The sequence below is a fragment of the Eupeodes corollae genome, chromosome 1, assembly GCF_945859685.1.
Source record: "Eupeodes corollae chromosome 1, idEupCoro1.1, whole genome shotgun sequence".
Classification (NCBI taxonomy): domain Eukaryota; kingdom Metazoa; phylum Arthropoda; class Insecta; order Diptera; family Syrphidae; genus Eupeodes; species Eupeodes corollae.
This window is the reverse complement of record NC_079147.1, coordinates 114,109,259-114,243,162: the sequence shown is the minus strand read 5'-3', so window position 1 is coordinate 114,243,162 and position 133,904 is coordinate 114,109,259. Positions and strand designations below refer to the sequence as shown.

Below are 133,904 nucleotides of genomic sequence, written 5' to 3'. Positions count from 1 at the left end.
GAGGAAGACAAATCGACTAACGGGATGGGTAGTTATCAGTGTGGGTTACGTGAATGTCTGAAGCCGTTCGTCAACAAATTGATAGGATCCTATCAGTGTTGCTTTAGACCAGGAAAAAACCACCATTGACCAAATATTCACATTACGGGAGAACTTGGCAAAAAAAAAAACAGAAACTTCAAATCGATACCCAGCATCACTCTATAGATATTCAAGCCCCATATGACATCATCTAAAGAGAATAGCTTTACAGGGATGCCTGCGGTATGGCAGATCGGGTATTTGCTAATTTCCTAAAACTTGGTCAGGGTCAGCAATGCAACTTTCTTGCCATGTCGAAGTTCTTGCTTTACCTCCTCGTGGTGGCCCCGAGCAATGATTTGTGTATCTCTATATACATAAGTTAGCAAAAATGGCAAGGGTAAAGTTTCCTGACTCTTCAGGATAGTTACGGACACCGAAATTACGCCTCGGTTAATTAATTATAACTCGTTGATGACTTTTGGCTATTATGCCAGGACAAAGATTGGTTTCTGGAATGTGAGTACGCTTCTGGATGCAGGAGGTGAAGGTCCGCACAATGCCAGATTACTCCATTTAGATAGAGAATTTATGCGGTGCATGATAGATATCTTAAAGTTAAGTGAAGTGCAATGGTTGGGATCGGGCAAACACAAGTCACCGACATGTAACTCTGTACTGCTCTACTCTGGTCACGATCCAGGAAACGCTCGAGAAGCTGGAGAAGGGTTACTCCTTACAAAAATGGCAACCGGGAGCCTTATTTCGTGGGAGCCCCATGGGGAAATGCTTATCAAAGCTACATTTCAGAGTAGAGTACGACCCGTAACCATTATACAATGTTAGTCTGACTTCAATGCTAAGGTTGGCAGTAACAACAACGGGCTAAGGCATGTGATGGGTGTTCACGGAGTCGGCAATTGCAACACCAATAGCCTTGTGATTTGTGGCACTATCTTTGAACACAAACTCTGTCAGCGTCTTCCAACCAAATTGACCACTTCGCGATTAGTCGACGCTTTAAGAGCAGTCTCTTGGATGTACGAAACATTGCGATATGGGTCTTGCCCGTTACCACCACTTTATGATAGCAACCCTAAGATTGCGTACAGCTACAGTTCGAAGATCCTTAGGAATAACACGGGCCACCAAATTCAACATGCCAGACTAAAGGATACCACGAAACGTCAACAATTTAGGGACCACCTGTCACAAAATGAGAACAATCAGCAGCACAGTACATGACGACATCGAACACCATTGAAATGCTGTAAAAAAAATTTCATTTCAGGTGCTGACAGAATAGTCAGTCGGAAAGAACGAAGCAACAACACTTGGCTTTCAGAAGAATGTTGGGCATGGATCAACGAACGCAAAAAATTAAGGGCTCGAATAACTGCTGCACAAGGGAAAGAAAGAACCGAGATGGAGTCCTTGTGTGGCATGAACAATAACGTAACTACATCAACGCAAGGACTCAAGAAGCAAAAGATGCTGCATACAGGTGCGACAGCAGCACCGTTTACAGAATAACCAAAGAGCTGACCGGTGCACACAGCTCAAAGCAACACCTGGTGAAAGAAATAGATGGTACTGTAAACATTTCGCAAGTCAGAAGGTGGAAAGAACACTTTTCTTCGGTTTTAAAACGAGTGTTTGCAAACAACGTGCAGCCGTTACCTTCTGAAGCACCTGAAGAAACTAATCCCCGAATCCGCACCGTATCTCTCAGTAAAGATGAAATCGTTGCCGCAATTAAAGCACTTAAAAACAACAAAGCGGTATGACTATTGATGGAATTCCCGCAGAGCTTTTACAAGCATCGCCAACGTCATAAAAGAAGTCTGGACAACTGAAAGCTTCCCCCACGAGTGGAAGAAGGGAATTATCATCAAGCTTCCAAATAAGGAGATCTTTACAAAGTGCGAAAACTAGAGAGGAATTTGCGTTCTAGCTGCCGTTGCCAAAATAGTAGCAAAAGTCATACTGGAGCGCATCAGAGAACAACTAGAGGCCATACTCGATGCTGAACAAGCAGGATTCCGCACTGGATCCTCCTGTATTTATGACATCAACACCGTACGGATCATAATTGAGCCATGGGTTGAATATCGCGCACCACTTAACTTGCTGATCATTGAATTCGAGAAGGCCTTTTATAGCGTTAACAGGAAGCATATCTGGTTAACTTTGCGGAGGAGAGCCATCCCAGAAAAACTAATTGCTTTTATAAAAGTATCATATGATGGATCCAAGTGTCACGTTCTGCACGATGGTAGGTTGTCAGATGATTTTGAAATCCGAAGCGAACTCAGACAGGCTGCATTCTGTCGCCAATATTGTTTTTGTTGGTGATAAGCGATGTACTGCGCTCAGCTCTGTCTGGTAGCGAAGGGATCCAATGGACTTTGACATCCTATTAAAAGCACTTGTATTACGCGTACGATGTTTGCTTACTCTCTCATAGGATCATGAATCTCAATCAAATCACAACAAGTGTGGAGAGAGAAGCAGACGTTGTGGGTCTGAAATTTAATTCCGGCAAAACAAAAATGATAACCCTCGGAACCCGACCATCCTTTTTAAATAAATATTTTCTTGCAACCCGTGGAATAAGTGGAGAGCTTTCAATACCTTGCAAATCTCCATCGAAGTCGAAACCGGACAAGACGTCATCTGCCAAGCAAAAGCGGCGTTCGGTATGCTGTCAAATATTTGGAGGAATAACTCTATCAGCCTAAGAACAAAGCTACGACTGTTTCGCACAAATGTCGAATATGTGCTTCTTTATGGATGTAGCACTTTAAAGCTACACTACTTCAGCCAAAACAAGAAAGCTGCAAACCTTCGTGATTTAGATGTCTTCGTAACATTCTAAGGATTTTCTGGCCAAACCGTATTTCAAATGAGGTCCTTCATAGAAGCACAGGTCAGAAACCTATAGAATCTATAATACGAAGACGTAAGTGGCAATGGATTGGACATACGCTTCAATGCAGTGGAATCCGCTCACATAAGAAGGAAGAAGAGCTGGACGACTGAGAAGCAGATAGCGCAGGACAGTCGAGGTGGAATCAGCGGCAAGAGTTGGAGGGAGCTGAAACACATCTCCGGAAACCGTACACGATGGATCGTAGGCGTAGTGCCCCTTATGGGGTTCCCAGCGGACTTAACAGGTCTGAGGACCTAAGTAAGTAAGTGAGTTTTTGAGCATTGCGAGGGAAGCGCAGAAAATGGATTAAGTGGTGAGGTATATGCTGTCATCAAAAATGGACATTGAACGGCGATGTCTTGGATAAAACGTCACAATGGACAGCTATAACTTGGAGATGGTTAAGGACGTACCTGAGCAGAAAAATTCTTCAACGAACTTTACGGGCTGTATAGCGACACTGGCCTGGTTAAAAGGGTAAAAGAAAAACGTCTTGGCGTGCGACTAAAGATAGCCATTCAGGACCGTCCCGCTCTATAGCGCCACCTTAAGTAAGTGAGTAAGTCGTTCTTCACTTTTTTACTAACATATCTATGCATACAATCATATTTAAGAACTAAACTCTATTGGCTATGTATGGCTTAAACAAAAATGCCTTTAACCCCTTTTAATACAAATTTATTCAATTCCGTTAAAATGTTCTCTTGTCGTCGCTATCGCCGTCGCCGTTAAGTCTTCTATAACCACTGATGTAATGCAAAAATTACTTTGTCCATTTTGTATAATTCTTGAATTTTATTTAAAATAAAGTAAAGCACAGTAACTATTTAATCTACTCTTGAAGAATAAGAAATATTCCTCTTGTATGTATTTAAATTTCTTATTAGTATTTTTTCATTTGTATATGCTACTCATAACCATTTATATGAATACCTAATAAGGTTAGAAGGTACATATTATATCCCATACGTAGGAATAATTCAACGAATTTATTATTTTTATAGGTTCTTCAGAAAAATAAAAAACAATTTTCATATGAATTATAGAAAATACCTAAGAGCCAGGATTATAAATGGTCTGGGACAAAAAATCATTTCTAGGGTTTGGGCATAACATATTGTACTGTACATAATACAACTTTTCAATCAATTGAATAGAACAAGGACTAAATTTTATTTAAAATCTTCAAAAATAGTATACCTAGGTGCTGTTAAACAGAGTTTTTTTTATTTTTAAAGTCTTCGGCTGGTTGAATGACAAATTACACATTTTTAGAAACTTAGAACAAATTTATATTTTAAAATTTTTAAAGCGCACTTTTTTCTGAAGGGGTCAAAAATACAAGTATTTTTCGTTATTTGAGGTGGACTTTCTCAAACCCTTAAGGAAAATAGGGGCAGTTTAAAAAAAAATACTTTAAATGAAAAAAAACCTAACGTATTTATATGTAGGATAAGTTTCAAATTTCTTTAATTTCACATTAATAAAATGCAAACAATAATTTGACAAGTCCACAGCAGATTAAATATTCAGATTACGGCAAATTCTGGAAAAAACACAAGAAAATCAAATCAAATCGACACCCACAATCTCTCTAATTCAAGTCCTCATATCCTCCGAAACGCATCCGTTTGTGCAGGATGACCATATGATTATACCAAAGATTGAAAACAACTTGACAGAACCTTTCGATGTCGAAAAAGGCTTTAGACAAGGTGATGCGCTGTGATGCGATTTCCTTAACATCGTCTTTGAAAGAATAGTGCAGAGATCCTACGTCAATACATAAGGCACTATCTTTCAAAAGTTTTTACAATTATTGGCATATGGTGATGATTGTGTGTGGGGTTTTGTGAGTACTGAGGTAGAGGCGGCTAAAATGGTTTGTTTTGGGACTAAGAAAGCAAAAGGCCTTTCTCGAGCAACCTAAGTGTCACTATTTAAGGCCCTCATCATCACTGTCGTGCTATAGACTATGACTACGACACATACGAACTATATTATAAGATGGTGATGTTTTTTTTTCATTTATTTTCAGTTGTTTGTTAATTTTGTAGGTTTTCGAATGTTTGTATCTCACACAAAATATTGTTATTAAATGTTTGTTAAAGTTTAAGAACAATCGACTTTAAGGCAACAAGGAAGCATTTTCTACTTATTGTTAAAAAATAATTATAACACTTACAGATTCATGGAGGCATTTTGAAACGCCGGAAAACTATACTTCAATTTAATTTTTAAATAAAGTTGTTTCAATAAAATAGTGTTATACCTCAAGATGCTAAACTTATTTTTAAAAAAATTTATTTTTTTCTGTGTTTGGCTTTTTTTTATAAACGAAATAGACACCCCACCATTAGGAATTTTTTCTTGTCTTAACCCAACCAAGTCGGTCCTGCCGTTTGATGCACAGTATACAAATCACCCTTTATTAACTTTCCATAGGAAGATATTGTAATGGGTCCGATTTTTCAAATTGAAAATGTTTACATTTCTTGACGTTTCAAGGTCCCTAGAGTCGAAATAAAAGATTTTTAGAAAGATGTCTGTGCGTGCGTGTATACGTACGTTAGTACGTCCGTACGTTCGCGACGTTTTTTCGTCGCCCATAGCTCAATAACGAGAAGAGAAATCGACTTCAAATAAATTTTGTCTTACAAATAATAAGGCAGAAAGAAGCAGAAAGCACGAAAATTTCGTAGATGGTTATTTTACCATAGCGTTTTTTTTTTTTTAAAGTGAACATTTTGGTTAACCCTAAATATCTCATGAACCAAAAACGCTAGAGACTTGAATTAAATTTTGCATAATATATTGTAACGTGATACCAAACAGTATATTTTTTGAAAAAAAAATCCACTTATTTTATCTTATAAGGAATAATGTTTTCAACATTCTCAAATATTTTGAGAAAAATCGCATTAACAGTTTTTTTTTACAAAAAATATAAACCTAAACAAAAAAAGTTGGTAAAAATTCATTTTTGACTCAAATATCTTTTCAAAACTTTGAGATATTGGCTTTGAGCTACTATTATCTTTTAAAAAATATTGTCAACATTCAGTAAAATTTTGAGAAAAATCGAATAGACATTTTTCTTACAAAAAATACAAAACCAACAAAAAACAATACTAAAACTTGGTAAAAATTTACTTTCGATTCAAATAACTTTTCAAAAATTCAAAATATTGTCTTCAAACTTCTTTTATTTCACAGAAAATATTGTTTTCGATATTCAGTAATATTTTTTTATTAAAAATTTAAATTAAAAATTATGTTTTCTACAGAGTACAAACAACTATACTAGTTAAACTAGTATAAATAATTTCTCGAGAATTAATCGCTAGAAATAAATAACTTATTGCAAGTGTGTAAGGATGTGGTATATAAGTGGGACAGGTATCAATCCCTTAATTCAACAGAGTGTAAAATATTTTTTGTGACCCCATATTTCGCAAATATTACAAAAAAGCTGGATGCGTTGCCCACTCGTGAGCAAGCCACATGAAGTGATCAATTCTAAATAGCAGACAGACATCGTTTGGCCTTAAGACTTATTGATGGTCATTGCAAATGTCAATCTAATAGGAAATTAAAGGCGTTTGAATTGAATTGGCACATCTGGGGGTATAATAGGGTTTCGCGGTAATAACATATTCTTACCTCGGAATTTGCCATTTAGAATAATACTCGTAGCTTCGATAATATTTTTTATTAATTTTTCAATTACTAATCGCGTGACGTTGCACAACCGTGATGGTTTCAAATTACGAAGCAAAATTTTCAAAGATCCAAACATCAGTTGTAAATTATGTGATATCATGCCTGGTAAAATCAATGAGTTCAAAAACTCAGTTGAATAATTTACAGCTTTAGTAGCATCACAAACTGTATCAATAGATTTGTATGACAAATGTGGTAATAAATGGGGTATCTTAAGATTTAATTCTTTTACATCCACATTTGTTGCTACTAAAATGTCTCCTTCAGCCAGCCACTCATGATTTGTATATTGTCTGTGTACATCGGGAAATATGAGGTCAATCTTGGGAATCAACAATCTTGTGGAAATCGACCGGTAAATTTATGCATCCAGTTGTTGTGAGAATGTTTTAGCGGATGGATCTTGAAGCATTTGAACACGCATATTTATTTTCAGTTGTACTTTTTCAACATTACGCCGCAGTGGCGCTGATTTTAATCATGAGTTGATCTCATCAGAGTACGTAGAACGCGGAATAACGGTAAGTGTTTGTCTAAAATCACCTAAAAGGAGTAACAGAGTGCCACCAGATAGTCGGTCGTTGTTTTTTATATCTTTCATGTTGTTTGAAAAATGGTTCTTTGATCTTCATTCATTAGTTGGACATTGCGAGCGATGATCGCTGCCATTTCTACAGTATTGTGTTTTAGTTCACGATTCAATTCAGGTCTATTAAATCAGATGCATTTCAATTTGGGGGACGCATACCGAAATAATTAAGTTGTAAGATGGCAATGATAACGCAAAGATCCTCAACAGCAATCAATGCTTCATTGTACATAGCGTCACTGAATCTTATCGTAAGATCGTTACGCAGTGTACGAAGTTGATGCAATTAAACCAAAGCACTTAGGAATGTAAAAAATATATAAAAACTATTATGAGACCTACCGGATGTATTATGCAAAATTTCATTGAAATTGGTTAAGCCGTATCGAAGGAGTATGGTAACTAACACTGTGACAGGAGAATTTTTTTGTATTAAATATTTCATCATTATTATAATTTATTATTGTTCATTTACCTACCTATACATACAATTTGAGGATTCATCTGGGACAGTTTAAATCTATAGTGTCTGTAAAATTTTCTAAGCTCACAAAATATATTAAGTAAAACAAAATAACAAATCTAAGTGGATGTGTTGAGTTTTAATTTAATATTTACAATCTTCTTGATAAACAGAATTCTTGGAAGTAGGTACATACAGTAGCGAGCAAAACTGGAAACATAACAGAGCGAATCCAACCAAAATTGTAATATAAGTCTATTAAACCTCTACTGTCTGCAGGAACAATTTTTGACTTATAACAGTAGGTGTAAATGATAATACATAAAAGGTTTGTTCAACCAGAACTATGCAGAGCTATGCAGATTAATGAAACATTTCACAGCAAATTCAAGCAAGAACGTCAAATTTCAGATGCTTAAAAGAAGAAAACATAAATTAAATTCAGAGCAATGAAAACTGAACAAATTATTAAAATAGCAATTTTAGAAGAATCATTAAATTATTATTTATATAATTATTATAATAATCTTTCATTTTCACTTTTCTAATTACTTTGTACCAGGAATGCCCCTTAACTAAAAGCTAGCTCTAATCTATTTATAAATAAAAACGTTTATAATCAAAACCCAAACCGAGGAAAGAAATTTAACTAGGTATTGGTTAACAAAAACAATCGAATAATAAAATAACATCAGCTGATTTTGGCTGTTTTCAGAACTTGCAGTAGATCGATAGGTAGAATACAGAATAGGTATTCAGAACTGGAGTGCACTAATTTGGCTCTATTAACGTTAATCAGTGTAAGTGAGTGCATATATTTTATCAAGAAACACAAACAAACTATACTCTTCTACCCTCGAGAAGCCCAATGCTGGTGATTGAACACACCTTTTGTAAATTAATCAAAAAAACTTCAAACATGTTGAGAACGTCAAACCATTTCTTTGACACCAATTTTTCAAGATGACGAGGTGGCCGAGTGGTTAAGGCGTTGGACTGCTAATCCAATGTGCTCTGCACGCGTGGGTTCGAATCCCATCCTCGTCGGTTAATGTTTTTTAAATTTTAATTGATAAATTTGATTTTCTTTTTAATTTAGTATATATAATATAAACAGAAACACATTTCACAAAACTACTTAATTATTCTATTGGGTAGAATCATTAATTTATTAATTCTTTATTCTTTCTATCTGCTAGTTTTGTGTTGTTATGGCTCGTCTCGGTAGGAATAATATGTCTATATCCCTTGCGTATGGGTTTCGAAATGTATACTCATAGTAGGGGCATATGAAGCGATTTTGAAAACTGAGCCGTGCGAAAAAATTCATGCCATTAATATAATAAACAGCCATAAACTTTGGTGCTTCTTTATACACTGTTACAATAAACACGTGCAAAATTGTTAAACATGCGACAGGGTTTGAAAATATTATAAGTTTCGAAAGAAAATGAAACGGAAATCAATGTAAGTAACAATTTTTGGAAATATTAAGAAAGAATGATAGTTATAGGCGGAGACTTCAAATTGTAAAGTAATAATAATTTTCAGTAAGAAGTGTTCTTCATTTTTATTTAAAACAGTGTCATGTTAGATCCCATATCTTTGTAGGCTTTTCAGAAACTTGACTATATGACGTGGGTTTTAACGTTTTTTTTCTGTTTTTCTGGACCTTAACGTTTTAACAGCAGCTGAATTAAAAGAGTCTTAATATTAAGGAGGACATGCTTAGATCCGTCTAATTCATATAAAATATTTTTTGCTTTTTTTTTGTGTGAATTCTTGAAAAAAAGAGGCTTGAATGCGACCCACACTGATAACTTCCCATCTCGTCTGCCGATTTGCCTAGCTTAAGAGGTTTGTAGGTTTTCGTGTTTTGTAAAGTTGTAGGATAATCGAAAATTATCAACAATATTTTGCATAAATATTGATTTCAAAATCTATTTTTGTTAAAAAGATTTTTAGTCCAATATTTTGTAGCTTTTTATATTTGTATGGCAAAACTGTCTATTCGATTTTCTCCAAATTTTATTGAATGTTGAAAACAATATTTTTTAAAAGTTAAAATTAGTTTAAAGCATACATGTATGTCAAAGTTTTAAAAAGATATTTGAGTCGAAAATCATTTCTTTGACAACTTTTATTAATTTTTTCTAGGTTTTTATGTTTTAAAAAAAACTGTTACTTTTTTTTTTTTTTTTTTTATAATAAGCGCACACTCAAAGGGATATATTACCCTTATTATGAATACACAGTGTGAGCACTAGGAAAGGGAGAGAGGGTTTGAAAGGAGATGTCGGTGCACATTGGTTTTGAATTCCTGAATATTGCAATAGCTGGGAAAGACAGAGTGTGGTAAGGCATTCCACATTCGCATAGTACGGCTAAAGAACGAATCTCTATACTTGACAGTACGACCGAAGATGGGCTCGAGGGTATATTGATGAGCATTCCTAGAAGCGCGAGTATTACGGTTGAACTGTTTAAGGGGAGGAATGCAGCTGGCTATTTCTCTAGAGCATAAACCATTAAAATAACGGTAAAAGAGGGTGAGACAAGAAACATTTCGACGATGTTCAAGTGACGTAAATGATCTTATGATGGTAATATCACCAATCAGTCTAAATGCTCTACGTTCAATACTGTCCAAGAGGCTTAAGTAAGTTGCAGGAGCACCAGCACAGATATGGGAGTTATACTCAAGCTTTGGACGTATATAAGTCTTGTAAATAACAGCCAGATCAGAGGGGGAGAAAAACTTCTTGCATCGCCTTAGAAAACCCAAACATCTTGCGGCATTTTTGGCGACATCGCGTATGTGATCGTTCCACAAAAGGTGGTTGGTGATACACATACCGAGAATATCGAGATGTTCAGTTTCCTCGATGCAAGTGCCATTTATGGATAATGGCAGGGGGGGTATATTTCGCTTTAACGATACAAGACAGCATTGCGTTTTCGAAGCATTAAATTCCACGCTGTTTCTTATTCCCCATTGTACAATGCTGTTTAGGTCGGAATTTAATGAGCTTATCATATTTTGTCGTTGCAGTTCCACATCCGAAGAAGAGGGGTGTGAATCTGAAAACGAATATGAAAAGCTAAGAGTACTATCGTCAGCGAAACAATGTATTGGATTAGATGTTGCAGACAGGAGATCATTAATAAAAATGAGAAAGAGTGTTGGAGATAGAACAGAGCCCTGCACACCAGCATTTATTTTGTGGTTTTCAGACTTGAGTCCATCCAATACAACTTGTATTGAACGATTCGAAAGGTAATTACTAATCCAATGAAGGAGGGATTCATGCAAACCGAAAGCACGCATTTTCGATAAGAGAGCCTGATGCCAAACCCTATCAAATGCTTTTGAAATATCAAGTGCAATAATCTTACTTTCTCCAAAACTATGTAAAGATTTGTTCCACTGTTCGGTGAGATGAACCATGAGATCACCAGTGGACCTATTGCTACGAAAGCCATACTGTCGGTCATTAAGAAGCTTCCGTTCTTCAAGATATTTCTTGAGCTGATAATTAATCAGCGTTTCCATGACCTTGGAAAGAAGGGACGTAAGTGCAATCGGTCGATAATTAGAGGGTGAGGAAGATTTGCCTTTTTTGGGAATAGGCTGGACAAATGCGGTTTTCCATCCGCTCGGAACGAGACCTGAGGAGTAGGACAGATGAAAAAGCTTACGCAGTGGTTTTGCCAGCGATGAAGAACACCTCTTCAGAACAATAGCGGGGATACCATCCGGACCAGCAGATTTGTGTATGTTAAGATCTTTTAGGACTCTCGCTACAGTACGAGTGCGAAAAAAGATTTGCCCCATAGAATCATTAACTCGCTCAAGTACAGGCGGAGTCATAACACTCACTGGCAGCGTTGAATTGGCGGCGAACTGCCTAGCAAAGAGATTTGCTTTCTCTAAAGAGCTAACAAATGGAGTGTCATTCACAACGAGCGTAGGAACCGAGGAAGAGGAAGAATTCCTCATATTTTTTACAAATGACCAAAAATTTTTACTGCCTTTGGGACATTGCAGAATTTTTTGCCGTAATTTTTGGTCATGTAAAAATTTGGTCCGTCGAATATGTGCGTTGCAGGCCTTCCTGGCTTGCTTGAATTTATTCCGGTTTTCCTCAGTTGGATTGGCTTTAAAACAACGGAAACTTACCTTCTTGACCCTAATAACCTCTTTACAGCTCGCATCGAACCATGCGTTTTCCTCAGGTCTGATGCTTTTAACCTTAACTTCGATTTTTCTCAAAATTTGTCTGAATTTTGAAAACAATATTTCTTATAAGCTAAAACGAATTTGAAGCCATAATCTGCAATTTTTAAAGAGATATTTGAGTCGAAATTGAATTTTTATCAACTTTTGTTGAATTTTCTTTTAAGTTTTTATTTTTTTGTAAAAAAACTTTCAGTTGGATTTTTCTTAAAATTTTTCAGAATGTTGAAAACAACATTTCTTTAAGGTTTAAACTAGTTTGAAGCCATAATCTGAAATTTTTCAAAAAATATTTGAGTCGAAATTGAATTTTTATCAACTTTGAGTATTGTTTTTTTAGGTTTTTATTTTTTATAAAACTAGGCAATTCAATTTTTCTTAAAATTTTACCAGATGTTAAAAAATGTTAGTTTTCGCTTCACAAAATTGTTTTGGAGATAAAATCATTTTGTATTCGTAACATTTCCGAGGTAACACATTTTTTTCAGTTTTTTTTTTGATTTATAAAAAATCCGTTAATTGGATTTTTTTTTCAAAAAATATACTTGTTTGGTATCACGTTACAATATATTATAAAAAAATGAATTCAAGTCTCTAGCGTTTTTGGTTCGTTTTTTTAAACTGCTATGTTAAAAAAACGAGCCACACAATTTTCTTGAGAACCCTTTTTGCATCTCTCTGCATTATTATCTGCAGAACAAAATTTATTTGAAGTCGATATCTTTACTGGTTCTTGTGCTATGGATAACGAAAAAATCGTCGCTAACGTACGGACGGTATTTTCAACTTGACAAATCGGACCGATTACAATAACGTTCTATGGGAAGTTAATAAAATAGATTATTAAATCGTGGCCAGTATTTGCATTCGAATTGTGTACGATAATTATAATGTAAGGAAAAAATTATCTTAAGTATAAAACTCTAAGACATAATAAATAATAATTTCATTGTAATAAGGGGCAAAGGTAGTAGAAAATCATAGTCATATAAAAACATGCTTCATGAACATTCCCCTTAAATAATTTAGTATTGAGACAAGAAACATTAGTCACAGCAACGCGTGACCGGGTCAGATAGTATAATATAAGATTTAATTTAAGTCCCCAGCGTTGTTGGTTCGTGAGATATTTTTGGTTAACCAAACATTTTCTTATAAATTCCATGCCGTGTTTTCTATTAACATCAATTTCATGAATAAGTGGCTGGCTACTGGGGGTGCCTAGTAATGTCTCATTTCAACCCTAGTTTTGGTCGACTGTTTTAAACCTTCAGTTTTCAATTTCATAAATATCTAATATTTTCCTAGATTCAGTCATGATGTTAAAATATAACACAAATTAAAAAAAAAAAATATCTAAACGTAATACAAACTATACAATACGAAAAAGTAAAAGTTTAGCAAACTTCTATAATTTATGAAAGCTTATGAAAATTTCAAACTATAATCTATAACTAGGTGTATGCTTATCATCTAATAGTAATCAACCACTTCCTCTCAGATTATAATTATAATTATTGAAAAAAATCTCAAAGCTTTTTCCATATTTTATTCTACCTCATAGTGAGTAGAATAACCTTGCATAATAAAATTATATGTATCGAAACAAATTATTAAAGGTGGAAATTTTCCACTCTTTGGAGCAATCGCTTACACTCTTATATTGCGATTAAAATTTCCAACCTTATCTGATTTAGTTATCGGGGATTGACTTCGAATGCAGAAATTGCCCATTGCATGCAAATATCTACAGAAACAGACCTATATTAATTTTATTTAGTACAAAATTGACAAGAACAAAATTAAACCTAAGAGCTAAATTGACTGTTGGAAAGAACCCAGAGGGTTTCCAGACATTTTTTAGTTCTAAATTGGAGAGAGAATCGAGAACAATTTTCGGAAAATAAGTCAGAAAAGTTGGAAATTGTGGGGGAAGAAATGAAAAGGAAGCAAAATAGATATATTTATTCTGGGTTAATTTTACTTAATTTAAAAAAAAAAAGAAAGAAAGTATTTTAAATTACATCCAAAACAAAAAATGATTGAGGAATCTTTTTTAACTTCTTTTGGAACTCTTTGCTGAATTAGCTAAATCATCGAATAGGATTAGTATTGTACTGTAATAAAGGTAAAGAATAAGACGACGATACAAAATTACAAAATTGCTTAATTTTACTAGGTGGAGAAAAGTTAATCAATTTATCGAAAGATGTTGTCATTGTATAGCAAATTGCGTTTAACATCAATCGGTATCACTTTAGATTTTTAAGATAATACTTTTTAAAATTCGAAGACAAACATACTATATGCAATGAGCTGATTCGAAAAAAACATTGTTTGTTAAAAAATCTGTAAAACAGTGAAAGACATGAAACTGCTGCGCTGTTTAAGTATTGTAAATGTTTTGGTTAAAGTTCTATCGTCTATCATTGTCTAAAGCTCTTTTTTGCATCCTATCTAAAAGACTTAATCTTGTTTTAGGGGCAACTACCAAATATGCGGGTTATATTCAAATTTCTTGAACACTCGGAGAAATCCTAAAAACCTAGCAACATTTTAGGCAAATATGTGATCATTCCATAAGAGGTGATCTGTGATACACATACCGAGTACTGATTGGTTTCCTGAGTGCAAGTGCCACTCATGGATATCTGCATCGTTTGTTGGTTACCCTTTAACGACAGGATACAGCATTGAGTTTTTGAACTTTTAAACTCTACACTATTCTTAATTTCCCATTGTACAATCTTGTTGAGATCAGATTTAAATGAGGTTTTCATAAGCTGCCGTTGAAGTTCTATCGTCAGCGAAGTAATTTATTGGATTAGAAGTGGTAGACAAGAGGTCGTTTATGAATATGAGGAAAAGATTCGGAGACAAGCCGAGCCCTGGGGGACACCAGCATTTATTTGAGTTTAAGATTTGAAACCATCTAATTCACCTTGTTTTGAACGGTAAGAAAGGTAGTTTCTAATCCAAAGAAGAAGAAATTCATCAATACCAAATGTACGCATTTTCGATAAGAGAGCTTGATTCCCTACTCTGTCAAATAACGTGCACATTCTTTTCAACACGATGTAAAGATTTCTTTCACTGTTCGGTTAGATAAACCACCAATGAGTTGATACTTAATCAGCATTTCCAAGACCTTGGAAAGAGGGAACGTAAGTACCATTTGACGATAGTTCGAAGGGAGAGGAGGCCTCTCAGTACTCTTGCAATTTCACGAGCGCGAAAAAATATTCGTTCCATAAAATCGTTTACGCTTTTAAGAACATGACACTGGTAGCGTCGAATTAACAGCAAACTGTGATGAAAGAATATTGGCAGACTGTGATGCAAGAAAATTGGATTTATCAAACGAGCTTAAATAGGGAGTGCCATTGTGGACGAGCATTAAACCGAGGATGACGTGATTTTTCGTACGTTTTTTACAAATTACCAGAAAATTTGACTGCCTTTGGGACATTCATTGGAGGATTTTTTAACTCGCGAAAATTTGGGTTTCCTCAGTGGAGTTGGCTCTATAACATAGGAAACTCAGATTTCGGATCCTAATAACCTCTTTACAGCTCGAATCAAGCCATGAGTTTTCTTTTGGTTTGATAGATATTTACCCTATTGGGGATACAATTTGACATTCCCTAAAGAATTACATTTTTAACCATAACTGTGATGAAATCCACGTCACTATCGAGGAAGCAAAGTGATCAGTTTAAAATCGGATTCGAAGAATAAATTTTAAAACGTATTTTTCAAAATTCAAGGTTTGCTTCCAGAAACTAAATGAGATACTAAAATGATTTATACTGTAACTAGAAAACAAAGCATAGTACTTTGGAAAATGATCATACAACTTTATTTTGCACATTAATTCAGTCTCAAAAAAACCATATTTGGTTGCCGTAACTATTTTCAAAGTTGCATATTTTGAAAAAATAGATAGATAGATAGATAGACAAATTTGAAGACAAGATTTAAATTCAGGATATTTTAACTTTTTGAAATAATATATTTTTGTGATTGGGTTAAATAAAATTAAATGTAATTTTGTCGATCGTTTTATTTCAGTGTATTCGTGAAAAACATGAGTAATTCTTCCTCTTCCTCGGTTCCTACGCTCGCTTGTCAATGACTCTCCATTTGTTAGCTTAGCTAGAGTCTAATCTTTTTGATTTGTTTTGAAGAAAGTAAGATTATTGCACTTGATATTTTAAAAGCATTTGGTAGCGTTTAGATGTCTAGGTTTTTTAAAACGATGCAAACATTTTTTCTCTCCGTCTGGTATGGCTGCAATCTACAAAACCTATAAACGTCCAAAACTTGAAAATAAATCCCATACCTGTCTCACCCTTTGTATACTATATTTTAAGAGTTTGTGCTCTAGAGAACTAGCTATTCCATTCACACAATTAAACAGTTTAACCATAATACTAGATCTAGTGGGAACGTTCATCAGTGTACTCTAGAGCCCATACTTTGAAGTAAAGAGATTCGTTCTTTAGCCGTACTACGCGAATGTTTAATGCCTCACTACAATCTGTCTTTCACAGTCATTGATATATTCAGAAGTTGGAAACCAGTGTGCACCGACCCCTTCTTTTAAACCCACTCTCCCTTTCCTAATGCTTACACTGTGCCTTTGCAATGTGCGCTTATTATAAAAATAAAACTATGGGAATTTTTAGAAGGCTGTCCTGAAAATCGTTAGATTGTGACTTATGAAAATCGTTTAATTTTGTTTGCAATCTCTTCCTTAAGTTTCCAAAAATGTCAAAGTTCCATCTAGATATACCATGGTATTAAACTTTCTTACCAAATATACATATTATCAATCCAATTGCACTAATTCACTTAAATGTATTTAATAATCAAGTCTTATTCAAGAAAAATACATTTATATGAGTTTCATATACCTAACCAAAGGAAAAATATTTCATGTAAAATGCTTAATTTAATCCGATTGCCTCAATGTATCTGTAAGATCGCTCAAAAGGAAGCAAACAAAAAAATGCTCGCCCCATTTGCAAGGAAAATATATAAAAGGGGTTCTTTCATGCCTGACAGTATCTGCGAGTTTAAGAAAATTATTAAAACTGATTTAAGGATATTCCAATGCGGCCGCATTATACACAATGTTGAAGCTCAACGATTTTATACTTATATAGGAACATACATATATAACGACAATCCAAAACTAGATTCCCAGGAGGCAGAGAGTAAATTACAATGGATTCGATTTTCCAACCCGACTACAGCTCTGCCGCTGACGATAAATACAGATAACTTAAGTTACAACTTTTTTTTTCTCAAAGAACTGTTTAAATTGAATAGTTGTCTCTTGACTGTCATATTGTCCGGAATATCCATAAGATATATGTATACTTACCTACATGTGTACGTATCGCGATTCTGTCTTTTAGTATGTTGACTTGCTGACTCATGTGACCGTACATCTTCTCTACGCGCACATATTTTCCTCAAGAAAATTGTATTCGAAGCGATAAAAATAAATCTTATCTATTTTCATTGCTGGAGATGAACTTCAGTTCTTTTTTTCGAAATCCTTTTTATCTGGGTGACATTTGGTTGCTGTCGGAATACGGATGCCGGTTTCGTTTCTTCCACCACTGCTATTGTCCCAACATCTTCTTCCATCAGCCTTCTACAATCACATCTATCTCGCGAGTCTTCTGCAAATAATTCATTTTTGTACAAAATGCTCCAAATTATCCCAGAACATGAGCAAGAAAAAAGAAATATTGAAATTCATATCGAAAGCAGTATCAATGGATTTCCTTTCTCCCTTCTCCAACCTAGCAAATATCTAAATATCCGTCTTACAACACACAAGTTTTCATATTTCCCATGAATGATATGCACTTCTGTTGCGGCGTGATGTTTTGTCATTGCCAAGGAGGCAGAGAATGGGTGCTCTAGATGAACATGTGTTCGTCATTGGAACAAAGCCATGTTTTACAAAGTAACCACCAGCAGAGACGTTGTATTTCGTTGCAAAATCCAAAATAAAATTGTGCAATATTTCTATGAATCCTCGGTTCGGAATCTGCATCTATTACGGATTGTTGTATTTTAATGATAACATTGGCTTAAGTAATTGACGTTATGATCAAAGCCCTTGAAGTGTAAATTAGCTATAGAAAGGTATCTACTTAACCTGCATACTTCGACCCCATGCAGATATTGATAAACAGGGACGCAAGGCTAAATAAAGAAAGTAGCTAGAGTTTTAAGGCCCTTTTCGATCACGAAATTAAGAAAATCTACTTCTAAATCATTTATGCCTTAAGGCCCGTAAGAGTTGAATTGCAACACTGATGATTTCTGTTCGATTTATACTATGATGATAGAATCTAATTGGGGTTGTTTAAGATATCGTGTTTTGGGGATGTTTTTTTTTTTGCTAAAAGGTGTAATTTAATAATGCTGGCACTGGCGGCAACTTGTTGATAGATTATTTCAAGACGGAAATCTTGTATTGAAAGTCTAAATACATTGCGAGAGTGGTTAAAGATATTGTCAACAATGGTTTGAGGAAGAATATTGTATATCATTTTCTCTTAGAAAATTGTCCGTTTTATTATAATTAGAAAGTGGACTTCCTAATGAATAATATTAAATTACACGTTTTTATTAAACACGAAGTGTAATATAAACGTATCAGTGTATTGGAATAAATATTATTTACCTTTCTAATGGTTTTTTTATGTTATATTCAGCGTTATGCATTATGCTATGGTCGAATGAAAACAATTCAAACCATTAACTTAAGACAGGTATATCAGTTTTAATAAGCTTATCGGTTATACTCTTTAACAAACGATTTCTTAGAATTAATTACAATGGTAATAATTACTTACTTACTTACTTAAGGTGGCGCTACAGTCCGGGGCGGACCTGGGCCTCAACCAACAAGCGTCTCCAGCCAGCTCGGTCCCTAGCTAGCTGTCTCCAGTTTCGCACGCCAAGTTGGTTGAGGTCCTCTCCCACCTGGGTGCGCCACCTGAGTCGCGGTCTTCCTCTACTGCGCCGTCCCTCGGGATTGGATTCGAAGACCTTCCGGGCTGGAGCGTTGATGTCCATCCGCTCTACATGACCTAGCCATCTAAGCCGTTGGACTTTGATTCTGCTAACTAGGTCAGTGTCGCTGTACAGCCCGTACAGCTCGTCGTTATATCTTCTCCTCCATTCTCCATCTATGCGTACGGGACCAAAAATCGCCCGAAGAATTTTTCTCTCAAAGCATCCTAAGACGCTCTCATCTTTCTTTGACAGGGTCCAGGCCTCAGCGCCATAAATGAGAACCGGGATGATGAGTGTCTTATAGATGGTGATTTTACATGCTCGAGAGAGGACTTTACTTCTCAATTGCCTTCTAAGTCCAAAGAAGCAGCGATTTGCAAGAGTTATTCTTCGTTTGATTTCAGCGCTGGTGTCGTTGTCTGCATTAATAGCGGTGCCTAGGTAGACAAAGTCCTTAACTACCTCAAAGTTATAGCTGTCCATGGTGACGTTTTGTCCAAGACGTCGTTGTTCAGTGTCCTTTTTTGATGACAGCATATACTTGGTCTTGCCCTCATTGACCATTAAACCCATCTTCTTCGCTTCCGTCGCAATGCTCAAAAACGCTCCACTGACATCACGCTTTGATCTTCCAATTATGTCAATATCATCTGCGTATCCGAGTAATTGGATGGATCTTTGGAAGATTGTGCCTCTAGTGTTGACGGTTGAGTTTTGCACAATTCTTTCCAGAACGATGTTGAAGAAGTCGCATGACAATGCATCGCCTTGCCTAAAACCTTTTTTGACATCAAATGCATCGGTAAGATCTTTTCCGACCTTGATAGAGCAGCGTGCATTCTCCATCGTCATTCTGCACAAACGGATAAGTTTGACAGGGATGCCAAAACTAGACATTGCTCGGTAGAGCTCTTCCCTATAGATGCTGTCATACGCGGCTTTAAAATCGATAAAGAGATGGTGGGTATCGATTTGAAGCTCCTGGGTTTTTTCCAAGATCTGCCGTAGTGTGAATATTTGGTCGATAGTGGACTTTCCTGGTCTGAAGCCACACTGATAAGGACCAATCAGGTTGTTGACGAATGGCTTCAGACGTTCACATAATACGGCAGAGAGGATCTTATACGCAATGTTAAGAAGACTGATGCCTCTGTAGTTGGCGCAGTTTAGAGGGTCTCCTTTCTTATGTATCGGGCACACTATGCTGAGATTCCACTCATCGGGCATGCTTTCTTCCGACCAAATTTTGCAGATGAGTTGGTGCATGCTCCGTACCAAGTCATCGCCTGCTGCTTTGAATAGTTCGGCAGCGATGCCGTCAGCTCCAGCAGCTTTGTTTGACTTAAGTTTAGATATAGCTATCTTCACTTCGTCAAGGTCGGGTAGGCGGAATTGTTGATCTGCGTCGCCGAGGTTGAGTGGTTCTATCTCCCTTACAGCGGAATTCGGTTCGTCATCGCCGTTATATAATTTGGAGAAGTGATCTTTCCATATTCTCAGCATCGACTGTGGTTCTACTACGATGTTCCCTTGATCGTCTTTACAGGCTTCGGTTCGTGGCTGGTACCCTTGGGAGGTTTTTTTTACCTTTTGGTAAAATTTACGAACCTCATTCCTGTTGTGACATCCCTCTATCTCCTCGATCGCGCGCTTCTCATGCTCCCTTTTTTTCCGTCTAAGAAGCCGGTGTTCCTCTCTCCTCTTCTGCTCGTAGAGCTCGCGAGCAGCTCTCGTCCTTTTGTGCAGCGCCGTTTTGTATGCCTCTTGTTTCGCTGCGTGAGCTTGCTGGCATTCGTCGTCAAACCAGGGGTTTCGCTGTGGTGGCCGTGTGAAACCTAGCACTTCAGAGGCGGCATCTCTGATGGCTGCAAGGCAATGTTGCCACTGGTTTTCAATGCTTAATGCAGGAAGCATAGGACTCCTTAGGAGGTTATTAGAGACACGATCGGAAAAGGACATGGCAGTCTCTTGCGATTGTAGCCGTCTAACGTCGAATCTTCTCACAGTACTTCCTTGTTTTGGCTTGGATCGGGATATCCGTAGCCGTACCTTGGCTACAACGAGGTAGTGGTCCGAGTCAATGTTGGCCTCTCGGAATGTTCGGATATCCTGGATACTGGAGAAGTGTCGTGCGTCGATCGCAATGTGGTCAATCTGGTTGACGGTTGATTGATCAGGAGATTTCCATGTCCCCTTGTGGATATTAAGATGCGTGAACTGCGTACTAGCTCAATGGTAATAATGGTCTAAAATAAAACATATGTCCTTTGGTTCTGCGGCATGCGCTGTCATAGAATATCTCGTGATATTCATCACCCTTCCTTCCTTCAACAAGAGTGAACTTGGGAATGAAGTCAATGACCTCACATTAGCTATGAATAGATTGTTAGAAATTGCTTGTCCACTTAGTACACTAATAAGAGGTAAAAAGGAAACCACAATGGCCTTAGAGCTAAACTCATCCAGAAGAGAATGTAGGAAACTCTTTAATCTACCCAAAGTCAGAAGACTAGCTTCTCACTGGAATTCTTGAAAAGAATTCCTTGGAAGTTATAAGAAGGCAGTAAGGAAATCTGAGCGATCTTCCTAGTGGTCCTTGTGTGGTGTGATAGAAAAAAACTTTCAAAGCCTCTAAGCTACGAAAAATCCAGCGATGCTAAGCTGTATGAAAAAAGCAAATGGTTCCTAGACAATTTCTTCTGAAGAATCGCTAAACTTTTTATTGCGGATACTCACTTTCCATGGAACAAGCTGCAATGGGCTCCCAATAGCTTCTAACCATTTAAATATACAGCACGAGATGGCATACTATCAGCCGAACTACAAAAGCCTCAGGCTCGCAATTCAACCCTAAGGATCTACGACCTATAAGTCTATCATCATTCATTCTTAAGACCTTGGAAAAATTGATTGATATCTATTTAAGGGCAAGTATTGATACAAGTCTTCAGTGGAAACTAGTACGCAACGTCGAATACTCCATCCTTCATAGAGAATTCACTATGGTTGCTTTCCTTGACATCGAAGGTGCTTTTAACAACATCTCCTAACGTGGACTGTTCGCTTGGGGATAAGTTAATTCAATTATTTCTGACTAGCAGAATAGTTAATAGGTAAATGAAATCCTAACTGATCTGGATGCCGTTGACTCTTAGAGTGATTATCTATGCGAATGACGTTGCTATAGCGGTCTCATGAAAGCATCTTAACACCCTAAAGAACCCTTACAAAATGCGTTAGACAAACTAATACTTTGGGCTGTGCTGATTGTTTGGACTGGGTACCTACCCAGACAAAACCAATTTAGTACGATTCTCAAGGAAACACAAAATCTTCTCTGACGAGGCTAAGTACCTGGGTCTTATTTTAGACAAAAAACTAAGTTGGAAAAGTTATGCAAAATAACGAGTCAAAAAAGCTACTTTTCTTGCAGAAATGCTGTTGGTAAAGAATGGGACTTCCAACCCCGATTCACGAATTAGTTTTACACATCGGTAATCAGAGGAGTTTTAATGTACGTTGTGGGAGTATGGTGAGTTGCTTTAATAAAGCTATTAACCAGCGACATACTAAATAAAGTTCAACGTTTAGCTTGTCTTGCTAACATATCGCTTCGCACGACCCCATCTGCCGCACTGAATTCCCTACTTTTCCTCCTCCACCTCTTTATATACTTAGCAAACAAATAATTGCTAGCTCTGTTATTCGCTTCAAGTAGGTTAACAATAACATTTGCCACTCCGTAATTCTTAGGTATTTATCAAGTCGTCAGAAACTTATATACCTTAGATATCTTTCTGGGAGGATAGGTCATTATTGAAAGACGAGTCAATCCACTTCTACACAGATGGATCAAAAACAAATAAAGGGGTTGGTGGACGTTTGTACTCTGAACGACGGGAATCAAGCCTCTCATTCCGCATTCCCAATCATTCTATAAAGTGTTCCGGAACTTGTGGTCATCATCTGATATCCGTATTTCCTCAGGTAGTTAGGCCGTTATCAAATTTCTGGACTCTTTCTCTAAAAACTCTATAACAATCCATAACAGCCGATAATCTCTAATGGAGATGGCATACCTTTGCTGGGTGCCGGGCCATAGATATATATGGTACATTTAAACCCATTCTACCACGTTTAGCAAATGCCTTAATATCACTACATGTTAACTATTGCTAATGCAGGACGCTATGAAGAAGGCAAGCACCAGGTGTCAAATGACTTTTGCAGAAACAGTTCATCACCTTCACCTTTTCTGTACATGCCCTGCTAAAGATCGACTTACCTAAAAAATGCAAGACTTACGAAGTAGAATTCTCCTATAACGATCTAAATGATGTCAATCATATTCCCATAAACAATCTTTCATTAGGGACTCAACTGGTTTCATTGAGCTAGAAGAAAGCCTCAAGATTTATGTGGTGTCACAATGGGCCATTAAACTGTCATAAGTGTGACCTACTCCATCATGAACAGCAACTTTAACCTAACCCAAGCTAAACATCATTTTTAAGTTCAGATAGGAAGTTATTATAATGGGTCCGATTTGTCAAATTGAAAATTTTGACATTTCTCGACGTTTCAATGTCCCTTGTTTCAAAATAAAAGATTTTTAGAAAGATGTCTGTGCGTGCGTGTGTACGTCGGTACGTTCGTACGTCCTTATGTTCGCAACGTCTTTTTAGTACTCCGTAGCTCTAGAACCAGTAGAGATATCGACATCAAATAAATTTTTGTTATACAGACAATAATGCAGAAAGATGCAGAAATGGGACTCAAGAAAATTGCGTTGGTGTTTTTTTACCAAAGCAGTTTAAACAAAAAGGTGAACATTTCGGTCAACCCTAAATACCTCACGAACCAAAAACGATAGAGACTTGAATTGAAATTTATGAAAAACATTACTCTAAGTTGGTAAAAATTGAATTTCGACTCAAATATCTTTTTAAAAACTTGAGATTATGGCTTCAAACTTATTTGATCTTATAAGAAATATTGTTTTCAATATTTTCTAATATTTTGAAAAAAATCTAATTGACAGTTTCTTTTACTAAAAATTAAAAACCTAAATAATAATTAACAAAAGTAGGAACAAATTGATTTTGACTTAAATATCTTTTCAAAACTTTGAGATTTTGGCTTGAATCTAATTTTATCTTAGGGAAAATATTGTTTTGAACATTTGGTAACATTTTTTGAAAAATCGAATTGAAAGTTTTTTTAACAAAAAGAGCCTAAAAAGAGCATTTCTAAAAGTTCGTGAAAATTGATTTTCGATTAAAATGTCTTTTATAAACTTAAAAACATTGGTTTTATTATTCTTTTATCTCGCAAAACAAATTTTTTCCTACATTCAGTGAATTTTTGATAAAAATCCAACAGTCCGTTTTTTCATAAAAAAATAAAATCTAGAAAAAAATAGTACGAATATTTGGTACAAAAATAGATTTTGAAATCAAACTGTTTTATCACATGTAAAATATTGTTATTAATTTAAAAATTAGTTTGAATAATTCTACTGACAACTTTTTTAACATAACACGAAAACCTACAAATATTTTAAGAAAGACAAATCGACAGACAGGATAGGAAGTTATCAGTGGGGGTCGCATCCCAGCCATTTTTTTTATATTATTAGTTGCTATACATATTAAATATTTTTAATCTTATTGAACTCAGTTCATGATGATGCATAAAAGCCAATATATTATGTAGTCAAGAAATCTAAATAATACATTTATAATTTGTCTTGCAAATTTATACAAAATGTTATTGAATGATATTTCTCTATACTTAAGTCTAAACTCTTTACACTTAAGTATACTTAGTATCTTTTATCACTACAACAATACGTTACGCTGGCGTTACTACGCCAAACTCCTTGGAAGAAACCACACACACATACTTTTAACAACTTCATAAACAATAAAATTCTTACGTTTACTATTAGTACCACCCCAAAAACGTTTTCTCTTATATTCTGAGCAGATAATGCACAATCAGTTCCTATTCGGGTTTGACCATTTTCAAAAAAATAAAAGAATCTAAACCTTACTTGCGATGTAAAAGTTTTCACCAGTATTATTTTTTCTTCACTGTTGAACAACTTAAATGAACGTTACTTTGGGAAACGAAAAATGCACGCAAAACCGGAAATGGGTCGTCCCCTTGCACAACAAACTTTACAGGAAACCAAGTTGTGGGCGGCAAATGGAATGCAAAACCTGAGGAGAGACGAATATGTACACGAATATAAGTTAGTTCGTCGCCAAAGCACTGCGTCCTTACTGCCACTTTCGTCCTGGTAAATTTCTTTGACGAAGTACAATGGTACGAATAAAAATTGAGTTCAACCAAAAATACATACAACGAGCTAATTTTTCGCTATATAATAATAGATCATCATCAATATTCTTTTCACTCACTTACTATCTTGAATTGTCTTCTAAGCCTTATTTAACCCACCTACGCACCTAAGGTGCTCAAATGCATATTTAAGACCTATGAACCGCTTTATTTCTTTTCACTCACAAGCCTAAAATCCACAATTTTTAATTATTTACTATCTTCAAATGTCTTTTAAGCCCTATTAAGTCCACCCAAGGTGCTCAAAAGACCTATTAACCGCTTTCATTCTTCTTTTTTATAAATTATCTGGTAAATTAATTTACCCAGCTTCGTAGTTCGACTTATAAGAGAAAAAATAAAAATGATATCTTTCCTAACAAAAAAGTATTCTGCCCCAAAGTATGACAAAGTCGTGGAAACTCTCGTTCGGAAGGAAAAGTTTTGCAAATGAGAAAGGGTTGCTTTTACCATCTTTGGCACTTTTTTTTTGTCAAAGGATACAGAAGGGATTTATTTTTTTTAGCATTTTTGTAAATCGTTTAAGATTCAAACGGCACACAAGAGGTACAAATGTAAATAGGTATATGTAGAGCTTGAAATGCGCTCGAAATCAACACAGGAGAAACTTTAAACATAGAGTAAAGATATAAATTATAGCTTGTGTGATACCTTTGGCACTTTTTGTTTCTGGACGCATCAGAAAAAGATTGTTGGCGCCAAACCCGGTGACTCCGTCAGTATTCTAATGGATTATATAACCATTTTGGTCTCCGAACTTTTATTCGATACGTAAAGAACTTTTAGACGGAATCAGACGATAAAGATGATGATGCGACGAAGAATATAATGAATATACGTATATGAAGAGGTTGCCATCAAAGAGGTAGCTATGAAAGCATGTATTATCTATTTTTCAAGTTGGGAATTCCCATCAAATCTACCGAAATTGACGAAGATGTCAAAGTTATCAATTACAGATTGTCTGACTGATCCATTACAATAGAATACAAAAAACATTCAAATGTTCAATTTTATTTATATAGGAGCTCGGTATACGACTCGACCGACTAGACGCAACCATACACACATAGCTGCTGATTAGAGATATTATAGGTAACATCTTAATTTTCGAATGGTATGGTATTTTGAAATTATTTCACAAATGATAAGAATCCTTCCTAGAAAGAGGTTAACAGCCCAATAACGACTTCCAAATGTCATGCAATAAAATATATGTGATTGGCTATAAACTGAATATTGATTGAATGTTTTTATTTACAACTAATCGGCCTCTGGTCTATAGAAGATTGAGAATTGTAGCATATAAATACTATTTCATGGGAGCGAACTTTGGCGACAATATATGTATGTTCATGGGGTGGTGAAATTATGGGTTCATATTGAAAGGATCTATGTTGTAGAAGCCTAAGAAATATTCATAACGAATAAATGATGATATGCTTTTAATATACATACGTAAAATTACGCTAGTCGAACAAATTGAGCTTTTTATATGGTGGTCAAACAAAACCTATTTTATTGATGGATTTATTTGTGAACTATTCGAATCTCACCTCTAAGTTTGTCTATCACATAAAGTTTTAAAAATATGCTCTAAAAATGATAGAGAAAACCAAAAACGGGGTTCTTAAAGCATTTCATTTAAAGTTATTTTTTTCACGGTTACTGCCTCTTATAAGGAATTGACGAATCCCCCAAGAGTAATTCTTTTCATGAAAAGTGCTTTCTCAAATAAGCCGTTCGGATCGGCTCAAAACTTTAGGTCCCCTCTATTCATGAAAACATTACTCGCACACAGATATGGTTGATAGTTTTTAGTTCTGATTTCGAACGCAATACATCTGAAACTCATAAACACACGTTTTCAAAAACATTTTTATATTATTTTTCAATGCGTTCCAAAAACTTTATCTTATAAACCTTAAGCTTTTCAACTTCCCATAGCAAGTTATTGTAATGGGTCCGATTTGTCAAATTTTAAAAATGTTGACATTTTTCAACGTTTTTTTTTAGAAATATGTCTGTGAGTGCGTTAGTACTTACGTTCGCCACGTTTTTTTCGTCGTCCATAGTACAAGAACCAGAAGAGATATCCACTTCAAATAAACTTCGTTATACAGATAATAATACAGAAAGATGCAGAAAAGGCTCTCAAGAAAATTGCGTGGTTGGTTTTTTACCACAGCAGTTTAAAAAAAGGTGAACATTTTGGTTAGCACTGAATATCTTATGAACCAATAACGCTAGAGACTTGAATTAAATTTTATATTATAACGTGATACCAAACAAAAATATTTTTGGAAAAAAATCCCATTAAAGGTTTTTTTTTATCAAAAGAACTGATGAAAAAAAATTGGTCGCTTCGAAAATTTTACGAATACAAAATGATTTTATATCCAAAACAATTTTGTACCAAAAAAATAACGTTTTTAACATCTTGTAAAATGTTGAGAAAAATCGCATTGACAGTTTTCTTACAAAAAATAAAAACCTTAACAAAAAAATTAATAAAAGTTGGTAAAAATTGATTTTTGGCTCAAATATCTTTTCAAAACTTTGAGATATTGGATTTAAGCTACTTTTAATTTTTGAAAAATATTGTTGTCAACATTCAGTAAAATTTTGACAAAAATCTTATTGACCTAACAAAAAAAACAATACTAAAACTTGGTAAAAATTTACTTTCGACACAAATAGCTTTTCAAAAATTAAAAATATTGTCTTCAAAGTTTTTATTTCACAGAAAATATTGTTTTCGATATTCAGTAGTATTTTATAAAAATTCAACAGTCCGTGTTTTCATAAAAAAATAAAGTCTACCAGATAGTACGCAAATTTGGTAAAAATTGATGATTGGTTCTCTAAAACTAATTTCATTATTTATATAAAAAATGTTGTTTGTAATTTTAAAATTTTGAAGAATAATTAAACTGACAACTTTTTTAACCCAACACGAAAACCTAAAAATTTTTGAAGCAAGACAAATCGACAGACGGGATGGGAAGTTATCGATGTGGGTCACATCCCAGCCCCTTTTTTTGTAAAGAACCGTTTAAGTATAAATGTTTCAGCATTCTTAAAGCTTGATGTGTGGCAGGTGGAGATTTGCAACTAATCATAAGTTCTTTAAAAATAATATAGATATTTAACATTTTTGAACAAAATACTGACGTAAGGAATTGTAGATTTTAACATTATCAAAAATTTTATAAAAAAAATACTTCATGAATTTTCAGAACCTCAAAAGCACGTTTTTTTTGGTATTTTAAAGTCAGATTCGAACTTAGGCCATAAAAATTAGTCGTACAACTATTAAAACGATAGTTTTAGTGTAAACATTTGAATCTAATTAATGTGTATCTCTTTAATGAGTGAGATTAATGATAGTAGAAACATAAATCAATTTGAGTTTTTGAAATTTAGGGTTATCGACATTTTCTCGATTTTGAATTTAGGGATTCTGGTCTATCGAAATTTTAGGGTTCCTGGATTTTTTTTGTTTAAATTAACTTTTATTGGTTGATTCTTTACACTATCTTAATTGTACTACTGACTTACTCGGTCCACTCAAAATATAGGGTTTTTAAATTGTTGCGGGTAAATTTTAGCGCCACGTGGAGGCCATTTTGTTTTGGTGACATCTTTCAAATCGTTTGTTTATTATTCAACTGTTTATGCCATATCACACACGATTGAACAGCACGTTCAAACGAAAAACTGAAGTATCAAAATCAGTATTCCTTAACTCAAACGTTGCCACGCATTGCGCCCATTTTACAGTAGACGTGGTGGCCCTTCACAGTCGACTCTTCAACGTTTGGTGGCCAAATTTGAGACGACCGGCTCAGTAAATAATCATCCAACACCCTTGCCTTCAAGAAACGCAAGATAGGCCGAGAAAATCGCCGCGGTCCCTGGAGGTGTACGGCAGAACCCGAGGAAATCTATTCCTTTCCGTGCACAAGAACTCGGTCTTTCGGAGACTTTAACTTGGCGAATTTTGCGTCGGGATTTGAGCCTACATTCGATTAAGATCAAACTGACCCAGGAGCTCAAAGTTCATAACGATAGACAACGCCGTTCGCTGACTGGGCTTCGAATCGTTTGGAAGAGGACTCATATTTTGGCCGAATAATCGACACCAACATGCGTGAGGTCTACCAGGTTATTGTTTGGAGTGGATTTTGGGCCGGCGACGTAATCAGTCCGTACTTTTTTGAAAAGGAGGTTATTGCGAGCGCTTTAGAACGGTGATAACTAACGCTTAAAAGTTTGAAGTTTGGTTTTCGTGTTGGGTTAAAAAATTTGTCAGTTGAATTATTCTTACAAATTTTAAAATTACCAACAATATTTTTCATATAAGTAAAGAAATAGTTTAGCTAGTAAATAGTAGATAAGTAGCTTAAAGCCAATATCTAAAAGTTTTGAAAAGATATTTGAGTCGAAAATCAATTTTTATTAATTTTTTTTTAATTTTCTTTTAAGTTTTTATTTTTTGTAACAAAACTGTCAATTCGTTTTTTCTCAAAATATTACTGCATATTGAAAACAATATTTTTTGATAAATAAAAGTAGCTTAAAGCCAATATCTCGAAGTTTTGAAAAGATATTTGAGTCGAAAATCAATTTTTACCAACTTTTATTAATTTTTTTGTTTAGATTTTTCTCAAAATTTTTCCGAATGTTGAAAACAATATTTCTTATAAGTAAAAATTCTTTAAAATACATTTGAGTCGACATTAAATTTTTACAAACTTTGAGTAATGTTTTTTTAGGTTTTTATTTTTTATAAAAATAACTGTCAATTAAATTTTACCAGATGTCAAAAACTTTATCTTTCGTTGCAAAAAATTGTTTTGGAGATATAATCATTTTGTATTCGTAACATTTTCGAGCTGACACATTTTTTTTCAGTTTTTTTATTTATAAAAAGATACGTTAATTGGATTTTTTTCAAAAAATATATTTGTTTGGTATCACCATACAATATATTATATTCAATTTAATTCAAGTCTCTAGCGTCATTGGTTCATGAGATATTTTGGGTTAACCCAAATGTTCACCTCTTGTTTAAACTGCTATGGTAAAAAAAAAACACCAACGCAATCTTCTAAAGCGCCCTTTGTTCATAATTGTCGGTATAACAATATTTATTTGAAATCGATATCTTTTCTGGTTCTTGAGCTATGGACAACGAAAAAACATAGCGAACGTACGGACGTATTGCAATAACTTCCTATGGGAAGTTAATAAAATAATGTTGTCAGGGATGCGGGCGACCTACAGTTTTAAACGGAAACCCAACGGCTAATTTCAGAAAGCACTTTTCACGACATGAATTACGCTTGGAGAATTTGTCAATTCATCGCAAGAGGCAGTACCCGTGAAAATACTTTCTAGGCACAGGCAGGGATTTAACTTAAGACCTCTGGCATGGCAGTCCAACGCACTAACCATCATGCTATGGGTACTACTAATATAACTACTTTATGAATTTAAGTTTTAACATCCCTCACTTACTTACTTAAGGCTGCTCATTGCCCTCATTGACCACTACACTCATCTTCTCTTCTTTAATTGCAATGCCCAAAACCGCTCCACTGACATCACGCTTTAATCTTCCAATTATGTCAATATCATCGGCGTTTTCGAGTAATTAGATGGAAGATTCTGACTACAGGCTTCACAGTTGAGTTTTGTACAATTCTTTCTAGAACGATGTTGACAGTACATGGCCTTATTTAAAATTTTTGCTGACATCAAATGCATCGGTGAGGTCTTTTCCGACCTTGATAGAGCAGAGTGCATTCTCCATCTTCATTCTGCACAAACGGATAAGTTTGACAGAGATGCCAAAACTAGCCATATTGCTCTTTAAAGCTCTTCCCTATTGATGATGTTATGTTTAGGTTACTTATTAATTAACATCATTACCTTTCATAATGATTAAAGTTTTATGTCCAAGCCTATCCAAATTGAATACATCTGTCTTTCAAAGTTTCTTAAGCTATATTATTTGAGGCAGCCCTTTCCTCATCAGATGAGTGCAAGGAAATAAAGTAAACTTCACAAAACCGCTTGGGGGCCAAAAATTTAAGCTTATCGCTTTAAAATTATTCATATCATTTATAACATTTTGGCTCAAACATCGTATTTAAAGACCAATATTTTATCACTCTGTATAACAACAAACGGCACAAAATTAAAACTTTGATTATAGAAAGTTATTATTTATTAATAGGAATATTAATATTAATAGGAATGCTCAGTGTAGCGTGGTAAGGCTTAAATAATCAAACTGTTGATTTTCCAGATCCTATGGGCATGACAACACCTCAGTAAAGTTTTTAAAGTCATCTTTACTTACAGAAAGTATTGTGAGGATGGGATGGTTAAGAAAGACTATTCGATACCACTATCTTTACTGAAGGTTCGGGAATCTTCTTTGAGTCCTTAAATGTATCTAAGTCTTTTCGGGTGATAGGAACAATCAGAAAAGTATGCAAAATTCTCAAATCAAACTTAAACCAAAATAGAACGACGGCTATCTCCGCTGACAGCCAGCCGGCTAATATAGCTATCAATTCAGCCACAACATCTTCTATATTGGTTTAACAATGCCGGTATAAACTATCCAGCCTCAACATAAGTCTCTCTCCACGCTTATTTGGGTTTCATGTCATAGTGGAATTGATGGAAATAAACAGGCTAATGTTTTGGCCCAACAAGGATCGGCCCTTCATAGCTCACTTGCGGATAGGTTAAACATTCCTCTTGGAGTTATGACTGTACAATATTCAGGAAGATAAAGCCTGTCTATAACAAAAACCGTTCTTATGCTTTTATGCAGACCCAAGAATGACATAGGCATTATCACTGAAATATGTACCGGACATTGGCCGATAGTGGGGCGTGCAGCAGAGATAGATATCCCTCACAATACTCAATGCAGTAGCTGAGGAGACCAACATGAAAGGAAAACATGCGATTCACTTTCTCTTTAAATGTGTGCCCTGGCAAGGTCTAGAATGTTAAGCTTCGGAAGGACATTACTTAAAGATCTTGATGAAGTTTTCGAGATGAAAGTCAAAGACCTGATTTCCTTTCTGAATGCGAGGAAATGGCTCTAGAATCGCTAATTTGTCAATATAAGTACGTCACAATATTAAATTTATATATATTTATTTTTAAATACATTTACAAATCCAACGAGTTTATGGTACGAAAATAGGGATAATTGAGAAGCGCAGCAAGGGCTGTTTATTACTGATTACTGCCATCTCTAACTATTACGTGAAAACCAGAGCCTAATAAGTAAGGTATAACTTTAAACAATCCATACAAAACCACAGTTATTTGTATGACTATCGTTGTAAGTGCCGCAATAAACATAACTTACGAACTAAGCTATAATAATCTTAAAAACGAAATTTGCAAATTGCGATTGTAAGTAATGCTCTCTAGAGAGTAGAAAATTTTTTAACAAAAAAAATATATCAATTCCTGATAAAACAATTATAAAGAAGTGAAATACATAAATCTACCTACGCAATATGTATGTACTTATTACCTACCTACAAAAATTCTTAATAGGCACTTCTATTAAAGTTGAAGTTCATGAAAGCAAAAAATCATCTTGCTTCATTGACTTCCATTGGAAAACTGACCAACCGTATAAAAATGACTTCCCTACCGACAACATTGTCGGATCCTTAATACCTACAACCAAAAATGATTAAAAGGAGCCTATAAACAAAATCACCTATTGTAATAAAATCTCAGCGCAGAATCCTGAATTCCCGATTGTCAACACCCCCAATGTACGAGAGTGACGACGACAACTACGTCGTCAGTACAATCTTAGCTTACAGTTTTTCCTCCTAGGTATATTTTCTTCTTCGCGAATGCAAAGACAACAATCTAAGAAAGTTGTATATCCTCCAAGAAGCTCGCTATCGCTATCCTCTCATTCACTCCAAAACTAGCAAAAGCAAAAACAACCAAAACCATCAAAAAACAACCGTCCTTGCCCCAAAACAAACCGCGATACCACAAGAAACCATTTCCACCCTCTAACAGAAAGCAACAGCATGTCAGAAACTTGCGTCGCGCATGTGTCACCTACATTCATACAATATAGCTTTGAATCTACATATCACTAGTATCAGTTAGGTTACACACCTTCCCGTTCCCAAATTAATAAATCAACAAGAAACATCAGCTATCGAGGGCTTCGAGCTTCTAGCTTCGCCTTCGACTACGAACACAAAGCCCAACCACGTGGTAAGTGTTTTTGTAAATACAATCCACAATTTCAACTCTCTGAGAGCATTTTTAAGCGTTTTGGAGACTTCAACAAAATTGTACACTCTTTCACTCTTTCCATTATTGCTATGCCTTTGCCCAATTATCTCAGTATTGTATTTTGATTTCGATACTGCGCATTTGATTTGAGTACTTTTGCATTTAACAAAGTAATAATACCTATGTAGGTATATTACGTATGCTGGTCTGCTACACACTTCGCTTCGATTAAAAACTTAGATTCTGGTTAAATGTTTGACACGAGCCAACGTTAGAGTAGAGTACGTCTATATCTATATCAACAGGAATTCATAGTCAAAGCTTACGTCCAAACATTTAGTAGTTCAGTAATTCGAATAACCTATTTAATTGAGTTTCTTTTCAGGAGGAACAATCAACTGTTGCTATTTTTATCTTACCAACTAAGTTAAATATATTAATATCAAAATTTAACATTAACCCAGCAAATTAATTGAAATCTTGAAAAATTAGAATGACCAGACCATTGTGAATTGTCAGTTAAAAATTGCTTAATATCTTACCAAATATAGTCGAGAGAAACATAAGTTGTGTTTGAGTATAAAGAACCAACTTTCAAAACATGTTCTTTTTGCACTTTACAAAAGGATTTGAGGTAGGTTCGAGGCTGTATACCTTACCCTTTATGCCTTTTATGCCTACTGTAAGAAATTCCGATTTGCCTTTATTTCACCCTGTTTAGGTGTAACAAAACCAGTCAAGTTCACATATGTCCATAGGCAAAATTTCGACACCCTTTACCTATCGTCCAAATGAACCTACGTCCCTTCTTTCTAAGGTCATGCAAACCCTGATACATTTAACGATCAAGAAATATGTATGTTGAAGAACGAACGTTCTTAATTACTGGCAGTATGGCTTGCAGAGCAATGGGTAAATTATGGTTTATCTAACCGAACAGTAAAACAAATCTTTGCAACTTGATATTTCAAAGACATTTGATGGAGTTTGTTATTAAGCTCAAGATTTTTGAAAATGTTTGCTTTTGGTTTTGATAAATCTCTTCTTCGATGGGTTAATAATTATTTATTTTATTATCGTTCAAATCAAGTAGTACTGGACGGGTTTAAATCTGATAGACGCAATAAACGCTTAAGTGCCCCAGTGCTTCGTTTTATCCCCGACTATCTTTCTTATTTTTTTAAATGATAAACTGTTTCTGTTTCAATGCTGGTACGTTAGGTTTTATTTATATCGAGGAGACTGATGTGAACAGCTTTCAGTTCTAGCCATGCGCATAACAAACCACTTGTTGTGGAGGGATCACATATTCGACATCACTTAAAATCCTGCTTAGTTCTTGGGTTTTCTCCGACGATAGAAGAATGTGTGTGTCCCATTTGATCTGGCTATTATTTACAAAGCGTTTATTCGTCCAAAACTCGAGTATAATTCTTATATTTGGGCTGGTGCTCCAATTTAAAAACTAAAAAAGAGCTTTGAAAATGGTAGTCGATCGTTCTATTACTGAGACATTTGCTTCCCTTGAACACCACCGCTAGGTTTTATGCCTTTCGTTATTTTATCAATATTTTCACAAACAGTGCTAAAGTGAAATAGCCAGTTGTATTTCTAGCAAACAATTCAACCGTAATACCCGTATTTCTGGGAATGCTCATCATTTGAACCTTGAGAACAAATTCGGACGTATGTAATAGTAAGGGATTCTTTCTTCAATCGCACTAACTCAACGTGGAACCCTTTACCAGGCTCAATATTTCACACTCATTAAAACGTGCAGTCATTAAAAACCAATGTGGATCGATATTTTTCCTTTCTTGGTAAAAGTATTGTTCTTGTTCACTAAGTTATACTTTTAGTGGTGTAGAAGCTCAAAAAAGTCTTTTTTTATTGTATTTAATATATTTGTTTAGAATATTTTTTTAAATATTACTCTACTATTCGAATACTGATTAAATTGTTTAAATAAGACTGGTCCACAACGTTTTGTTATTATCAATAGTATTGTACCTAGTTTTCCAATTAAATTTGATAGCCTTAATTCAAATCAGACTTAGAAGTCATTCTATTCAATACAGTTTTTGAGATATTTTTTGCCACGGGTACGATAAGTTTGGCGACAAGATTTTATAACGGTTTACGGTAGGGGAACTTAATACTTTTCTTTATCGAAGGGGAAAGTACAATTTTATAATTATTGACTCTATGAATTTAATAAACAACGTCAATATTTATAGCTAGAAATACCTTTTTCAAAAGCCAGAATTTTACCCTTTACAATAAATTGTGTTCTGAAAAAATGTTCTCAAACTTTACGATTATAAAGTAACGAACCACAAGAAGACCGAATATGTTTACAAAATCGAAACTTCTAACACAATAAACGAACAAACGATAGCAAGCTTCTGAAAAAATAAAAAAATTAATGCCGCCAAACAGCATTCCACATCCATCAATATATGACACTCTTCTTTTACAGAAATTGCTGCCTTGAAGAAAAATATAGGGACGACTTTGGATCTCAAACAATGGGCATTTTACTAGATGTAAAAAAGTATAGACATGTTTTATTGATGAAAAAGAAAGTGTGAGTCAGCAAATAGACGACTTCGACCCTCCCGACGTTATGTGTTACTACCGAAACAACCTCGTTATTGACCATCAATGACGAACTTAGTGAACGTCACAATGATATTAGTTCGGACGATAAATTCACTGACAAGCTTTACATACCTTGAACGCGATTCTTACTAGCTGCTGACTGGGACGCGGAATGCAATGTGGTGTAACTGAAGTTTGGGTTACGTTAAATAATTGAACTTGACTCAGAAAGATGAGTTTATGATTACAATTGATCCTTAAAGCAATTACCAAAAAAAAGAAGTTTTTACAATCTCAAAAACCGAAAAACAAAAATAAAGCAAACATCTTTTACTCAGATAAGAGAATATTTAAACAAATAGGAGCTTTGTGCGTATAGAAAAAAGGATATGCGTAAGGGGGGCATGCTAACCACCCGCCAACACCCGGCTTGGTCTTACTACAAACAACTAGCTGACTAGCAACGATTTGTTGTGGCTAACGTTTTTTGTGATATTACATTGTTGTAAACTATTTAAGAGGAACAGAGGCTAGGATTTGACCAACATTGATAACTTCCCATCCCGTCTGTCGATTTGTCTTGCTAGAAAGTTTGAAGTGTGGGGCTAAAAAGTTGTTAGTTGAATTATTCTTTAAAATTACCAAAATTTTGTATATAATGAAATAGTTTAGTTTGAAATTTTTACCAATTTAAGTAGCATTTCTTGAATTTTTGCAAATTGGATGAATGAAATTAATTTGAGAGATATCAAGAACCGAACATTAATTTTTACCAAATTTGCGTACTATTTCTTGTAGATTTTATTTTTTTATGAAAAAGTGGACTGTTGGATTCTTACAATATTTTTTTGTTTAGGTTTTTATTTGTATATTTAGGGTTAATCAAAATATTCACCTTTTTTTAACTGCTATGGAAAGAAATACCCACACAATTTTCTTAAGAGCTCTTTCTGCATCATTTTGCCTTATTATCTTTCTAACAAAATTTATTTGAAGTGGATATCTCTTCTGGTTCTTGTAGTATGGACGACGAAAAAACGTCGCGAACGTACGGCCGTACGAACGTTCGGACACATGCACGCACATACATATTTCTAAAAATCTTTTATTTCGAATCTAAGGACCTTGAAACGTCGAAAAAAGTACACATTTTCAATTTGACAAATCGGACCCATTACAATAACTTCCTATGGGAAGTTAAAAACATAACTGATTTTCTACTACCTTAAGCTCTTATTACAATGAAATTATTATTTACGAAAGAAGACGGCAACCTTAAAACTGGTATTAAAATGTTTTGGTTTGGGATTTGAAGGAGAAGTATTTACTTTAAACACAATTGGTCAACATTTTCGAACAGTTGATGTAAAGCAAAAATCAATGCAAAACATTTAAAATGTTTCATTATTTTTATGAAGTTTGTATTAAATTAGTATATTACAAAGTTTTTAGTGAATAACATGGGGTGGATAGCTTAAAATCTTCTCACAATAATATTTATTATTTTGAATTATAAATACTTTTAATTGTAATTTAATATAGCACTAATTGTTGTTAACCTGGCGCAAATAGGTTCGACAGTTATCCTTCACGTGGACATGCAACATATACGTAGCTGCCCATGAGAAAAACATGGATTTTCAAAATCTAAACCACAAATGCACATTGTTTAGCCTTGAAACTAATTTATAGACATGGTGAAAGATAAACGAATTGGAAACTGTAACCTTCTAAAGGGTATGGTAGAATCCGACTGTATCATTTGAATACGTGGCAACAGGACCACTTATCCTTTAAACTTTTGTGTTAAAATATTTGTTTCAAGAATATTCCCACTGATCTTTTTGATGACCAAACGTGTACTGTTGCATTATTGAGATGGATTCAAATTACGCAAGAGAATAAAAGTGAACCAATCTTTAATCGAAGACTATGTGGTGGCAATTCAGGTATATCTTACTTACTTACTTACTTAAGGTGGCGCTACAGTCCTGTATGAACTAGGGCCTCACCCAACAAACTTCTCCATCTAGCTCGGTCCCTAGCTAGATGTCTCCAGTTTCGCGCTCCAAGTTGGGTGAGGTCACCTTCCACTTGTGCGCGCCACCTGATCCGAGGTCTTCCTCTACTGCGCTGTCCTGTGGATGCGGATTCAAAGACTTTCATTGGTTTCCATGCGCTCTACGTGACCCAGCCATCTTAGTCGTTGGACTTTTACTCTTCTGGCTAAATCTACGTCGCTGTATAGCCCGTACAGTTCGTCGTTCCATCTTCTTCTCCACTCCCCTTCGATGCATACGGGACCGTAGATCACACGAAGAACTTTTCTCTCGAAGCGACCCAAGGTGCTTTCATCCGCTTTTGTCATGGTCCATGCTTCTGCACCCTATAGCAAGACGGGGATAATAAGGGTCTTATATAGCAACACTTTGGTCCCTCGAGAGAGGACTTTACCACTCAATTGCTTTCTTAGTCCAAAGAAACAGCGGTTAGCAAGAGTTATTCCGCGTTTGATCTCAGCGCTAGTGTTGTTTTCTGCGTTTACAGCGGAGCCTAGGTAGACGAAGTCCTTGACTACCTCAAAGTTACGTCTGTCGATTGTGAAGTTTTGACCAAGACGTTGGTGTTGTATGTCCTTTCTAGACGACAGCTTGTACTTTGTTTTGCCCTCATTAACCGTTAAACCCATTTTTACCGCCTCTGCCTCAATACTTACAAAAGCCCCATTGACATCACGCTGAGTTCTTCCGATTATGTCAATGTCATCAGCATATGCCAGTTATTGGACAGACTTTTGAAAGATAGTGCCTCTAGTGTTGACGTGTGAGCTCTGCACTATTCTTTCAAGCACGATGTTAAAAAATCGCATGACAGCGCATCACCTTGTCTAAAACCTTTTTTGACATCGAAAGGTTCTGTTAAGTTGTTTCCAACCTTTATGTAGCAGCGTGAATTCTCCATGGTCATCCTGCACAAACTGACGAGTTTGGCAGGGATGCCAAAACTAGACATGGCTCTATACAGCTCGTCCCTGTAGATGCTTTTATATGCGGCCTTGAAATCGATGAAAAGATGGTAGGTGTCGATTTGGTGTTCTTGAGTTTTTCCAGGATCTGCCGTAATGTGAATATTTGATCAACTGTGGACTTTCCTGGTCTAAAACCACACTGATATGGACCTATCAGGTTGTTGACGATGGGCTTTAGACGTTCACATATTACGGCAGAGAAGATTTTATAGGCAATGTTAAGTAGACTTATTCCTCTATAGTTGGTGCAGTTTAGATGGTCTCTTTTTTTCAGGATCGGGCAAACATATGTTCAAGTGGTAGACATGTGCATTCAAGAGGACACAAGCGTCCACAGGTTTTTCTTAAAACCAACCTCTGTCTATCAACTCCTACTCTCACCTCCCCGTGGTGAACATCGGGTGCCTAGTACCTCAACTGGAGATTGGGTTGCAACCCCAGTGGAAAGTTGTTGGGGGCAGCAAACGAGAGAGGTGACGAGAGGTGTTTCCACTAAGGCACCTCTCCTTATCCAGACGGAAGCGGAGGAATTCCCGAGAGGGAATCAACGGTGGCGCCTACAGTTCCAGTAAGGTTGAACTACTTAGTGAACACCTTTTAGGGCTTCTTCGACTTATTCGGAGCCCAGGCCTTTAAGGAGCGGTTTTATCCGGCTCCCCATCCTTGGAGTTATACTTAGGATCTGGCCCTCAACGTTGGGGGTTGTGCGTCGGGGTGACTTCCTGGCCACGTAAAAGCTTTCATAGTTCAGGTCTATGTAGTGAATTTAAAAATTGAATTGGAATATTTAGACTAAAATTTTCATTGACAAGAGTTTCGATTGATTTAAAAGACATCAAATCGTCGTTAAAAACTGTTGTATCTGAAAGTTACTTTCGTCAACATTAAAATTTTTCTTTCCTAAAGTAGCCCGATGACTGAGCCAGTTATGATTCAAGTAATTACTCTGTATATCCTGAAAAAATACTTTTAATCAATTCATTTTTTTTCTCAAGATCAGTGCCGAAATTGTCAGGCAGTTTAATGCATTCCGTATTTGGTTGCAGTTCTATTTTACTGTTCCCAATATTTAGTAATTGTGAAAATATTTCTGTTGATGGATCATTTCGCAATCTTACGCTTATGTTTATGGTCAATCAAAGTGGTTTAACACTATGCCAAAAGAATGATTGTTTGAAACATGCATTAATTTCATCCGCAAAAATAGAGTTGGTAATGTCTGGCCGAAATCAACATGTAAAAGTAAGAAGAGAGCACCATCACCGAAAAGTTTGTCATTGTCGTTTAAATTTTGCATAGTTTTGGTGGATGCATAGTGCTTACGGTATTCAATTGTAGCTTATATAAAACGTTTGGGTGTTTGACATATCGCCATCTATTGAATACTTACTCGAATCAGTCAACAGATGTCTCCATGTATCGCTTGGAGCTAACAGACAATGGTGACTGGTAAATTGCTATTATAAATTCAGATGTAAAACTGCATACGGTGTACAAAATTTGATTAAAATCGGTTAAGTAGTTTAGGATCCATAAGGGACAAACGTTACAAGTAATTTAAGGTGTATAATAATATTGTGACGCGTTACCAAACTAATTAAAGGTTTTTGAATTAATCTAAAAAAACTGAAACAAAATATGTATTATATATTTTACTAACAAAAAATGATTTTTTAAAAAAATAGTTGTATTCACAAAGAATAACTTTTTCGACATATGGTCAAATTTTTATAAAAAAAAAAACAGCTTTAAGAAAAAAACAAAAAATTAAAAATAGTGATTCTTGACTCATGTCTTTTCAAAAATTTAAGATATTGGCTTGAAAATTATTTTATCTTATAGGAAATATTGTTCTTGACAGCCAGTAAAAAATTTATAAAAATTAAACAGTGAATTTTATCATTAAAATTAAAATCTACATACAATAGTGCAGATGGTAAAATTGATGTTTGAATATCGATATCTAGTGAATAAATGAAGGTATTATCTTCAAAATAATTTAATTCTGTGCTAAATGTTGTTGTTAAGGAAAGGTTTTGTTCTTAGAAAAATTCAATCTGTATTTGTTTATACAAAGATATACAAAATTTTCCAGAAACTCTAATAAAATTGTTAAAAACTGGTTTTCGAATAAAGATATAGTTAAAAAATATAATTTAAAATCAAGCTATTTCATGGTATTCAAAATATTGTTGGTAGTTTTTAATTAATCTTTTAGAAAAATTCAACTGACAAATTAAAAAAGAAAAAAAACGAAAATCTACAAAAATAACTAATTAGAAATGGTTTTCAACTCAAGTAGAACAAAGAAAGATATGGACAAAATATTGTTATGAATATTCTGTTACAGTTGTAAGCATGACAAATCGAAAAACGGGATGGGAAGTTATCAGTGTGGGTCTCATCCCAGTCCTTTGTTATAAGATTTTTATAAAATTGCACCTCACGAGAGGGCTTGTAAAGGGTGATTTTTAGCTATTATCTTTTTGGCAACACTGGTTTAAACAGCTAACGCACCTTTCGTGTTTTGTTTCACTGTCAAACATCTTCAGTTTGGTCTATAATTTAACAATGAATCGTCTTACAAACGAACAACGCTTGCAAATTATTGAATTTTATTATCAAAATGTGTGCTGCTCTGTTAAGAAAGTTCATCGCGCGCTTTTTCCAATTTATGGTAAGTTGAATGGACATGCTGAAGCGGCTATTCGTGCTATTGGGACTAAATGTTCGACATTAAGCCGCCAACACGCTTACGTAGAGTGTGAACTGAAGAAAATATCGCAGCTGTATCCGTCAGTATTAATGATGACCATCAAATATAGATTCGTCGCCGCGCTGTTCGCAGAAATTGGGCGAAGCCGAACGACCACTGCACCGTACAATTTTTGGTCAATGGGCTCTTGGTAAATTGGTGGAAGATGCACTTTTAACCTAAAAATTGTGTTCAGCGACGAAGCTCATTTTTGGCTAGATGGGTACCTACATAAATAAGCAGAATTGCGGATTTTGGAGTAAATATCAGCCAGAAGCATTGCAAGAGCTACCAATGCATCCAAAAAAAGTCACAGTTTGGTGCTATTTATGGGCTGGTGGCATCATTGGACCGTACTTCTTCAAAGATGGTGTGAATCGTAACGTAAATGTGAATGATGAGTGCTACCGTGAGATGGTATCCAACTTTTTTTGCCCAAAATGGAAGAGCTTGACTTGCATGACATGTGGTTACAACAAGACACTGCCACATGTCACACATCACGCGCAACAATAGGCTTATTGAGAGGAGAGTTCGGTGAACTTTTTATTTCACTTCGGGAAAAGCGATTTAGAGCCTTTAGATAACTTTTGGACTATGTTAAAGCTCTAGTCTATACAGACAAGCCCGCTTCAATTGACGCATACCGGACGAAATGTTGGAAAGAGTAGGCAAAAATTGGACTAAGCGCATGGACCATTTGAGGCGCAGTCAAGGTCAACATTTGCAAGAATAATATTCAAACATTAAATTATATGGACCGTACTATCGATTCAAATAAAGATTTCATACATTTCGACTTTATTTTTGCTAAGTCAGTGTCGCTGTACAGCCAGTACAGTTCGTCGTTATATCTTCTCCTCCATTCTCTATCTATGCGTACGGGACCAAAAATTACCGGAAGAGTTTTTCTATCGAAGCATCTTAAGACGTTCTCATCTTTCTTTGATATGGTCCATGCCTCAGAGCCATAAATGAGAACCGGGATGATGAGTGTCTTATAGATGGTGATTTTAGATGCTCGACAGAGGACTTTACTTCTAATTTGCCTTCTAAGCCCAAAGAAGCAGCGATTTGCAAGAGTTATTCTTCGTTTCGTTTTCATATGATTTCAGCGCTGGTGTCGCTGGCTGTGTTTATAGCTGTGCCTAGGTAGACAAAGTCCTTTACTACCTCGAAGTTATACGAGTAGCTGTCTGTCATCGAGTATTATATTTAAAATAAAACTTTTGGATGGCAAGATTTTGATTGTCATGTTTTAAGAATAATTGTCTCCCTTTCTAACGAAAGAGAAAAACAATCATGAACATTTGGCGCGCTTGATATCTACGACATTTTTTAAGGTGATATATAAAAAGAGGAATTTTGTTAAGTTGCTAAAAACAAGTTGGAATTTGGTTGTTGTTAATTAAGACCAATTGTAAGATTGTATTATCATTAAGGTATAATATGAATATTCCTAATATTATTTTTTTTTAGAAAATAAAATCGAATTGAATAACACAAATTTGGTTTCGATATTTATGTTGTACTAAGATTCCAGATTTTTAAGCTTGCAGCAACACTGTCGTTGTTCAATGTCCTTTTTTGATGATAGCATATACATAGTCTTGCCCTCATTGACCACTAAACCCATCTTCTTCGCTTCCGTCGCAATGCTCAAAAACGCTCCACTGACATCACGCTTTGATCTTCCAATAATGTCAGTATCATCTGCGTATCCGAGTACATAGTTGGATGGACCTTTGAAGATTGTGCCTCTAGTGTTGACGGTTGAGTTTTGCACAATTATTTCCAGAACGATATTAAAGAAGTCGCATGACAGTGCATCTCCTTGTCTAAAACCTTTTTTGACATCAAATGCATCGGTAAGATCTTTTCCTTGATAGAGCAGCGTGCATTCTCCATCGTCATTCTGCATCGGTTAAGTTTGGCAGGGATGCCAAAACTAGACATGGCTTTATTCAGCACATCCCGGTAGATGCTGTCATACATATGCGGCCTTGAAATCGATGAAAAGATGGTGGGTGTCGATTTGGTGTTCTTGGGTTTTTTAAAGGGTCTGCCGTAATGTGAATATTTGACAAAAAAAGCTTTCCTATAGCTTTTAAAAAATCACCCTTTATTAAGCTTCTCTACAAAAAACCGTTATTATATCTTCTCGTCAAAGCTATCGTATTCGTGCTAATCTTATCTCAGGATGAACTTAGAAATTAAATAGGTATTTCTTAAATGTCTAGAAACGTTATGTTCTTGAATTAAAATAATACAAAAAGTTTCCTTTAAAAATATCTGTCATCAATCCTAATTTTAATCTAATCACATCATCATAAACATAAGCAAATTCATACAACCTAGATATTTTTTTCAACCCCAAAAAAATGTAACTGACCGTTTAAATGATCTATGATATTAACAGCATGTAATTTGCTCCTCAATTACTTAAAGTAGTAAAGTATATCATCACATCCAGAGTTAGAATGGAAAGTGAATGAATGAAATACAAATCTACTTGTAATCTTCTTAAACTGCATTCTGTGTGATAAAATTATATACCTCAACTATACAATATACAATACATCCCTTCTGAAACTGAGCAAAATAAATAAAAGTAAAAATACGAACACACTCAACTCCATTCTTTGAGTGAATTTCAAATTGTGTGGAACATTGTGGAACGTAAATTCAACAGATAGTATTCAATAAAATAAAAAAAAGATAAAAAGGTGCTCTCGCTCGAGTATTCATGCATAGATTCCGTCATACGTCTTCCACCCAAAAACACACACCCTCTCATTTTATAAAACCCCCCGAACACCAAACCCCATACCCCAAATCCCCCCACCGATCGACATACTCATATCACACGTCTTCGTTTTCGTTCACGTCTTCCTACAAAACGATGGAGACTTCAAAGAATAATACGAACAAAATATCAACCACCAGCAAATTCAACACAAACTGCGAAAGCTAATCCCATATTCCGAGCCTCCACTTTAGTTGTCAATCCGCATCCAACTAGATAACAAGTAGCGAGTCCGTGCTATTATCATAGTCACTCAAAAACCGAGCCACGAGGTCGTCGTTTTGCACGTAATCACGATTTATTATTATTTTTATTTTTACCTGCAAAAATAAATTATTGTTTTTCGGTTTTCTCATTAAAAACGATTGTTCTAATTTTCAAATTTCAATTTTACACAAATATACAAAATAGGTAACGCATATTTTTTGTAAATTGACGTGGGAAAATAATAATAAGAAAAAAGAACGATACTTTTCTTCAAATTGTTTGTCCTTTTTTGTTCTTTTCGTTTGCCGTATTTTAATTTTTATATAAATTTGAGAATGATGACGTGACGAGTATAAAAACGTAGTTTAATTTTTTAGCAACTCTCCTCCTCCGCTCCGGACAACATACGAGTACACTGAAATGTTAATGTAGTAAAGTTGTTCTGTGTGCGGATTATTATACGCGGAACACTTAGTATATTAATTTTACCTGTAACCTCGTTTGACGAGTTTTGTTTTTAGATGTATATACCTATGTATGTAGATACCTATTTCGTGTCCGTCACATTTTGTGTTGTTTCCTCTTCAAGCTTTAAATACGCCGTGCCGCGCCGCGCCGCACCGCACCACATACGGCACCACAAGAAAGAGTCGCAAAAACAGAGCACAAAGTTTAACCTTTATAATATTTCCATTATTTTTTGTAATTTTAATATTAAAATCATTTTCAATAAAAATGCTCTTGTTTTAAAATTAAATCGATTGAGACTTTATACCTATCAAAAAAGTTATCAAAAGTAAATAGTGAATCGAGTAACTATTTACACTTACGTAACAAGTGTCATTTGTGTGGAGATTTTTCTTTTTCTGTTTTATTCTTTCTTTATTTTGTTTTTATTTCATCTTTGCTATCCGTAATATTATTCATTTTCTTTTGCTGTTTGCTGTGATCGTTTCACTTCTCTTCTCCATTTCTATTCTCTACTTTAAAGCTACCCTGCATAGACATAAGACCCTAATATACATTCAAGGGGGTGAAAGAGGCAAGAAAGAGGAAAAGCAAAAAATGTGAGTTGATATCAAACACAAGTAGAAAAAAAGCTGAAATACGACTTAAAATATATTTATATATATATAATTTGTGTTCTCTTCTTTGGCATTTCGTTCTTGAAGTCAATCTGCCAGTGTATTGGCTTTGGAGACTTTAATTGAGTGCTTTTTTGAAAAACTTGAATTGACGACGAGTCGACGATCGATGATCGTATTCGTGATCGTCGTCGTCGTGATTCGAAACATTGTGATTGTGAGTTAAATTATTGCACTCGAGACGTTAAGTTGTTGCCGTGATGTGATGACAAAGATCACCGGAGAGGAATTAAATTCGTTAGTTGTATTTATTTTCGCCGTTAGAAGAAGAATATTTCAGCTCCCGGTCCCCACTTACGAAATTTCTAAAATTTGTTGGAGTTGTGGACCTCACAGAGAGGTCCATAAGATTATACTTCTGTTCTTATTTTTCTGCTGACTAATTTCGATAATGCAAAGTGAATATCTATATACTTCTAGCCTTTTGTTGATAAGCCGGTCCGCAGTTTGATATTTCGATATTTACAAACGAAGTTTGTAGTTGTTCGATCAGAAAAGAAAAATTCTCCTCAAATCGATCAAACTTTATGATGAAGAATATTTCAAAAAGTCTCAGTCTCAGTGGTGTTATACTCCTCGCAAGTCGACTCAGAAGTTAATTTAATCTTGCAAAGTTCAACTGAACAATTAAACTTGAATTTCGGAAAGTGCGCGTAAATAAATACAAAATTAAAAAAAAACTTATTCACAGAAGCAAAACAGAAAACGCAAAATATAATAAAGTACGCAAAACAAAAAAAATACTAAGAGGAAAAATTACTCAAAGTGAAAAGAAGAAGTGAAAAGAAATCAGAGTGATCGTCATTTGATCGTGTATTGGTGAATTAAAATTGAATAAAATAAAATACTCTATAAGAACCCCCACATAAATATATAAAACATGAGTTTGTGGTTAATGATAAAATGATCGTAGTATTTGTGAATTCAGTACAGAATATATTTACGAAGTTATATTACGAGACATTGGTCTCATTCGGGATAGAAGAAGATAAAAACGCGGAAACAGAATAAGAAACAAAATACACACATACACTTATAAGTTTTCGAAATAACTTTTTTTTTAAGTATCGATGTGTTTTTACCTCCTTTATCTATTATCTTTATGGTTTATGATTTATCAGTGTGTGTACCGCATTATCAGTGAAAGAATTTATCAATTCATAACTTGTGCCAAGAAATAATCCTATCAGGAGTAAAGGAGTCCCTTAAAAAGGAAAGCAACAAAGTCAACGTAGAAGCTGAAAACAAAAAAGAACAAGATCAACAACGCGTCCCTAAGAAAGTAAGTCATTGCCCATTCTCTCATTCTCATTTTCAAAAAAGCTTCTTTTTTTTAAATATTCTTCCATTCTTCTTCATTTCTTCTTGAGATAGTATTGGTGAAAAGGCTGAAGCTAAAGCGAGATGATAAAGAAGATGATGCTGTGTTGAGTGGGAAGAAAATTTAGTTATTAAATGAATTTTAAATAAGTTCAATGAAACAACCAGTGACATTTGTTAAAAAAGTAATAGACATATGACAGCTTTTTTATCTGTTTTTGAATGCAATACATTTTGAACATGTGATAAAAACAAAAATTTGATCACTTATTCACAAAGACGATCCCACATTAAGCTTCTAACTAGTAACCAAAACCAAACCTTGACGAAGAACTTGTTTTCTTTATTTAAAAAAAAGAATATCGTAGGTTTTTGTACTTCATTTCAGAATTAAATCATAAATTTATTTTGTTTAAATTAGGAAGGTTTAAGAGACATTATCTGAAAATGTAGCATGTTTTTTGGTTTTTTATTTAAAAGAATTCTTTATGCTGAATTATGAAATTGGCTGACAATATGAATCTAGAATATATTCATAAACCTTAAAAATACATATTTTCATACTTAGTAGTTTACGTACTGTACGTGTTATATTCTCAAAACTTTTGAGAAAATCAAAACCTTTGACAGATGTACTTATGTATGTAATTTACATTTGACATAAGAACACGTAATAATAAGTACACTTCTATATACACATTCAAAATATTATTTCATAATCGGTATTCGCAAAACAAAGTGTGTTTACATTTACCACTATTTACAATCTTAACAACTACCTCCCTTATTGAACGTCATCTTGTTTTTGAAAAGTTTCGGAAATAAAACTTTACGTTTTCATGTTTTTGTTTTGTATTTAGAACTGCTTTGTTTTTTGTTTTTGTTTCAATTACATTTGCCAATTTTGTGCTTACATATTATAGTTTTCTTATCTAGCCAAGTATTTTCTTATTTTTCAAAAACATTGTTTTATTTTTTTATTATTTTGTGATTTGTAAATTTACAGCCCTATTCTGCTATTCACGTGGATCGTATATTCGATGCACCCATTCGATTCCCTTTCACACTGCCTTTCACTTCTGCTATCCATCGAGTGAACTACATTATCCCAAACCAATGTGACATTCAAATAAATAGCTGTTCATGTAAAAATCTTGGGAATGTTGGATAAATTGTTTTGATTCATAAAAAAATTAAGTTTAATCAATCCACTCAAACAGAATAATTTGTTTAATATTTGGAAAAGTACATTATTTGACTTTTTCTTCCATTAGTAAGAAAAGGAATAAGAGAATCCTCAAACAGAGAGCTTCGGAGAAATGTTAAAAAGTGTATTCCTTTCCCTAAAAATGTTCAATATTCTATTATTTCTGAAACAAATATTCTTAATTTAGCAACAAATTAGTTTTCACTTACATTTTGATTATAAAAGTTAACAAACCAGGCATCAAATGAAAAATCCGCTGCATTTTATATACGGATCTGAATTGTTTAGAATGAAAGCTTTCACGTGAATAGATGAATACCGCGCAGTATTACCGACCGACATACACAGGTTCACTTCGAATGAATAGCAGAATAATGTTTAGTGAAAATTCAAGCAAAATTCCACCCGATGAATATCAGAATAGGCTTGTTAGTTTCCAAAGGACGGGGATTATCCATTTTGCGGTTGTAAAAGTAAACGTAAATAAAACACATATAAAATATTTTTTGTTCATCATATTTATTTTCGTTGTTGTAAGCATTGATTTTTTGAGATAATTTTCGACCACTTTTTGACAAATATAGAGCGGTATCTTTGCCATAAATTGACGAATGTTGGTTTTTTAAGTACTCAAGAATTAAAGGTTTATCTGTTTGAACGCGGTCTTTCGCGTAGCCGCAAAAAAAGACCCACGGTGTTAAATTGCATGATGTTGGTGCCCGAATGATATCGCCACGACAACATTGCATTGAAACCATATTCGCTCGAGTTGTGTGGCATGTGGCATCGTCTTGTTAAAACCACATATTCTTCAAGTAGTTTTTTTTTAATAGCAGACAAAAAAAAGTCAGTTATCTTATGACCATAATGGCTGAATCACAAGCACGCTTCAGATTCGGCTTCACCTGACGTTTACGAGTTCAGCCATAGGAATTCAATGCATCTGAACATTTGCTTTGTCTAAGCTCAACATCTGTACAAAAATGTCAAAAAACAAAATATTTGATCTTTGGCGGGATGAAATAATAGAAATGTCATTCAAAGCAACCTCGAAGCAGGCCGTAACGCAGACGAAGCCGAAGCGTGTTTGTGATTCAGCCATAACGCTCCGAATTGACGGCGACAGTAGTTCCATCTTCGTTTTTGAAGAAGTAAGGTCCAATTATACCTCCGGACCGATGAATGTCACCAAACATTGACTTTTTGTGGATATAATGGCCTCTCTTCAATTACTTGAGGATTTTCGGAACCACGAATAACAATTTGTTTATTAACATACCCACCGAGTGTGCTTCCTCGCTGAAGAAAATTTCGTTCGAAAAACCACCGTCCACCGTCTGTTATTCAAGCACCCATGCGAAGTATCTATAACGTAGCGGTCAGCTGATTTCAGTTGTTGTGTGAGCTGGACTTTGTAAGACAGTTCTAATTCCTGAGAACGACGAGTTATCGACACATTCGGCTCTTCGGCAACACTTTCAATTGAACATCGATATTTTTAGTGGTACGAGCGAAACAATGATGCAAGGACTTAAAAGATCTGTAACCAATCCCAGTGTCTTCAGATTTCTTCACAATTTGCTTGCGAACCTGGACGATTATGTAAACCATAATCTCCTCCTATGTGGCTGTTGCAGAACCACTATTTTTATAGTAGGTTTTTAGGATCCATTTTCGTAAATGTCAGACTTTCAACTGAAAAGAAAAATGATTTAACAGCTTAGATTGACATACATATGTCAAATTCCGGCCCTATACTTTTGAAACCAGTTATATTTCTACATAAAAACAACAGATTAGCAACACCATATGCTTTGATTGAATACTAGAACAATACAAATTCTGTGCCATTCGTTTGGTTCTAAATTCAGTGAGAATCCATAAATTTTGATTTTCCATTGGAATGCTAATATTGTCAAAGTCGGTGCTTTTGATGGTTTCAAAATGTATTTATTTTTACCATTGGATTACCTTATGATAAAATAAAATGCCTAACTTACTAAATTAAAACATAGAAAACATCAAATGATCCGCCAAAAAAATAGTATGCTTTTATTTAATCAACTGTAAAATTGTTTCTTTTATTTATTTAAAACATAAAAACCTTATTCGGAACCTTTTGAAGATTTATATTATGATTTATTATTAACTTATTTCATATTGTACTTTAATTTTAATTTTCTGACATCGTTTGTTTCGCATTTTTTCTGCATTCTCATCCCTCACCTCACACATAAGTCACGTGAAAAAAGCGTGTCAAATGTGAAGAAGCATATACTTATACTCTTAACAATTTGAAGACCCTTAAAGTATAAGAGCGCGCTTATACGTATACATATCAATTTGAAAAAAAGACACATATTATGTGGACAGGAAACACTTAGTGCTATTCGTACTAATAAAATACTTAATTTGTGTAGAGTGACTGCAACTTACATGTGCAAAACTCAAACTAAATACATACATACTTAATCGCGCCATTAATACTGTTATAAAACTTCAAGACCTTATATTGCTCAAAGCATTCATTTGATATAAAATGGTTATCTTATTTTTCTAAATATTTACATTAGTAAGCAAAGAAAAAATGTAAATTTGGTTTTAGTTTCGCTAACGTAAAAATGGATTGAGGCGCTAAAGAAAATAGAATCGCAATAATTTCCTAACATAGGTAAGGAATGAGTTGGGCATCGGGTTCTCCTCCAGTTTCAAATATCTTCAAAAGAAAGATAAAGTTCACTTAATGGGATATATTCACAAGATCTCTTTCAATGCTGATTAGGGAGCATCTATACACATTAAGAACTATCAATGCTCTACAGATCATTACACTAAAAAATTATCGTCTAAAGAGTGAAAAAGCTTTTTCTGTGGCACGCAAGAAATGAGCATGAAATAATTCTTCAAGATTGTTAACGTTGAAAAGGTTTAAAACAATAAAAACGATACAATTAACCTATCATATTAAACTTAAACTATGGTCAAACTTAACCATCACCAACTTTCTGTAAAGGTTTGATTTAGAAGTCTCTATTCAGAGTGTCACATAACAAGTTTTGAGGGTTTTGAGGGTGGTAGAGGGTTTGATAAAATGTTTAACAAATCCCCTTTTCAATGGAAAAAGATGAATTATTCTCTAATATTCTGGTGAAACAAACAAAGCCAAAACAACACTAAAGTGCCTTTGTTTTCAAAAAAGCTTAAGATTGGCTCTTGGGAAGTCCATGTTTTAATTTTTTTTGTCAGAATTGGAGAGCGTGAATAAAATACTTCTTACGACATTTATTAAACTTTTAACCTGCCATTGGTGACGCAAATTTGACTTTGATCAATGGTGACGCTGCGCCCGCCGGTCTCACAGACCGAGGTTTTCAACTGAAAATTTTTCGAAATGTGTAACTTATATTTCGTGTTTTTTTAAAAATATACTCGTACATATGCTCCTTGACAATAAAACAACAATATTAAATTAACAGAAGCTCTCTTATTACAATACAAAAATTCAAATTCAACAAAAAACAACAACGGACATGAAATTTATTCGCATTTTTTCGCACACCTGGTCTCACAGACCAGTAGATCATCATGGGAGGGTTATGATAGCGTTGACGGAATCAGTGCCAAAAACATCAATAGAAACAGTGAATGCCAATATATGTAGATCGATTGCCATAACGTTTAAGGTCTGTCATTAAATCTTAATAAATTAAACACTAATGAATGGAAAAATTATATAATTCTTATCTCAAGAGAACTTATGGCACGACATCGTATATGAAAATGTTCATTATTAAATCGAAACAAGCTTCCAAGAATATAGAACATACGTTTTAGCTCGATACACTTTTCCCAGTGATGTTCAGTAACTGTTCCAGTTTATAGTGAAAACCGTCGGTCGGGCACCTAAAAATAGTCATACCAACCGCAGACTCCACCTTTTCATTGTTGACAAATCTTTTACGCACAAGCCATTTTTTTAAGTTTGGAAATAATAATTAATGTGGCAAGAATAGGGTGCGTGAGGAAGCAATTCGAACTTAAACTCATTGATTTTACCCATCGTGATAACGAATGTGTAAACTGGTGGATTGTCTTGACGTAACAAATCTTACTTTTTCGTCAAATGCGGCTGTTTCTTAATTTCGTTACTCAAGCGTTACAATTTAAAGATAATCAATGAAAATTATCCCACGCGCATTCCAAAAAACTCTGACGCCATTACCTTACCTGCAGATAAAATTGTTTTCGTCTTCTTTTTGAAATGCCTACCTATGTCTGCTAGCTGGGGCCCTTTCAATCGAAGTTCACCCAATACTATTTTATGGATTTTCTTCACCATTTCCGGCGACCAATGCGATGTTCATCTTGGCAGCTGGTACGATCTTGTTTAAGCTCTGCAACCCAATATACGAAGGAAAAGACTCCCCCAGAGTAGAATCTAGGTCTGTTTTAATATTAGTTGGACTGAGGACTTTTTACGCCGCAAAACTTCAAACTTAAGCTTTATAAAGTTGGTTATTCTTTCAAACAACAACCGCCTTTCGTCTGTAGTTTTTTGTTTTGATAATCTGAAACTTTTAACAGGTTGTCGGATTCGGCACAGTGCAATATTATTATCAGTTGTTTTCAAGCGGGTTATCAGCCAAACATTTTGTACGGTGGATCAAATATTTGCCTTAACTACAGTGGCAAGAAGTTTTTTAGAAAAAAAAAAACATTTATGTGTGGTTTCATTGATTTTAAGGCTGCATTTAACAATGAATGAAAATGAATTCTGCAAAATCTTAAATAATGGTGGGTAAGCATAAAACTCGATTTAACAAAAACTCGAAGACCTGTCAATTAGATGGCACCAGTATCGAAGTTGTCAATGAATTCAAATACATAGGTTTCGTTATTTCGAATAATTTGAGTATCAGTGCTCACATAAAAGAAAAACTGTCTGTAGCTAACTCGGCATTTAATTCAATGTTGTGAAAATTGCTTCGAAGTCATGCGCCATGGTGTACGGTTTCCGGAGATGTATTTCGGCTCCCTCCAACTTTTGTCTAGTGACTCTGATTCTGCCTCGACTGTCCAGCGCCGTGTGCTTCTCGGTTGTCCAGCTCTTCTTCCTTCTTGTGTAAGCGGATTCTATGCAGGCCAAGCAATGCAGTTGTTAACTTTTCGAAGCGTACGTCCAATCCATTGCCACTTACGTCTTCGTATTATAGATTCTATAGGTTAATGACCTGTCCTTCTATAAGGGAGCTCATTTGATATGCGGTTTGGCCAGAAAATCCTTAGGATGTTACGAAGACATTCACGAATGTTTGCAGCTTTATTTTTATGGCTGAAGAAATCTTCACAGTCCTGCACCCATTAAGAAGCACAGATTCGATATTTTTGCGAAACAGTCTTAGCTTTGTTCTTAAGCTAATAGAGTTATACCCACAAATTTTTTGGCATCATACCGTACGCCGCTTTTGCTTTTTTTTTTTTATAATAAGCGCACACTCAAGGGGATATATTACCCTTATTATGTAGACACAGTGTGAGCACTAGAAAAGGGGAGGCTTTGCCGATGCGGCAGATGACGTCTTGTTAATGGAAAAGATACTTCCAAGGTATTGAAGTATCAAATCATCTAGGTGAAACTAATTATAATCTAAAATGAAGCTGGTATCGTAATGACATTTTTTTAAAAGTAATAATAAAAGTTTAAGTGACGATATCAGTCTATAACTCTTAGGTAACGATAATTACTTGTTAATGATTTAAGTAATGTATTAATCTATACTTAAAAATGTGTCTCCTTTACTTTTTCCCCATCTCTCTCTCCTTAAACATACAAAATATTGTTGATAAGCTAATTTTAGCTTCATATAGAATCACGAGGCATTGACTTTTTAGCTACTGGACGTAAAAAAAAGTTGTAAATTTATTGTTACTATTTTTGTTTGCCTTTTTTTGCTTGCGATAATTATATTTAATATTTTTAGCACTTTGCACTCGTAAATAAATAATTTTGATTAAATGTTTAATTAAAAACGATAAGAAACGGTGAGATTTGCTTTGAAAATTATTTCTGGCTTCGTCGGAAAAAGTAAAATTTGTCCGTTTGCGGTATTGCCTCTTGCAAGGAATCGTCATATCCTCGCAGAGTAATTCTTGTTACGAAAAGTGCTTTCTCAAAATAGCCATACGGATTCAGCATACAAATGTAGGTCCCCTCTATCCTTTGACTGGAACACGGGAATTTATTTATAGTCATAAAAAAACATGTTTGTGTAATTTTAAATACAAACTTGATAAAAAAAACTGTGCTTTTCCAATTATTGGTAGTTCAGCATTTGTATAAATCTTGAATAAACTGATTTAAGTTTCATTCATCTAAACTAAAACAAAAACCAACTTTGGCACAGTTAAAGCTTAAATTGTTATATGAGCACTTAGTAAACGAAAAAACTCTAAGCTTTCGATTCATATATTGACTTCTAGGTTCTATTACATCAGGAATATGTCATGTTTCTGAGTATTACTTTATGACCCGTAACTTTAAACGATTAAAGCACTAGAAACGACTTTGCTGCAAATATATTTGGCGTACAATTATTTTTAAAATTCTATAAAACAAAAAGTGCGTATAAATCCAAAAGTACAAAAACAATATAATGAAATAACATAATGAAAATGTGGACTTATTTTGTAAATGAAGAGTAAAAGGAGCTTAATAATTAAAAACTTTAAATTCTCATTTCCTTATATGGACGACATTTTGAAATGATGGCTTACAAACATCGCAGAAAAATATGTTGAATTTTAAAAATGCTTTTATGCTTTTGGAGAGATCGTTTTTGTATGCTTTCATACAATTTGTTTGAACATTAAAGACGTATTTGAATGTAATAAAGGTTCCAGTTAGTTCAACTTAAAAGCCTTTAAGACACATTAAGAGCATAATATGCAATACACCAATACATGCATGTGTACAGTTAAGTACAATGTACTAGTTCTTTTTATTTTGTTCAAGATCAACGTCGATAGCCTTTACTGGATTATAAATGGCACAAGCAAACTTCAAGTGAGATAAGTTTCCAGCGCAAAGCAAATCAAGACCTTGCCCACTTTCACCTTTGCCAGCGACAGTGTTTATTTTTAGAACACAAGTAATGGGAATGCATTGATTATAAGAAGAAAAAAAAACTCACCAACACAGTTATGCAGCTTTAGTGTGGCAATAAAAATACCTGAAGAAAGGTAGCATAAAAATAGAATAAATTAGTTTTTAATTGTTTTACCTAAACTGAATTTAAATTAATTAAGAATAAATATAGAATTTTCTCATCATATACAGCCTGTTAAATTAAGTGCTGTCAACATACAAATTATAATTGCAATTATTTTTGTTTTTAAATATGACGTAGAAATGTGAAAAGCTTTTTCAGTATACAAATTCCTTTCATTCATATTTCTAGCCTTGAAAACAAAAAGTCGCATAATGTTTTATCCATCGTTTGAAAATTATAACTCATCAAATACTTGAACGAAATAAAAAAATTGATGGATATTAATGTTTTTGTGAGGAAAAATAATTTTCTGTCGTTATGAGAGTTTGACTAATAAGTCACTCAAGAATTTATTCTTAAATGTTTAAAATTAAATGGTCAAAAATCGATCTTTTTGATGTATTAGTGTAGAATAAGTTAATTTTAATTAAATTGAAATTAGAAAATTATAATTGTTAATATTTTTGTTATAAAATAATCCAAAAATAAAAGTCACATGTAAAAGTGTCAACACTTTGTAGACCTTTATCTACTCTTTTAATACAAATGTGCTACAAAAATACTAAAGTTTAATCTGATCCCCTTTAAATATTTAAACACGTTTTTATAAAGTTTTAAAACTGAAACTTTTAGCAGAAAAACCTGCCATTTTTGAAGATAATTCTAGCAGGTTTTTTTTTTATTACTTTTAAAGCACTTTCCTTTTCTTGTTACTGATATAGTCAATCAGTTAAGAGAAGCTCAAAGGCCTAGACTAGGTTGGAGTGTAATTCTCACTGGCTATTTTTCATTATTAGAACCGTGTTGGAATTTATACATTCCTCTGATATAACCATAATTTGTCAACACAAAATACCAAACAACAGTTTAAAAAGTATCCTATTTTCTGTTGACCGAAAAAAAAATTCAAGAGTATTTTCTTATTTTTATTTCAATTTGCTCTAATGTTGTGTTTTCATTTTTGTAACTAACAGTTTAATTGATTTCTCTTATAAATTTCACAGTTAAAATTTATTTTGAAAGTGACTTTGCATTGTTCATTCAAGAAGATTGAGGCCGAAAATATTGTTAAGCAGATTTGTTGATTTTCAGTGTTTTTATCGATTTAAAGTTTATAAATTAAAACGTAATGTGAAATTTACAAACGTACACTAGCACACTCTTAAATTTATCTTAAAATGGTGAATTCAAATTCTAGCGATGGATTGAAATATCTTAATTCAATACAAGAGATAAAATATCTAAAATTATTAGGAATACAAATGTTTGTAAATTTTTCGTGAATAGTTGGTCAAATTTGTCAAGATTTTATTTTTATTTTTTAAAATAAAATCTATTACTTTTATCTATGAACATTTAAACATTATTTGGAATACGTTTTTAAGAAATATAATATTACTTGAACAAACTATTTTATTAATTTCCAAATGTGGGTAACTGTGTAGGAATTTGTTTACTTGTTTTTTTGGCAGGTGAAATAGAACTTTAAAACTATTAAAGGTTACATCGAAAATTTAAAACACAACTCAAAACACCTTAAGATTCTATCAATGAGCTACAGATCGTAAGATTGAAAACTAGCAATTAGACAAAGCTCAATTTGATGTGCTAAATGTTTGTTTCATCTCACTTAGCCTTAGTCTTAAAAAATCATCAATTTTCAAAATATCTTCTTCAAAGAAATCAGTATTTGTTATAAGTATACACAAAAAGAAGAGTAAACTTGTATATTTTAAGTTAGTTTTATTTAGAAAATTTATGTTTCGACTGTCAGAGAACGTCTGACAGTTCATAAAGTTGATCTAGTATCGTGATTTGCTAAGTCATCAGTTTTAATTTATATGAAATGAAAAAAAGAGGCTGGGATGCGACCCATACTGATAACTTCCCATCCTGTCTGTCGATTTGTCTTGCTTCTTAAAAGGTTTGTAGGCTTTCGTAAAGTTTTTATTTCTTATATAAACAAATACAAATTGGATGAATGAAATTAATTTGAAGTCAATACCTTATATTGTTCACGTGATATCGAGAACTGGACATCATTTTTACCAAATGTTCGTACTGTATTTTGTAGATTTTATTTGTATATGTAGATGTTGGAATTTTATCAAAAATTCACTAAAAGTCGAAAACAATATTTTATGTGAGATAAAATTAGATGTAAGCCAAAATCTCAAAGTTTTAAATAGATATTTAAGTCGAAAACCAATTTTTACCTACTTTTGTTAATCACTTTTTAAGTTTATATTATTTTGTGAAAAACCTGTCAATTCAATTTTTCTCAAAATGATACTCAATTTCGACAACAATATTAAAAAAAAAATAAATTTAATTTAAAGCCAATGTCTTAAAGTTTTGAAAAGTTAATTTAAGTCAATTTTTAATTTTGTTTAGGTTTTTATTTTTTGTTAAAAAAACTGTCAATTTGTTTTTTCTAAAAGTTTTACCGAATGTTGAAAACAATATTTTTTATAAAATAAATAAGTTGGAAGCCATAATCTTAAATTTTTGAAAAAATATTTGAGTCGAAATTCAATTTTTACCAATTTTGAGTAATGTTTTTTTTAGGTTTTTATTTTTTAGAAAACAAACTGTCAATTAGATTTTTTTTTTAAATTTTACCAGATGTTAAAAACTTTATTTTTTGTTGCACAAAATTGTTTTGGAGATAAAACCATTTTATATTCGTAAAATTTTCGAGGTGACACATTTTTTTTTCATTTATGAAAAAAAGTTAATTGGATTTTTTTCCAAAAATATATTAGTTTTATATACAATATAAAATTTAGTTGAAGTCTCTGGCGGTTTTGGTTCGTGAGATATTTAGGGTTGACCAAAATGGCTATGGTAAAAAAAAACAATCACAAACGAAATTTCTTAGAGCCCTTTCTGCATTATTATCTGTGTAACAAAATTTATTTGAAGTCGATTTCTCTACTGGTTCTTGAGCTAAGGATGACGAACGTAAACGTATTCAAAACCCAATGAAACAAATATTCAGCGATTTTAATTGCATAGACAACAAATTTACAAGCTCAACATTTTACGAGCACTAAGTCATTCAATTTAGATATAGCTTTATTTTCCACATACGGAATTCCCTCAAAATCTTTTAAATGAGACCGATCTTATTTTTGTGAAATTTGTTTTAAAACTGTTTTTTTTTTTTTTTTATATACGAAACTAGCAAAAGCTCAAAATAAGGTGACTTTAGACTAAGATATGGAAAGCATTTTGCATACCACCCTTTGACTCTTACCTTTTCCCAAAACTTGTGCAGAAAATAAAGTTTTAACACATATAAGTTTATCGATCGTCGATACTTCCAAATTTAAAGCCATCACGAGCTATAAGTTGTAGATCATCAAAGTTCTTTTCTAAGATATTAAAGATATCTTATTTGATTTATACAAACTTCTTACAAGGTTTATTATTTTTGTTTGAAAACAAAAAGGTTCCTAAGACTTAAAAAACATGGTTAAATAATTTCACAAGAAGTTTTTATTTTTAAGTGTTATTATCCAAAACCGGATTTGAAGGCAAATATTTTATTTTGAAAAGTAGTTTGTTATCAAACTGTTTTTGTTTATATTTTGGCACTAAAGGTGTGTGAGGAAATCTATACAAGTATTTGATTAACATAATTGAGATGTTATTCTGTTAAAAGTATCTACATATATCTACAGCTACAGGTTATTCTATATGTATCTCGAGGTATTTTATATGCATTAGGGTAGGGTGTTTTAAAAAGTGTTTTTTTTTTTGTTTGTTCTATTTTATAAAACAGGTTTAAAAAAGGTTTATTTGTACAATTTGTGTGTTGAAAAATTTGAACGTTAATTTGGCACAAAAAGGTTTTTTTTTCTAAAAAAATTATTTCTAAGATAGATTTGTTCATTCTTAAAGACTTTGTGGCTTTAAAACTACAAATCAATGAAGTGGCAGATATTTTATTCAAACAATTCTAGAAGAGATACAATTTTTGTTTCATTTATCATCGAAATTTTGTAGATAGATTTTGAAACACCCTATATAGCAGTTATAAATATCTATGAATACATGTTATTTGGTGAGATATTTAGGCCTTGCTGATATAAGGTTAAATACGTGCTAAAAATGCAAAAATTTACGAATTGATTATAAATAAGTTTGCAGAAATTCTTCCACTTTAAAAGATTGTTTTTTTTTCTTTCTTTCTATTCCACTAAATAAATGCGTTTATTGGCGATGTTTAAATTTGTATAGTTTTTTGTAGAAAATAACTGTTAAATTGAACTTGATATTTCTGTATAAATTAATTTAATAATTAAAAACCCTTACGGTCAATTTCTAGCCAAAGCTCTAAAATAAATTTATCTTTGGAACCTCATTTTAAAAATATTTTGAACTCAAGCATTACTTCACATAATAATCATACTCGGTTTAAAATCAATTTTGGCTTCTAGGAATATTTGATGTCAAAACGGCGTCTTGTCTTTTATCAACACTTTTATCTGGTCATGTTGTCCATGAGAATATTGAAATAAATAACTCTTATGTCTATTTGTACAGATTCAATAGTCGTATTCATTATAAACTCTAATATTTATAATTTCCTCCCACTTTTTTATGTAAAAATGTATAAAACATAAATTAACCGCACGAAAAGTAAATACATTAATGGGTTTTAATGCTTTATGTTAGTTTTAGACTTTATAAAACTCTTATTTATGGCTTTTTGACAAATCGTCTATGTTTATATGCTTTCTAAAAATATTTGAATGTGCAATTTAATCCAAAACCAAACGAATCTAAAAGTTAGGTCCTTGGAAGATGTAAAAACATTACCGAACCAATATCTAATATCCTAGACCCTAAAATTTGAAAGTCTATTAATTCGAGGTTCTATCTCAGACAGAGATTCAAATCAGTTTTCTAACGGATCAAAAATTGATGAAGAAATGAGTAAGAGCTCAATCAAGTTTTAATTTATCAATAAACCTGGTTTTGGAGACTAGAAATTTGTCAAGAAATTGGTCGGTAGAGCTTAAAATTTTTGAAAAGCAAAAAGAGTCAACCAAAAATAATAATACACAATTTTAAAACATATCAATATTATCAAGTACTTAATAAAACGGGATTTAAAATTACTGGTGTGAATTTGACATCCTTGGATAAACAAAGCCGTCAATTTTTTATTTATATCAATTGTATAAGACCGTGTTTTTTATTTGTCAAAAGTATATAATTTTACAGTAAATTATTCGAACAATATCAAAATTTCTAATGTGATGAAATTAGATCATATCGAACCGAAGACCCTTATTCTTAAGTTTCAAGGCCTGCAAGCAATATTTATTATGTGTATAATTTTTATCAAGGCCAGTTGATACCTATGATAACATAAAAGGAAGCAAGGAAACAAATAAAACTCCATCACTTCATTTTAATTAACAACGGTTTCCTAATCACAAATCGCAACCCTTGGAGATTATTTGGTCAGAGGCATTCAAGTACTTATTATATTGATATTACATTTTAAACTGCGATAAACCATATCACTTTTGCTCGGACAACAGAATTAAAATTGCACTTGCCATTTTCTTACATATGTATATTCATTTTATTTTGTTGTGTTATTTGTCCACGATACTTAAAAATAACATTTGCACTGTTAATTACACTTAAAATATTAGCAAAAGCAGTTAATATAAAACTTTAGCTTGAGTTTAAGGTTAATAAATGTAATCACATGATAATGTGTAAAGTAAAGTAAATTCTAAGAAGATACAAAAAAAGCAGAGATATTTCTTAAAAAACAGAAATCAACTCACAGTTTATTTTTAATTGATCAACGCCGCAGTTTTAACATTCTGCATCTCCTCGTCTATTTTGGGACAGAAAACAACCATTTTTATTCCTAAGATCTTAAAATAAATATACATATTCAGCTTTCAAATAAGCGAATATTTTAAAGATATGCGTCAAAGCTTTGTAGTTCAAAATAAATCCAGACCAGCAATTTTTTGTTTTATTCTGTGCTCATATTTGATTAAATAAACAAAAGAAGCACAAAAAAAAACAACAAAAGTATCTACAATTTTGAATAGGAACAAGTACTTCAAGTTATTTGAATTATCAAGTGAACTAATATTTTTCTCATAAGACCATCGGAATATTTGCAAAAGCGCTAGCGCTTATATGCCGAAAGATACTTATATATTATTTATACGAACTGCAAGATACTGGTACGTGTAGTGTGTCTCTGTAACACTGCTGTTACGTACATCAGATTAAAGTTATATTACAGCAGGAATTTAATAGCAATCAAACTACGTTGTAGTTATAATTTTTTTTATAGTTTGCTATATTTGTTTCTATTGATGGTATAAAAAATACATACACATTTCTATGACATATAGATACGTAGTTTGTTGTTCTTATCAACATTTATATTATGAAGTTGGGAATATCAAGCAACTAATATTGTTTTATTTTGAATAAGTAAACTACTTAATTGTTATTTCTTTTTTAGATTAAGTTTGTGAAAATAAGGAATTGTATAGACAATTTATAAAAAAGACAATAATATCCAATTTGTATTAGGGAGGGAAAACGTTTAGACATACACCTAAAGTTATGTGAAATAAAATCACATACATATCTAAAAAAATTTAAGTATTGATACAAATAATATTTTGTTATAATTTAGTAAAACAGTCGTTCCAAATAAATCGATCTTTTCAGTATTTATAATCTTAAATATTTAATTATTTGGTAAAATTATTACATGGCTAAAAATTATACAAAAAATTATTGTTTAAATGTACAAACGTATAGATTGTTTCATTTCTTTATTTTGAAAGTTCAAAATCCAATTTCAACTCATTTTTACTCGACTATAACAATCTTCAATAATTAAAGTTCAAAGATTAAAATAACATTGATTTAAAAACAGCAGAAAACATTGGGTCACTTTTATATTTTTGTGTGAATTCAGGTCTAGACAATATTTTTTGCGTTTAAATAAAATAAATTGGGTGGGGCAACATTCTGTTGAGAACTAGGGCCTAGTGAATTACAACTTTCAAATATTCCTGTCTACAAGTACTGTTGTCAGGGATGGAGGGGACCTGCAGTTTATATGCCGAATCCGAACGGCTAACTCGAGAAAAGAATTACTCTTGGTGAATTTTGTCAATTCCTCGCAAGAGGCAGTACCCGTGAGAAAAAGTTTAGATGGCATAGGCAGGGATCGAACCCAAGACCTTTGGCATGACAGTCAAACGCACAAACCATTATGCCACTTGTACTAGCCTTATTAATTCAAAGGCTTATAAATTATCATAGGCACACAATGTTATTGTTCAAGGGGAGTATATAAGAACATTGTGTTAATAAAAAATTGTTATGATGTATTAAAAACAGTTTTGATAATGTAAAAAAGTGAATCTTATTTTTCAGTCCAGTTTAAAGCATTTTGAATTACAGAATTTCGATGTACAGAATTTTAAAATATGTTATATATTGAGATACAGTATTTTGATAACATAGTATTTTGCACGTACAGTATTTTGAGATATAGTTTTTTAAAAACAGTATTATGATCCGTACAGTATTAAGACGCCAACCCCATGTATTATTATCATCAACGTAAACTGGTAAAAGCTATATTCAGTGCCATTCTAAGCTAAGTTTTAACTTTTAAGCTGCAAAACGCTTAAATGATTATATAGTGGGGAATATTCGTATACCATAGGCAAACAAAATGGTAAAAATTTCGGGTAACCCTAAATATCTCACAAAACAAAAACGCTAGAGACTTGAGATTATATATTATATTGTAACGTGATACAAAACAAGTATATTTTTAAAAAATCCAATTAACAGATTTTTTTATAAATAAAAAAAAGACTAAAACAAAAAATTTGTCATCTCGAAATTATATGAACAAAAAATGTTTTTATCTCCAAAACGAATTTCTGCTTCGAAAAATAATGTTTTTAACATCTAGTAAAATTTTGAGAAAAATCGAATTGACAGTTTTTTTATAAAAAATAAAAACCAAAAAAAAACATTAGCCAAAGTTGGTAAAAATTGATTTTCGACTTAAATATCTTTTCAAAACTTTGAGATTTTGGCTTAGATCTAATCTTTTCTTAAGAAAAATATTGTTTTGAAAAAATCTAAAAGTTCGTAAAAATTGATTATCGACTTAAATGTTTTTTCAAAAATTAAAAATGTTTTTTCTTCAAACTAATTTTATCTCACAGAAAATATTGTTTTCGACATTCAGTAATTTTTTGTATAAAAATCCAACAGTCCGTTTTTTCATAAAAAATAAAATCTACAAAAAACAGTAAGAATATTCGGTAAAAATGATGTTCGGGAAAGAAAAAAAGTAAAGCGGGGTAAATGTTTGCTTAAAAAAAAAAACAATTTGTCAAAGAATAATCACGAACCTGTAGTATGTATGACACTTCATAAAACCTCTATTCAACTTATACAACTCAATACTCTGCATTTTCTTTATCTGTAGACTCGAAAGTGATGAATATTGTTAATCCATCATACTTACTTAGTTGGAATGGCCAATGACTCTGTCATCGATGCCAAAACCGGGATCTGGTTGAGCACTTCAAGGCCCCACCATCAATATTCAACTCATTTCGTAAATTCCAACGCTCATATGTTATAATAACGCTCATAATTCTTTTTATACCACTATTGAAACTCAAATTATTCACCAAAATAGTTAAGGACGAGTTGAAATTTAAACCTTTCTTTTCGTTTTGCTAACTAGTAGTTTGCTAATTGCAATGTATTAAAAAACGAGCACTCAAACATCCTATTAATTGGAATTCCGAATTGTTGACTGGATCATTCCATCCACTGCTCGTATAAGAATAACTGTACAGTTGTCATATGGATCTAGCGAATTGCTAAAAGTTATAGTAATTAGTAACCATTCCTTGATTTTAACTTTATCAAACAGTTAAGAGATAGGACGATGTTAAAATTGTTTAAAATTAGGTAAATCATCTTAAATAATTTAAACAAAATATTCATAATTAAATAATTTAAACATGCTATTTAAAGAAGCATTGTTCATAATTAGGCCAATTGTTTGGAATACATCGAGAACCGATTCAATTATTGAGGAATAGTTAATACGAGACCTAAATGGTGAAGATTTCCATTTATTAAAACATAAATAAGGACATCTGCTCTCAAGACTCAGCATATCAATAAGTTTTAATCGGTTTTGATAAGATAGAAGATCGTTGAAATTCACCCATTCTTACCTAAGCGCAAATCTCTAGAATAAAGACAATAGAGCCTAAATGACTACCTTGTGGAATTCCAAAGTTGACTTTAAATTTGTTTGATTCGTAACCATTAAAAAGCACAGAGTACGATCTATGCAATAAATTTTAGATTAAAGCAATTTTACAAAATGTTCACTAGAACCCATCATTCTTAATTTAACAAGCAAAACTCGATTTGAGAGCTTGTTTTTCAAACGCTTTATTGAAGTCAGTAAAAATACATTCCAATTTTGTTTTTGCTTTTTAATAAGTCAATACGGTTTGTAGCTAGTTTCATTAAAAAAGTGACGGTAGTAAAACCATTCTGATTTGGAGTGATCATAGACTAAACATAAAAACATACTGATTCACAAATAATACGGTTCAAAGAGTTTGGGAATAACAGATAATTTAGCAATACGTTTGTAAGTTTTTAACTTCGTATTTTTTGTACGCAAGAAAATCGTAAAAGAACTTTTCAAAATAGATGCGGAAATACACAAGAACAAATTAAAATTAGACAAAAGAGAGGACAGATGAGGATGACTTATACAGGTTTACAAAATTGTAGATCGTATACCATCAGAACCTGGTATACAAGTAACGTCAAGATGAGATATAAACATTTCAATGTTGTTAGCATTAATATTTAAGTTCATATCAGTCAACTAAGTAAAAGATTTCAAGTAATCAAAAATCGAATTAAACATCTATTAACATTTAGCTAAAGTCAAAATCACATAATTGCTAAATCCATATAACATCTCTCATTATCCTAGACAACATGTATTTCCAATTTTACTTGAAATAGTTGATTTGTGTGCCCCTTGAAAACGAAAATTTTGAAATATTTGCAAAAAAATGCGATGTTGAAGGTCTCGAACTAATCTTATCAAAGAAATGGATGATAGAGGTTTTTCGCCTAGGTAGAGATTTGACAAGGTAACATTAATGATCTTGCTTGAAAACCTTACGAGTGTTTGCTTTCTTTATTTGCACGAATTTAGACTGTTTTAAAAAAGTCATATGCTCGTTTTTGATCATAGGATGGGACAGAGATTTAAAATTTTGGAGTCACTTGTAAATTAAAAATTATTTAGAAAATGTCTATTTATTAAAATGTTAAGTCCTATTATTAATAGTTGATTATTTTTAAGTGAGAACAAGTACGTAGAAAAAGAGGTAGGTAATACCTATGTGTTAACGCTTGCAATGTATGCCTTACACGTGTCGAAAAGTCTTAAACAACTATTTTAATAGATAACAACTTATAGTCTGGTATTACATAATTTAAATATAAATAAAAACTTAATTAAGATACGGCATTGTTTTTAAAAAAAGGAATCTATGTGTGTAAACAATCAGAACTACATAACTGTTATAAATTGTCAAGTATAGAACCTCTGACGCATGAGCTAAATGAAATAAAACGCCAAAACAAAAAGACACACCCATTGAATTGGTTGTGAATAGCTAGGTAGGTGGGTATATTGAAAGATCGCGAGAGTTACACAAATTATTGCTGCCACGTGCGTTACGTTTTCGTATTGTTTGAGTTTTTTTTTGTATCTATAAGTATAATGTAAAAAAAGACTCGACACTCGCGTACATTGCTTATTGAATCACTCAAGATCGAGCAAAGTCCACTTCATAACAAGCTGTCTACTGCGCATGTTTTAGTTTTCTGAACTCAATGAGGGAACACCAAAGAACGAACACAACAAGAAATAAATTACGACAAAATAAATGTATGTAAATAGTAACATATAGACGATATACTCCACACCACAGCACCCCCCTTGCTTTTAAATGTTTATGTTTATTCATGAATCAACTTTTGAGTAAGAATTTGTAACTAAATTTGTGAGTACTTTTTTGACTTTGTATGCGATATATTTAGATTGTTTGAAATTCTTCTTTGCTACTCTTAATTATTACTCGTAGGTATACTTGTAAACGAACCACGCACCGCCGCCGTAAGAACTAATAAATACATTCAAAATTCCGTATAAAATAATTATTTTTTAGTAAAAAAAAGTATTTTTTGTATCTTATAAATCAATGAAGTTATAATTTATTAAAGGTTTCAACTGCCTTGTCCGCTGCTTTGAACTTTTTTTAATAATGATTCAAATTTTTTATCATTCACAATTAACCTCAAAGAATTTGAAATTTGTGAAACATATCACAAATAAATTAACTTATTCTCTGAACAGTTTTAAGAGCATCTCGTCACTTTTTCGATAACTTAGGAATTTAATGGTCTTATAGTTAATTATAATGTTACACCTTTTAGATTCTGTTATTATTTATGTTTTCCTAAGTTCTAAATTTAACTTATTTGACCTTGTGAAGATTTTTAAAAGAACCTGTTTCGTAGGTTAGATTTGATGACAGACTTAAATATGGGATAAATAATTAAGATATGTATATCTGGATATCAACTTGTTTTGACTAAAAGAAATATTATCAGCAGAAGTTATAAAAACCTTCCCTAAACCATATCTAGTCTATAACACTTTTTCTATGTAAGATACGCCTAAAAGGTGATGAGATGTAATGGTTTTTCGTTTCGAGATCAAAAATTTAAAATGTAACCTAAGAAGAGTCAGGTCTCAGAAGTGAGCGAACTTCAATGTTATTCTACTGGAATTGGAATTTTAGCTCTGACGTAGACATAGCTTTAGGTGATGACCAAGGTTAGGTTCATCTTTACATCTAGGTTTCTTATATCTGGAAGCAACGTGTTTAGATTTCAAATAATGTTTTTAAAACTCTAAGATGAGGTCTTAACGTAATAAACAATATCGGGTGCTAATAAATCTTTACTTTTTCATAAGTAAAGTGAATATTTAAAAACGGTGGCAAATTTTCTAATCAAATATTCGAGGCAAACAAATTTTTCTTGACAAATCACTTTGTACTTTTTTTACTTTAAAATAAGATTTTAGTATAAAGTTAAATATTTATAACTATCAATCAAAGGGCCCAGAGGTAAAAACGTCATCAGGAGGAAATAAAGTAACTTACTAATATCCTTCTAATATAAAAATCTTACTTATCCCTAAAATAATTTAATCTTTTATTTTTTTTATAATTAAATTAAAAAAAGAGGTAGGGATGCGACCCACACTGATAACTTTCCATCCTGTCTGTCGATTAGTCTTGATTAAAAGTTGGTAGGTTTTCGTGTTGGGTTAAAAAAATTGTTAGTTGAATTATTCTTATAATTTTTAAAATATCAACACTATTTTTCATATAAAGAAATAGTAAAGTTTGAAAATCTAGTTTTGTTAAATATATTTTTAGTCGAAAACAAGTGTTTATTAATTTTAGTAGCATTTCTAAAATTTTTACAAATCGGATGAATGAAATAGAAATGAATGAGAGATACCAAGAACTGAACACAATTTTTTACCAAATTTGCGTACCATTTTTTGTAGATTTAATTTTTTTTTATGAAAAAGCGGGCTGTTGGATTTTTATAAAAAAAAAAAACTACTGAATATCGAAAACAACATTTTCTGTGATATAAAAAAAGTTTTAAGAAAATATTTTAAATCTGTGAAAAGCTATTTGAGTCGAAAGTAAATTTTTACCAAGTTTTAGTATTGTTTTTCTTAGGTTTTTATTTTTTTTGTAAAAAAAACTGTCAGTTCACTTATTCTTAAAATGTTACTGAATGTTGACAACAATATTTTGTTTAAGCCAATATTTCAAGATTTTGAAAAGATATTTGAGTCGGAAATCAATTTTTAACAGCTTTTATTAATTTGTTTGTTAAGGCTTATACTTTTTCTTAAACTGCCAGTTCGAATTTTCCCAAAATTTGTCCAAATGTTGTAAAAAATATTTTCTAAAAAAAATATTAGTTGATAGCCATAATCACAAATTTTGGAAAAGATATTTTTCAATCATTAAATTCGATTTTTCTCAGAATCTTACCAGATGTTAAAAACATTATTTTTCGTTGCACAAAATTGGTTTGGAGATACAATCATTTTTTGTTCGTAAAATTTTCGAGGTGATATTTTTTTTTTCAACTATTTGGATTTTTTTTTTAACAAATATACTTGTTTGGTATCACGTTACAATATATTATATACAATTTAATTCAAGTCTCTAGCGTTTTTAATTCATGAGATATTCAGGGTTAACCAAAATTGTCTCCTTTTTTTAACTGCTATGATAAAAAAACAACCAACGCAATTTTCCTTTCTGCATCTTTCTGCCTTATACAGATAGTAAAACAAAATTTATTGGAAGTCGATATCTCTACTGGTTCTTAAGCTATGGACGACGGGAAAAACGTCGCGAACGTACGAACAGTACGAAAAATCTTTTATTTCGACTCTAAGGACCTTGAAACGTCGAGAAATGTCAAAAATTTCAATTTGACAAATCGGACCCACTACAATAATATAATATGGGAAGTTAACAAGGTTTATGGAAAACTTGAAACTTTGTTGATTTCTAACTTATTCTTCATTAATTTTTGGAGCGTAAGAACACTTATTTATATGAGATAAAACGATTTATTAGACTCTCAAGCGTTAAGGTCTCGGTTTAGCAATGTTTTTAATTCTTCGAACGATTTAATGATCATGTAATATTGTTTTAATAAATTTGAAGTTACCGACTAGTCCAGCTTACAACAACTTTTAACAACTATTGTTATACGATAGAAAGTCAGATATGTAAGTATGTTAAAAAATCCTCCGGGGTGCTTTGAAATTAGTATATTTTTCCTCAAGGCTTTGTTTGTTTTATTAAACCGAGATCTTAGTTTTTAAAACTCAATAGTAAATTTACACTGAGTTTTGAGGAAATAACAGAAAGTGAAGAAATGCTCGAGTTCTTTATATTTTGAAAACAAAATTTCAAAGATAAATCGAGAGTTATAAGAATTGGCTATTTCATTTGTATTTTAATCCTGCTAAGTTTCTATTTTTAAATTTTATATGTAGATATTACTACGAATCTGAGGGTTTTCCAATAAATACTTAACAACTTCTTTTTTTTTTAAATAAAACGAAAACCATTTGAAAAATTTCGAAAACTTTAGCATTAGTTTTAATATAAATAAAATCCACTGCACATATTCAGACTTCGATTTGCTGGACGAATGACTCGGCCACTGTCGTTATTTTTGTAGTTCAATGTTAGTTTTTCACCCCACTAATAACTCATATTTTACTAAAGATTCAAAAATGAATTTCGTCACTCAATAAAAACGCTCTTAAAGCTGCTTTAACCGACTGCAAATTTTAATATAAAATGTTTATAATTTGCAAACTTTGGTAGCTCGTGTTCTTTATTATTTAAATATATAGCAACACGCCCGCAACCACTAGTAAACGACAACCCTCCTATAAACTACGGCCTTGTACTCAATAATATACAAAAACTTGAAGTGCAAATGCAAAAATTACATAACAGTGTTTCTCATTCAATTAGAAAAATAAAAATTATTAAACCTTCAATGACGACGCAGAAAACCAGACTTTAAACTATAAAATATCTGCGCAGCTGTAAATTTGTTGGGAATACCAATCATTGGTAAAAAGCACACTACACCAAACTACAACTGACATCTTAATTATTAACTTTTAATTTATTAGATATATGAAAGATATATAAAGTTAACTTGATTGTAACATACCACTATATGGCTTACCATATTGATGAGTTAAATTACATTTCACTATGGGTTAAAATAGTTTCCTTAATAGATAATGCATGTTTGCGAAATACAAAACAATTTTCAATATTATTTCAATCTTTCCTGCAATATCTATATGATACTTAATTTCTTAATAAAATATAACTTTTAAAGTAAATATAGGAATTTTATTAATTTTTTTCTTATCTCCGTTAAGATAAAATGGTAATACTTGAGTCTCATGATCAATTCTCACACCTTCAAAACTGGTTTTCAATCAGAGATTAAACTTGATTTAATTACTATGAACTGCAGAAAATCTAAATCAACTTTTTTACTATATACTTTAGTATTAGTACGCGTGCATTTTAATACAATGAAGTCTATGTTCGTTTATAATAAAGATTGTTTAGGTATTTAAATGTTAATAATTTTTATTTTTCATACACTATAAGCCCTTAGAAAAATTCTCAGTTGTAAAGGACTTGAACCTGAGTTACTTTTATAAATACATAATACATATGTAAATAAACAGGAATTATTCTTTATTAAAAAATTTTTAATTTTAAGCATTATTTTAAAAATGCTTGTAATTTAAATGAAAAATATTATAAACGTTTTGTTCTTTCTATTTACAGGCACGCAAAAAGAACGACGAAGTGGTTGCTTTTGGCTGATAATTTATTATATTTAGTTCAATCTCCAATTTAAAAAGAAAAACAAATATTGATTGAGTAATAACCTAAAAACCTAAAACTAAACAACCAAAATGGACTCATTTAGCAATCAATGGTCTACACCTCCACGACCATCAGATGATAGTTTACAAATGGATTTAGTTGCTGAATTACACGACGGAGGCTTTGAACCTCAGACTAGGGCAAGATCGAATACTTGGCCATGTCCAAGGCCAGAGAATTTTGTTGAGCCAATAGATGATTTAGAAAGCACAAAGGCAAGCAACCAGCAGCTATCAGGAGGTAAACTATTTTGTGTTATTAATTTTTCTTGAAAAAAAAATATTAAATTTATTTATTTTTCACTGTCATCAATTTAACTTCAATCATTCATTCTTGAAAAATTCGTTAGTTTTGAAGAAATTCAAAAGTCAGTGGCAGTCATAAATACTAAAATCATATGACAAGCTATTTGCCAAGAACTGAACACTAAAGGTAGTTTTCGATAAATTAATTTCTCGGGCTTTTGCCAATCATTTAACTAGCTTCTGCGAAGATACGGTTATCATTCCAAAAAAAAACAGCTTGGTTTTAAAAAAGGAAATTTAACAGAATATGAACTGCTTTTATTATAGGATAAAACCTTTCAGAATCTAAGAAATAAAAAGTGTACTTTTAGGTTCGACATTTTGACCTTGAAACAGCTTTTGGTTTGCTTTCGCCTTATCATTAAATAAATAAATAAATTGGGTGGCGCAACAGTCCATGAAGAAACCAAAGACCAGGGCCTAGTGACTTACAACTCTCAAACATTCCTGTGTGCGAGTAATGTTGTCAGGAATGGAGGGGACCTACAGTCTATATGCCGATTCCGAACGGCTAATTCGAGAAAGCACTTTTTCATGACAAGAGTTATACTATAAATAGTATAGTAGAGAATTCCCAAGAAAACCCATCGGCATTAGCCAGTTTTTTTTATTAACAGCTGAAAGAAGACCTGTCAGAATAATAATAGAAAAAGACACAAATAGAAGAAATTTTTGTGAAAATCAAACGTTAAAATTAACTTTAGTAAAACAAATTAAAACTAATAAAATTGACAATTTTCAACAAAAACTTGTGAAAATCAAACGTTATAATTAACTTCAGTAAAAAAAACTAAAACTAATAAAATTGACAATTTTCAACAAAAAATGGTGAGAAAACATCTCGATATTGAGATTCTATAAAAAAAAAGTTAATTTGACAATTGCAGCTTTGACATAAAATAAAATCTTCAAGAAGGGGGTTTGTTCGTAGACTATAACATTAACATATGGTGCTTGAAGCTCGCCTCAATTCTGCATAAACCTGAATCGTGTTGAAATAAGCTTGATTCGACTCGATTCCGGTCGGGGATCGGAGTCCAGTCAAAATTTGTTTTGATAAAATAAAAAAATAAAAAATTGAGTAGGTAGAATATTTTAATATGGTGCTGAACTATTCATTTCTTAATTGTTTAACGCGAATCAAACTATTTCACTTGCACTTCATAAGAAACATTGAAATTGATTTTTTCTCCAATGGAAAACGCAAGATTCCAAATGCACAAGTACTCAACGAACACGGCCATCTAGATACAAATGCAATATCAATTGTGCCAATATTTGAGAACGACATCACATAAGATGCATTCGAGACTCGTATAAATGTCAAAAACCCATCCGTAGTAAGATTTTGCTTAAATTTGTATCGGTAGTATTCATAGTGAGAATATTGTTTTTGTTATTCGTGTAAAATCCTACTATACTGCTGATAGATTTTCCAACAAAACACGGCTATTTATAGTTTTTTTTTTACACAAATAGAAAAACATCGATTTGTATAGGATCTGAACACATAGATTTGTTTCTAGTGAACTCAGGTGTCCCTCAGGGATCGATACTTGGACCATTGTTGATCAAGATTTATCTGCAAGACTTTCCTCTTTCAGACACTATTTTTATTGAACCTCGATCTTTGCATTATGCTGAAAACATAATTATATTGGTAACCAACGCTCGACCAATCTTAGCTCCTAACAAAATCGAGCGTAGGCCAATCGGGATAGACTTGTTTTAGGAACTCTTGTGGTAAAGGACATTATCTAGCGGTAAAAGAGAGCAAATCATGAAACCTAAAATGAAATAACTTCGAGATTCCATTAAAACCGAAAAAAAGTATCTAGGAATACATTTTAAAAACTAATTTCTTTTTAATAAACACGGTCTTAAAAAGGCAAGGTTCATTAAAAATTGCATTCAATGCGAAATCTCTGTTAGAAAAAACGAAAATTCTGATTTACAAGACGATTATAAGAGCATACTTGGTTTACAATTCCACCTAGTGTATAAACAGAATTGAAAGCCAGATGACAACGAAAGTTTTATTAGTAAATATTACTTATCACCATTTAATATTCTCAATGTCGGGTCATTTACCTTATTAAAATACAAAAAGATCCGTTTTACGAAAGAGTCTCCCCTTCAAATTATAGAGGATAAATTGACAATCTAAAAACTATGTTCCTCGGGATACTGACATACTACGCAAGTTTAAAAATTCTAAAAACAAAATCCTCACACTTTAAAAATCCACAAATTCGATATCCCTAAATACAAAATCTTCAAAAACAGAATTCCCAGGATCTTTTCATCATTTTTGCCTTTCAAGATCAAACGGGCAAACTACATCGTATGGGTTCAAGACAGCATTATTGTAATAACTTTAAGCGTCAGTAATTACGATCTGTTTATTTTGTATTAATGTGAAAATTTGTGCTTTTGAGTTTATTATTGGGATAAAATTTCAATTTCAATTAAATAACTGATTAATAATTTTTAAATATATTATATTTCGGAATTTTTTTCGATCTGCTTCGCTGTTTTCGAAATTTTTTATGAGAAGTCCGAATCCTAGTCATCACTTAATTCGTCACAAGTCTTTAAGCACGGATTCACCATATTGCAAGTATTTCTAAGAAATTATGTATGGTCCCAAACTCTAAATATAGTGGAGCCGTACTTAAAGGTTTATATTTTGTAGATTCTGAGTTTGGGGATTATGGTTTTTGTGATTTCAGATTTGGGAATTTTTTGGTACCCTAACATAAAAGAAGACTTGCTAACATAGACTTTTGTAAAATACTTACCTTTAGGGTTACAAAACTGATCATAAGTATAAAATATTGTAAATACCACATATTTAAGATGACTTTGCAGAACTTCACCATCAAACCACAAAATCAGATCATGCAAAAAAAAAAACAAATGTATTCAAAATTAAAAACAAATTATTAATTTGAAACAAAACAAAAACTTTATTGATTTCAGATTTTTTTATAGATTCTCAACAAGCTGTTTCCCAGAATGTTGGAGCATCAAAAAAGAATTCATCAAGGCGTAATGCCTGGGGTAATTTATCATATGCAGATCTTATAACACACGCAATAGGATCGGCAACGGATAAAAGATTGACACTAAGTCAAATTTATGAATGGATGGTTCAGAATGTGCCATATTTTAAAGATAAAGGGGATTCAAATAGTAGTGCTGGATGGAAGGTGAGTGTTTGTTTTGTTTTCTTGTAAGGAACTTAACTTAATCCACAAATGAATACGAAAATGTATTAGTCTTTCGCATGGAATTGTAAGCCTTCTTCATTATTTCATAACAGAAATATACGTGGAATGTCTATAATAGTCTTCTCAAAGATCTTTTGTGCGGCCCTTAAGTTAATTTTTAACGAGAAAAAGTTGTTTACTAATTACTCTCTCAATTCAAGTTTTTATTAAAACACACAACGTGATACGTAGGCAGCCTTTTAAACCTTCATAATTTGTATACTTTATATTCGCAACATCAACAATCATATCTCAAATCAATATTTCGATTCAAAATGTCAAAGAAGAAAAAAATCAGGTCCAGATGTCTATAGACTATTTCTTCCGTGAGCTAAAGAATGCAGTTTAATGGCTTACTGCTAGACCCCCTAAAACCATAAAATATAAGGCTTTATGATTTTTATAGCTTCAACATCAATGACGTTTGAATGGAACGCGCATCAATGGAAAACCACCAAACCAACGGAAAACCAGTTTACGCTTTCTCAATGTGCATTTGCTTTGTATCTTTGTATCTATGTATCTAACATCGAATATCATCTAACTTTCGATGAACGAGATGTCAAGATGTATCCGCGATTCGACCGACCCGTATACGAGTATCTATGTACATCGTGCGTTCCCCTTTTGGTTTTGTTTGCCATTATATTTATATGTGTTATGATAGGTTGATGATGGCGGGAGCGATGCGAAGACGACGACCGACACGGAGAGGTTCGAGACGCAGACGATGCGGTTTATCGGTAATGGAATCAAAACTGAAAAATATTATTACCGTTCGTCGTCTGTCCGTTCGTCGCGTCGTCGTCGTCGCGTCGACATAGTTTTCCGTTTATTTGTTTACATTCAACAGTCAAGTTCATGGTCGGTTATGTATTCGATTTCATTTGTTTTGATTTTTGAACCGTTAGTTGTTGCAGTCGCTATTGTTTATTTGTTTGTTTGTTTATTTATTTTGTTTTAGTTTCAGTTTTAGTTTTAGTTTTGTTTCTTTTCTTTTGTCTACCCATACATTCCCTTTCTATGAAGCAAATAAGACTTGCGATTGGTTCAGACTTAAAGGCGGTTAAGGAATGCGTCAACATCGTGGTGCACTAAACGTTTCACCACTTTGTGACTTAGCGTTCAATGTTGGCTCTGAGCACTTAACGAATCACAAAATAAAATATTTTAAAGACGTTAAATCGTAGAAAGGGGCGGTTCATTAAACTTACGTTTCAATATATAGGTTGTAAGGTATGCTACGTGGCTTGAGGCACCATCCTGTTTAAACCATGGTGTTCTCCAAGTTCATGGTTTCCAATTTTGGCCAGAAATAATAGTTAAGGTAAGGTGAGGATTGTTATCTTCAAAGGAAAAAGGTGCACATTTATTTTGATTGGGAAAGTGAGAATGTGGTAAAGCATTCAACATTCGCGTAGTACGGCTAAAGAACGAATCTGTGTACTTAAAATTAAGAAAGTTCATCGCACGCTTCTTCCATTTTATGGTTTAATTCACCCACTGAAGCGGCTATTCGGGCTATTGTGACTAAATTTCGCACCAAATTTACATTGTTGGACATTAAACCACCAACACCCTTGCGTAGAGTGCGACCTGAAGAAAATGTCGCAGCTGTATCGGCTAGTGTTAATGATGACCATCAATTATCGATTCGTCGCCGTTCGCACCGAAGATCCACTTTTTTACCGAAAATGTTTATTCAGCGATGAAGCTCATTTTTGGCTCAATGGGTACGTAAATAAGCAGAATTGTCGATTTTAAAATGAATATCAGCCAGAAGCATTTCAAGAGCTACCAGTACATCCAGAAAAAATCACAGTTTGGTGCGGTTTATGACTGGTGGCATCATTGGACCGTACTTCTTGAAAGATGATATGCGAATTGTATTGGAAGACAACATTAAAGCATTTATTCGTGAGATACCGGCTAAAATGTTGCCAAATTTGGAGTAAGTGAATGGACCATTTGAGGCGTTGTCAAGGTCAACATTGCATGAAATACTCTTCAAACATTAAAGTATATGGACCGTACTATCGCTTCAAATGAAGATTTCATGCATTTTTCTGAATTGTATGTGTTTTTTTTTTGAAAAACTTTCTTATAGCTTTTAAAAAGTCACCCTTTATAAATTTCAATAATCTTACTTTCTCCAAACTACCTAAGGATCTGTTTCACTGTGCGGTGAAATAAACCATCCGATCAACACTGTATAGTGTATATATTGCTACGAAAGCCGTATACTGTCAGTCATAAGGAAGCCTTTGGTCTTCGATATATTTTTTGAGCTAATAGCAAATCAGCTTTTTTAATCACCATGAAGAAGGTTTCGCCATTGTTGGGCATAGGCTAGACAAATGCCGTTTCCTATCTACTCAGAACAAGGCCTGAAAGAAGAAAAGATAGAAAAAGCTTACGCATTATTTTTGTAGCGTTGATGAACACATCTGGAAAACAATAGCAGAAATACTAATAACGCATATTCTATGATTAGTGAAAGGGTGCGTTCGAAGAATAAATTCAAAATTGTCAAGTCTCTATGGGAAAACCCAATATGTTTCACTTAGTACCGTCACAGACGCAGATAATATTACCACGGCTTAAAATAAAGTATTTAACTTTTAGTCGCAAACCAACCAAATTTTTTAAAAATATTTTCCTATAATAACTTAGTTGAGTTTAAACATTTCAAAATCATTTTTTTTTTGGAATTTTAAAAGGTATCGATATTTTCATTCACAAAATACCTATGTACATACATATGTACCCAATTATGAGACAAAATTAGAATCACCCCTTTTGACTACGCTCATGCCATTGCATTGACTCTATAACACTTCTGTACGATATCTGAATCTTATCTAAAAAGACACAAGGGTGTAGATATACAAAGGTATTATGGCAGGTACTTAAAATGCATTAATTTTCTTTCTTTCAATAAGTTATTTTATATTCAACTTCTTAGAGCAGCAGCTGATAATATATTTATGACAGGAAACTCCTTTTGCAATTCTAAAAATATATTATATTTATCTATACTAGGTACATACTTGGCGGACTTAGTGACTTTAAGTGCCTACACGCGTGCCGTTTAATTTAAATTTCGTAATTTAGCTATACATACATAAGTTTATACCAATCTACCTGTAACTTTAACTCAATGACTTTGGAAAATGAAATTAACGAAGGAACGTGTTTCCTTGACGTCTGATGAATTTTAAAGTTTTGTTCAAATCAATTGCATTAGATACTATTATACAACACACACTTATGAATGTATATCTATCAGCATTCTTCGATAACGTGATTTTCAAAAGCATTTGGTGGTCTTTAAAAATGTTCGATTTTAAAACACAGAATTTATTTACATAAAATCATTGTTATTTGCAGAAAGGGTAACTACGCAATGGATAACTTAACCTATACATATGAACAATGTACATGTCTATAAAAGAAGATTAACGTTTTTGAAGTCCAATTACAGTTATAACAAAATAAAAACCTAAAAAAACACTACTATTTAGAAATAAGTAAAACTTGATTTTCGATTCGAATATCTTGGTAACTATCAAAAATAAAACTAGTTTTATATTATACAAAGTATTGTTTTATAACAAATTTGAATCTACAAAAAAATGCTTCGCAAAAATTGGTAAAAACTGATTTTAGATTCAAATATTTGGAGAATAAATGAAGGTATTGACTTAAAAATTATTTCATTCTATGCTAAATTGATGTAAGACAAATATCGGGAACAAAAACAGATATTGAAATGAAAATATTGTTGCTTTTTTTAAGATAATATTTTTTAAAACGAGTTGACCACTTTTTTTTACAAAGCACGAAAAGTTACAAAAACAAAAAAATTAAGATGTGATGCGATCCACACTGATAACTTCCCATCCCGTCTTTCGATTTGTCCTGCTTAAAACTATATATATATGTGTGAGATAAATAATTTGAAGACAATATTTTTCTTTATTGTCCTAATACATGAGTCGAAAACTATTTGTTATCAATTTTCTGTTGATTTTGCAGGTTTTCGGTTTAGTTTCAACAATATTTTACGTATGTTGAAATAGTTAAATCTCAAAATCTATTTTTGTTAGCGAGATTTTTAGTCGAAAACCATTTTTTACAAATTTTAAAATTTAGAATAGAATGAAATCATTTTGAAGTTAATACCTTCAATTATATTTACGAAATGTCGAAACTCAATTTTTTTTTAATTTTGCGCACTATTTCTTTAAGATTTTAATTTTTATGAATAAATTGATGGTTGGATTCTTTTAAAAAATTTACTGAATATCGAAAACTATATTCTTTATATGATGGAATCAGTTTGAAGCCAATACTTCAAAATTTAGAAAATATATTCGATTTGAAAATCAGTTTTTACCTTTTTAGGTTTCTTTTTTTTTGTAAAAAACTATATCGATTCTTTTGAGCTTGTATTCAACCACTTTTTGAAACATATTGGGCAGTATCGCAGACATAACTCGACGTATAGTGGTTTTAAAGTCTTCAAGAGTTAAATGTTTATCTGCTTAAACACGGTCTTTCGTGTAGCCCCACAAAAAAAGAACAGCGGTGTCTAGTTGCATGATCTTGGTTGCCAGTTGATATCACCACGACGATAAATTACCCGGCCAGGAAATATCTCTTGCAATAAAGACATATTCGCTCGAGTTGTGTGGCATATGGCACACCGTCTCGTTGAAACCACGTAATCTCCAAGACGTATTCTTCGATAGCAGGCAAAAAAAGTCGGTTATCATATGCTTATGACGCTCTGAATTGTGGTTCCATCATCGTTTTTGAAGAAGTAAGGTCCGATTACAAAATGTTGTTTGAAAAAACGCTAACCACCGCCTCCTGTTGTTCGAGCATCCATTCGAAGTATTTACGACGTTCTGAATGGCCAACTGGCTTCAGTTGTTTTGCGAGCTGGACTTTATATGGATGTTGGTGTAAATCCAAATGCAAAATACGCCACAAAATATGCCGTAAGACAGTCCTAATGCCTTGAAACCATAAGGAATCCACACATGCGGATTTTCGGCAACACTTTAACTTACAGCAGTGGTACGAGCGAAACGATGATGCACAGGCCTTACAATATCTGTAACCAAACCAGTCTTTTCAAATTTCTTCACAATTTTGCAGATTGCTTGCTTAGTTTGGAGGATTATGTAGACCATAATCTCCTTTCAAAGCACGATGTGTAGCTGTGGAAGAATCACCATTTTTGTAGTAGGTTGTGACAATTTGTATGAGTTGTGCGATTTTGTTCCTCAATGTCAGCCTTTAAACTGAAAAATAAAAACTGGTTTAACAACTAAGTTTGATATACCTAAAAGTTCGTCCCAATGAGGTGAAAATAATTACAGAAAACTTAAAAAGCCCTAAAAATTAGATTCCTGACGTAAGTTATGAAAATTATTATCAAAAAAGAAGTTTTCAATTATAGTTTTCAATTGCACACGTTCACCCTTTTTTCCGGGATGAAATTAAAAAAGCGTTAAACAATGCCAATACACTTATTAAGATTTACATTTTATCGATAATATTTGAATACCGATATTTGTATGCGATTATAATTTAAGTTTTAAAACGTGCTCAAATTGTATTTAATTTAATGATAATCTTTTTGATATGAGCCGTAAAAATAACATAAGGAATTTTGAATACACTTGAATTTGTTTATTAGTCCATCGGGCATCGACTTATTCATCTTAATCATTGTTTTATTTCTCATCCAAACTCTTATAAAATGTGACAAAGTTGTCAGGCAGTTTTTTCTTAATTACAGCACACACGCCCATAAGAATAAAAGTATCTTTCAGTCGACAAAACGATGCTTTCACTATCAATAGGCACAATTTAAAAATAGATTTTTAACAACCACACCCACAGGTTTTAGTGATATAAAAGTAAAGTATGTATGCGTAATGTATATTTAAGAAGATAAGCTACTATGAGCTTTAACAGTGGTAGTTGTGGGCAATGTTCGATTAAACGAAATAAAAACACAGTCTGTCCATCTATTTCATACGCGACTGCTTCCGTGTGCAATAATTAATACAAGGTTAGCCAGACTGTAAATATAGAGGAAGGTAGATGTTGATATGCACAGGGTTGTTATAAGCATAGATTCGTTGGCCATTGCATTGAAAATTCATGATCAATATATTGTTGAATGTTTTTATCAAAAGTATAAATAGATGCGCATTTATGAACAAAAATAAATGTATAACTGAATCGCGACCGGGCGCCATCATTGTTGCTTTATTGGTAGGATTAAATCTATTGTAAATGAAATTAATTAAATTTTTTACTGAAAGTTGAGAGCAATAATTCGTATAAGATGAAATAAGTTGACTTTTGTTTTAAGAATATTAAATTTTTAGAATTTGTTTAGGTTAAACAATTAACTAGTTTGCAATTTGATAAATATTTAGTAATTAACTAACAGGGTCGAAAATTTTAAACCTCTCTTTTCGTTTTGCTAATTAGTGCATTGCTTACTGCTTTTTATTTTAAAACGAGCATAAACAAAGCAAATACGCTTTAATGGACCTATTAATTGGATTTGCCAAATATTGACTGGACCATTCCATCTATTGATAAAAGTTAAAGTTGCCACTCCGTGATTTTAACTTTAGCAAATTGTTAAGAGACAGTAAGAGGATAAAATCGTTCAAAATTAGGTAAATAATCTTATAAGTTTAGTTAATTGCAAAAAATGGATTTAACATTTTAATGAATCGTTACAAGTTTTGAACCATTGATTTTATTTTAGAGACGGACGTGGGGACATTTCAAACTCCTGAATGTTATTAGAAAATTCAAAATTTTTAGAAAAGATTAGATTATCGTGCTTTTTGTTAATGGTATCTAGAGGATATTATATATATTTATAATAAGCCAGCTTAACGGTAAAAATCCTTAAAAAAATAAAACGATTGTAAAGAAGAATGACATTGTTAAGTTTTTATGACTAAAAATGCTAATGCTGAAATATCCATAATTTTAACGCTTGCCTCAAAATCTTACTGATTAGTAAGAAAAGATCAATATTGATAGATTTTATAATATCCTCCATATTTTTCTTGTATTTCCAATCCATGTTTATGCAGAAAAAGTAATTTCTGATCCGTCTACTCTACTAGCTTGCAATAATATTATTCTATTGTAATAAAAGTGTGTTGGGGTGACTATAAACAAATTAAAAAAAAAAATCCTGCTTTTAGAAAAAAACTATCATATTAAATTTTTTAAACTTAAACAAAAGGAAATAATTATAAAAAAATCTCTGAAGCAATTCCCACTAATTTTTTTCTGATCATAGAATCATAGATCATAGAAACGAATTAAGAATTGCACTGAAACATGTCTTTTAAAGGTGGAATAATTTCAATTTCTTTATTGTAAACAATACACTAAGACAATGTCTTTTATAGTATTTGTACTTTGGTTGAACAATTAAAGTGCTGTTTGATTCTATATACAATAAGATAATACTTAGGCTGCTAAAAATATATTTTTTTTTTTTTTATTAATAATACATATAAGACTTTTCCTCTCTTCTTCTTTCCTATTTCCCCCTTAACATCCTAGTTGTTCGAAAAATGTTTAAAAACCTCGGTCTTGAAACTTACTGCATCCGTTATCCTCTTAATGCTAACCGGCAAAGAGTTAAAAAGGCGAATGCTGTGAACGAAGAACAACCGTGAGGAATTTAGATATCTAAAAGTTGGAATAACTAGATTATTTGTTCTTGACGATGTACAGAACTCAATTTTTTCATAAAGGTACTCAGGTGTTCTTGTGCGAATAATTCTGTGGAGAAAGATACAAATACGGAAATTTACGTATTCGACCATAGTGCACTTAAGAATTTTTTTGCTGAAAGCAGAGATATGGTCATATCTGCGAATACCATTAAGCGCCACACGTAGTTTGTATTCAGATAAAGAATCCAATACCATCAATTTTTTTTTTTACCTTAAGATGTTCTTGTGTCAGGCCTTGTAGTTTCTTTTAAGTTTTCCCTACACGTGTTTTAAAATCAAATAATTTTGATCGGACCTACCATTAAGTATATTGTGCTATGAGCATTATATTCTTTCTACAAATTTTTTGAGTGCTTCGGTTCATCATCTTTCCTGAATCCTCATTAATTGGAATGTCCTCTTCGTCAACGGGCATCATTTCGATGCTTAAATTCTGAATTTAGACAACAGCACATGTTATCCATTATTTTTATTTAAGAAAATTGTCTGAATTTCAGATGGTGAAAAAACTAGTGCTTCCAGCAAAATCCTTTACTTTCATCTCCGTGTAGTTGGGAACGAAGTCTTACATGATTTGTTCCATATTGTCTGAACAAATTTGTCTTTGTTTTTCCAAACAAACAATAAAACACTCTTAATTTGAACCCAAATATACTTAATTTAAGTCGTCATAATCGATTTACAAAGAGTTATATACTACTTTTCTGACTTAATTACATTTTAAAATTCTCCTTTGTGGAAAATATTGATTTTTTCTTTAAATGCTTTTAAAAAATTATCTTATGTCAAATATTCAAGTCAAAAAATTTAAAATTTCAACTTAAAATAAAATAATATGAACAAGTCTATACGCTTATAAATGGAGTTAAATACAAATTATTAAGTCAATCCAAGAGATTCCTATTTATAATTGCAGGTGTTAAAAAATAGCTTATTTAAATTTATGGCACGCATTATTTGAACTTTGAGTTCAACATATGTTTTTCAATTGCGAAAATCAAATTTTAAACTCACTAAACTTATCAACAGCTTTCAATACCTACATATGTAATGAAATTGCTATTTCAAAAAAAAAGAAATACAATAATATAACAACTCTGTTAAGTAAAAAATACATTAATTACGCCTGAAAACATAGAAGCCAGTACCCACAAAGTAAAAATTTTAATTTTAAATTTGTCGATTTTAGGTATTTGAGTAAATGGAACCCTCTCCTATCGAGCAAATTTACTCTTTCATTATTACTGTCATGCTTTATAAACAAACATTATTAAAAATTAAAGTACTCTTTTAAATTTTATTAAACTACTAAATTAAGGTCAACAACTAGAACTATCTGAAAGCTCTGAGCAAATAGATTTACGAGTTACGACAACGTGATTCGTAATAACTTCTTGCGCAGTTGCAATTGCGTGTTAGTTTTTCTTTTTATTCGCGATATTCATTGAATAAGACTCAACAAAATATTCGAAGAATAAATAATATATTCTAAATTTTTCAATGCCCTTTAAACTTTATAGCTACATATTGTATAGATTATATTATAGACACACCCAGTAGATTTTAATAAAATGGAAACTGAATTTACATTCGATTCCAAAGATTAGCATGTGTGCATGGTTTTAGCATTTGTAAAGTAATTTACAGCCCGGTGAACCGGATTGGATACTGTAAGAAAACAATGTGTGGCATGATGGCTTCTATGAATAATCAGAGAGCCTTTCGATTAAGGAACAGCTTTGAAGTAACACTGGAAAACGTGTTTTTAAAATTTGTTGTGCATAAGTTTGTATTTAAACTCACATATTGTGTTTCTAATTTTATATGGGTTACAAAATGCTATCTTTTGCGTACTTTTATTGCAAAATTTATATTTTGTATTAAATATAAAAAAGTGTACAATACGACTTTGGTTATTAGAACAACCACCACTTCGAAGCTAATAAAAGGTGGTTTTATCTTTTTGATGAATAAAATTCTAAATCAAAAATCAAATCAAAATCAATAAATCAAATTAGGTACGGACAAGCAATTAATATTTGAGACGGCACAACAGACCGTTAAGAACCACTATCTAGTGACTTACATCTCTCAACCATTGATGGAGGGGATCTTTAATGCGAATCCTGACTGCTGATATAAGAAAGCACTTTTCAAGATAAGAATTACTCTCGTAGGATTTTTCAATACCTCAGAAGAGGTAGACCATGTGGTTTCGTATCTGAATTTATAGCGGTGCCTTGGTCTATCTCAAAACTATAGCTGTCCATTGTGATGTTTTTTAAATACGTCGTCGTTCTTTATCATGACTGTTTATGTTCTGTCTTGTCCTCATTTACCATAACCATACCATAACATCACGCTTTGATCTGATGTCAATATTTTCGGCGTATCCGAGTTATTGGAAAGACCTTTGGAAGACTGTGCCTCTAGTGTTGACGCCTAAGTTTTGCATAATTTTTCAGAATGATGTTGAAGAAGTTGCAAGACAGTGCATCGCCTTGTCTAGAAGCTATTTTGACATTAAGTACATCGTTGAGATCTTTTCCGACCTTGATAGAGCAGTGTTCATTCTCCATCGTCATGCTGTACAAACGGATAAGTTTGAGAGGGATGCCAAAACTAGACATTGCTCTATAAAGCTCTTCCCTATAGATGCTGTCATACGCAGCTTTGAAATTGTTAAAGAGATGGTGGTATTGATTTAATGTTCCGGGGTTTTATCCATGATCTACTGTGAATATTTGGTCAATGGTGAACTTTCTTGGTCTAAAGCCACACTGATAAAGCCACACTCATCAGTTTTTTGACGAACGATCTTAGATGTTCAGAAGACTGATGCTTCTGTAGTTGGCAAACTATGCTAAGATTCCACTTATTGGGGTTGATTTCTTCCGAACATATTTTGCAGAAGAGTTGGTTTATGATCCTAACCAAGTCTTCACCTACTGCTTTGAATAATTCGCCAGATGGCATGTTATTGGACTTCCGTTTCGATATAGCTATCTTCACTTCTTCAAGTTCGTGTAGACGGAATTGTTGCTCTGCGCCGTCTAGGTTGAATGATTCTATCGCCAGTACAGCGTAATTCGATTCGTCATCGTCGTTATATAATTTTGAGAAGTGGTCTTTCCATATTCTCAACAAAGGTCTTACTACGATCGTGCCTACAGGTTTCGGTTCGTTGCTGGTACCTTTGGAAGGTTTATTTTTTTACTTTTAGTAAAATTTACGAACCACTTTACATCCCTCAGTCTACTGGATCTAGCGCTAACTTTTTTCCATCTAAGAAGTATGGACAAGTAGTTCAAATAATTTTACCTGTTTAGTCAGTTGAATACGAAAGGTTCAAATACAGACAATATTATTATTATGTAGTTTGAAGAAAAAAAAATTATATCAAATTGATCGACGAAATGGAAGACAGCGAAGGCACCCTTTTGTATACTGTTTAAGTGTGAGTGTATAGCATTTACGTTTCATAAATCGACACATTCGTTGGTTACTTCGTGTCAAGCACTTCATTATTAATTAAGTCAAACTTTTCATCGAAATCCCTTAGGATTATCATCGAAGACAATTCTTAATATATTCCATATTCCATAATAATCAATATATTTTTATTTTCATCCCGTTGTTGCTTGGCTGTCTAGAAGGATTATCAGCTAAGATAAGCACAAGAGATGACACCAAACACTGGTTGTATCATTAAAATATTTCCACCCTTATAGTCTGAGAGATAAAAAAAATAATTATTTGGTAGACGTAGATAAAAACAACGAAATTAAGCATTTACTTGTTGAATTGCATATTAATTCGTGAATTCATTCAAGAATGTAATACGTAGGAATACTTAACAAATTCCTTGAAAATAAATGTCTCTCTTTTAATAAATGTAGTATTACTTGCTTATACTGTTTCAAGTGAAACATGAACTTACATAGGTGATGACACACAAAAGTCCATAATACAAAAATTGATGCAGACACACAGACATCTAATATGCTTCTAAGTCGAGTACGAAAACCCAAATAAAAAAAATGCAACATTACCTCTTAATCTATTAAGGGTAGATTTCTTGTATGTGGCTCGCATCATTCCGACAATTACACTCTTGTTCATTATTTGACATTTCTTTCTATGAAATTTCATACTTTCAGTTCGATTCCCGCAGTTCATTTCAAGAATGACGTCGCCTTTTCAACACCAAAGATTCTGTCCAATATAATTGCCGATTATCATCCAAGGACTCAATTCGCCTGTGCACTTTGTTCCTTTCCTCACCCTTAAGTCATCAGCTTTGACTAAATCAAAGTAATTTCTTTGACGGCAAGTTGTACAGGGGATATTCGTTGTGATGGGGATGTGGATGGGGACAGAAAAAAAACTTTCATGGAAATCCGATGAAAATTGCAAAAAGTTTTCACATTTGAAAATATTTACCATCCTGTATTGTATCTGTACATATGTATCGTATGTGTATTGAAATCTCCTGATATATGTAAAAGTTCATCGATTTTAATATAATATTTGGAGATAGTCAAAAATTCCTCGCAAGGCCACTTTTTTTTTGGGAAAACTAGTCCAAGTATATACATTTGTTGATCATCGTCATAGTCAAGACAGTTGCCTCTGTACCAACTCATTTGGAATATATAAGTTAGTTTCTTCGAGAATGAGAGGGGTTGATGACATATAAGTTTTCATATACGGTTGAGTTTTAAGTACAGGCGGAACTGTATGCAGAAAGTTTTATTTGAGCTCTCAGATAATATCACTGCCGCCCTATAAAGCAGATAGGTAGCGAAATTCTGTAATACAACTCACACTCGAAGCAATTTTACAAATGTATCCCAAACATCGCGATATGACTCCCGGTTATGGGTTTTCTTTCTTATATATATTTTTTTTTAATTCTTTCAAAGAATCGAAAGGAATTGGCGGCGGCGGATGGTACAATCGATTAATAGATATTATAACGTCTAGGTGGCGCCCAAAAAGTAACCAAAGCATCAGTTAAGAAAAGTCTGCAAAGTTCTTTTTAAGTTCTGATACGATTCGCGTGTATGTGTTTGTTAGTGTGATTTGGCAGTCAATGCACGAAGAAGAAAAAAGTAACTTATAAAGGTAATTGCTAAGACCGGAAATAGTTCTTAAGACTTGAATAGGGAACATGCGAATGAATATATATTTAATGTCTGTTATTTATTTTTTTTTGGATAAATTTGGTAAATCCGTTTGTGTTTAAATTCATAAATAAAGGACAACATGAAGCTTTCAGTAGAAAAATCGGTTTGACAGTTTTGTTTGCAAAAATTAAAAACCTAAAAGATATCATTACTAAAAGTTGTTAAAAATTGATTTTCGACTTAAATATCTTTTCAAAGATTAACAATATTGGATTCAAACTAATTTTATCTTATAGAAAATGTAGTTTTCGACATTCAGAAAAATGTTAATAAAAATAAAAGTCAGTAAAAAATAAATTCTAACTAATTTGTATTCTAGTCTTAGAGCCGGCAGAAAATTTTGAGATTTTAATGGTAGCCAACATTTGTTGATAAGAATTTGATATACGCACAATTGTATTAAATCCAACCGGTAGGTTGTTTTTGAGCCGTGGTGGGGGATACGCGATCGAAAACCGTAATTTTTCCGATTTTGAGGTCGAAATGATAACTACTCCAGTGATGCTTAAAAAAATCATAATAAAACCCCATTTTACAAAAATGTATTGTTGTATTTTCAGCCTTCTGCTTTCCAAACGCATTTTAAGTGTTTTTCAACTCAAAACAGTGACAACTTTTTCCTATAATATATAAACTTAAGAATGGTTAAACTTCTCCTCATTAAAAAAAATGTGTGTTCGAGAAGTTTTAGCTGCACCCTTTGCTTGCGGCATTGTAATAACTTTTCAAATGCATAGCAGCCACAAATTGCTCCAGAAAACTCAACACGTTTTTTTTCAAAAGCAATACAATTGTCCTTAGGAAAAATAAGATAAGGAGGAAACAAATTAACGGTTATCTCTGTGTACTTAAAGCTCAAATAATATGTATATAATAGAGCTCATAACTGATTGTAAAAGGTCTCTTATCATTCTTATTAGGAAAAGTTTTTTTTTTGATTCATTGACGTTTCATATAATGAAAATAAGGTCAGTCCTGAATTTAATATAGGTACATAACGCATATGTATGTACATTTATTAATAGTATATTTATATTTTGTTTTGTTATTTTTATATCATACAAAACTATGTATGCAATGTATATAGTATAAAATATTTAGATAGTTGAGAGGGATAATGTTATTATTTAGATTGACAAAAAAAGATTCTCAAAGCCCCAATTTCAATAACTTGGGTGAAGAAAAAAAATTCTGACGCATTTAAATTCAAATTATTTGTAAACAAATGTGACATGTATAATAATAATAATAATAATAATAATAGCTAATTAGTTGCAACAATGTGTTGAAGATAAATATGTAATTAAATTTCTATTACTAAATATAAATTTATCAAATTAAGAAATATCGTCATAACCTTTAGGTCCTCTAACCAGATAACGTTTAGCAAACATGTGTCCCTTAAACCAATACCATATGATTTAAAAGAATAATTTTGGAACAATACAATAAATTACAATGAGTTTTGTTTGAAGAAAATTTATTTCACAAACTGGAGAGAAGCATTTTTCCCACAAGAAATGTGAATCCGTTTACGTAACTTTTATGAATCACTTTTTTAGCTTTTTAATTTGCAAACAAAAAACCAAATATGACATTTCGCTGCGATACTACACATACATAGCATGAGCAATTCTTATAGTTAGACCAAGGGTCCAGCCCTTAACTTACGTTTAAATATATTTATTAATAGCCTAAAATCTGGACTTGCTTGGTAACAAATTGACAAGAGCTAAGCAAACATCATTAAATATGCCCTAATAATTTAATCGACTTCAAAAACTTAAAGTTAAGTTAATTTCCTTTTATAAATTAAAAATAAAACACAAATATGTATTTGTTAATATGAGTAAATTGCAGAAGAATGTATAATAACATTTTTTTTTTCTACAAAAAATAAATACTAAAAAAAGAACAAATAAAGGCACTTGATAGAGTTTGGCATCAAGCTCTCTTATCGAAAATCCGTGCATTTGGTATTGATGAATATTTTGTTTTCGTTTGGTTAGAAATAGGTTTTTATACCGTTAAATAGTAGTAGTATGGCAAGTGTTCCAATCTGATATCCACAAAATAAACGATGGTGTGCCCAGGGCTTCGTTTTGTCTCCAATACTCTTACCTATTTTTATAAAAGATCTTTTTATTAAAACTTCTGACCTACTAAAATGTTTCGCAGATGATTTCTGATTTTGACAGCATTTTCCAATAGCGAATTAAAAACCGTATAGAATTGAATGCTTCGAAAACTGAATGTTGTCTACTGCCAAAAGCGTGACCCTCTGCATCGAGGAAACTGAAAAGCTTTCAGTTCTGGGTATGTGCATCACAAACTACTTGTTGTCAAGCAATCACATATTCAACATCGCTAAAAATGCGGCTGAGTGTTTAAGTTTTCTCCGATGATGTATAAGAAGTTTTTACCCCTTCTGATCTGGCTATAATTTAACAAGCTTTTATTCATCCAAAGCTCGAGAATAATGCTCATATTTCCACTGATGCCGCAATAACGTGCGAAAGAGCTTTGAAAATGATAGGTGATCGTTCTATTTCTGAGACATTTTCTTATCTTGAAAACGACAGAAATGTTTCATGCCTAGCATTGTTTCATCGATATTTTCACCAGTGTTATGTATACTTGCAGTTGTATTCCTCCCTTCAAACAATTAAACCGTAATACCCGTTCTCCTAATAATGTTCATCGGTTTACCCTTAAACCCCACTTCGGACGTAGTGATTATTTCTTTGCTGCACTCCACAAATGTGGAACGCTTTACCAGGCTCAATATTTCTCTTCCATTACAATGTGCAGGCATTTAAATCTTACGCATTGGCATCTCCTGTCTAATGCTGACCTTCCTTCCAAATTGGTTGCATTGTATTTAATCATAATAATGGATTTATAACCCCTTGAGTGCGCGCTCAATATAAAAATAAGTATTGAAATCAAACTTATTGCATCTTATACCAAAAATTGTTCTTAATTTTAAAAAGAGCTTTAACTTCAATTATTGATTGTGTACTTTTCGAATTAACTTAAATTTTAATTTAGCTTATTGCGAAAAAATATTTTTTTTTTAATTTTAATCAGAGTTTGTAGATCCCCGCTATCACAATAAATGCTTCTCTCAAAAAATTCATTATCATTTTTGTTACTTAAGCAATAATTTCCTCGTGCCTCGTGCCAATAATTTCTATTTCTATGACTGTCAATTGTTCTGCATTGTTATTTTTTAATCGATACCATTTAGCTCAAACACTTTTCAACTTAATTATATACTTGAACATAATAACTTTATCAATCAATAATATTATAGTAATAACTCGTTTTATTGATTCAGAACAAAGTGATTCTCAATAAAAATACAAACAAACTTAGCAAACTACATAATATTCCAACTATTCAATTGTCATATGTGTGCGATAAAATCCATCTTATAAAACTACACAAGAAAAAAAAGTTGTAAACTTAAGTGATCAACAATTCACCTCCACTTCAAAACTGTCAGCGAAGATGGTGGTGTAATAATAAAAATAAATTTTGGCTAAGAAAAGTAATTCAGTTGTAATTTTTTTAAAGAAGAATAATAAAAGCAAGAAAACGGTCAGTATTATATAAATTTACACCCAAAAAATAAACTTAAACTTCCAAACAAGACGAATTCCGAAAAACACTGTGAGTCCAGTGATTTGGCCCTTAAATTTATTGGTTGTAAAACAAGGTGGTTTTCATCTTATGCGAAAATTCCACAGGAGATACCTTAGAAAAGTTAATATTTGTTGACTTGGATAAAATATTTTCAATTTGATGTAGCTCAAATTTTCAAACAGTTGGTTTGGAATACCAAACCGAAAACCGATAATTTTAAAAGATTTACATGAACCGGAATATAGAAGAAGGGAACCAAAAAATAATTGATATGTCAGCTATCGGTTATTGCTATAATTTACGCAATAAACAGTAAAATTTTAATTGATATTTTTCGCCTATTCCAAAAGTAATAGCGCCTCTAAATAGGATTAAATAAAGGGGTATCCATTTTGCGGTTTCAAAAGTAAACGTAAATAGATTACATATGAAATATTTTTTTCCATGATATATTCTTTATTTGAAAAAAAATTTCCCGAACGTACGTTCACACCCACGCACAGACATATATCAAAAAAACTTTAGTTTCTACTCTGAGGACCTTGAAACGTCGAGAAATGTCAAAATTTTCAATTGGGCAAATCAGACCGATTACAATAACTTCCTATCTCAAGTTAAAAAGGAAACAACAGTTATAAAATAAATTTGGAATTAAAATGTCTTCATCAGCATTGAAGTGATTTGTGTCTTCAAATGTTTTTTGATGAAAACAGAATGCTTTAGATTAGACAATTTATTACATTTTCATGAAATCAACTGTTTCAACTTAAATATTTTCGTGTTAGAAAATAAAAATATTAAATTCTGAAATGCCTAATAAAGTGAATCGGAGTGTAAAGATTGAATATTCTTATATTGTCATTCAAAAGTTCAGTCTTCTTGGATGGGCACGAGTTTGGAGTAAAGTTATAGTGACCAAAGTGGTTGAAAAGTATAAACTTATCTGGCATCGAAATAAAATGAATAACCGAATAAAAGTATAGCTATAGTTCTTGAAGGACATAATAAAAACGGTGGCTGGGAGTATGTTGTAACTTCGTCGCTTTTGAAGACATTTTGAGTTCCTTTTTTTGTTGCTTTTATTAGTTCCTTCAGAAGAAGATTGAGCGGATGGTGAATTTGTGTTTATAATATTTCAACTGAATAGCGATAATAAAAGCATCAATGGTCATTGAATATCTTTTTATATTTATTTGTGTCGGCTTGTAATATGTATATTAAAATATACACTAGAAAACTTAAGAGATAATATAATAGAAGTTTGGAAGGAGGAAGTGTGGCGAAGGCGGCGCGGCGATATGCCATCAGAAATAGATATGCTTTTTTTTGTGTTTTGTTGAAAGGAAGAACTCTTCATCTATTTATCCTCTTCTGTGTTTATAGTCCATTTTAAGTGGACGCAAAGAAAAAGAAAGGTCTATAAAAGTATGGGAAAGACTTCTTTCTACTAGAACGAACTAAAGAAATTTTCTTTGTTTTTTTTTTTGAACAGGACATTTTTTCTTTGCATAATTCTCATTGAATCTAATTTGAAAAAGAAAATTTTCAAGCCTAATTGAACTGTTAAATTTGAACTTTGATTTCAAAAATGGAAACTTAAAAGTTACAAAGAAGATAGAAACAATAAAATACAGAGATAGAATTTAATGAACAATAAATGACGATTTGTGATCTAAGTTTCTATCATTTTTGTCTTTTGAATTCGTCATTTTCATTTTTTAATAGTTGAGGACCGAATCAAAGAAGAATATTATACTTGACACCACATTTTACCACATATTATGGCGCCAGTTGTGGTAGCTGTCATTGGTCATTGAAAATAATCTATTTGAAAACTTTTAATTCAGCAAACATTTTTAATAAAGCAAAATCAATAACTATAAAAAATGTCATCTGTAAAGAAAAGTTTGTTGCTTAATTATAATATGCGTGAATAACCAATAAAATATTAAATTTAAACCTTCACTTTTACAAATAAGAATAGTTGATTTGGTTTGGTGGTCTTACAAAACTTGAGAGACCGATTACGTTAATATTACTAAGATCGTTTAGATCATTCTTACATCTTCTACATAAGTCATTTAAGAATACAGCGAGCCTGGTGGAGTGCTTTCCTATTAGACAATAGACTGTGCCGGGCACCGATTATCGAGCTTTTATGCGATCTGCTTAGAGATACCAAGCACCTTGCGCGCTTTAAATCTTGTGTAGGCCAGATGATTTCTGTGACCTGACACGTGGTGGTGTTATTCTACCTGTTGTTTGTCTTCCTCAAATAGTCTTGCATTAGCAATAGTTGTAGCGATTGGTATGCCAGCATTAGCCAAGGGTGGCAGATTGAATAATTGTACTCTACCGTATCTGGCGGGTTCATCGGATAACAATTTCCTGGCAAGTCGCAGTCAGAACGAGAGACTTAATTTCAGTCGTTGAGAGAACTCACCTCTACCATCCCCTTCATTTGTTTTCGATCCATTTGTGTAATAGTGGATTGACTTCCAGGAGTTTTTTTTAATAATGAATCTTCTAGCAGAAGATTTGCTTAGTTTTGAATTAATTGTTCTGCTAGTCAACATTAAATGAATTAATTTCATAAGCGAAACCTCAAACTTTAGTGATGTTAGTGTAGATATGATTGCAGATGTGTCCATATTGCTAAAATAATCTTCGATGTCAAGGAAAGTAACCATAGTGAAATCTATGATAGAGATGTAACTCCGTTTCCACTGATTTGCCTTTACAACATTCATGTTGAGAAATAGACAGAACTCTTATATCGATACTCAATCAATCTTTCTAAGGTCTTAAGTAAGAATTGTGATACACTTTAAGGTCGTAGATCTTTAGGGTTGACTAGCGAGTATATTCCTGAGTATAAAAACAACTTTCAACTCTGTCCATGCCTAGGGAATATGGACCAGATATAAACAAATGTTAAAAATTGCCTCAAGGAACTGTGCAATTATGTCTGAGGCTTTCTGTGTTCGGCGGCTATTATTCCATCTGGTCCTGAAGATTAAAGTTTTTGGAAGCCGTTGAGAGCAAATTGTAGATTGTCCCTTGTGATGAGCCCTTGCGAATATGTTACATTGGAACATGAACGAATTTACAATTTGCAGTTAGAGAGTTACCAGGAAAGTAAGTATCCAGTAATAATTCACCGATACTTCACTTAAAATTGTTCAGGAGCCATCTGCATGTTTCAGGCAGCTTAGCATCACTGGATTAGTGAACATAACATTTTTGATACGAAATTGATACTAATTGATGTTCTTCAAACACAGCTTAAATCATTTTGTTATCTCAGTAAGTTTTCTGAAATTCTAAAATTTATGATTTAACTTTTTTATGATTATTTTTTTACTAAGCAACGTTAAAATCAGAATGATAGATAAGTAAGATTTAAACTTTCATATCTAAAACTTTATTTTGAAGACTTGGCTAAATAAAGTTGATACAAAGTCACCACAATTATTTCTATGAATATGAATACATGCATCCAGGTCGTTGGAGACGTACACAAGTAATAAAATTAGCAAACATAGAGTTGAAATAAATTGAAAAGAAATTCCGTCAAATTATCAGAGTTTATCTTAAGTTTTCTACCAAAATATGGTCAGTGCACACACAAATTTTAATGATATGTGGATTTAATTCACCGTCCACAAGCGCGTCATTCACACGTGTTTTATTTATCGTAGCCCAAATCTGGATAGCAGTTCGGCTTCTAATGAATTCGATGCGCTGTCCAGAAAATTCTATCCCATTTTCCGCACAGGGTAAAATCTATCAAACCCAAAGAAAACTCATGGTTTGGAATTTCCGGAATTACAAATCCAACCCAACTGAGGAAAACTCGAATAAGTTAAAACAAACTAGAAAGACCTGTAACGTACATTAACGACACATTAAATTGTTGCATGATCAGAAATTACGGCAAAAAATACAACGATGTCCCAATGGTAGTGAAAATTTCTGTTCATTTGTAAAAAATGTGCGCAACACTACGTCATCGTCAGTTCCTACGCTCATTTCCAATGACACTCCCTACGTAAGCTCGATTGCCAATTTGCTTGCATCACAGTTTGCTGTTAATTCGATGCTGCCAATGAGTGACATGACTTCGCCTGTACTTCGAAGCGTAAGCGATTTTATGGGACGAATCTTCTTTCGCACTCGTTCAGTTACTAGATTACTTACAAATCTTGACTTCAAAAATCCGCTGGCCCGGATAGTATCCCCGCTATTGTTCTGAAGACGTGATCTTCAACTAACCCAGACAAAACCACTGCGTTAGCTTTTTCATCTGTATAATATTCTTCAGGTCTCTTTTCGAGTGAATGGAAAACTGCTAGAGTTTGGCACCAAGCTCTCTTATCGAAAATGTGGTATTAATGAATCCCTTCTTCGTTCGGCCGTTCAATTCAAGTAGGCTTGGACGGGTTCAAATCTGATATCCACAAAATAAACGCTGTTGGGCCCTTTATCGCTACTTTCATAAACAATGCTCTAATGAAATTGTCAGTTGCATTCCCCCCCTCAAACAATTTAGCCGTAATACCCGTTCTTCTAGGAATGCTCATCAGTTTACCTTGAGCCCAATTTCGGACGTACTGTAAAGTACAGAGATTCTTTCTTTAGTCGCACCACATGAATGTAGAATGCTTTACCAGGCTCATTGTTTCCCACTCATTACAATGTGCAGATGTTCAAAACCAATGTGCACCGATATCTCCTTTCTAATCCTATCCTCCCTTCCTAATTGCTCGCACTGTGATTAATCATGATAAGGGTATTCTTATAATAGAAAAAAAGTAAGAACTCTTGTCGCAGCAGTATTTCACTTAACCCTTTTTCAGCAGTGATTCTACTGCGGATGTTGTATTGGTAACTTCACTTTTCCGGAAAAAGTCAATTTGCTTTATGTGATAAAAGTTTTCTTTTTAAAAAAGGCAAAAGCCTTGAAATAGTACAATATTTCAATGACACTAATAATAATTATTCTTCTTAAATTCGTATACTCAAAAATCATCTTGCTGCATTACTATCAAATTGCGTTGTCCTGATTAAGATAACTATTTTGTTGTTCCTTTATGCGAGCCAATTATTTCATCTCCTTGGCGATAATTCCTTCGACCATGTCCATACATATGTAGGTTCTTCGTAAAAGAAAGGCGGCTGGAAACACATAAATATATATGGTCCATCAACTGTAACTCACTTGTTGATGTTTTTCCTTTCAACATCATCATTATCCTGGGACGCGTAAGTAATGTGCATTACAAAATAAACTTGCTCATGCAGAAAACTTAATAGAATGGTCAAACATAGAATTATTGGACCTTATAAAATGTAATAATAAGCTCCCATGGAATTTTTCTTGAATTCAAAAATATAGATTGAAATGATTTAGCGTATGAATAAATGTACATTATATGATATATTATATGTATATTTCACCATGCTAATGAATGGAATATTGTCTATTCATGCTGATTCTTAGTAATTAGATCAATAAAGGAGGGAAGCAATTTTGTCTAAGAGCTCGAATAACCCCCATGCAATAACTTAAACAAATTGTAGCAGAGATTTGTGTCTCTGTACATCGAGTCAGATGTTCTTTTTTTTTGCATAAATGCAAACTATCAGCTATTATTCGTTCTTTTTTAGCTTCACATCAACTTACAAATATTCCAGGAGGGTTTCCGTCATCATTTTTATTTTGCCTCCATATTTAAAATTGTTGGATATGATTTTAATCTTATGACTTCGTACAATTTGCAACCTTCAGCAATTTCTTTTATTTCTTTTATTTCATTCGAAAGACTGAAGTGAGGAATCTTAAAGGATTTGATAACATCCCTAAACAGGCAATAGGTGGGAACAAAATTATTTTAGGTTACTTCTTACAATATACGTCACAGGTGCTGTTTTTCTATGTTTCAAATACTTTTGTGGCAACCCTGTTGACCCTGCAAATAAAATAAAGTAATTGATTTCAATTCTATACCGCAGCAGTTTTGGGGACAAAATTCCGTACCGAATCGCCGAAAAGGGTGCTGGAATAGAAATGGTGGAATGGGAAAGAGGGTGATGTCATATCGTGGGTGAATTGAGATTTTCACCTCCTTCTATAGTATCAACTTATCTAAGCGAAATGCTTCTTCTTCATATTGCTTCGTCACTACAGGATATGTGTAATAATTTTCATTTTTTTCCATATCCTTCCTTTGTGAAGCCATTTTTTTTGCTGATTCTGTATGTCAATGTGGGTATAAGGATGCGGGTGGGTGATGATACCTTCAACGGGCTATTCAAGCAGACGCCAGGAAAAGTCAACTACTAAGAATTTTTTGTTGTTGTATGAGTACCAAACTCGCGCTGTGTATCCCTTTATATTGGTATCGGTGATAAATGGCGCCAACTTGCCGACAATGGTGGTGGGGCTCTAACGACTACGAAGACGGTAGATATCTTGTCGTCGTCCTCGCCGCACCACGCGCCGTGTCGTATTGAAGCAAAGCTTCCCATACAACATAAATATTTGAAGTATGAAATTGTCATGTGTGACTGAGACGCATTGGAAGGGGTTGTAGACAATATACCTTAGCTACTCCTCGTATACGAGTACTAAAGGTAAAAATGAATTTTATTTTAAATTAAGATCATATTCCAAATGCTAACCTCATCTTAATAAAGAAAAGTACAAAAACAAAAAAGTATATTGGACTTATTAAGCGCTCTGGTATGTTTCGCTAAGACAACCTGTAAGGAACTAACTTTCAAGCGAGCAATATAAAATCGGGTTTATCGTGTCGACACCGTTTGTCGAATATTCTATATGGATAGAAGATGTTAACAAGAATTGACATTTTTCAAGAAGAAAGGATAACACCGCATCATAACCGCAAAGACAAGGTAATGTAGGTAGCTATATAGTTTAGTTTCTGATAAACAAGGAGCTCTAGAAATGAGAAAAAAAACGAGAAAATTCGCCGACATAGCAAATGAGCAAGTGATATAAATTTGTGTAAATTGATGCGTTCAATCCTGATTGTGTAGAACATTATGGAAGCCAGCAAGGATAATTGAATGGGCTGTTATGTATATACTCGTATATGAACTTCTAGATGTACGAGTGTATATAGCTTTTATTTCGTTTCGATTAGTTTTGTTGGTTTCAGAATAAATTGCAAATTAATGGCAATAGAATTGGCTCTTCATTTATTTATGCCCAATTATATGAGCGTAGTCTTTGTTTGAGGACATATTGAAAATCGTTTTCATTTGTGTAATTCAACAATGAATTTATATATTAAAAGAAGGCGACTTAGGTTTGACATATAATAGGAGTTTCTTATATAAAATGCGTCATAGCTAAGGATTAAGATTTAAATTGAACTTAATAAGTAATGACTATCTTTGTATGATTAGCTTCTTAAGCTGTAACTAAATTATTTAAATAATGATTTTTTGAAATACTAGACATTATTTTGAATAAATTAACATTGATTGATTTTTAAACTTTCAATTTGAGAACATCTTATTTTATATTCAATCCAATACTGATGGGGTATCTTAGAATTCAAGAATGAATGAATGCGATGCTACAGCGTGAGTAACTACAAAAGACGCAAATGCGTTGCCGCAATCGCAAGTTAAAATACCTCAAGTGTGCACCAGGGCTTACTCAATTTAATTCAATTTAAATATCTCTAACATTTCAAACATTGCGTTGCGGACTTTTCCTTTTAATACCAACCATAAAGAAACAGCTTCGTAACTCCCTTTTTTGACACTTAACCTTGTAATACATCAAAATAAAAGTGTATTTGAAAATCTTACTTTTATAGATACTTTTTTCGTCTAAGTAATTTGTTTGACTGTTAAGCTTGTATATTTGTGTATTTATTTTTATCGCTTAAAGAATTGAAATAACTTGTTTGAATATTTTGAAACTAAGGAACAAGGAAGTCTATAAATTCAGCATAAAAGTACAAGTAGAAAAAAACGTTAAAATGACAAAAATAATAAAAACTATTTTATATTTTTGTTTATCACCCAATCAAGCTGTGGTTAAATTAAAGTGTTTTACAAAATTTGTTGCCTTTGTATGAGCATAGCTATAAAAGCTTTGATTTATTGATTTAAGATAAAATAAAATGATTGTTTTCTTTTTATTTGAATGTTGATTTTTTTTTTAGTTTTTACTCATTAACTTAATTTTTTGAGTTAGAAACCATTAAAGTAAGTATGGACTTGTTGACATTCAGAAATGAGGCCATAAGAGTATTTTTCATTATATTTAGTGAAGCAAAATTAAGAAGCTTGGTTATTTTCAAACACTAGTTTTAAAACGAACAAAAAAAAGAATTTAGGTTTTTTTGAGAGAGTTGTGATTTAATCATTTTATTTCAAATCACCGTCGTAAGAAGTTTAAAAGTTAGATATGTCAAAATTGCTCAAAAGAAAGATCTGTTTTTTTATAAGCTTTTAGTTCTAATACCTTATCAAAAACTATATAAATATAAATATTGTATATTTGTGTGCAAACGTGCCTTAAACTATAGAAATTATTTTATTTCAAATATTACTGAAATAATTGAATTTCGTATTTTTCAAATTTATTTTAAATTTGTAAGAAATATTAACATCCTTATTTCTTTTTAACTAACTTGTCAAATTAATATCAAAAATTAAAGCATTTCATATTTAAGTACCTAACTACAACCACCTCCCCTTCGTTTAGCTTTTTTGTTTGTAACTTTGTCAGGTTTGAAAATCAAAAGAGATTAATATTTGAATTAATTCGTTCGATTGAACAATTGAGCTGTCAATAAATTCTTTGCGATGTACGGAAAAACTTTTTCCATTTCCAATGTTAAATAGTTGAACGATCTTCATATTTTATTACTTCCAACTGATGGCGCCACAAATATTGAAAAAGTTTTTTTCTTCGGTTCTTTGAGGGGTAAATTATTCGTTCTTTTGAAAAAAAAGAAGGTTTTATTCTTTTACGGAGTGCTTCAAGTTTTCGTTGTTTCGTTTTTTAATTAATATTTGTTACAATATTTTCTGTTATAGAATGGAAATGCCATTTCTTTTTCATTGAAAATGATATGTCTTGGCGTTTTAAATATTTCATGTTTAGTTATTATTGTTAAGGGGTTATATTCTGCATGACAAAACAATATGAAATAACTAATAACATTTTTCACTTTTAAAAACTGCTAAGTAAGAATTTCCTCGTATAAGTTTAAGCTACTAAGAATAATAGTTCATAAAAGTGCCAGAACGATTTTGAAGAAGTCGCATGGCAGTGCACCGCTTTGTTTAACATTTTTTGACTTCAAATGCATCGAATCGGCGAGATCTTTCCCGACTATGATAGATCATCATACATTCTCCATCGTCGTTCTGCACAAACGGATAAGCTTGACAGGGGCTCCAAAACTAGAAATTACTCAGTAAAGCCAAGTACGCCGCTGATGCGAAACGCTGTGCTTTTCGTTTTTCAGTACGCTGCTGAACGACGAAATGTGTCATTTTAGTGGATAGCTGTACTAGATGTTTTAGTACAATTCTCCACTCTTTTCGTTCTCAATTTAATTGCCCGGCATATTAATTGCTTGCGAAATTTTGACGTTTTATTTTTTTATTTAAAAAAAAAAATTGTTTACTCGTGACTTTCGATTTTTTGACTTTGATTTATGTATATTTGATTTAAAATAAAATTAATTTGTCTAATGTGTTCTAACAATACATTTCTGAATCGAAAACTCAGGATGTTGAAGATGTTATTGATGATGTGCAAGAAGTGATGAAGACGAGAAGTGAACTTCAACTTCCAAAAAATAAACCGAAGAAAAAAAAATTATTTCTCTTCGGATGGAAAAAGAAACTGGCTTCGTTGGTTGAAGCCAGTGAAGCTTTTTGGACGTTGGAGCACAGGCTTCACAAAAATAATTCACCCGTTGCGAGCCTCTTCAGTAATATATGTAGCAGCAGAAATGAAAAAAAACTATGTACTAACTGCTCAACAAAATGTAAATAAATAGAATTCTTTTCCACTTTTGTTTACCAGCAGCTGACTGTCAGAACTTGTCAATTATTTTTGCAGCTGACAGAACTCTCTACAAATATTTTTCCGCTGTGGTTTTCGTTTTCATTTTGCTCTCCACTTGGAGACCGCTTTAAGCTCTTCTCAATAGATGCATACGCTGGTATCGATTTGATGTTCCTGGGTTTTTTCCAAGATCTGTTGTACTTTTAAAATTTTATCAATGGTGGACTTTCCTGGTCTGAAGCCGAACTGATAAGGACCTATCAGATTGTTAACGAAGTATCTTACATATATGCAATTCTCAGGAGATTGATACCGCAGAATTCAGCTCTAGCAGATTTGTTGGACTACAGTGTTTATTTAGCTATCTTCACTTCTTTGAAGTCGTGTAGGCGTAATTGTTGATATACGTCGCCTAGGTAAAGTGGTTCTATCTCCCTTAAAGCGGAATTCGAATCGTCATCGCCGTTCAATAATTTGAAGAAGTGGTCTTTCCATATTTTCAGTATAGACTGCGGATCTACTACGATGTTCCCTTGATCATCTTTACAGGCTTCTGTTGGGGAAGTTATGTTTTATATTTTGATAACCTCTAAGAAGCTGGTGTTCTTCTCTCCTCACCTGCCCAGGGGTTTCGCTGTGGTGGTCGTGTGAAACTTAAAACTGCAGAGGCGTCTTTTCTGATGGCTTACAGACAATGTTGCCTCTGGTTTTCAATATTTAAAGCAAGCAAAAGAGGACTCCTTAAGAGTCTATTAATCACTCGACCGGAAAAGGACATGGAAGTATTTTGCGATTGTAAACGTCAAATCTTCTCACAATTTTGTCTTGTTTTGGCTTGGATCGGGATACCCGTAACCGTACCTTGGCTTCAACTATGTAGTGTCCCGAGTCAATGTTGGCCCTCGGAATGTTCGGACATCCTGTTTACGGGAGAAGCATCGATTGCAATGTGGTCAACCTGGTTAACAGTTATTTGTTCATTAGATTGAGATGCCTCTTGTGGATATCAAGATGTGTGAACTGTATTTTAACTACCAGAACATCTCGCCTGGAACGAAATCGATCAGCCTGAATCCGTTGTCGGAGGTGGTGTCATGCATGCTGTATCTCCCTATTGTTGCACCAAAGATGTCTTCTCTTGTTTGGCGTTAAAATCTTCTAAGACAATTTGAATGTTATCACCAGACACCTCTCATATGTCTTGGCCAAAAGCTCAAAGAATATGTCTTAAGTGTATTAATTTGTTCTCTGTTGAAGCATGCACGCATATAAGGTTTATGTAATACGCTCGCTCACACTATTAAAACTCAAAACTTTTTGCCTGAGTGTAGTTCCAATAACAAATCCATACCAAAATAATTGCTTCCTTTGTTTTCGATAGCAGACATCGTAGTATACATCGAAGTCTTTTAATTTGCGTTTGTCCTGTTCATCCCATCGCACTTCTTGGATAGATATTATATTTGCCTTACAGCAGTTTAGAGCCTCCGCTAACTATTTGGCTGCACGGTGTCTATTAAGGTGTCTAACATTCCACGTACAGATCCGAAGTTCTTTGTCCTTAATTCGTTTGCTTGGTTCGTCATCAGTAAATTCATCCGTATTAGAGACTTGTTGGTGCTTCGCGACTAGGAATATGGAATGTATATAATAGCCTATTACAAATTGTGTTAGCGTTCCTAATTCACATTTGCCTTAAACCATCATCCCCCGCTTATTATAGTCCTCGTGCAACTTATGCTCTTGCCAACACATTCATTTATCTAATTGAAGCATTAATTTTGGACGTTTTGTAAAATTTAAGCACACAAAAAAAATCTATCTAAAAACGCAAATCATAAACTTTAACCTAGAAACAGACTATGACAACACGTCAAAACACAGCAGAAAATAAAACGGAGCTAAAGTTTTAATCACTCGCTGTTAGTCATTTTGACAATCAGCGAGTTAATGACATCCTTTGGCTATCTTACATTTGCTATCTATGGTTTCGAAAAAAGCATTTTTTCCTTTTTTTATAATGAACATTGAATTTGTGTTCGAGGGTGTGTGTGATTATGTTTTATATAGATATTAAAATACTCAAACCCGATTAAGATTAAGTGTGTATGAAGTTTATTCTTTTGCTTGTTTCGAGCCACATCTGGTGGTGTTCACACGACTTGAAGTTGAATCGGCAACAGAAAAATCGCACTCAAAGAGTTTTGCTGGGTGTCCTTTGTGATTTTATTATCTGATACCAATCGCGTGGAAGACTCACCACCTGATTTTGCCGAGTTGACGCTTGATGGTGATGAAGTGAAGTGGTGGTGATGGCAGAGAACGGGAAGATAGAAAACTGTTTGCTTTAATGTTTATTTAAACGGTGGTGTATTGTTGTGGTTTGCGGATTGTATCTTCAAACGAACATTGTTTAGATGTCTTCTTTATATCGTAATATGAATTTTATTAAAATCGGTTTTTATTAACACGTGCTATATAAATTCATTAGAACACTTTAAATAGGCTCTTAGTATAAAGTAGCAGCACTTTTTATACTAATTTAGGGTTCCTCTTCTTCAATAAAGAAAATTAGATCTTCAGTATGGGATTTATTTTTAGCTTTTCAATTAAAATTGGCATATTTGCAAAGTCGATAGCTCATATAAAATGCAAACTTTGATTATCGACTAATTTCTTATGCTAAAAAAACATGTTTAAAAAGAAAATCCCTACAAAACCGTATGACAACATGGGAAAGCCAACTTAGGCAGTCTCAACTACTTCTTCAGGAACTTTATCTGGTCACTAAACTTTCTCGATATTGACGTAAATTCGTGGATTCCAGTGTTACTATGGTAAGAAACTTAATTCCTTGTGGAATGAAAAGTGTTATCCCCATTAGGTAAAACCTATCAAAGCCAAAGAAAACTCATGGTGGGAATCGAGCTGTAACGAGTTTATTAGGATCAAAGATGTAAATTTCCGGATTTAAAATTCCAACTTCATTGAGGAAAACCTAAGCTTAAACAAGCTAGAAAAACCTGTAACGGACATATTCGACACATTAAATTTTTGCCTGACCAAATAAATTTCTGATCAATTGTGCAGAACACTACGTTATCCTCGGTTCCTACAATTGTTTTTAATGTCACTCCTTTTGTAAGCTCGATTGGTAAATCCAATTTCCTTGTGGCGCAGTTTGCTGTTAATTCCATACTGCAAATGAAGGACAAGACTCTTCCTGTACTTCAAAAGAGCAAAAGATTTGATAAAACAAATCTTTTTTTCGCACTCATACAGTTAATAGAGCTCTTAAAAAATCTTGAAATACACAAGTTTGCTGGATCGAATAGTATTTCCTCTATTGTTATGAAGAACGGTTCTTCAACCAACCCTGGCAATATGACTGCGTAAGCCTTACGATATGTGATAGTGTCTGCCCTGGTGGATGGAAAACAGCATTTTGCTAGCCTGTTCCTAAAAATGGCGAAATCTTCACACCCTCTAACTATAGTTTAATTACACCTACGTCCTTTCTTTACCTATCTTGAATATCTCAAAAGAAAGAAAGCTTCTTAATGAACGGCAGTATGGCTTTCGTAGCAATAGATCGACCGGGGATCTCATGGTTTATCTCACCGAACAATGAATCACATCCTTACATCGTTATGGATAGAGTAAGATGATTGCACTTGATATTTCAAAGGAATCTGAAAGAGTTTGGCATCAAGCTCCCTTATTGGAAATGCTTGCATTTGATATTGATGTACCATGGGTGGTACTTGCATGGAGGAGTCTAAAAGTGAACAGCTTTTAGTTCTATGTGCATAACAAACCACTTGTTGTGGAGTGATCACATATTCGACATCGATAAAAATGCTGTTAAGTGTTTAGATTCCTCCGATGATGCAAGAAGTGTTATTACCCTTCTTATGTTAATTTACAAATCTTTAATTCGTCGAAAAGTCGAGTATAATTTTCATATATTTGCTAGTAATCCTTTTATATACAATTTAAAAGAGAGCTCTAAAAATAATAAGATATCGTTGTCATGATCTCATGCCTATCATAGTTTTATCGATATTTTTATTAACATTCCTCTCCTCAAAAAACTAAAATTAAAATTATTAAAATTATAATACCTGTACTGTAAGGAATGCCTATTAGTTTGCCCTTGAGCCCAATTTCATACGTACTGCAAAATACAGTTATTCTTTCTTCAGCCACACTACACGAATGTAAAATACTTTACGAGGCTTAATATTTCCCACTCATTAAAATGTGTAGACATTCAAAAGCAATGTGCATCGGCATCTCTTTTCTTATGCTGTTTAATGATTATAAGGGTATTCATAACCCCTTTAGTGCGCGTACAATATAAAACAAAAGATAATTTCCAGCTGTAGAAGCTTTTTGTTTAAATATTAAAAAGCTCCAAAGAGGGTAGATCTTTAGTTATCATTCTAAGAAACCATTATTTTGGTATTATTGTGTTTTGGTGATATAATTGTACCCTTTTTCTACCAATTTGTATTTGTTACCAAACCGAATCACAATCCACAATTCACGATTTAATCAACAGTAACATTATATTCTTCTCGTGTAAAAATTATTCCCAGACAACCATTTACTTACTTAAATTTAGACAACCATTTAGATTCGTCATAACATTTTATGGATAAGCCCTTTTTAAGAAAACGTTTCTTCATGAACTTTAAAAGTACCACTTTTTTAATTTTTTAAAAATATTTATAACGAAACGTCATCAAAAACCCTATAACATAACCTCAAAGCTAAAAATCACAGTTTATATAAATGCTTACATAAGTATATAGAAACTATAGGGCCTTCATAAAAGCACCTTTTCAAAAAGTCGACAAACGATTGATCACTAGAACTATAGGTACTTTATGTGAGGAGATTATTTCTTACTTAAAAGAACTGCAATTCATTCATTCAGCGATAACTTAAACTTTTTTACAAATTTTATTGTTTTCGATCAATCAAACAACCGATTTACCAAAGAGTTCGTTCAACTTTTAAATCAGCAAAGTGCGACTTGTGACTTTCCTCTTCTATTTTTTTTTTTGCATAAAGTTGTCATAGATATAAAAATGAAAAACCTTAGGTAGATGCAATGGATTCCTCTTAGATGCAAACGACTTACAATCTATTGAATACTTTTATTTACCAATCTTCTTATTCATCTTATACTTTCTTTCAGAACTCAATCCGACACAATTTGTCACTGCACAATCGTTTTATGAGAGTTCAAAACGAGGGCACTGGCAAATCATCATGGTGGATGCTGAATCCAGATGCAAAGCCAGGAAAATCGGTTCGTCGGAGAGCAGCATCAATGGAGACGTCTAAATATGAGAAGCGAAGGGGACGTGCTAAAAAGCGCGTCGAAGCACTTCGAAATGCCGGTGCTACTGGCTTAAATGATGCCACCCCATCGCCAAGCAGTAGTGTTAGTGAAGGACTAGATCATTTTCCAGAGAGTCCTCTTCATAGGTAACTATTAAATTTTTTTGAAACACAATTTAGTGATTTGGTGGTGTTTCTTTTTTATTTGAATTTTTGTATCTTCCTTTTGGATTGCGTTTTTTCGTAGGCGTTTTATATTAAATTAATGCTTGGAAGTAGAAATGTAATTTATTTGGTTAGAATCAGGACTTTTAAGGATAGAAAGATTCTCTAATTGCGAAAACTTATAGTAATTTACATATTTATTTGAAAACATTGAGATGTCGTGAATGACATTTTAGTTAGAATGTTGAAAATTACAAAGTAGAGTCGTAGCAGTTTATTTTTTTATTAAATTTAAAATGTTCTTAATTTTTGAAAATATTATCAGTTTAGCTGTTATTAGTGAAATATTCTAAAAAATTAAATGTTTCATTCAAATAAGTCGTCGTCATAGCTTTAAATTTATACTTAAATTCAAGACATTTATATAAATGTGCAAATTCATCCTTGTCAAAAATGGATTTGTGTTTATTTCCTGCACCAATTAATTTCCAAAATATAGACTTTTTCAGGGCAGCCACTTATTGAATACATCATTAAGTTTGGTAATCTTTTGTGAATAACTTTTTCAAATATAAGAACGCAATCTTTTGCTTTACTATGAGCCCTAAAAATCAAACAGGGTTATCCACTTTGCGGTTTCAAAAGTTAACGTAAATAGAACACATATAAAATATTTAAACGTTGACATTATTTGTAAAAGAATACATCATTTCAATAACCACCACGCAAATTGTTGCCAGTATCGATTCTTTGTGGTAATTTTCTCAGCCATAATGCGTCTAGGAAATATATAAAGCGAATATAGGCTCGAGTTGTGGACCGTCTTGTTAAAACCACATATTCTCCAAGTCGTATTCTTCAATAGCAAGCTAAAAAATGTCGTTCCATAGTCGTTTTCGAAGAAGTAAGGTCCAATCACAATTTCGGACCAAAGAGCGCACCAAATAGTCACTTTTGTAATTACCCACAGGAAGTTGTTGTAAGCGGTCCGATTTGTCGAATTGAACATTTTTACATTTCTCGACGTTTCAAGTGCCCTAGAGTCGAAATAAAAGATTTGTAGAGATATGTCTCTGCGTGCATGTGTACGTACGTTCAAAAAGTTTTTTTCATCGTAGCTCAATTGGACATCAGGTAAAATTTTGAAAAAAAAAATGGGATTGCCAGTTTTTTAACAAAAAATAAAAAGTTAAAAAAAAATTTATTTTCAGAACTCTAAGATATTGGCTTCAAAAAAATTTATTTTACTAAAAATATTGTTTTCAACATTCGGTAAAATTTTGAGAAAAATTGAATTGGCAGTTTTATTTATTGGCTTTACATTTATTTTATCTCATACAAAATATTGTTTTCGACATTCAGTAAATTTTTTATAAAAATTCAACAGTTCGTTTTTATAAAAGTAGTACCCAGGATTTGGTAAAAATGAATGTTCGGTACAATAGAAGATATTGACTTCAAATTAATTTCATTCATCCAATTTGTGTTTGTTTTTATATGAAAAAAAAACTTTTAAGAAATGGTTCTTAAATTAGTAAAATTCGTTAACAAAAACAGATTTTGAAATCAAACTATTTTATCAAATGCAAAAAAAAATAGTTTTGGTAATTTTTAATTTTTTAAGAGTAATTCCACCGACAAGTTCTTACAATTTGTATGGGTTGTACGATAGTTAAGATTATAAAAATACATTAACATTACATTAACAACTTAGTTTGACAGATGTCGAATTCCAGCCCTATACATATTACAAAACTTATGCATATAAGACAATAACAGTTTAGTTAGAAATCCTCTTTATTTATATTTTATTTGCTTGAAGAAACATAAATAATTTGTGTTTGTTATTTGGCATATTATAGTTTTTCTTTTTCTTAGCATTATACAAATTGAAATAAAATTAGAATTTTGTTTGAAAATATGAATTGTAGAAGATCTTGAAATTTTGTGTATTTTTTGGTTGTTAATTTTATGCTTACGCACGAAAAATCATTCAAAAACATTCCCAACCGGAAGGTAGTTAGAGATTAAAGTAGTTAAAGTTAATTAATAAATTAAATTCTATTATTTTTGTTTTTATTTTTGAAATCGATATATTTAATTTAATTTTGTATTTTTATTCTTTTTATTTCTTTTTTTTCGTTTATTTGAAATAATATTTATTTCTTGCGCACATCAAAACAAACTTTTTAAAACAACAGTGGTGGTGGATTTCAATTGTCCCCTGATTTCCGTCAACGGGCATCGTCAAATGCAAGTTCTTGTGGCCGCCTGAGTCCCATACCAGCAATGGTAGGCCTGGAACCGGATTGGGGATTTCCGGCGGACTACACCAACACGAACATAACGCCAGCGCAAGCAAATACTCTTGACCAATTGGCGGGATCTCTGGCCGATGAATTGACGCTACAAAAGGACTTCTTACAGGGGTCAGTGCTTTTGTGTTTTTTTTTCTTTTTATTATATTTTAAGTTCTATTTTTATTTAAATATTTGTTTTCTTTTATGTTATAAATTTGATGATTTGAATTTTGATGCATGCAATAAATTAAAATATATAGTTGCATGCTGGTTTTGAAATTTACCTAAAATGCAATTAAAGTTTAAATATATTTTTAAAAAAGATATTACTATAAGTTGCAATAAATAACTCTAGCACGAATGGATTTTATCAAAAAGAATTTTGTTCCTTTTCAATTTTTTTAAAAACCAAACGATCATACGGATGGAGTAGGTTTAGTGCAGCTTCAGGCATACCCAATCAACCACCACCTCCGTACCAACCGCCACAGCAAAATAATTATTCAATTAATCCGGCAGTCGTTCAATCCTATGGAATGCAACAAAATCAATGTCCACTCCATCACTCACTGACCTGCACTTGTTTGCACAACTCAAGAGAAGTAAATAAAATTTTATTTAAAACCGTTTACAAACAATAAGTTGTTGTAAATTTCTTTTTTTTTAAATTGTGTTCATATTTTTTTTTAGAAACTAGACTATACTACTATATACTTTTTAAAAACAAATTCGACGACAAATTGACGAGATTATTAATTGATAAAATCGCTGTATAAGCAAATTGTGGAGTTTTGACATAATTGACATCATTTTCAGAAAAAAAACTTCACATAAATGTTAAACGGCTGAAGGTTCAAGATACCAAGAACTTTCTTGTGGAAAAGTATAGTCTAGTTCGTTTTTTTAAGCAAGGCATTTGCTGATAAGGACAGATAACATTTTCTATGTGTTTCTTTTTTAAATATCTTTTTTCAATTTTTCAAAGGGATTATCACCATCTTCTGGAACTGGAATGTCGCCTGCGTACCCAAACAGTGAGCCAAGTTCAGATTCCTTGAATACTTATAATTCTGTAGTACTGGATCCGAGTGTGGGATCATCAGATACCTCGGCTTTGTTGAGTGCACAACAACAACAATTGCAGCGTCAACAGCGACAGCAGCATCAGCAACAACAACAACAACAGCAACAGCAGCAGCAGCAACTAAGCACAAGTTTAGAAGGTAAATATGTCTTTATAAATATGTATATACTCTAACCAACATTCTTATTATCCTTGTTTAAGTTGAATCAAAAGTAATGTCAACATTTTAATATTTACATTATCTTTAAAAATTATATAATATATAAAATATATAATTATATAAAATTTCATAGGTAAATACAAAATTCGTTTGGCATTTAACAGCAAGCTGCTGAAAAAGTATACATGTTACAATATATGCAATTTGTTATACAGGGTGGCGCACCAATTGTGCTACAATAAGAAATTTAAATAAGTTTTTTTTGTATTGGATAGAAAAATAAATTTTATTTCAAATAGGTAGGTAATTCTTCTAAAAGATAATAGACCGCAAATGACCTCCACCCCCACTCACACATATGCGGCACCTAACCAAAACATTGTTAATTGCAGCCTAAAGGGTCGAAGTTGAGATCGGCTTATTTATTGTCATTTTGCACTGCGTCAATTCATTATACATTATTATTCTACAAAATTCCTTACAAACAGGAAAATCTTGACGGTTTAACTTGGTTTTAATTAAGACTTTATACTGAAGCAAGTTTAAGTCATTTTGACATATCCGCTGTAATGACCGTGTAATAACTCCAATTGCTACTGTCTCGATTACATCCTAAACACGAACATTGGGATCTCGGTGGCACGGTCTTCATGCGATTCCTCATAATTGTCCATTTACTTGAGGGAGTACAGCCAAACTCCCCCCAAATTCCCTTTGGACTGCAAATCATGGTACCGTTGCACTATCCAAATTCTTCTTTCAGTATCCCAAGCATTAATTTTGATTAATCTAAATATAAACATGCAAATTCAAAATTAAAAAAAAAATTTATTACGTCTTATTTTTGTAACACCAATCGTGAGCCACCTTGTAAATCATATTAGTATATAATTATTGTGTATTTTTGTAGCAATAATTTATACGATTACAAAAACATGAAACTTACGCCAGGAAATTAGTTTAGTGAGCAAACATAATTCTAATTTTTTATTTAAAAAAGAGGCTGATAAAATTCAATTAAAAAAAACTAAATTGTATTAAATTGTTGCTAATGATATTCGATTTTAGATTATCATCCTTTTTTACCGGACTATGAAAGGCTCATAAGCTCAAACCATTATTTTATCGATATTTTCACAAACATTACTTTCTTACTTACTTAAGTTGGCGCTACAATCCGGGGTGGACCTTGGCCTTAACCAACATGCGTCTCCAGCCAGCTCGGTCCCTAGCTAGCTGTATCCAGTTTCGCACGCCAAGTTGGTTGAGGTCTTCACCTACCTGAGTGCGCCACCTGAGTCGTGGTTTTTCTATACTGCGCCGTCCCTCGAGATTGGCTTCGAAGCCCTTCCGGGCTGGAGCGTTGATGTCCATTCGCTCTACATGACCCAACCATCTAAGCCGTTGGACTTTAATTCTGCTTACTAGGTCAGTGTCGCTGTACAGCCCGTACAGTTTGTCGTTATTTCTTCTCCTCCATTCTCCGTCTATGCGTACGGGACCAAAAATCACCCAAAAAATTTTTCTCTCGAAGCATCCTAAGACACTCTCATCTTTCTTTGACAGGGTCCAGGCCTCAGTGCCATAAATGAGAACCGGGATGATGAGTGTTTAATAGATGTTGATTTTAGATGCTCGAGACAGGACTTTACTTCTCAATTGCCTTCTAATTCCAAAGAAGCAGCGATTTGCAACAGTTATTCTTCGTTTGATTTCAGCGCTAGTGTCGTTGTCTTTGTTAATAGTGGTGCCTAAGTAGACAAACTCCTTAACTGTCCATGGTGACGTTTTGTCCAAGACGTCGTTCTTCAGTGCCCTCTTTGACCACTAAACCCATCTTCTTCGCTTCCGTCGCAATGCTTAAAAACGCTCCACTGACATCACGCTCTGATCTTCCAATTATGTCAATATCATTTGCCTATCCGAGTAATTGGATGGACCTTTGGAAGATTGTGCCTATAGTGTTGACGGTCGAGTTTTGCACAATTCTTTCTAGAACGATGTTGAAGAAGTCGCATGACAGTGCATCGCCTTGTCTAAAACCTTTTGCATATTTGGTCGATAGTGGACTTTCCTGGTCTGAAGCCACACTGATAAGGGCCAATCAGGTTGTTGACGAACGGCTTCAGACGTTCACAGTATACGGCGGAGAGGATCTTAAATGCAATGTTAAGGAGACTTATGAATCTGTAGTTGGAGCAGTTTAGAGGGTCCCCTTTCTTATGTATCGGGCACACTATGCTGAGATTATACTCATCGGGCATGCTTTCTTCCGACTTTATTTTGCAGATGAGTTGGTGCATGCTCCCAACCAAGTCATCGCCTCCTGCTTTGAATAGTTCGGCAGCGATGCCGTCAGCTCCAGCAGCTTTGTTTGACTTAAGTTTAGATATAGCTATCTTCACTGGTCGGGTAGGCGGAATTGTTGATCTGCGTCGCCGAGGTTGAGTGGTTCTATCTCCCTTACAGCGGAATTCGGTTCGTCATCGCCGATATATATTTTGAAGAAGTGGTCTTTCCATATTCTTAACAAAGACTGCGGTTCTACTACAATGTTCCCCTAAACGTCCTTACAGGCTTCGGTTCGTGGCTTGTACCCTTAGGAGGTTTTTTTTACCTTTTGTTTAAATTTACGAAACTCATTCCTGTTGTGACATCCCTCTATCTCCTCGATCGCGCGCAGCGAAATCGATCGGCCTGAATCCGTTGTTGGAGGTGGTGTCGTGCAGGCTGTATCTCCCGATTATGCCACCAAAGATGTCTTCTCTTCCAAACTTCGCAATAAAATCTCCTAAGACAATTTTAATGTCATAGCCAGGGCACTGCTCATATTTCTTGTCCAAGAGCTCGAAGAATATGTCTTTGGTGTTTTTTTATCTTTCTCCTCTGTTGGGGTATGTGCGCAAATGAGGAGCTCGCTTACACTGTTGAAACTCAAGACTTTGTGCCTGTGTCTAGCTCCAATAACAAATCCACACCCAAATAGACGCTGTATCACCCTCCAAAACCCATTTGTTTACATTGTTGTATTTGTAATGTGAACGAATTCAACGAGAAAAATTGACGTTTTTTCACGCATACATTGACACACTTACTGAGGTTTTTGGGGAAATTTAATAACTTAGAGGGGAAATTACACGCACACTATGAAAAAGTTTATGAGGCTGATTTCCGGTTTAGCTTGTCTACCGAGGATTTATATCTTTATATAGAGTGTTTTTGGTCGCCGTAGTAAATATCGCAGTCGTTTAGTTTTCGTTTTCCCGGTCCATCCCATAGCACTTCTTGGATGGCGGCAATATCTGCTTTGCCACAGTTTAGGGCTTCCGCTAGTTGTTTTCATGTACGTGTTCTGTTAAGGGACCTTACATTACACGTACAGATCCGAAGTTCGTTGTCCTTATTCGTTTGCGTGGGTTATTAACAGTGAATCCGTCCGTATCCGAGGCTCGTTGGTGCTTCGTAACTAAGGTATTTTTTACGTGGCCAGGAAGTCACCCCGACGGCACAACCCCCAACCTGGGGGGCCAGATCCTTAGCTCCGAATATGTCAAAGAAGCCCTATAAGGTGTTCAGTAAGTAGTTCAACCTTACTGGAACTGTAGAAACCACCGTTGATTCCATCTCGAGAATTCATCCGCTGCCGTCAGGATAAGGAGAGGTGCCTTTGTGGAAACACCTCTCCCCCCTCTCTCTCGTTTGCTGTCCTCAACAACTTTCCACTGGGGTTAGAACCCAATCTCCAGTTGAGGTACTAGCACAGATAATAAAGAGCTATAAAGACAACCTTGTCCTAGCTTTGTTTCTATTTCCAAAGACAACTGCAAATATTTTTTTTTCTCGTCGTCGAAAAGCGATCAACTCTCCTGCACCTATTTTCAACGCATCACCACCAGCCACACCACACCACAAAAAATCAAAATAAAACAGTTTTGTTTTCATTTGTGAAGTGTGATCTTGGTGTATATGTGTTACTGTGCATTAGGATTATGAGAGGAAAAGAACATACAAAAATGATTCAGATTTGTCTTTGCCTTAGTTTTCATTAATAAGAAAGAAGACGAGCAACTGACTGTGTTGAACTTTTTGAAAAAGCTCTTTTTTTGGTTGATTTCAGTTTCATATATCATTTCTCGCCATAAGGGTGAGACATCTGTATATTTATTATCTGTGGTACTAGGCACCCGATGTTCACCGCTTGGAGGTGAGAGTAGGAGTTGATAGACAGAGGTGGGCTTTGAGAAAAACCTGTGGAGGCTTGTGTCCTCTTGATTCTTGAATGCACACGTCTACCATTTGAGCATCACAATGTTGTTATCAACATTTTGTTAAACTTTTAGAAATGGGAAATTATATATTTGGTTCGCATCCCAACCGCTATTTTTTATTAAGTTGTGTTTAAAATAAATTCCAAAATAATTGTTCCTGAACAAAAAAATAATTTAGTGCAGACTGTATGATATAATTTCTAGTACAATCCTTAATCGTCCTTAAAGTATTTGATATTTTATTAAGTTTAAATCTTTCTTCTTCTTTAGATAATTGTGCTTCAACCCTGATAGGACAATGCATGGAGGCATTGAATAATCAGACACAAATTGACGAATTTACTATTGATAATTTTCACGGTGGCATCGAGTGCAATATTGAAGAGGTAAGCATACAAAATGTCTCAAAAAATAAATTCATAAATTATGTTATGTTTTTTTTACTTCTTATTTTTGGGATTTTTGAACGTTTTAGATTATGTGTTTACTTTTTCCTGATTGACTGTGAAGTTTAAATGTTTAATGAGTTGAACATTTAATTTTGGATACAAATTTAATATTAATAAGGTTAGATTACTAATGAAAGTCAAATTAAAAGATGAGTCATGTTTTCATTGCACTTAAAGCAGGGTCTACGATGTTAATTAGTAATCAAATGAAATTAATTTCCTTACTTAAAATACTTACGAAGTTGTTCCTTTCCAACCTAACATTAATTCTCTCCAAAGAAAATTATACTGATATTTTGAGTTAGCTCTTTTTTAAACATCTTTACCTTTAACGTGTAAACATAAATGATAATCAACTATTTTAAGATTATCTAATGTTTTTGTCAAATTGACTAAAATAGAAATAATTAAATTGTTGAAGGAGCTAATCTTAAATTTAAAAATCGTACACATGAATTTGTTTTCTTGATAATGTTGCTCAGAGCCTATAAGTAATGTATTTTTTTATTAAAAGTTGTGAAGTAAATTTTTGTTATTTTTAAATCAAAATTGTTGAAATTTAAACCTTCATTTAAATCATTAAATCATATCAATTTATTTTAAGAACATTAAAAAAAACAAACTCAATTGTTTTTATATTTTCTTTCAGTTACTTCAACAAGAAATGAGTATCGATGGCCTCCTTGATATCAATATTCCGTTGGCAACACTCAACACACAGCAAAGTACAACGACTCCACTGCAACAAAATCATCATCAGCCAACGAACAACAACAACAATGCAGGTTCATCATCTATCGATTTACCTCAGAGTCAATCAACAAACAACCACACGAGGGTACAATATTCACAAGCCAGTGTGACACCACCATCATGGGTTCATTAATCATAAACAAAATTATAAATAATATTAATTTTATTATTGTTGATCTTTTAAAACTCCTCTTCAAAAAAAAGAATAAATAAATAAAAAAAATTAAACGTAAAAGTTACAAAAATTAATAATTTAAAAAAAACTAGCGTTAAGAGTAAATAAATAATAATAGTTATAATAATAAATAAAAAAACTATTCAATAAAAATAAAACCTTTTACTATCTATATTGAATTTAGCTGAAAGTTTCATATAGAAAAATTAACTTAATTTAAGAATACATATAAAATAATAAATGAATAATAAAAATTTTTAAAATGAACACAAACAAAATTATTGTAATCATGGCTGCTTCGACTTCTATATAAATTGTAATGGAATAAAAACTTCAAAAATCTAAAACAGAATTTATTTAAACACAATTTTGTGGCTTTACATTTCAAAAGATTCAGAGATTCATTAAAGATGATACAAATCTTCTTATCTTAGCAACAGGACATACATTTTTTTAATCAGCGGGGGGTGGGGGGTTGAGTTTTTCAAAACCGTTAAAAATTGTTTATCTTAGCCTTACATTTCTATTTTTCGAGGGCTTAAGTTTTGACTATAATTATTTTAGAACACTGTTGTCAGCAAGATATGGTCTAACTATTTAATTTGGACAACTCTCAACATATGAAAGCAATCCAAGATTCCAACAGTTTTCTAAACATATTCAAGAGCTAAAAACAATAGTTTTGGTAAGAGCTATTTATGTTTTGTTCTTGTTCCCATTTCTATAGATGCGAAAAACGCTTCAAAAATATACATCGACGCAAGAATCCAGAAAAATAGAAAGTTTTCCAGACAAATTTCATCATTTTACGTATTAAAATAAAAAAGAATCTGATATGAAAAATGTTCTTTTATTCTTCTGTCCTTATTATTTTGTTAAACTCAATTTTCGGGAAACTTTTATTACCATCGTTGTCGGACTTCTTACTCGTGGAGTGGAGCTTTTGTTAGCAGAAAAATTCTAAAAAATGACTTTTTGCGTGAACTTTTTGAAAATACTTTGATCTTCAAGGGGTCAACAAAAATAAAATTGTAGAAAGCAAATGTTTGGGTCTTGAATATAGTTAACAAAGGTTAATACATTATTTTTTAAAAAAAATAAGGTTAATAAAGTAGTTGGGAAGAAACTTATTTGTTACAGTTATAAATTAAACGGAGTAGAATCTCAATTCAGAACAAATTAGTTCTCGAAAGATTCAAAGCTTTTATATTAAATAAATAGACATGAAACGTTCATTATGTTTTTCAAATAGCCATTAGTTTAAGGAAAGTGTCACTTTTGCTGTTTTTGGGACATTTATATTCTTGAAATTCATGTTTAAATCTAACTTCAAAAAGTAGATCCCTTTAATCATTAGGATTCTAAAAGTTTTTACGTTTAATAGATAATCAATTTTGAGGGGAAAAACACTGAGAAAGCTTTACACAGTTTATGTGCGTAAAAAAAATAAAATTTAATTCAGACGAGTTTCAGGAATTTAAAAGCAACTTAATAGCAAATTGGTGATCTTTTATCAAAGGCCTCCTCTTAAGAACCTCAATATTTGCTCTTTCTCTTTTGAAAATTATTTAAAGCATAAATAAAGTTCTTCCAAATTCTAAATTGTGTGAAAAGAAAGATTTAAGTTGTTTTTGACAGCAAACCGCTTTTTATTAAATATCGGAAGAAATCGTTACTTGAAATCTTCAGTTATACTTATAAAAGGCTTTTTAACAGGGACGCTACAAAAGTAGAGCGACAGGGACAACAAACGACCTCAACGTTAAGATCGCTACGTTCAATTTATGGTCGTCATAATCGTCCTAGCAGATCAACAAAGGAGCGTCTACTGGACAAATTTGAATCCACAGGGACAGTACAAAATTATCTCGTGCCAGTGAGAGAAAGAAAGCTGCCGCTGAGTCTTCAATTGCAGAAAGCCCAAATGTATCTCTCACACGTTGTTGGGCATCTCTGTGGCGTCATTGTGGTGAATTTGGCGACAAGATGTAGGTCTATATCGTAACAAGATTAAATTGACACAAGAATTGAAGCTGACCACCAGATGCGTCGTATGTTCGTAAATTGGGCTGAGAAAGAACTTGATAATAATTCGAATATTTATCGAAAAATCATTTTCAGCGATGAGGATCATTTCTGGCTGAATGGCTTCGTCAATAAACAAAATATGCTGTATTGGTCACGCAGTAATCCGGCGCCGTGCGGCGGCGTCATTGAGCCACACTTTTTCCGTTATGATCATGACCGTCACGTTTCTGTGAATGGGGATCGCTACAGTTCAATGATAACAGAATATTTTTGGCCCCAATTGGATAATATGGATTTGGAGGACACGTGGTTTCAACAGGTGGCGCCACAAGCCACACAACGAATGTCACAATCAATTTATTGGAAACCAAGTTTGGAAAACGTGTTATCTCACGAAATGGTCCAGTCGATTGACTATTTCGACCGCATGACCGTTTCTATTATACTACTATTTTCTGTGAGGCTACGCCAAGTCTATGGTCTATGCCAACAAGTCAGCGACGATTAATGAACTTCATACGAATATCGAACGTGAAATTGCAGCAGTATCGGCTGATTTATGCTTGCAAACGGCCGAAAATTGGGTTCAGCATCTGGACTTCTGCAAGCATGCACTTGGTCGCCATGCCAAAGAAATCAAATTCCATACATTATGGCATCGAACGTACTATCACAGGAATAAAGATTTTCCAAAACTGTTTTTGTTTTATTAAAAAAAAAAACTTTTTTAACACTCTTATTGAAAATCTGGATATATGACCCCTTGCATGCATCGTCCATTAGTCAAAAGTTGAGGAATTTGTGCTGCGCGGTTGAAATAGGTTGGAATTTCCTATTCTTATTATGTTTTTCTGTCCAGTCTTCAGTTAAAAGTACCTAGTTATTTAGCAGTAAAATAAATTTTATTTTCATATATGAAAAGTAAATAATTTGAAATATAAAGGGATCATACAAATCCACGATAAGCTTTGAATTCAAGGGAATTTCTACGAAAATAAAAATAAATAATCATTTGCGACTCAAGAGATGATTTATTTAAAAAGGTGTGTATTTAATCTTACGACCAAGCTTGAAATGAACAAATCTTGAAAAAATTGTGTTATTGCTGGCTTTCATTTTTTCCATTTAAGCAAAAAAGTCTTAAAAAAACATAGGAAAAACCCCAAAAAAAGACAAACACAATTATTTAAATTATTGATTTATGTAATTTTTGTCACTTCATGTTTGAAAAATAATTGAATACCAATAGACCTAAAAGTGAAGTGATAACCAAAATTTCTTGATAGCTATATGAGTGATATATACAAAATTCAGAAAACTTTACAAAACAAAAACACATCGCCATTTGAACGAAAGGGGTTAAGAATAATTTTTCTTAAAAACAAGAGATGGAATCGGCTAAGGCAATTTTTCATAAGTGACAATCAAACTGAACGAAATTCAGCTATATAGGGTGATAGTCAAACTAATAGCTAAGAACATATATGTTTTTTCTGAATAGAGCTACCAGATGCTTACACAAACGACGTAATCTACAATACTGCATAAGTCTTCAATGTTAGTAGAAAAATGTTACTAACATGGGTCTGTTAGTTCAATGGTGCCAATACTCCAAAATCCGCAACAAACTGTCAATCTATGTGGATAAGATTCTTGACATTAACGTGCGGTTTTTCCAAACACCACAAGATCCAAATGCGTTAATTCTGTTTTATGATTAAACGTAAAGAAACAAGGTGGTACGATAGCTCGTAGAGAACCACAACTCTCAAGCTCAAACATTCCTATATGAGCGTAATGTCAGGGATGGATGCTTCTATAGTTCTTATGACGAATCCGAAAAGCTTGTTTGAGGAAGCGATTTCATGACAAGAATTTGGTGCTTACCATACGGCCATACGTTTCTTTTTGAGTGAGTGTCAAAATACTATATAACCTCATAGGTAAAAAGCCAATATTAGAGAACTTCTAACATATACCACAGCCCTTTTTAATTGTCTTAAAGTCTTATTCATAAAATGCCAGTTGTTAGTTACTATTGGTTTTTATCATTGTAAAATGATTAGCACGTAATTGGCACACCAACATCCGAATCCGAATATTCTAAAAACGCTGTTCGATTGAAAATCGTTTGTTTAAGTTTATGACACGTCACAAAATATTCAAAAGTTAATCTTAAATACAAGGGATACGTTTTTTCAAGTAAAACCGATTGCCCTGGTTTTAAACAACTAAAAAATAAAAGTGACAGAAAAATGTTGTCCCAGATTTTTGAGAAATGTATGTAAGTTTGTTGCCATCTTATTCACAAACTTAGCCACCATAATAACTACTTTTGCCAGATCTCTTCTACCGTCTCGACACTTTGCTAAAACACTCTACATATTTACATCCAGTATTTAGGATCTTACTTTTCAATATTATTATTTTATTATTTTGTATTAATTTTCAATCGTATGTAAATTGTTCAATAAGTAGTATCAAAGATTTCAAAGCCGACATAATTGTTGATTTAGGTATGTTTATTAATATTATTCTTGTTGTTATGTTTTTATTAATAATGTTTTTATTTGTTAATTTAATTATAAAATATAGTTCTTTACTGCATCAACTTGTGTCTTAATCAAATTATTGGAATCATTCATATTCCATTATCGAAGTTTCAAGCCAAACAGTTGAAACTTACAAATCAACAATTAAGATGGAAGAAATAAAAGGTAAATTCTGTTTAACTTCAGAAATTCGGGAAAAACAAACTATTGTTAACGTCAAAACTATTCAAATTTTGAATCAAGAAGACATTTTTTCTTTTCCAACTGAATATCAACCAATCCAAAAACATGGTGAATTGGCTAAGCTGTCCATAATCAAGGGAGCTGTGAAGAGCCTTAGTACAAGAGGAAAATTAAGAAATATTACTATTACACTGAAAAAAGAGTTGCAAAGTTTATATTTGGATAAGGAAGGTAATGTAGTTTTTGGTGGTTATTATTCAGAGGCAATAAGCACAACCCCCCAAATCACTACCAATAACCCTTTGTCTAGTTTTGAAAATCCAATCCGATCTATGTCAAATAATATGGTGGTAGAAAAATTTTCAAGTAAAAATCAAAATGCAAGGTCATGGTTGAATTTATTTTTGCTCGAATTTCAGAGATTACAATTAAATGAAAAACAATTTCCGGAAATATTAAAATCTTATTTGGAAGGACCTGCTTTAGACTGGTTCTCATCTTTATATAAAACGGGTTCAATGAATAAACCTTGGGATTTTTGGGAATCATCTTTTTTAAATACATTTGGAGATAAATCATGGAGTGAAATTGATTACGCGTATTCTTTTCATTGGTTAAATGGTCCATTTTTGGATTTTGCTTTAAAAAAGATAAATCTTCTTAATGATGTTAATCCAGATCTTAGCATAAATTCTCAAGTTAATTTTATTGTATTGGCTTTACCAAAATTTGTAAGATCGAGTTTAAATAAAAAAGAATTAACAACGATCGAAAAACTTATGTCGAGTTTGCGACAACTCGATCCTATATCAAACAATAATACACAACCTAGCAAATATAAAACAGACATAAATAGACAAAAACTGAATTTCGTATCATGCCAGATTTGTGAGAAAGCTGGTTTCTCAAATAGATTTCATTCAAAAAGCGTATGCAGAAATAAAGTAAGACCAGCTAATATAAGATTCTCAGAGTCAAAAAACTGAATATGATCCCGCTTATAAAGCTTAATGTCCTAGTTAATAATCAAATTGCAATTGCGCTTTACGATTCGGAAGCCAATATATCATTAATTAATTATACATTTTATACAAAATTACAATTGAATAATAATATAAGCGGGATTCAAATGATCAAAACAATGAGTGGTCTTACAGATGCCCTCGGCGAAGTAAATGTTACTTTAAAAATATTTAATATACAAAAACAATTTTCATTTGTAATAATAAAAAGTAATTTTTTTGAAAAAGATTTGTTAATCGGTCTGAATTGTTTCGATTATGTCAAAATGAAAATTTAGAAATTACTCAAAACTTGATTCGTATTCCTGAAAATTGTATATGTAATCAGAGCTTGATTTCAACGTTTGAAAATAAGAGCAATGATTTAAATAATATCCTTAACAAATATGATCTTGTTTTTGCGAAAGAAAAATTTGATATCGGTACTGTAAAAAATTTCGAAGCAACGATAAGATTAACTGAAAACAGATATATTTCGAGAAAACCATATAAATGTTCCATTCCGGATAAAATAAAAATAGAATCACAAATAAAACAATTATTGAGAGCAGGACTTATTGAAGAATCATATAGTCCATATTCTTCCCCAGTGACTTTAGTTTATAAGAAGGAAGAGGGAAAGAAATCACGATTGTGTATTGACTATCGTGAGCTTAATAAAATAGTTGTTATTGAAGGTCAACCATTTCCTCGAATCGATGATCTTGTTGTTCGTGTAGGAAAGTGTGTTTACTTTACGAAATTAGATATCAATTCAGCTTTCTGGTCTATTCCGTTGAGAGCTAAAGATAAATACAAAACCGCTTTTGTGACACACCATGGTCATTGGCAATGGTCATGTTTACTTTTTGGTTTAAAATCAGCTCCTGCTATATTTCAAAGAATTTTATCAAATATAATTAGAAATAATAACTTAGATTCTTTTGCAATTAATTATATAGATGATATATTAATTTTTTCACATAACTATTCTGACCATTTAAACGATATTAAAAGAACATTACAGGCTTTACAAGGCCACGGTTTAAAGTTGAATACAAATAAATGTAGTTTTGTACAAAAAGAAGTAACTTATTTAGGACATAGAATATCAAATAATAGTATTAAACCTATTAACGATAATTTAATTGCTATAAACGATTTCCCTGAACCAAAAACCAGAAAACATATAAGACAGTTTTTGGGCAAAGTAAATTTGTATTTAAAATATATTCCTAGATCTGCAATGACTCTAGAACCTTTACATAACCTCTTAAGAAAAGATGTAAAATTTGTATGGTCAGATAAATGTAAAGACAGCTTTAAAAAAGTAAAAAAATATTTATGTACAACACCTGTTTTAGCGATATTCGATCCAAATAAACCAATATACATTTATACGGATGCTAGCATAGAAGGAGTTGGTGCAATTTTGAAACAACCTCAAGAAGATGAATCTGTTAAACCGGTTTTTTATATCTCACGAAAACTTAACAAATCTCAGAAAACAAAAAGAGCAATATATATTGAATGTTTGGCAATAAAAGAAGCCATATTATATTGGCAATATTATTTAATAGGCGTAAGATTCAAAATATTCACTGATCATGAGCCATTACGTAATTTCAACATAAAAAACTGCAAGGACATAGAATTACTTCATATTTTAAATTACATATCTCAATTCGAATTTGAAATTCATTACAATCCGGGTAAAAACAATTCAGAAGCTGATTGTCTTTCGAGAAATCCAGTACTATCAGAAGAAAATGAAAGTAATGATTATTCACAAATAAAAATAGTGAATCACTTTACAATACAAAATATATTGGATGATCAAAAGAGATTAACGTGTGATAAAAATTATAAAATAAAAAATAACATTATGTACAGAACTTTAAATAATAGAGAGAAAGTATGGTTAACAGAGGAATATGGTATCTTATTACTCAAAGAAATACATGATTTGCAAGGCCATAAACAAATGATATTAACAATTACACCAACTTTTTACTTCAAAAATATGCACAAACATATAAAAATAATTTGTAGGACTTGTGAAACATGTATTAAAAATAAAACAAGATTCGGTAACTTCAAAGCTCCGTTATCGCAGTTAGGTTCAGCATCAGTACCATTAGAGATAGTATCACTAGATACAATAGGAGGTTTCTCGGGAAACAGATCCTCAAAAAAGTATTTACATTTGATGGTAGATCAATTAACAAGATATGCATTTATTTCTACGTCAAAAACACAGTCAGCAAAAGATTTTATAAATCTTGTAAAGTCAACTGAGAATAAAGGCAACATTAAGACGATTTTTGCTGATCAATACCCAGGAATCAATTCTTCGGAATTTAAAAATTATTTGAAGAACAAAAATATAAATTTAATTTTCACAGCAATAGACTGTGCATTTTCTAATGGACAGAGTGAGCGAACAAATCAAACTTTAGTAAATAGAATTCGTTGTAGAATGTATGAGAATAAGAATAGACCCTGGTCAGTAGTTGCTGATCAGTGTATTTTTGAATATAACAACACCATACATTCTTCAACGGGTTTCTCTCCGAATTATTTATTAACAGGTGTAGATAACTCAATTATCCCAATAGAATTAAATAAAAATACTCTCGAAAATTTAAATTTCAATAGATCTGTAGCAATACAAAATGCAAACAGATCACATATCATAAACAAACAGTATTATCATAAACATACTAAAGAAATTGATTACAAAGAAAATGATTTAGTTTCTATTCAAACTGGTAACAAACTGAATAGAAACAAATTAGATCCAGTTCGAATGGGTCCTTTCAAAATAAAAAAAAAGATATCTAATTCCATTTACGAGATAGATTCTGGCCGAAAAAAGAAAGACTTGAACATTTTTCATAAGAGTAAAATAATTCCTTATTCTGATGAAGCCTCTCGGGGAAGGGGGGATGTAAGTTTGTTGCCATCTTATTCACAAACTTAGCCACCATAATAACTACTTTTGCCAGATCTCTTCTACCGTCTCGACACTTTGCTAAAACACTCTACATATTTACATACATCTAGTATTAAGGATCTTACTTTTCAATATTATTATTTTATTATTTTATACTAATTTTCAATCGTATGTAAATTGTTCAATAAGTAGTATCAAAGATTTCAAAGCCGATATAATTGTTGATTTAGTAATGTTTATTAATATTATTCTTGTTGTTATGTTTTTGTTAATAATGTTTTTATTTGTTAATTTAATTATAAAATATAGTTCTTTACTGCATCAACTTGTGTCTTAATCAAATTATTGGAATCATTCTTATTCCATTATCGAAGTTTCAAGCCAAACAGTTGAAACTTACATGTATAAACTAAACGATTGGATGTATGAACTTGTACAAACGATTACAATTATACCAGATTTGCTCAACTCGAAAGTTGGTTATCTAAAAATTCGCAACAAATTAAAAATTACTATTTAGCTTCACAAATACAATAATTCGTATTTAAATACATTCAAAAACATACGTTTTAATCTAAAATATTTCAAGCTTTTTGTATTTTATTTGTTTAATGTTTTAGCATATTTTATCCCACGTAAATTATATTTTCTTTAAGTTGGAATTCAATGATTTTTACTTTATGGTGTAGGCATTGATGGGAATTACTTAGAAACAGTACCTTGGGAACAAGGAATCAGTTTTTTTAATCTGACAAAAGTCCTTAACGGCCTTTATATAATTTTTGATAGGAAGGAAAAAAAAATAAACCTCTCACACAAAAATTATCTAGAAAACAATAATAAAACGAAAACAAAATCACAAAAGTAGCAATTTTTTATAAAGACTACTTTATTGTCGACATTTTCTCTTCATTAGGGTCATGTTTGAGATCTGCCATAGAAATAGTCCCATTTAAGTATTCTCAAAAAGGTATGGTACACCTCAACATAGCAAAGAAGCCTCGAAAACAAAATTAACTACCAACTTTTCTTGGTTTTTGAAGTCTTTGTTTATAAATGTTTTACTTATATGCTTGGCGCATTTAAAAATGTAGCGAATTTAAACAAAATGCAATAGCTTTTTGTTTAAAAATAATTTCTTTTGAAGCAGTAGCTCTTTTATTTAATGGGCAATGAGCAAAAACATCCGACTTCGAGGAATATTAGAAGTTTCCATTTCTGACCTCCATGGGATTTTTTCAGCATCTCCACAAGATTTCTTCTGCTATTTTCAACAAAAACCCCGATTAAGAATATTTCCGCTTCACAATGATATCTCTAGTGAAATTTAAGTGACGTTTATGAATATATTATGTTAATATTGTAATTTTGAAATTATTTATGTATGAATATACAACAGGATCTGAAGAGGGTGTTCTTTTCTTTTAATTTTAATGCGCATAAGTGCTTCTTTATATGATAATAATGGACGAAGGATTTTTGAAAACGGGGAGTTAACAACGAATGAAGAAAGAATCGCGGTAGGGCAATTATAAGGATACATATTGTATATTTGTTTGTTGTTCCTGCGTTGTCCTGAAACAAAGAAAGGTGGGTTGCTTTGCTTTGATAAGTAGTACATACATAGGTATGAACATTCGTTCTTTTTTCTTAAGGTTTTTATTTCGGCTTGAATGGTTTTTTGATTCACAAGGCTTAATAATATTGGAAAAGTGAAATTTCCACTTCATTGCGATGGCAACTTAGATAAAATTTTTAATGAGTGTGGTAGTCAGAATGTTTTCTTTTAAACATCATTAAAGTAAACAGAAAAAGAACTTAAGTGGACATACATCCACTAATAGATACAACTTTTGTCGTATAGTATCTTAGTTTAAAACGGTGTACTTTATTTGAAATTGTGAAAATAGAAAGACTGTGAGAGCTAAAAAGGTACTTCCATTCATAAAGTTCAACAGGTGGAAGACGCATTTATTGGGCCAATTTTATGATACTTGGTTGTTATGGAATCATATACATTTGTGATCTTATCATGCAATTTGGGTAAATTAAAATTATTGTTTTTCAAAGAAATAACTGCAGTTCAATAGTAGAAAGTAGTATTTTATTAGCAAATTAGTTAAATGCCTCCTTAACGATGTAATTTGCTCAACAAAGGACGTTGCCTATTTTTGGACTCAGTGCGTACACACATCCGATAGGTATCAAATAAAAGCTTAAGTTAAGCTGGATATATATTCCAAATATCTATTTTCAAAGTCTGTTTAGTAGATCTTAAGATATTTGAACTTGAATTTGAAATAGTACACATACAAGAAAATCGTTTTTGTTGTCATATCAGTTTATTAATTTTAAATTTTAGACGGTTCTAAACGATATTGGTATCAAATTTAAAATCAAAAAAAATATCTTAAAGAAACTATTAATGATTCTAACTTAGTATACCTTTGCTAGAAAACTAATAAACATATACTCTTTTGGTACCAATGATTAATTTAATTTATAACCTTTAAATTGATATGTAATAACGGATTATCTATAGTTCTGGAATGCGACATCTGTAAAATTAAGTTGTTAAACTAATTTTGACCATTTACAACGTCGTATCGATTGGGTGCTTGAACATCACGCGGTGGACGGAAATTTTTCTTAAACAATTTTCTTCAACGACGAAGCACATTTCCCACTCAGTGGGTATGTTACTGAACAAAATGGTCGTTTTGGGCTTCTGAAAATCTTCAAGTAATTGAAGAGAAGCCATTACATCCACAAAAATGTTTGCAACACTTCCCGTGGTGGTCATTAAATGATGTAGTATTTCACACATATTACCAAGGTTCAAACTTACAAAAAAAAAGAAATATCAGGAGCAAATATTTACATGTGTGTTATATCATTATCTGCCTCAACACTCTTACTTACTTACTTAAGGTGGCGCTACAATCGTGTGTAAACTAGGGCCTCACCCAGTAAATTTCTTTATCTAGCTCGGTCCCTAGCTAGATGTCTCCAGTTTTACCCTCCAAGTTGGGTAAGGTCACTTTCACACGAAGAACTTTTCCTTTGAAACGACCCAAGGTGCTTTCATCCGCTTTTGTCATAGTCTATGCTTCATCAGCATATGCTAGTAATTAGACTTTTGACTTTTGAATGATAGCGCCTCTAGTGTTGACTTGGGAGCTCTGCACTGTTATTTCAAGTACGATGTAAACAGAATAAAGGGACAGAGCATAACCTTAAAACCTTCCTTGACATCGAAAGGTTCTGTGAAGTTGTTTCAAACCTTTATGTAGCAGCGTGAATTCTCCAAGGTTGTCCTACACAAATGGACGAGTTTGGCAGGGATGCCAAACTAGACATGGCTTTATACAGCTTATCCCTGTAGATGCTGTCATACGCGGCCTTGAAATCAATAAAAAGATGGAGAGTATCTATCGATTTGGTGTTCTTAAGTTTTTTCCAGGATCTGCCGTAATGTGAATATTTGATCGACTGTGGACTTTCCTGGTCTAAAACCGCACTAATGAGGACCTATCAGGTTGTTGACGATGAGCTTTAGACGTTCACATATTTCGGCATAGAAGATTTAATTCTGAGGTTCCAATCATCGGGCATGCTTTCTCCAGACCATGTCTTACAGATAAGTTGGTGCCTGCTCCTAACCAACTTATCTAAAGCTGCTTTAAAGAGCTCTGCATTCAAGCCATGTGTCCCAGCGTCTTTGTTAGACTTCAGCTTAGATATGGCATTCTTTACTTCGTCGAAGTCGGAATAGATCATCCTGCATGACAGCGGAATTTGGTTCGTCGTCGCCGTTATACAGTCTGCAGAAGTGGTCTTCCATATCCTCAGCATTGACTGCGTTTCCACTTTCTTCTTTGCAGCCTTCGGTTCTAGGTTTATGTACCTGTGAATTTCGTTTCACTTGTTCATAAAACTTTCGAATTTCATTCCTGCTTTTAAACATCTCAACATCTTTGACCACCCGCTTCTCATGCCCTCTCTTTTTCCTTCTGAGAAGTTGGTGTTTCTCTCGCCTCTTCTGCTCATAGAGCTCATGAGCAACTCTCGTCCTTTTATGCAGCGCCACTTTGCGTTCCTGTTGTTTGGCTGCATTTGCCTTCCGACATTCCTCATCAAACCAGGGGTTTCTTGTTGGTGGTTCCTTGAAACCCAGCACGTCAGAATTGGCATTTTTGATTGCATCCTCGCAATGTCGCCACTATTTTTTGACACATTGTTTTGGCGGCAAAGAACACTCAGTTTAGGAAAAAACTTATTCAAAAACTTTAAAATTATGTTCCAAGACAGGTTAAAGTGTGTTCCGAGAATAAAGTTCTTAAATTTGTATCACAAAACTTATTTTTGATTGGCATTAAAGTTAAACTAAAAAAGAGGTTGGAATGCGACCGACACTGAAAACTTCTCGTCTCACGCATTGTCTTGCTTAAAAGTTTGTCGGTTTTCGTGTTGGGTTAAGAAGATTGTCAGTTGAGTTATTCTTAAAAGTTCAAAAATTACCCACAATATTTCTTATATAAAAAAAATTGTTTAGTTTGAAAATCTAGTTTTGTTAAATTGGTTTTTAGTCGAAAACAAATTTTTACCAATTTGAGTAGCATTTCTTAAATTTTTACAAATTTGATGAAAGAAATTAGTTTTAGATATATCAAGAACCAAACATCAATTTTTACCAAATTTGCGTACTATTTCTTGTAGATTTTATTTTTTATGAAAAAACGGACTTTTGGATTTTTATAAAAAAAAGGTACTGAATATCGAAAACAATATATTCTATGAAACAAAAAAAGTTTGAAGACAATGTTTTTAAAATTTGATTCGAAAGTAGTTTTTTTCCAAGTTTTAGAATTGATTTTTTGTAGGTTTTTATATTTTGTAAAAAAAAACTCTTAATTGGATTTTTCTCAAAATTTTACTGAATGTTGACAACAGTATTTTTTAAAAGATAAAAGTAGTTTAAAGTCAATACCTACAATTTTTGAAAAGATATTTGAGTCGAAAATCATTTTTTACCAACTTTTAATTTTTTTTTTAGGTTTTTATTTATTTTTTTTTTAAAAACTGTCGATTTGATTTTTCTCAAAATGTTACTGAATGTTGAAAACAATATTTCTTATAAGATAAAATAAGTTTGAAGTCATGATCTCAAGTTTTTGAAAAGATATTTGAGTCGAAGTTCAATTTTTACCAACTTTGAGTAATGTTTTTTTTAGGTTTTTATTTTTTATAAAAAAAAATTGTCCATTTGACTTTTCTCGAGATGTTTTGGAGATGAAATTATTTTTGATACTTAGCATTTTCGAGGTGACAAATTATTTTTTCCACTTTTTTTGATTTATAATTTTTTTTTCCAAAAATACGTTGGTTTGTATCAAGTTACAATATATAATATAAAATTTAATATAAGTCTCTATCGTCATTGGTTCGTGAGATATTTAGGGTTAACCAAAATGTTCACCTCTTTTTTAAACTGCTGTGGTAAAAAAATCACCAACGCAATTTTCTTGAGCGCCCTTTCTGCATTATTATCTGTATAACAAAAATTATTTGGAATCGAGATCTGTTCTGGTTCTTGAGCGAACGTACGGACGTACAAACGTACGAACGTACGCATACAAGCACGCACAGACATCTTTCTAAAAATTTCGACGTTTATTTCGACCTTAAGGACCTTGAAACGTCGAGAAATGTCAACACTTTCTTATTGTGTTTTATTAGGCTCTTTTGGTCTTTTTGTTTTTTGGAATGCGAATAAATAAATTAAAAACTATTCCATTCTTTTACCCAACGTTTCGTAAGAATTCCTTACTTCTTCAGGGGATTTTTTTGTTCTTTATTCAATACTTGTATTCAATCACATTATAATTGTTAAAACTCCATATTGTATCCTCCCGACAGCACTGACACAAATTTAAAATAAATAACAATTACAATATAAAATAAAACAAGCAAAAAAATATAAATTATTAAACTATACGATAAAGACATTTATATCACAGCTTAATTTTAAGGTACTTGATGTTAAACATCAAGTATATTTTATATTATATTTTTTTGCTTGTTTTATTTTATATTGTAATTGTTATTTATTTTAAATTTGTGTCAGTGCTGTCGGGAGGATACAATATGGAGTTTTAACAATTATAATGTGATTGAATACAAGTATTGAATAAAGAACAAAAAAATCCCCTGAAGAAGTAAGGAATTCTTACGAAACGTTGGGTAAAAGAATGGAATAGTTTTTAATTTATTTATTCGCATTCCAAAAAACAAAAAGACCAAAAGAGCCTAATAAAACACAATAAATAAGTATTAAAAAAGAATTGGTCAAACACATACAACAACAATTTCAATCTGACAAATCGGACCCATTACAATAACTTCCTATGGGATGAATTTGGAGTTGATAGGTGTTGAAGTTCTAGAATTGAACATAATATATATAATATACATAATAACATTGAAGTTAAAACATTTAATGGATAATTCAACTGATTTTAATATTTTTTGATCTTATTTTTTATCCTTCTCATCAAAAATTGACCCGTTTACTTTAAGAACTTGTGCAATTTCTTGAAAAATTGTTCTTCGCCGGGTTTTTGGATCCGGAGCTGGTCCTTTCTCTTTCTGCACTCCTCCAGGAAAAGCAGAATGGATTTATGTTTCCAACCTTAATAAAAGGGTATAGAGTGGTTCCACTAGACCTAGATAATTGGTCATCTACAAAATGATAACAAAATAAGTCAATTTTGAAGTTTCATAAAATAAATCTTCTGAAATTCGGAAGCAAATAGCTTCTTCATTGTGTACTATGTACAGTACAACGTCAAATACAACTTCAACTAACATTTTGTAACTTTTTGTTTACCAACAAATACAAAAAGCTGAAATCAATTTTCAAGCTTCTTGAAATTCAACCATGTGTTGAATCAGCTGTTCTGTCAGATACATAGATACTTTAGAAATTCTTGGATACCTTTGTATTCCTTTTTGATATCTCAGGTGTTTTTGATCAACCGTTATTTTACACGTAAAACAATAACACAAAAGTATCCGGATATCCTATCTGTCTGAGATTGAACGTAGCCATTGACGTCTGTTTGGCGTTTGTAATGAAACGATGTTGGATGCGTTTCAATATAAGTGTATCTTAAATACTTTTTGACAACGAAAAATGCCACTTAAAATCTACGATTTACTTAGTTGCGACACACATTTAAGAACAGCATCAGCAAATGGACCTGAATCCTCTCACACATTTTCTCTAACAAAATCCATCTTTTACTATAAAACTGCTTTAGCTACGAATCTAAAGATGTTCATTTTGTTGATCCTAGACCGCATTTTTCTTCGAATTGCTTCATAAACGAACCGAAACACAAATCAGAACTTATGTATACTGATAAGATATATAAAAGTACTAAAAGATATGCTACTAAACAAATATTGTCCTAATTTAAACAAAAATTACATGCAAACCTAAAATGCTATAATGTGTATACATACATATGTAAATTGTTTTGATCTCAAGATTGAGATTTTCTTACAATTTCAATGTTGTCCTCAACAGAAACCACATACTTTTTTTTGAATATCGTTGCAGGCAGGGGATAATTTTTATAAAAAGGATTCAAAGAAAGGTCAAATTCTGCAGCGCCGTCTTCTTCTTTGCCCAAGGATGAGGGACTAATTTAAATTCATTTACTCGACTTTCTTTGATAGCTTCCGCAAAATTAATTATCTCCTTAGGGATATAATCTCATGAAGTAATAGTTATAAATATGCCCAACATCAGGCGCAAATCAAGCGAACACTTCAAGTGCCTGGAGAAAAAAATCCTTGCAAAAGAAAATCTACTTCCTAACGTTTTTCCTCCATTCACCCACAGCCAGAGCCAGAGCCAAGACTATATACATATACATATACCTTTCTAATACAGGAGCATCCCGAATGTTGTCCAACTTCTCTTCGCACCGGAATTGGACGTTCGTCATCTCACGCCAACCGCATTTCCGCATCACATAAAATATTCAGATTTTAAAAATTAATTTACGACAAACAATTTTAACGGACAGTGATTTTCGAAAAGTTTTCCTCTCCAGGTATTTTAAAATTCTTTTTCTTGGAATTTTTTTTTGTCTTCTTGCTATAGGTATGTGTTCTAAACTTTTAACCAAAGGCTAAAATTGAGAGCAAATAAAAAATTGGAAACTTTAGCTGAGAACTTTGTGTTGGTCTGAAAGAATGTAGAAGTTCCTAATTCAAAAATTGAATTTGAATTCGTGAAGTAATCTTCAAATTAAAGAAGAAAAGAAAAAGAATTGATAAAGATAAAATAAAGGAAGCGGAAGATGAATTGAACTCATGAAAGTGTAATTGAGCGTAAAAGTTTCAGGACGTACATAAGTTGGCTTAAATAATGTAATTGAATGTGCAAATTTACTTTCAATACAGAAACATAAAAACTTTAAAG

The 133,904-nt window shown here is 32.7% G+C and overlaps 1 protein-coding gene and 1 non-coding gene across 6 annotated transcripts; both read left to right on the top strand.

Annotated features, from left to right (window-relative positions):
- The first annotated feature begins 8,693 nt into the window (after positions 1–8,693).
- On the top strand, positions 8,694–8,775 carry Trnas-gcu (transfer RNA serine (anticodon GCU)). The gene has a single exon. It is a non-coding gene; the product is annotated as a tRNA-Ser (tRNA).
- A 36,271-nt stretch (positions 8,776–45,046) lies between these two features.
- LOC129953639 (forkhead box protein O) lies at positions 45,047–117,057 on the top strand. Of its 5 annotated transcripts, none has more exons than XM_056066907.1 (10): positions 45,047–45,159; positions 46,645–47,506; positions 71,607–71,948; positions 74,996–75,225; positions 107,191–107,483; positions 109,703–109,930; positions 110,235–110,403; positions 110,787–111,024; positions 115,584–115,699; positions 116,412–117,057. In XM_056066907.1, exons 3-10 carry the CDS (start codon positions 71,738–71,740, stop codon positions 116,646–116,648), a joined length of 1,722 nt encoding a protein of 573 aa, XP_055922882.1. In that variant the 5' UTR covers positions 45,047–45,159; positions 46,645–47,506; positions 71,607–71,737; the 3' UTR covers positions 116,649–117,057. The 5 variants fall into 5 exon arrangements, with proteins under 5 accessions (XP_055922882.1, XP_055922884.1, XP_055922883.1 ...); XM_056066909.1 differs by having other exon boundaries at positions 45,055–45,159; positions 46,916–47,506; XM_056066908.1 differs by having other exon boundaries at positions 45,148–45,283.
- Positions 117,058–133,904: the final 16,847 nt, after the last annotated feature.

Excerpts from the sequence above, each read along its gene's own strand:
- LOC129953639 (XM_056066907.1), top strand. The coding sequence starts at position 71,738 with ATGGACTCATTTAGCAATCAATGGTCTACACCTCCACGACCATCAGAT. Across the intron at positions 109,931-110,234 it reads CAAAAGGACTTCTTACAGGG|GTTTAGTGCAGCTTCAGGCA; the intron begins GTCAGTGCTTTT and ends CGGATGGAGTAG. Across the intron at positions 110,404-110,786 it reads GTTTGCACAACTCAAGAGAA|GGATTATCACCATCTTCTGG; the intron begins GTAAATAAAATT and ends AATTTTTCAAAG.